This window comes from Oryzias latipes, chromosome 2 (assembly GCF_053564925.1).
Source record: "Oryzias latipes strain Hd-rR chromosome 2, Olatipes_Hd-rR_3.1".
Lineage (NCBI taxonomy): Eukaryota > Metazoa > Chordata > Actinopteri > Beloniformes > Adrianichthyidae > Oryzias > Oryzias latipes.
In genome coordinates this window covers 4,605,533-4,749,711 of record NC_136238.1, presented here as the reverse complement: position 1 = coordinate 4,749,711, position 144,179 = coordinate 4,605,533, and the positions used below count along the sequence as shown (strand labels likewise).

Genomic DNA, 144,179 nt, shown 5'->3' with positions numbered 1-144,179 from the left:
CTGCGAAAACAATATGGTCCTTGCAGTCAGTGACTGCTGCTGCGGGCCATAATAAGGTATGAGGAATAGCAGTGCGCGGCTTTGCGAGCTCGCCACGCGGACGCCGTTCAAAATCTACAACTTCTAATTGCAACATTTTTTTCACAGTAGCTTGACGTTGATGCCCAAAAAGTTTCGAGACGATCGCGGAAAATTCCAACGACAAGTTTACGATTGAATCCAGGGGTAAAGGCGTTTTTTATAGAAAATTCAAGATGGCGGCCTTTTCCCGAGGTCAAAGGTGGACGAAACTCCAGAGGTAGTTGTGGACTTGCTCTAGCAACATGTGAGTCAAATTTCGTGAAAATCGCTCGAGAAAATGTTTATTTTTCCATATTGTGTAAAAACGCGAAAAACGCAAAACGACAGATTTTGGCACAAAATGGCCGCCAAACCGTAGGTCGTGTCACCATCCCGTAATGATTTCAAAATGTCCTTTGGATATCGCGGACAAGGGTATATTGGTTTCGTTAGTCGATTCTCAAAAAAAAAGTTCCGAATGTTTTCGTTTTTGCCGAGTCGGCACATTTTTTTGCGACGGTTTTTTGCTTACCACGCCCACATTCCTTTATCGATCTTGTCGTGCGTAGCATCGTTTTGTTCAGCGCGGGCCAAGGAATCGCATATTTCCTCTTCACGACGTTCCAATGAAAAATGTGCGAGCTAGCCAAGATGGCAACGGTTGCTAGCTCGCCACGCGCACGTCATTCAAAATCTACAACTTCTAATTCCAACATTTTTTCCAGAGTAGCTGGCCGTTGGTGCCCGAAAAGTTACGAGACGATTGATGAAAATTCCAACGACGAGTTTTCGTTTGTACCTGGTGCTAAAGGTGCTTTTTTGAGAAAATTCCAGATGGCGGCCTTTTCCCAAGGTCAAAGGTCAACGACACTTCTGGGGTGTTTGTAGACTGGAGCTGGCAGCAAGTGTGTGCAATTGCGTGAAAATCCTTCAAACAAAAGTGTCTTTTCCCCATATTGTGGGAAAACACGAAAATCGCCAATTCTCAGAGTTCGCCACAAAATGGCCGCCAAGCCGTAGGTCGTGTGGCCGTCCCATAATGATTTCAAAACATCTTTGGGATATCCCCGACACGTGTGTATTGGTTTGGCGACTGTATTTTGAAGTACATTTTGTTCGGCCCCATACGCGATTTTCGGCCCATTCATTTTTTTGACGGGATCGCTGGCCGTGATGTCATCGTCTTCGGGGGGGTGACGTTGACTCTGTGGAAAATTCATTTGCAATTTATCCCAGGTGTGTGCACATTTTGGTGACTTTTCGAGCATGCGGCGGGGGTCAAATTCTCGCTGAAAGGCGGCGAAGTCGTCGTTCCAACTGCGAAAACAATATGGTCCTTGCAGTCAGTGACTGCTGCTGCGGGCCATAATAAGGTATGAGGAATAGCAGTGCGCGGCTTTGCGAGCTCGCCACGCGGACGCCGTTCAAAATCTACAACTTCTAATTGCAACATTTTTTTCACAGTAGCTTGACGTTGATGCCCAAAAAGTTTCGAGACGATCGCGGAAAATTCCAACGACAAGTTTACGATTGAATCCAGGGGTAAAGGCGTTTTTTATAGAAAATTCAAGATGGCGGCCTTTTCCCGAGGTCAAAGGTGGACGAAACTCCAGAGGTAGTTGTGGACTTGCTCTAGCAACATGTGAGTCAAATTTCGTGAAAATCGCTCGAGAAAATGTTTATTTTTCCATATTGTGTAAAAACGCGAAAAACGCAAAACGACAGATTTTGGCACAAAATGGCCGCCAAACCGTAGGTCGTGTCACCATCCCGTAATGATTTCAAAATGTCCTTTGGATATCGCGGACAAGGGTATATTGGTTTCGTTAGTCGATTCTCAAAAAAAAAGTTCCGAATGTTTTCGTTTTTGCCGAGTCGGCACATTTTTTTGCGACGGTTTTTTGCTTACCACGCCCACATTCCTTTATCGATCTTGTCGTGCGTAGCATCGTTTTGTTCAGCGCGGGCCAAGGAATCGCATATTTCCTCTTCACGACGTTCCAATGAAAAATGTGCGAGCTAGCCAAGATGGCAACGGTTGCTAGCTCGCCACGCGCACGTCATTCAAAATCTACAACTTCTAATTCCAACATTTTTTCCAGAGTAGCTGGCCGTTGGTGCCCGAAAAGTTACGAGACGATTGATGAAAATTCCAACGACGAGTTTTCGTTTGTATCTGGTGCTAAAGGTGCTTTTTTGAGAAAATTCCAGATGGCGGCCTTTTCCCAAGGTCAAAGGTCAACGACACTTCTGGGGTGTTTGTAGACTGGAGCTGGCAGCAAGTGTGTGCAATTGCGTGAAAATCCTTCAAACAAAAGTGTCTTTTCCCCATATTGTGGGAAAACACGAAAATCGCCAATTCTCAGAGTTCGCCACAAAATGGCCGCCAAGCCGTAGGTCGTGTGGCCGTCCCATAATGATTTCAAAACATCTTTGGGATATCCCCGACACGTGTGTATTGGTTTGGCGACTGTATTTTGAAGTACATTTTGTTCGGCCCCATACGCGATTTTCGGCCCATTCATTTTTTTGACGGGATCGCTGGCCGTGATGTCATCGTCTTCGGGGGGGTGACGTTGACTCTGTGGAAAATTCATTTGCAATTTATCCCAGGTGTGTGCACATTTTGGTGACTTTTCGAGCATGCGGCGGGGGTCAAATTCTCGCTGAAAGGCGGCGAAGTCGTCGTTCCAACTGCGAAAACAATATGGTCCTTGCAGTCAGTGACTGCTGCTGCGGGCCATAATAATGAAACGAAGCAGAAACAATATAGAAGTTTTTGCAGTCAGGTGGCCTATGTATTTCAATGCGGCCTGTCTTTTACTATAGGCTGGGCATGTCTTTTTGGCTTTAAACCCGTTCTTTGAGGGCCTTTTGGGGCTTTTTTGGTTTTTTGTCGTCATTTTTGCGACTACAATTTTGACGTTTGTGCGTTGGTGTTGTGCGTGTGTGTGTGTATTTTTGTTGTGTTACACAATTGTCGTGTCGTTGTGTGCTTTGGGCGACTTTTGACCCCATTTTTTGGCGTTTTGACGCGTTTTTTTGACGTTTTGGACTTTTTGAGTGTTCGACCCTCGTACCAGTTACAATATGGTCCTTGCAGTCTATGACTGCTGCGGGCCATAATTAAGTTCCTCAGGCTCTTTCTTGTAATGTAGCAAATGATTAATAAGACTAAATATTCTTATTTTTTCATTTTAATTGTAGTGACGTTTTTAAAAATATTGATGGTATTTTTTCTGAAGTATCCAATCCTATTGCTGTAGGTCTGACATACACAAATGCAGTACTTTGGGTTTCAAACATAGTTGCAGTACTATTTCAACTTTGACCTTGTGATTTTCCTTGTGCAATATTGTTATGAAAGTACTTTTTAGAGTTAATTCCAAAATAACTTTTAAACATTTTTGAGCTGCTGTTTGTGAATGACAGTAAATGTCAGATCTATTGGAAATGTTTCTGTATTTATTTGTATCAGAGTTCACATTTTTGTTGGTGACGCCACAGTTGTTCTGGAGAAAATGTCAAACTGACACTTTGTGTCACAAACGTTGCTGACCCCTGGTTTAAACCTTTCTCTGGCCAGGTAGCCCCGCCCCCAGCCTCATCCAGAAACTACCTGCAGAGGTTCTTCACTCTTATCCAGCAAAGATTTAGTGTCTGTTTAAGCACCAGGAACAAGAACCAGAAACCAGTCTAATGAAAGAGCTGTTTCTGATCCAGGCTGGGTTCTGAAGAAGAACCAGAACCAGGTCTGTGGGAAAGACCTGTCAGTCTGCTGCAGGTTGACCTCTTCATATCTCTGCATGAGGAGCTGCTGCTCTGTGGCTCAGAAATCTGCTGCAACTGTTTTTCCATTGAAATCTGCACTTCTGGGATGGATTCCTGATTTCTTTCAAGAACACAGAACATGAACTTCTCCCAGATATCAACCCCTGGATGGATTTAGGTTATCCTGTTTAGTCTGGTGTGAAAAAACATGCCAGAAAAAAAGTCATCAGATGAGACCCAGCTGGGGTTTTGAATTGAACTGATGTTTTTCTTCTATCTACTGCTGTTTCTTCATCAGTGACGTCTATCTGACACTTTCTCCTAAATCACAGAAAACCAGACTCAACTTCTTGTAGATCAGTGGTTTTCCACCTTTTTTCAGTCAAGGTTCACTTTTGACTTGACAAAAATCCTGCGGCACACCAGCAACCAAAACTAAAAAGAGAATCTCTGTGGTCTGTATTGATGTACAGTCCCTCCATGATCTCACCAGCATTTTTTGGAATAATTGAACCACAAAACAATTGATGCTGCATTATTTAATAATAATGTTCAACTAAATGAGTTGAAAATGTGTCCAGATAGCCGTTTCTCCCTCCAGGTTGTTAAATGCACTTTCATGTAAACCTCACCAAACCAAACAAAATGACATTCTTTCTAAACGGTGATTTATGTTTTTGTAAAGCAACTGTACTTTTTGATCACGTTTACGCGCTCTGACACCGGATCCCGCGGGAAGCTACTTGGGGAGCACGGATGATCCGTGATCCATACGGATCATTAGTCCCAGTTCTTCAAAGACGTGTGCCGTGGTCCCCCCCCCCCTCCTTCTCTTTTCTCCCACTTCATTCATGTCCTCCACTTTTTTTTAACCCGCGTCAGATTCATCTCCACCTATCAAAGTGGCTGCTGGACGTTCGTCCAAAAGTGTGTTTCTAAATCTGACGCTACCACCGTGTGTGGGAGGAGCTACCGTCAAAAGTTTTTCTCGCCCTCCTTATAAAAGACATGGAAGATGCTGAGAGATCCGGTGTATTTCTACTACAAAGAGCTCCACAAAAGCGTCAGAGTGAAACATGGACCTATTTGATGAACATGGAGCTGATATTCTGGTGATGGTAAATGTTTTAGATCAGTAAAAATGAGTCATTTCCAGCAGCACATCTGATCATCTCTCACGGCACACTGGTTGAAAAAGACTGTAGAGAATCAACATTTGAATGAAAGCTGACCTGAGAGTCTCCAGTTTACAGTCTGGACTCTCCAGTCCGGCTGACAGTCGCTTCACTCCTGAATCCTGCAGGTTGTTGTTCAGACTCAGGTCCAGAAGTCTGAGTCTGGAGGACTGAGAGCTGAGAACTGAGGACAGAGCTGCACAGCTTCTCTCTGACAGATTACAGCCTATCAGTCTGCAGAAAACAAAGACAGACAGCAGTTATTGAATCTTTCATGTTTCCATCAGATTCATTTGTTCACTGAAGGTGATTTTCATGAGAGTTCTTACAGAGCTTTGTTGGAGACTTTGACCACTGGCAGCAGCCTCAGAAGAGCCTCCTCTGAACCACAGTATTTCTGCAGGTCAAACTCTTCCAGATCTTCTCCTGATGACAGTAGGATGAAGACCAGAGCAGACCACTGAGCAGGAGACAGTTTATACGTGGAGAGATATTCTGACCTACGAAGACGAGACAGCTTTTCTGTGGAGAGCCATCCTGACTTCAGGAACTGTTGGATCTCCTCCACTAGAGATCCATCATTCAGTTCATTCAGACAGTGGAACAGGTTGATGCTTCTCTCTGCAGACAGATCCTTACTGATCTTCTTCTTGATGAACTGGACTGTTTCCTGATTGGTCTGTGAGCTACTTCCTGTCTGAGTCAGCAGACCTCGTAGGAGACTCTGATTGGTCTGCAGTGAAAGACCCAGGAGGAAGCGGAGGAACAAGTCCAGGTGTCCGTTTGGACTCTGTAAGGCCTTCTTCACAGCACACTGGTAGAACTGGACTCGACTGGTTTTAGAAAGACAAGAAAACCAAGACTTTTTCTGTTTTCCCTTCATCAGGTTGAGTCCAGAGGTGATGAAGGTCAGGTGGACATGAAGAGCAGCCAGAAACTCCTGAACACTCAGATGGATGAAGCAGAAGACCTTGTCCTGGTACAGGCCTCTCTCCTCTCTAAAGACCTGTGTGAACACTCCTGAGTACACTGAGGCTGCTCTGATATCGATGCCACACTGTGTCAGGTCGGATTCATAGAAGATCAGGTTTCCTTTCTGCAGCTGCTCAAAAGCCAGTTTTCCCAGAGACTCCATCATCTTCCTGCTCTCTGGACTCCAGTGAGGATCTGTCTCAGCTCCTCCATCATACTTGACCTTCTGGACTTTGGCCTGAACCACCAGGAAGTGGATGTACATCTCAGTCAGGCTCTTGGGCAGCTCTCCTCTTCCTCTGCTCTTCAGCAGATCCTCCAGAACTGTAGCAGTGATCCAGCAGAAGACTGGGATGTGGCACATGATGTGGAGGCTTCTGGATCTCTGGATGTGGGAGATGATCCTGCTGGCCTGCTCTTCATCTCTGAACCTCTTCCTGAAGTACTCCTCCTTCTGTGGATCATTGAACCCTCTGACCTCTGTCACCATGTCAACACACTCAGCAGGGATCTGATTGGCTGCTGCAGGTCGTGTGGTTATCCAGAGGAGAGCAGAGGGAAGCAGGTTCCCCCTGATGAGGTTTGTCAGCAGATCAGCCACTGAGGTGGACTTTCTAGGGTTCTTCAGGATCCGAGTCTTGTGGAAGTCCAGAGGAAGTCGACTCTCATCCAGACCATCAAAGATGAAGAGGACCTGGAAGTCTTCAAAGCTGCAGATTCCTGCTTGTTTGGTTTCAGGGAAGAAGTGATGAACAAGTTCCACCAAGCTGAACTTCTCCTCTTTCAGCACATTCAGCTGTCTGAAAGTGAATAAAAATGTGAAGTGGAGGTTCTGGTGGGCTTTGCCTTCAGCCCAGTCCAGAGTGAACTTCTGTGTTAAGACTGTTTTCCCGATGCCAGCCACTCCCTTAGTCATCAGGGTTCTGATTGGTTCTGGTCTTCCAGCTGGGAGTTGGAAGAGCTCTTCTTGTCTGATGCTTGTTTCTGCTCTGTCTGCTTTCCTGGATGCTGCTTCAATCTGTCTGACCTCATGTTCTTCATTCAGCTCTCCTCTTCCTCCCTCTGTGATGAAGAGCTCTGTGTAGATCTCATTCAGAAGGGTTGGGCTTCCTGCTTTAGCCATCCCCTCAAACACACACTGGAACTTCTTCTTCAGACCAGATTGGACTTCATGTCGACAAACTGCAGCAGATCCTGAATGAAGACAACAAACAGTAAATCAAGTCTCTGCAGCCCTGAATGATGAGAGTTTGAATCCCTGTTGAGACATCAGGAAATCTTCATTTCTCAGCAGCTGAAACCTTCAGAGAAATCCTCTTACTGCTCTGCAGTCCATCAGCCAGCTCCTCCTGCTTCATTTTCCTCAGGAAGTTCACTGTGATCTTCATCACTGACTCTCTGCTGCTCCTCTGCTCTTCATCTTCAGCCTCCAGCTCCTCCTCTTCCTCCCTGTGACTCAGAAGCTTCTGGATCTTCTTCAGCTCCTTCTTGACAAAAGTGACAATGTTGTCCTCCAGCAGCTGCAACAGAATTCCAGATGAATGAGCCAATCAGAGTGAAGTCATGGAGCCAAACATCAGCTCCATGTTGGACACTCTGACAATCCACTGGTCTGCAAAGTGCAGCATGGAGACGACTGTGGACAGAATGATGGAAAGTAGTTGTTGTTCATGTACAGACCAGAAAGATGGAGTCCAGCTGTGTTTGATGCTGCTGGACAGACGGACCACTGGGAGTCTCTGAGCTCTGCTGGTCCAGTCTGTGGAGAATCAGCAGCAATCAGCTCCATTCTGTCTGTACTGGTAGGTTGAAACCAAACTAACTAGAGTCATGTCACAGCTAGAATGTTCTAGTTCACAGTTCAGATGGAGAACAGCAAACCAATGGATCATATCAACACCTCTCTGTCCATGTCTACAGAGTCACTGAAGTGTCTAGACTGTCTTGGAGCCAAAGGCTGGATTCATGTCTCTGCTGCCCCCATGTCCACTGTAATAAATCCAACTTAAGGTTTTTGACTTAACACAATCTTTCAAGTTGTAATAACTCTATAATCTAAGTTCTACTAATCAATTCAAAAATTTAAGTCAGTTCAGTGTAATCCGGATCAGTGCCCCACTTGCATTACCAGATTTGGAACACCTGGGCGCTCTTATTTTGGTGGGGCCAGTTCCCTTTATTAACATCCGGGTCACATAGCCACTTCCTGTCATCCATGCTCTGGCTGTTGCTGATCTGCTGTGGCTGGCTGCATCTCCTATAGCCGTCTGCTATCTAAACTTTAAACAAAACTCTGTAACATCTTACCGGACTAGTGTAACCCGGGTGATTTTCAGCCATTTTCTGTTCTCCTGCCCTCCCTCTCTCCGTTCTGTCCGGCTGCTTACGAGCTATCGCGAGACTTGCGCGGTTCCGGTAATTCCCACGTGACTTTTCGTGCCTCTTTAAAAATGGCGCAGTACAGACTGTCGCTGGAAGCTAGTTGGAGCTACTGTTCGATTTAAGAGGGATCTGGCCAGGTTCCATCTCCGTTTCTATGTTGATTCCTTCCTTTTGATGGTGAGCTGCCTGGAATCGCCTGGAACCTGTGTGGTAAGAGGCGCAGCAGCACTGTCCTCTCCCCATTTAATACCTCACCTTGCCTTTACCAAAGGCACAGTGCACCTGTTCTGTTCTTCCTGGACAATAAAACCCGGATTAAATTCTGGAATTGCACCGATCAGCTGTTTTGGAACTCATGAACTGTTTATCTTTAAAACATTGTGAACAGCTTGTGTATATATTGTAAATGTCTTTTGGGCTTAACTATATTAAATTTCACTTTTTGCACCATAGCCATTAACTTTGTCTTTGTGTTTTGTTTGGGCCCTTCACCTCCCTCCCTGAGAAGAACCAAAGATTTTCAGATACTAGCCTAAACTCAAACTCTCAATGAAATCTTAATTTATAAGTATCTACATACATATAAAAAGTGGCGAGCTAGCTAGGAGGGAGTAGGAAGTGTCTTAACCCACACTGTGCGGTAATTTGAATTTATTTTCCTCTGCAACATTATTGTGTCATCATGGATGTGTTTATGAACTTGGGAATTAAAATACCAAACAGTGTAATAGTTGAAGGCATATCAGTCACTGAAACAATAGGTGCTGAAGAATTTATCGACTTTTTGGAACAATATGGACGTGTTGACAGAACTGAAATGATATCGGAATCGTGTTCAGAATTTGAAGGGTCGCTTATTATTGACTTTAACAGCGGTACAAAATAGTTGATTTACGGCACAGTCTACCGTATACATTTAGTTCTTCTGATAAAACGGAAACATGCCTAATTTCTGAATTGTCCACGGTTTATGCAGAATACATTGCAAAAAGTAAAACGTAGTCTTATCTGACAGAGCTGCAAAATGTTGCAAAACTCTCTGGTATGGACTTTGCTAAAGTGCTAAAAGTTACAATGGCTCAGATTGGACGGTCCGTCGCCGAGATCCACCGTGTTGCTGAGGAGTAGAGCCTGCCTGCAGACCTCAAGGCCATTGTACCGCCCCAAAACCATCAGCAAGACCACCAACCTCCATTATCCCACCACAGGAGACTTCACCTTTCCTAGCAAAAAGTAACCCACACCCCGCATCTTGGCAGCATACTACAGAGCCCGGAGAGAGAGCGTCTACCACCACCCCAGATTTCAACCCACCTGAAGTCCAGCGCTATGTGGTGGAGCACATAGTGAAGAGCGAGGCAAATGTTTTCCCACAGAAACTGAAAGTGTTTTCAGGACGACTGCAGAGACCAGCGCATGAGGCAGATTATGTATGAAGGTAAAAATGTGTCAAAAAGAATGCACTTGTGAATTTGATTTGAGAACTTGTAATATAGAATCTGAATACTTGTGCATCAAAAATCTGCATCTGTGTGTAAAAATCTTCTGCTGTGAACTGACAAATTTCCATTTGCATGTGTTCATTTAGAGTTACAACTTCAAATCTGTGATTACAACTGCTCAAATGTGCTTCTGCGTGTGCTCGAATCTGCTGCCGCAAATCACAGGTGCGCTACAACTGCGCTCTGACTTCTGACACATTCCTTGCGAGAAACTTGTGTCTAAACTGATCTGTGTCCGAAAGTGGACATAGGGGGGGAGGGAGGGTAAGAGGAGGCGGAGTCAACCAATCAGAGTGCTGGATTCGGAGAACTTGGTCAAGTTAGAAAGATCTTCACAGATTCACACTTCCTGCTTCAATAACTCTTCTGATAAACATTCAAATGTGACAGCAAGTCTCTCAATCATTTTGTATGAACACAGAGAGTGAACTAAAAATGCATTTCTACAGAAAAACTTAGTTTTCTCCTGCATTTTAACGAGAAATGATCTCTTCGTGCTTTAAATGCAGACATGCAGCTAGACGGCTGCGAACGGACAGGATCAGGAAGATGATCATCTTTGTTGTAGCAGGACAACAGGGCCAGGGCTATGAGCAGCTTTATTATAAATCATATGGATAAACATTTGAAAAAAAATATTAGATTAGATAAATGCGTTCTCCGCGATTTTCCAGGGGGCGGCGCGCGGCTGTGGCGGACTCAGCCCGCTGAGGAACGGCTGGCCGCTGCCTGAGCGAGGGCGTAGCGTGTCGCTGGTACGCGACACCGCGGCCAGACGCCGAGCTCCGCGGAGGAAAGAAGAAACGAAGATCCCGCTGACCGTCGGCGGAGCACGCCTCTCGCTCGCGGGTGCTCCGCGCTCGTCCAGCGGGACCCTCGGTCTCTCCTTCGGCCTCTCCTTCCTCCGCGGAGCTCGGCGGCTGGCAGCGGTGTGACACCGCGCTATATGCCCTCGCTCAGCGGGCAGCCGCCGAGCTCCGGAGGAAATAAGAAGCAGGGATCCCGCTGACAGACGGCGAGGTCTACGCCCTCTCTCAGCGGAGGAAAGAAGAAGCGAGGATCCCGCTGACCGACGGGGGAGCACACCTGTCGCGCATACCCAGCCGTTCCTCAGCGGGCTGAGTCCGCCACAGCCGCGCGCCGCCGCGCCGTCGCCTGGAATGTCGCGGAGAACGCGTTTATCTAATCTAATATATTTTTTTCAAATGTTTATCCATATGATTTATAATAAAGCTGCTCATAGCCCTGGCCCTGTTGTCCTGCTACAACACAGATGATAATCTTCCTGATCCTGTCCGTTCGCAGCCGTCTAGCTGCATGTCTGCATTTAAAGCACGAAGAAATCATTTCTCATTAAAATGCAGGACAAAACTAAGTTTTTCTGTAGAAATGCATTTTTATTTCACTCTCTGTGTTCATACAAAATGATTGAGAGACTTGCTGTCACATTTGAACGTTTATCAGAAGAGTTATTGAAGCAGGAAGTGTGAATCTGTGAAGATCTTTCTAACTTGACCAAGTTCTCCGAATCATGCACTCTGATTGGTTGACTCCGCCTCCTCTTACCCTCCCTCCCCCCCCTAGTTCCATTTTCGGACACAGATCACTTTTGACAGAAGTTTCTCGCAAGGAATGTGTCAGAAGTCAGAGCGCAGTTGTAGCGCACCTGTGATTTGCAGCAGCAGATTCGAGCACACGCAAAAGCACATTTGAGCAGTTGTAATCACAGATTTGAAGTTGTAACTCTAAATGAACACATGCAAATGGAAATTTGTCAGTTCACAGCAGAAGATTTTTACACACAGATGCAGATTTTTGATGCACAAGTATTCAGATTCTATATTACAAGTTCTCAAATCAAATTCACAAGTGCCTTCTTTTTGACACATTTTTACCTTCATAATTATGATACCCGACGGTCAGGAGTGGACTTAATGCTGCGGGACCCGTCAATCTCAGACCTCCAGCGTTCTCTGAAGATTGTCGACAGCCTCCTGCCACCAGCAGCTGATGTGCACAGACGCCTTACCTTTAGTTTATCTGGACACTCTCGACTCTGCTTGTGGCACTGTACAAGGTGGTGATGAACTTTTTGCCAAATTTATGGACACTTTCCAAAACAATGGAGAAAAGCCATCCTCCAATCTGCATATACTCCAAGTGGCACTGAATGCAACTGCAAAAAGGGGTGGAGTTAAGGACATTGATGCCAACAAACACTTTATAAATCAATTCTGCCGGGGGTGCTGGGACAGCTCCTTAATTTCTGAACTCCAACTGAAGCAAAGGAAGTTGAACCCATCAACATTCAATGAACTGTTGCTGCTTCTTCGGACTGAAGAGGATCGGGAGGCGACAAAGATCCAAAGAATGAAACATCACCTCGGGGCCGTCAGACAGAAAGCAACCACCCATGTGCAGTTGGCTCAGGTTGAGACTGGTTGTGAGGGAGGAGCAGTTGCTGCACTAACCAGCATAACCCAGCAGCTGGCAGAACAACTTGCTGAAGTACAGCGACAACTGGCATTGTTAACGGCTAACAAAGGCCAGCCTCCAACCAACTCCTGTTCCAAAGCAGAATACAGCAAACAGCCTGCATCCCGGAAGTCCACACCTGCCCAACACAAACCTGGGTTCTGTTTTAGGTGTGGTGAAGATGGTCACATTCGTCCCCAGTGCCAAAATGAACCAAATAGTGCTCTGGTTGCCCGCAAAAAGAAACAGTTTGCCAGAAACAACAACCCACGTTCACAAACAGTCAGTTAAACTAGTCGGGGTTCCTATTGAGGGGCAAATGGGAACCAATATGGAACAAACTTGTCCCAAAGAGAAAGAGACTGTGAAGTGTGCGGAGATGAGTGAAGCTGAATCAAAGACCACCACGCCCACCAGACTACCAAAGGGCCTTAATGGTTCAAAATGCTGCTGTGGTGGAGACTGATGAACATTTATGCAACTGCCTCCTTGACACCGGCTCGCAGGTGACGACAATTCCAGTGTCATTCTATAATCAATATCTGAGCCACCAGCCACTACACAGCACTTTCAACCTCCAGGTTGAAGGTGCAGCAGGACAGTCAGTGCCATATTTAGGTTATGTGGAACTGGACATCACTTTTCCTAAGGACTTCCCAGGAGTGGAAATGGATGTGCCAACGCTTGCTCTTGTTGTTCCGGATGCTCGTTCTGAGTCCTCATCTCCTGTGCTTATCGGGATGAACACCCTCGAGCCTCTCTATGAACAGCATCTTGGCAGCTGTTACTCCACCTTCCAGCCCATTGCACAGGGGTATCGCGCAGTCCTAAAGCTCCTGCAATTAAGACATCAGCAGAGTAACATGGGCAGCGCCGGATCTGTGCACCTGTTGAGCCAAACTCCAGTCCTGGTTCCAGCTGGTCAGATAACTGTCCTAGACGGTTCTGCTAGATTCGACGTCCGTCCACCAGACCAGCTGGCCATCGTCGAACATCCAGCCTCAACGTTACCTGGAGGCCTGTGTGTCCAGAGCTGCCTAATCACTCTCCCACACCATCCACTGTACAAAGTGCCTGTCTTCATACAGAACCAGTCAGAGCAAGATGTGTTTATTCCACCATTAACCATCATTGCTGGCACTGGAGTTTCACCAACTATCTTATCACAACAGGTTACCACCTCAGATCCAAATCACAAGAACCCGTTGCAGTTTAATTTTGGAGACTCACCCATTTCACCACAGTGGAAGGAGGGCATAACTACAAACCTCAGCAACATGCCCAATGTATTCTCCCACCATGACATGGACTTTGGCTGCACAGATCGGGTAAAACATCACATCAAGCTCAATGATCAGACTCTTTTCAAACATAGAGCGAGACCGATACACCCCAAAGATCTAGAAGCGGTCCGCAGACATCTCCGGGACTTGCTCGAGGCAGGGGTGATTAGAGAGTCTGAGTCACCATTTTTGTCCCCGATTGTGGTGGCGAGGAAAAAAAATGGTGAGGTGAGGCTATGCGTCGATTACAGAAAGCTCAATCTACAGACTGTGAAAGATGCATATGCTTTGCCAAACATAGAAAAATCATTCTCTGCACTGACGGGATCCAAGTGGTTCTCTGTCCTTGACTTGAAATCCGGTTACTACCAGATCGAGATGGCCGAAGAGGATAAAGCCAAAACCGCTTTCATCACACCTCTTGGTTTTTGGGAGTGGAACCGGATGCTGCAGGGAGTCACGAATGCTCCGAGCACGTTCCAGCGAATTAAGGAGCGTTGCATGGGTGATTTGCACCTTAAGGAGGTTCTCGTCTTCCTGGACGACATCATTGTTTTTATGCAACCTTCGAGGAACATGAAACCCGTCTTCTCCATGTGTTGTCTCGCCTTGAGGATTTCGGATTAAAACTATTGCCAGACAAGTGCAAGTTTTTCCAATCATCTGTCCGTTATTTGGGGCACATTGTGTCCGAAGATGGTGTCCACACAGATCTAGAAAAGATAAAATCTCTAAAATCCTGGCCAGTCTCCCGCAACTTGAAGGAGTTGCGATCTTTTCTGGGTTTCGCTGGATACCATCGACGGTTTGTTAAGGACTATGCAAAAATTGTGAAGCCATTAAATGAACTGACACGTGGCTATGCACCTACTCGCCATTCCCCCAAGATGAAAAAACCAGGAGGGAAATACTTGGACCCTAAGCAATCCTTTGGTGAAAAGTGGACCAATGAACAGCAGAGAGCATTTGAGACAGTAATCATTAAACTAACATCTGCCCCTGTTCTAGGTTTTGCGGACCCAAAGCTGCCGTACATCCTACATACAGATGCGAGCACTACTGGATTGGGAACAGTGCTGTACCAGGAGCAGGAGGGGAAGCTGCGGGTCATCGCTTACGCCAGTCGAGGATTGTCACTGAGTGAGTAGAGATACCCGGCCCCTAAACTGGAGCTTTTGGCCCTGAAGTGGAGTGTCGTCGAAAAGTTCCACGACTATCTATATGGAGCCACTTTCACAGTTGTAACTGACAACAACCCTCTAACCTACGTTCTCACGACAGCCAAGCTGGATGCCACAAGTCAACGGTGGTTGGCGGCGCTATCGACATATTCATTCACGCTGCAATTTCGTGCTGGAAAACAGAATCTAGATGCCGACGCTCTGTCAAGACGTGCTCATGGAGATCCTCCTGAAGACCACTCCTGCCAGGAGTGGGACCTGCTTCGCCAGTTGACTCAGCAGCCATCTGCGCCTGGTGATGCAGAGGAGATCTAGCCAGAGGTTGTGGATGCCATCTCCGAGAGCTGCCTAGTTAGAGCACAAGATCAGAATCCTAGTCAAGGTACTGTGACCCTGGTTGAGTCTCTGTCTGCGACTGTTGACAGCATCTCTGACATCTTCACAGAGGAGTCCCAAGGCCTGCCAGTAATACCATCTCTGTCTCGCACCGATCTCAAAGAACATCAAAGAGCAGACCCTGCCATTCGAGAGATCATAGACCAGCTCGAGACCGGTGAGAAAATTCCACTTACAGCTCGTGATGAACTGCCAGAGATTCCCCTGCTGCTGCGAGAGTGGAACATGCTAGAGCTGGTCGATGGGGTTCTGTATCAGAGGAGACAGGATGATGAGAAGGTTCTTCTGCAGCTAGTTCTGCCACCTGACCAGCGTCCCACTGTATTAAAGAGTTTACACCACGACATGGGGCACATGGGGATTGAGAGGACTCTGGATCTGGTCCGCCAGCGATTCCTCTGGCCGAAGATGGCAGTTGACGTGGAGAATACCATCAAAACATGTGGCTGATGTGTGAGAAGGAAGACACTGGTGGAGAAGGCTGCTCCGCTTGATAACATAAGGACAAGTCGTCCACTTGAAATCTTGTGTATAGATTTTCTCACCCTTGAACCAGACAGTAGCAACACAAAGGACATTTTGGTTCTCACAGACCATTTTACAAAATTTGCAGTTGCCATTCCTACTGCCAACCAGAAAGCCGGGACTGTTGCCAAGTGCCTCTGGAATGAGTTCATGGTGCATTATGGTATTCAAGAGCGCATCTACTCAGACCAGGGCCCAGACTTCGAGTCAAAACTCATCAAAGAGCTGTGTGAGGTTGCCGGCATCAAAAAAAGCAGGACTACTCCGTACCATCCACGGGGAAATCCAGTTGAGCGTTTTAATCGCACACTGCTGGGGATGCTTGGAACCCTAGAGAATAAACAGAAGTCACAGTGGAAACACATGTGAAGCCCTTGGTTCATGAATACAACTGCACGAAAAACGAGGTCACAGGGTTTACGCCATATGAACTGCTTTTTGGTCGTTGCCCTCGTCTCCCTGTTGACTTAGCCTTTGGTCTACCAGTCCGGGAACCAAGATCCATGTCTCATTCTGACTGTGTTAAGAATCTTCGCTCATTTCTAGAAGAGAGCTACAAACTCGCCTCCAAACACGCCTTCAAGTCTGCAGCATAGAACAAAGCCCACTTTGACAAGAAGATAACTCCATCAAGCCTGGACATTGGAGATCGTGTCCTTGTTCGTAATGTCCGCCTGCGGGGAAAGCAGCCGCAGCAGGGCCAAATGTTGATAACTCTTGCAACGGGACGCGCATTATCTAAAGGGGGAGGGTGTAACCCGGGTGATTTTCAGCCGTTTTCTGTTCTCCTGCCCTCCCTCTCTCCGTTCTGTCCGGCTGCTTACGAGCTATCGCGAGACTTGCGCGGTTCCGATAATTTCCACGTGACTTTTCGTGCCTCTTTAAAAATGGCGCAGTACAGACTGTCGCAGGAAGCTAGTTGGAGCTACTGCTACAAATATCGTGTTACCGGGATTTGTTCGATTTAAGAGGGATCTGGCCAGGTTCCATCTCCATTTCTATGTTGATTCCTTCCTTTTGATGGTGAGCTGCCTGGAATCGCCTGGAACCTGCGTGGTAAGAGGCGCAGCAGCACTGTCCTCTCCCCATTTAACACCTCACCTTGCCTTTACCAAAGCCACAGTGCATCTATTCTGTTCTTCCTGGACAATAAAACCCGGATTAAATTCAGCTGTTTTGGAACTCATGCACTGTTTATCTTTAAAACATTGTGAACAGCTTGTGTATATATTGTAAATGTCTTTTGGGGTTAACTATATTAAATTTCACTTTTTGCACCATAGCCATTATCTTTGTCTTTGTGTTTTGTTTGGGCCCTTCACCTCCCTCCCTGAGAAGAACCAAAGATTTTCAGATACTAGCCTAAACTCAAACTCTCAATGAAATCTTAATTTATAAGTATCTCCATTTGGGCTACACTAGTTCTTTGAACAACCACACCTTGAACTAACTACTCTTGGGTGAGTTTATGCGATCGGGTCACACACATAGCAGTACATTAGTATTTCAAAGGCTTTCTACCTCAGAGAAATGCCATGCTAGTCTTTTTTTTTGCTGTTGAAATTGGAAATATTTCAGTTAATTGTTTTCAATTTTTGTAAATTTTAGGACTTTTCAACTTGTTTTTTGTACTTGTGCTTGGTCGGCCATTTTGGTTTTGAATTCATTCATTAATTTCATTCATTGTTTTCCTCCTTTGATTAATACTAAACTGAATTGATTAATGCTGAAGCTAAATATGATTAAAAGTGCACTTTATTTTTGAAACATTGGAACCCATTGAAACCCATTTATTTATATGCCTGAAATTTGAAAGTAGGTTTCTACAAATTTTGTTAGGACCTTATTTGATTATTGTTTTTCTTACAATTATGACATACACTTATATGTTGTAAATAATGTATTGTAAATAGTATGTCTTGTATGTGTCTAATCTATCATTTGTTTGACCTTGTTTAGGTCAGGTTTTTTTTCCCACCCCCACTTCTATCCCTATTGGAACAACTTTTTGATCTGCACCATACAGGAATGGTGCCTGGCGAGCTACCCACGAACTCTCAATGAGACCTTGAATTAAGAACCTATGAAAAAGGAACTTTGCAAAAGACTCCATACCCAAAGGAAAAGAACTTTGAAAACCAAAAACTGAAAAATATCTCTGTGGATCCCTGGACACTCATTTCTTCACTGTCTCAACTTATTGTTTTGTTTTTTGCTTTCTTTAATACAGTCAATTGATTGCTTTATCCCTGTGTTGCGTCTTCTATCCACACACTCTGGGCTCCATGAGTCGAACAAAATCTTCTGTAGGTCAAAGCAAGCTAATAAAGCGCTATATCAGCAAGTTAAGATAGTTGTACACTTCAACATTATCTTTTGGAGTTGGCATTGTCCACTGATGTTTGTCAAGAAGCGTCTTAACATTTATTTAATGACATAAGTATTAGAATCAATTATATATGTTTGTGTGTGTGTTAGTTTACAGAGCCGGAGAGAAGCGTGAGGGTATAGTTTTTAGAAGGATTACAATTGGTGGTCTCGGCTGGCGGTGTGGTGGCAAAGTGCAGAGCATATGATGAAGTGAACTATTACTGGTCTTTAGAAATTCCATTTGGACTTCCACAGCATTCCAGAAAATCTGTTTGATAAAACGTTAGTGAGGGTCACGCAACATGTAAGAAGAGTAAAATATAAAAAAGACCTGGAAGAAACAGACAGAGAGGAAATTCTGCTGGGAAAAGAGGAGCAGCCGATGTCTGAACCAACGGTGACAACTTTTATCCTAAATGGTTTGAAAAAAAAAAAACCCAGGCGTACGCCTGCGTTTTTCCTTCACGCTCTGACCCAGGCGTACGCCTGGGTCAGAGCGTGAAGGACCGCACATTTTCCCGTCAAGTTTGCTTTTTATAAATCTCAACTATTGCGTAAAGAGTGGCGTACGCCTTCTTTTGTGCGTACGCAACGTTTATAAATGAGGCCCCAGGTCTCTGAATATGCAGACAGAACAGCTCAGTGTTAGTGACTTGATCTACAGGCAGAAGGGTGAGGGTTCAAATCCCACTGAGAGTCTTTGTTCAGAAGATCATCATTTTTTCTCAGAGTGGAACATCTTCTCTCATCAGAACCACCAGCCGCTCCTCTAAGACAGACTGATGGCTTCAGGGAAATGATGCCTGACCTCAATTCCCAACTGTGAGGGTTCAAATCCCACTGAGTATCTCTGTCATTTTCTTCAAAGTGGAGAACATCTTCACCTGAAATGAGAGACCAGCTGCTGATTTGACACAAGCAGAACAGCTCAGCGTTGTAGAGTTGATCTAACAAGCAGATGAGTGAGGGTTCAAATCCCACCGCATGGATTTGGAAAGAAACTCTCCAAGTTTTTTCAGAGAGTCTAACATCTTCACCTCATCAGAACGAGGAGCTGCAGTTCTGGTCTAGGAAGTATAGCACAGTGGTAGAGAAGAGGCTATTATGGGTGGGAGTGCAGGGTTCAATTCCCAACTTGGGACAGAGGCAGTAACTTCCCTCTGTCAGACTGAAGGTCAATCAAGGTCAGTGGAGTTTGTCTGGTTGGCAAAGGTCAAGGAAATGGGAGAAAGCAGCAGCAGATGCTGGAAAAGGTTGGAGGATAGAGAAGAGCAGCACAGATGGAGTGAAGGAGGAAGGATGAGGGGCTGGTCACAGAAAAGAAACATGGAAAACAACAGAAACATGTGACCAGCCCCTCTGGGGGGAGGAAGAGAGAGGAAGACACAGGGAAAAAAGGTTAGATAATCAGAGCAGAATTAGCTTTTAGAATGAATCAAATGTATGTGTGGTTGGGGGGGAAGGTTATAAATGTTTACACCACACTTCCCTCTATCTCCACCTTCATCCTTTCCCTCCTCCCATCTTCTCCCCCATGCTCCCTTTGGAAACTGACCACATTTGTCTTCTTCCTCTCATTTCCTCCTTTGTGGCCAGTTTCCACCCCCCCCCCCTACACTAACCCCCCCCTACACTGACTTACCAATGAATCCTATCATTTGTTTCTTCCTGTTGAATTCTCTTCAGTTCTTGTTTCTAGATGACAGAGGTAAGTTACTGCCTCTGTCTCCAGCTGGGAATTGAACCCTTTTCCTAGTTAATAACCTGCTCTCTACCACTGAGCTATTCTACCTAGACTGGAGCTGCAGCTCCTCGTTCTGATGAGGTGAAGACAGTCTACATTGTGGAAAAACTAGGAGTTTCTTTCCAAAGATACTTAGCAGGATTTGAACCCTCAACCTTTTGCATTGGTGGTCTGATGTGTTTCCACTGAGCCCTCATGGCTGGAACAGAGCAGTAGCTGGTCGTTCTGATGAGGTGAAGACGTTCCAGACTCTGAAAAAACTGTTGATGGATTTAGAAAGACATTAGGAGGGAATTGAACCCTCAGTCTTCTGCTCCCAGGATCAAGTGGTTCCCACTGAGCTGATCTGTCTGCAGCAGATCAGCAGCTGGTCTCTGTTTTGAAGTGAAGATGTTCCACACTCTATTCAAAAAACACTTTTTTGGACCATACTTTGTGGGATTTGAACCCTCTCTCTTTGATTTAAAGGTCAGCCGTGCCTCCACTGAGCCGTTGTGTCTGCAGCACAGCAGCAGATGGACTCCTAGTTTCTGTTTGTGAACTTGTCCAACAGCTGAGCAAACAGATGAATCTGGGTCAGGAATCTTTAGACACACTAGGTGGAGATTTGAAGAAACTCCTCTTGGAATTTAGACTCAACTTTATTCATCTGACTTCTATTTGGAACATTTTTCTGTTGGAGCGGATGGAAAAGAAAAGGAGGGAAGAAGACAGAGGAGGGGGGGGGGGTAAAACCATGAAGCAGCAGCATGTCTAGAATCATTACAGTCAGGGTCAAAGTAACCCTGGTCTATCCTAGGCACAAGATCTAGAAGGGGCGGGGCCTGTCCACACATACTCAAACGTTGGAAACATACCTGTTGGCTCCAAAAATGTTCACATCCAGACAAGTCCGCATGTCCACCATCCAACTCATGTTCACACACAAACACACAGTTTCAGGGAATTTAGCAACAGTTTCCAGAGAAATTACCCAGAATCCCGTTTGTTTCAGTCCAGATTCTCACTTTCTGACTTTGGACTGAAAAGTTCACAGTTCTGGAAAATAGGAAGAAAGCCTAAAGTCCAGAATTTCATGAGCCGTCTGGCGCCGTTTGGATGGGCCGGCGCTCACCAGTCTGCGGTGGCTGATGGCGTTGAGGCGGTGAGCGATGGCGAGCACCGTGACTCTCTGAACTTCTCCCGGATGCTTTTCTGGATCAGCTGGTCCGTCCTGCGGGGACACAGAGCGCTTACGGTGAGGAGCAGGTGGGCCGCCTTTGGACAAATGGACCCGGAGTCCCGCTGCACCTCGGGTCCACGTTGGCAGCGGCCTCGCCCATGATGACGATGCGGTTCTTCCTCAAACACAGCAGCTGCCTCTGACCTCTGACCTGGTCTAGAGCGTTCCACAGAGCTTCATCTGAGTGTTGGTGGAAAGGATCCAGGTTCTTCCTCAGGCCGCTTCTGGGTTTCCAGGGGGGGGGCTCGCTCTGGAGATGGGTGTCCTCTTTCCACAGAGGTCATCTGCAAACACAGGCGGAGCCAAACGTCTGCAGCTGCAGATGCTTGTGCAGCCGTCTGCGCTGCTCCTCACCATGTTCTCCATCTGGGCGCTCTGCCTCACGCCCCACTGGAACACGCCCATCAGCGTGACGGCGTAGGTCAGTGGCACGTCCAGTTCTGAGGAGGAAACAGAAAGGAGAAGTTGTGGCGCCCCCTGGTGGAGACCAGCAGTGTTTCTCAGGGTTTGGGAGCAGCAGGACGCCAAAGGTGGTGATGGGGATGAAGATGACGCAGATCCCATGGAGCCGGACGGCAAACCAGCGGGAGGTGGTGAGGAAGAGGAACCACGCTCCTGTGCAGAATCCCAAAAACTCATTTCCAACTATCACCAGTCTGTTTGGTTCTTCTTCCTCACTTTATCAAAATGTTGGGAAAGTCTTCAATATTGACAATTATGAGCAGTTTTATTCTTCATTTTTGTTTGGGAGTCAACCCCCACAACAATATTGAACACAAAGCAGCAAAGTGTGTGGGTGACCTGCTGGATGCTCACGTTCTAAGTGTGGTCAACCAGAGTTTATCAAAGATTTTTCTCTGCAATGTCTTTCTAATTTTGGTTTAAAAAATCTCATTTTCACTATATTCATTTTCTACATTTTGTTCTTTTTTGGTCTAAGTTTTTTCTCATTTTCACTGTATTATTTCTGTTTTCTGTTGTGTTTTTTTCTGAACTTGCTATCAAATTCAAAGTTGGAAGTGTGATCCAATGAGAACTTCATAAAGACACTTTTTTGTTGTATTTGGAACAATCTCACAAATCTGAACAAAAATATCTACAAATGAGGCTTTTCACAGCAAATATGAGGTTAGATTCCAAACAGATGAAATCATTCTAGGTCCTGATTAATAAATGGATGGCATGACAGCACTAGTATCAATATGTGGTTTGAATTAGCAGCAGCGTCTCCAACAGTCTGCATGAAATGAGTTTCTTTTTAGATTGGGAAATTCAGTGGCAGCTTATGGAAAACCATTGCTAAATCAGTGTTCAAACCCTAGTAAAGGCTTTTTGGATGAACATTGGAGACACTGATGGGATTTGAACCAGACAACACTTTGTATTGATGCACAAATACAGCAACGTGTTTCCATGGTGATGAGTCACCACCAATTGAAGAGAAAAAACAACAACATAGAGACGGTAAAAACAGAAGACATTTGAAAAAAAAATGCATCCAGACAATAAAAGGCAGCAATTTCTCTCCTGCCTTTGGTCTGAATGAATTGGTAAATTCCACTGTTGGTTTTTAGAGAACATTTGACATCAGATGGTTCCAAAAACTGAGTGGAACCTGGTGAACGCGTCCTGAGCCGACTCGTCTACATCCTGGATCTCCAGAGGGGAACTGGTTTGGGACTGGATGAGAAGGAGGGTCAAAGGTCACTTTAGTCTGTTCCAGTTAGTTTAGCCATTACCTATTGAATTGGATGACTTCATGTTCTTTAGGATTTTGTGTTTATTCTACAATTACCGGTAGAATTGAGACGACTATTGTTGGAATATTGGACTACATCAATCAAATTGAATAGAATTGAAAGAAGGGGGGGTCATTGACTCTATTGAGCCTTTGATCTGATTGAACAGGAGTTTCTATTTGGTACATTAGAGTTTCTGGGATTTGGTAAACATTTAATAATAGAATGAATTCAGTTTCTGTTTTGGTTTTTGTTCCCAATAGTACCGTCCTTCCACAAAGAACGTCCCTAAGATTCCCAGTTCTTCTTCTTTCTCTTTCGGCTTTTCCCATCAGGGGTCGCCACAGCGAATCATCCTTTTCCACCTCACTCTATCATGAACATCTTCTACCCTAACGTTAGCCAACTTCATGTCCTCTGTTAAGACATCCATATATCTCCTCTTTGGCCGTCCTCTTGCCCTCCGGCCAGGCAGCTCCATCTCCAACATCCTTCTACCAATATATCCACTATCCCTCCTCTGAACATGTCCAAACCATCTCAGTCTGGCTTCTCTGACTTTGTCGCTAACACAGGCAACGTGAGCCGTCCCTCTGATGTACTCGTTCCTTATCCTGTCTAACCTGGTCACTCCTAAGGAGAACCTCAACATCTTCATCTCTGCTACCTCCATCTCAGCCTCTTGTCTCTGTCTCACTGCTACCGTCTCTAACCCATAGAGCAGAGCTGGTCTCACCACTGTCTTGTACACCTTTCCTTTGAGTCTTGCTGGCACTCTTCTGTCACACAACACTCCTGACACTTTCCTCCAACCGCTCCAACCTGCCTGCACTCGCCTCTTCACCTCTTTTCCACAATCCCCATCACACTGAACTGTTGACCCCAAGTACTTAAACTCCTGCACCTTCTTCACCTCAGTCCCCTGTAACCTAACGCTTCTACCTTGATCCCTCTCGTTCAGACACATGTATTCTGTCTTACTACGACTGACCTTCATACCTCTTCTTTCCAGAGCAAACCTCCACCTCTCTAGCTGTTCCTCCACCTGCTCTCTACTCTCACTGCAAATTACAATGTCATCCGCAAACATCATTGTCCAGGGAGATTCCTGTCTTACCTCGTCTGTCAGCCTGTCCATCAGCATAGCAAACAAAAAAGGACTCAAAGCTGATCCTTGGTGTAGTCCCACCTCCACCTTGAACTCCTCTGTCTGACCTACAGCACATCTCACCACCGTCATACTTCTCTCATACATGTCCTGAACTACTCTGACATACTTCTCTGCCACTCCAGACGACCTCATACAGTACCACAGCTCCTCCCTCGGCACCCTGTCATACGCCTTCTCTAAATCTACGAACACACAATGCAGCTCCTTCTGACCTTCTCTGTACTTTTCCATCAACATTCTCAAAGCAAAAATGGCATCAGTGGTGCTCTTACGGGGCATGAAACCATACTGCTGCTCACAAATCTCCACCTTCTTCCTAAGCCTGGCTTCCACTACTCTTTCCCACAGCTTCATTGTGTGGCTCATCAACTTTATTCCTCTATAGTTGCTGCAGTTCTGCATGTCACCCTTGTTCTTAAAGATCGGGACCAGAACGCTTCTCCTCCATTCCTCAGGCATCTTCTCACTCTCTAAAATCCTATTGAACAACCTTGTTAGGAATTCCACTGCTGTCTCTCCTAAGCACTTCCATACCTCCACAGGTACGTCATCAGGACCAACGGCCTTTCCGCTCTTCATCCTTTTCAGAGCCTTCCTAACCTCATCCTTTCCAATCTCTGCTACTTCCTGCTCCACAACAACCACATCTTCCTCCCTTCTTTCCCTGTCATTTTCCTCGTTCATCAGCTCCTCAAAATACTCCTTCCATCTTTTCTGTACACTCTCTTGGGTTGTTAGCACCTTTCCATCTCTGTCCTTAATCGCCCTTATCTGTTGCACGTCCTTCCCATCTCTGTCTCTCTGTCTGGCTAGCCTGTACAAGTCCTTCTCTCCTTCCTTTGTGTCTAACCTGTCATAAAGCTCATCGTAAGCTTTCTGTTTGGCCTTTGCCACCTCTCTCTTCACTCTACGCTGCGCTTCCTTGTACTCCTGTCTACCTTCCTCAGTCCTTTCTACATCCCACTTCCTTTTAGCCAACCTCTTCCTCTGGACGCATTCCTGTACTTCCTCATTCCACCACCAAGTCTCTTTACCGTCTTTCCTCTTTCCAGATGACACACCTAGCACCTTCCTACCTGTTTCCCTGATAATCTCTGCTGTAGTTTCCCAGTCATCTGGAAGTTCATCCTGACCACCCAGGACCTGCCTCAACTTCTGCCTAAATTCCTCACAAGTTTCTTCATTCTGTAGCTTCCACCACTTGGTCTTCTTTTCTGTTTTCCCTATCTTCTTCTTCCTGACCTCCAGAGTCATCTTACACACCACCATGCGGTGCTGTCTGGCTACACTCTCTCCTACCACCACTTTGCAGTCATTAACCTCTCTCAAATGACCTCGTCTACATAGGATGTAGTCCACCTGAGTACTCCTACCTCCACTTCTGTATGTCACTCTATGTTCCTCTCTCTTCTGGAAGTAAGTGTTGACTACAGCCATTTCCATCCTCTTCGCAAAGTCCACCACCATCTGTCCCTCCAGATTCCTTTCCTTCACACCAAACCTGCCCATCACCTCCTCATCACCTCTGTTGCCCTCACCAACATGCCCATTAAAGTCTGCTCCAATAACAACTCTCTCTCCTCTGGGAAAACTCTCTATGACCTCATCCAACTCACTCCAGAATCTCTCCTTCACTTCTAACTCACAGCCAACCTGTGGCGCATACCCACTGACTACATTCACCATCACCCCTTCAATTTCTAACTTTAGGCTCATCATCCTGTCTGAGACTCTTTTCACCTCTAGAACACTGTTTACAAACTCCCCCTTCAGAATCACTCCTACCCCGTTTCTCTTCCTATCAACACCATGATAGAAAAGTTTGTATCCTCCTCCAATACTACGTGCCTTGCTGCCCTTCCACCTTGTCTCCTGCACACACAGTACATCTACCTTCCTTCTCTCCATCATGTCTGCCAGCTCTCTGCCTTTCCCTGTCATTGTGCCAACGTTAAGAGTCCCTATTCTCAAACCTATGTTCCTGCCTTTTCCCTTCTCTCTCTGGCAACGGACCCTTCTGCCTCCCCTCTTTCTTCGACCAACAGTAGTCAAATTTCCACCGACACCCTGTAGGTTAACAGCATCGGTGGCGGTCGTTGTTAACCCGGGCCTCGACCGATCCGGTATGTGTAAAGTGTTGTGGATGATTCGCATGGTTATTTTGGCAATTTTTACGCCGGATGCCCTTCCTGACGCAACCCTCTCTATTTATCCGGGCTTGGGACCGGCACAGAAGTTACTGGCTTGCAACCCCTGTGGCTAGATTGTCCCTAAGATTCCCAGTTAAGAAAGGAATAAAGTAGGTTTGTTTCAAAAATGTCATTTAGAAAATCTAAAAGAATTCAATGAAAGCGACTTGATGATGTCACAGTCTTTAATGAAAACGGTAACCAACTTCCTCAAATGTTTCAAACAACAGTTGTTTTCATTGAAAGCCTTGGGTCTAACATGAAAGCTGTGAAGACAACAGTTCAACATTTGGAGAAACATCAACCAAAGGACATGGATCAGTTCACTGATCTCAGGATCTGGAAAAAGTCTCAAGTCAATGGAAACTTAACCCTAGCTGGTTCAATGTTTCTGACAGAAAAGGATTTCTCCTTTGACCCAAAGGCAAAAGAGACACAGCCAGTAGAAGCATCTACCAAGCAAGAAGAATCATTCAGAAAACATGAGATTTTGGTTTATTCATCTTCATATTCAGCACATTTTTCATCCAGAAAAACAGATTTTTTAGTGTTTTTTTTCCCTTTTATAACAAATGGTATAGATTTTTGTAATGTAGTAAAAAAACACCTTTTTTAAACGGGTTTCCCTTTGTGATGTCACATTTTCAAGACATTTTTGTTTCTTTCTCTATGAACTCTCATCAAGCGGCTGTTGATCAAAGTTCTTTGTGTTTGGAAGCCTGTCAATCAAAAGCATTCAAGAGAAAAAACCCGCTCAGCCATCACTGACGTGCTTGAAAACATCAATATTCAGGATTTACACCATTTCCAACCAGGAATTGAATCAAATCAATCTATTTTCTAAAAATATCCATTTTTAACAGATGTTTATCAGACATGACTAGAGGTTCATTTATAGAAAACATTCTATAAATGAAAACATTTAAAGAGACGGATAAAAACGTGGTAAAAAAAACTAACAATGACAGAAGAAAATACATTTGATTGGTTTTATCACAGAAAAATTTTCAAATAAAAATATAAATTAAATGAATAACACCAATCAATAAAGTTGATCAATTAAATGATTTTCTACGTTAAACAGTTTCAGGGAGAGTTTCCCTTTTGTTCCATTGAAATGTTCAACACATGATGTCAATAAAGCTTTCTATTTTGTATTAATCCAAAGCCTTAACACAATAAACAATGTTTTAAACTGAATCAGCTGTTATTTAAAGGAAAACAGGGAAAAAAGGAGAACCAGAGCAGCTGAGCTGTGACAAATTAAAAGATATAAAAGTTCAAAGTTGAACTGCAAAATGATCTGAATGATGAAAACATAATCATATTTTAGTTTGATGAATTGTATAGTATAGTACATAAATATTAATGGTCCAGTCTTAGAAATGTGTCTTTTCTAAGGTTAAATGAATGAATTAGCATATATCTAAACTAAGGTCAAACTCTACTAATTTGGTTTATTCTGATTCAGAAAAAGATTCATTCATCCATGAATGACTGTTATTATTGTCAGAAAGAACGCAGACATTGTCCAAAAACTAAACAGTGATCCCTTTCAGATCAAATTATTGCTCCTCACCCAACAGGAAGGACTCCCATGATGCTCAGCGGCTGAGAGGAGCTCCTCATCAGGAAAAACTGCTTAGTTGGCCTGGAACTCCTCCGGTCCCGGACCAATCTGAGGAGTGAAAAACATCCATGATGCAATATTAGAGGAGAAGCTGCAGCTGGACAGTAAACATGTTGATCAGTAAACAGGTTCATGGGTGTCCGTCGCTCTCCACAGATCAAGAAAACTTTGACAAATCTGCTCATTTATGAAGAAAATCCACTGGATGTGGAGTCAGATCAGGATCAGAAACAGGATCTGCAGGGTTGATGCTATATTGATGAATAAAATGAAACTTCAAAATTGGCATAGAAAAAAGGGAAAATTAAATAAATAAATGATCAAAGTTGACCACAAATAAAGTTTTTTAAAAAACAGCACAATAACAAAAAAGGACATTTTTGTGAAAAATCTGGAAAATCCTGGAATATCTGGAAAAGTTCAAGGATCTGAAGGAGCAAAAGTCACAGCTGGAAAAAGCTGAAAGAGCTGAAACATTTGAATAGTTGAACGGTTCAAATAGATGAACAATTGTTAAGCACCAAAAATGGAGGAAGATCCTAGAATAAAGAAAGAGAAACAGGAATAGAATGGGTTGAAGGATCCAGTATATATAGTATTCAACCAATAATAGACAAGAAATTACAGACAAATATTTGAACATTTCTGATTGAAACAATTCATTTGAAATGTGAAGGATTTTGGACACATTTCTAGGAGGCTTGTTTTTGCAGTGTTGGGAGTTTAAAGCCGATTTCTGTCCAAAGTATTTGAAATTTGTTCTGTTCAGGCCGTAGAAAATGGATCTGGGCCCCAATCTGTTGAGCTCCAGCCAGAGAAACCCAGGAAAGGAGCCCTAAGGGTCAAAAACAGAAAGATTTGGGTGCATTCTCTGCAACAACAGCAGGACAGCTGTTTGCCATCCCTGACCCCTTGACCTTTAAGGAGCAACATGCTCCTCCTGTGCTTCAAATGCAGCTCTGACCTGAAAGCCAAGTTCAGGGCGGGGAGAGGAAGAGGAGACAGCTAAATGTTGAAGCCATGGGCCTTTTTCTGGAAGCAGAGCTAAAAGTTCTACTCCTCCCTGAAATCCAATAAGTCCCAAGTTTAGGTCCAGAATTACTGGAGGAGGAGGAGGAAGAGGAGGAGGAAGAGGAGGAGGAGGAGGAGGAGGAGAAGGAGGAGGAGGAGGAGGAAGAAGAGGAGGAGGAGCAGGAGGAGGAAGAGGTGGAGGAGGAAGAGGAGGACCGATGTCCGTGCAGACATCGGTCTGTGGAAGTGACTGACTGGATGTGGTATCACCCCCCCACATTCCCCAAAAAACTGCTTCGATTGACAGTGCTTCCTTGCCACGACCTGCAGCCCCCCAGTCTATCCCATTAAGACCATTATTACAGACAGGTCTTCCATGAGGGGAAGTGCTGGGAGAAAAGCAAACACTAACTGGCTTCGTCCACTAAAGGAAGCACCAAAACCTGAGGAAGCAGCTTCCACAACCACTCCACCCCCCTCTTTTAACATGGCACTTTTGAATATTCGGTCGTTGTCCAACAAAACATTTATCATAAATGATTTTATCCATGATTATAAAATTGATGGACTCTTTTTAACTGAAACATGGCTGAGCACGGATGCATCTACTGTTCTCACAGAGGCCTCTCCACCCAGTTTTAGCTTTGTTTTTTCAACCAGGGAGGGCAAAAAGGGTGGGGGTACTGCATCTATAATGTCCAACTCCTTTGCAGTAAAGCAGATTGCGTTAGATGAGTACCCCAGCTTTGAACATCATGCCTTTGTTTTTAACAGCCCTCCAGTTTTATGCATCACAGTGTACAGACCACCCAAAACAAGCTCTGTTTTTATTGAGGAGTTTTCTGAGTTTTTAGCATCTGTCCACACTTCCTTTAACATGATTTTAATAACTGGTGATTTTAACCTGCATATAGACAGGAAGGCGGACTATTGCACCACTCAGTTCTTGGACTTGCTCTCCTCTCTTGATTTTAAACAACACGTCATGCAGTCGACTCACAACAGGGGGCACACTCTTGACCTCGTCGTCAGTCATGGTTTACCTACCAGTGTGTCCACTGTTGTGGACCTGGCTGTATCTGACCATTACTGTGTGCTTTTTAACATCACTGGTTTTAGAAAGAGAGACCTCTGTGAGAACGGTGAAGAAACGCTACTTGACTCCTGGAGTGGTCGAAACGTTTATTACATCTGTTCGCTCCTACTCTCCACTTGTCTTGCCGGCCCCCTGTGATCTACTCGTTGAAAATTTTAACAGTAAATTAAAATCCAGTCTCGACTCAGTAGCTCCACTAACGTCTAAAAAGATAAGAACCAAAGCCAAACCCCCTTGGAGAACTGAGGAAATGAAACAATTGAAGAGACGTAGCCGAAAGACTTTGGAGAAAACACAAACATGAAATAAACTATCAATTATACCAAAACCAACTAAAACTATATAATCAAACCGTAAAACAGACCAGAAATTCATATTTTGCTAACATCATTTCTGTAAATAAAAATAACCCCAGAGTCCTTTTCACCACAATTGAGTCCCTGATCAACTCAAATGCAAACAAAACACAATGCCAGCCTCCGCCTCATTGTGTGAGGACCTTGCAGACCACTTCAGGAGCCACCCAGCCCCCCCGCCGCGCCGGGAGCGCGGCGGGGGGGCTGGGTGGCCTGGGTGGCGGGCTTGGTCGCCCGGGCGGGGGGGCTGGGTGGCCTGGGTGGCGGGCTTGGTCGCCCGGGCGGCGGTTGTTCCCTGCCGGTTCCCATGTGGCGTTGGGGGGATTCCGGCTGCCGCTGCTGCTGCTTCGGGGGTCTTGGGGTGGGGGTGGCTGGGCGCTCCTCCTCCTTCTTGTCACGTTCCACCATCCATTTTAGAAGAACATAAACACTCACCTGAGCACAGGTGTTAGCTCACCTTTGCACTAATAGTTTGCATGATTGAATGAATGAAAGATTTCACACTAGTTGGTTTAAAGGCATAGGTATGCGTTCGTGAACACTATCTGTTTTGTGTGCATGTTGACATGTGGACATTTTTGCAGCTAGCAGGTGTGTTTATAACATTTGAGTGTGTGTGAACAGGCCCCGCCCTTTTTGTACTACATTTGAACCGTACCGTAATGATAAACAACCAGTAAACCTGTCTGCTCTATGCTGCTTCATGGTCTTACCCCCCTTCCCCTCCTATTATCACCCTCCTACCCCCCCCTCTCTCTAGCGTCCCTCTCTCTTCTTCCCCTCTTTCCTTTTCCGTCCGGTCCAACACCAAAGATTTTCAAACATGATTGAAATTAATAAAGTTTGGCCTCAATTACAAAAGGGGCTTATTCAGACATACCTTTGGAGTATGTTAAAGTACTTGTTAAAGTAAAATATGTCCAACACAAGAGGCCCTCAGCTCTCATCTGTCTGCCTAGCTGTTGGACAGAACAAGTTAAAAAAAAAATAAAATAAAAAAAATAAAAGAACAGAAAAGCCTCTCTATTGGTAATAATGGCTTGATTTTACCTGAGGAAGCACTGGACAGTTTTGACCTGGTTGAAGCTGCAACACTTGGTCGAGTTTTCTCCCAAGTTCATCCAACAACTTGTTTTTTAGATCCCATCCCTAAATCACTTTTTAAATCCTTTTACGGGTCTTTTGAGAGTGAGATTTTAAATATCATGAACTCCTCTCTACAGACGGGTATTTTTCCTGCTGCCTTTAAAACGGCAGTGGTGAAACCGTTACTCAAAAAAACTAACTTAGACCCTTCCGTTTTTAATAACTACAGACCTGTGTCCAACTTGCCATTTTTAAGTAAGGTTTTAGAAAAACTTGTTTTTATTCAGCTGAATGAGTTTCTCTCTCAAAACAACATTTTTGAGATAAACCAGTCTGGCTTTAGGACGAACCACAGCACAGAGACGGCCTTGTTAAAAATTGTTAATGATCTCAGATGTGCCTTGGATTCAGGTCAGATCTCAGTACTAGTTCTACTAAATCTAAGTGCAGTTTCTGATACTGTTGATCACCTGATCCTTGTAAACAGACTTAAAAGTCTTGGCCTTTCAGGGACTGTTCTCAAGTGGTTCGAGTCGTACCTCATGGAGAGAAACTTTCTGGTAAGCATGGACACACACTTCTCTGGGGTCCATGAAATTAATTGTGGTGTGCCTCAAGGTTCCACCCTTGGCCCCTTGCTTTTTAACATTTACATGCTTCCTCTGGGGAATGTCATCAGGAGCCACAACATCAGCTTTCATAGCTATGCTGATGATACCCAGCTGTACATAGCTATGTCTCCTGATGACACAAGACACAAGACCAATAGAAGCCCTTTTTAACTGTATTTTAGATGTAAAATTATGGATGGCAAATAATTTTCTGCTGCTTAACCAGGAAAAAACTGAAATTTTAGTTATCGGTCCTGAAGCCAAGAGGGAGAAACAGTTTCTGAAGCTACAAGAACATTCATTAAGTCATTCAGAAACAGTCAGAAACCTGGGTGTTATCTTCGACTCTAAGCTAACTTTTATCCCACATATAAAACAGGTGGTTAAAACTGGTTTTTATCATCTCAAAAATCTGGCTAGAGTCCACCGACTACTCTCTCTTGCTAATATGGAGATGCTAATGCTTTTATCATGAGTAAAGTCGATTACTGTAACGCCCTGCTTGCTGGTCTCCCAAAAACCAACATTAGGAACCTTCAGCTTCTCCAGAATTCTGCTGCACGAGTTCTTACAAAGACCAGGAGGCGGGCTCACATCACCCCAATTTTAAAATCCCTGCATTGGCTCCCCATATGCTTCAGGATTGATTTTAAGATACTTTTAACCGTTTTTAAATGTCTTGACGGTCTTGCGCCTTCTTATCTATCAGATCTTTTAGTAAGATATGAACCCTCGCGGATCCTGAGATCCTCTGGCTCTGGTCTGTTAACCATTCCAACTGTAAAAACTAAAACCTATGGAGAGGCTGCGTTTCAGCACTATGGCCCCCGTTTATGGAACAGTCTGCCGGAGGACCTGAGAGCCGCAGAGAGCATTAATGCTTTTAAGAAAAGGCTCAAGACCCATCTGTTTAACCTGGCTTTTAGCTCATTTTTTACTACTTTTATGTATTTATTCAGTTATTTATTTATATGTACTTTTTATTTTATTTATTTATTCATCCATTTTATCTTGTTTTATGAACTTGAATATGATTTTAACGCGTTATTTTAATTTACCTTATTTCAATGTTTTATTGTTTTTATCAATATGTTTACTGTTTTATTCTCATTTTCATTCATTTTTCTTTCCGGTGCTTCCTCAGCTGGAGCCCCTCCCTCTGGGTCGGCTGCTGTTCAGCCACTGCAGCTCTAGATGGGGACCTGCATCACCGCTTAGCTGTGGTGGAGCGGTCCCCGCCTGTGATGCTGCATCTGGCTGTCTATGCGGCTGTTCACAGAGGGGGAGGTTCCAATTATTAGCGTTTCCAGCATCATGTTTTTGTTTTTGTGCTCAGCCTATTTCTCATTGTCCTTTGCCATGACTTAGGGGGTGGGAGGTGTGAAAGGAGTGGGGGGCTAGGTACGGGGAGGGGGGCCCTATTTATTTATTTATTTTTATTTTATTTATTTTTAAATCGTCAATGCTTGTTTTTATATTTTGTTGTGGTATGTGTAAAGCACTTTGTGTAATATTTATATATGAAAAGTGCTTTATAAATAAAGTTTGATTTGATTTGAAGAGGAGGAGGAGGAGGAGGAGGAGGTGGAGGAGGAAGTGGAGGAGGAGGAGGAGGAAGAGGTGGAGGAGGAGGAAGAGGAGGAAGAAGAGGAGGAGGTCGAGGAGGAGGAGGAGGAAGAAGAGGAGGAGGTGGAGGAGGTGGAGGAGGAGGAAGTGGAGGAGGAGGAGGAGGAAGAGGTGGAGGAGGATGAAGAGGAGGAAGAAGAGGAGGAGTTGGAGGAGGAGGAGGAGGAGGAGGAGGAGGAGGAAGAGGAAGAGGAAGAGGAGGAGGAAGAGGTGGAGGAGGATGAAGAGGAGGAAGAAGAGGAGAAGGTGGAGGAGGAGGAAGAGGAAGAGGAAGAGGAGGAGGAGGAGGAGGAAGAGGAAGAAGAAGAGGAGGAGGAGGAGGATGAAGAGGTGGAGGAGGATGAAGAGGAGGAAGAAGAGGAGAAGGTGGAGGAGGAAGAAGAGGAGGAAGAGGAAGAGGAAGAGGAGGAGGACGAGGAGGAAGAGGTGGAGGAGGAGGAAGAGGAAGAGGAAGAGGAGGAGGAGGAGGAAGAGGTGGAGGAGGATGAAGAGGAGGAAGAAGAGGAGAAGGTGGAGGAGGAGGAAGAGGAAGAGGAGGAGGAGGAAGAGGTGGAGGAGGATGAAGAGGAGGAAGAAGAGGAAAAGGTGGAGGAGGAGGAAGAGGAGGAGGTGGAGGAGGAGGTGGAGGAGGTGGAGGAGGAGGAGGAGGAAGAAGAGGAACAGGAAGAGGAGGAGGAGGAGGAGGAAGAGGTGGAGGAGGATGAAGAGGAGGAAGAAGAGGAGAAGGTGGAGGAGGAAGAGGAGGAGGTGGAGGAGGATGAAGAGGAGGAAGAAGAGGAAAAGGTGGAGGAGGAGGAAGAGGAGGAGGTGGAGGAGGAGGTGGAGGAGGTGGAGGAGGAGGAGGAGGAAGAAGAGGAACAGGAAGAGGAGGAGGAGGAGGAGGAAGAGGTGGAGGAGGATGAAGAGGAGGAAGAAGAGGAGAAGGTGGAGGAGGAAGAGGAGGAGGTGGAGGAGGAGGTGGAGGAGGAGGAAGAGGAGGAAGAAGAGGAGGAGGCTGAGGAGGAGGTGGAGGAGGTGGAAGAGGAGGTGGAAGAGGAGGAGTAGGAGTAAGTTTTTTAAAAGTCTATCAATATATTTTCTCCTGTTTTTGGTTTGGAAGAAACCAGGGGAGACGTGGGGGTCTGATGAAGATGATGGTCAGGAGGGGGAATTGCATCACCCCTGTGGGTGTCACTGAAGGAGGAGAAAACCCCCCCCTGCTGGAACATTTGACCCACTTCCCCCCTGATGGACGACGGCGGGGGGGGGGGGGGGGGGGGGGGGGGGGGGGCTCCTCTCTCTGCTGTCCCAACCTGAACTCCTCCTGCAGGCGGCTGCTGCTGCCTAGCTTTCAGACGGCGGGGGCTCCTCTACGTCCTGCTGGCCTTCGTCTCTCTGCTCACCGTGACCCTCAACCTGCTGGTTATCATCTTCAGGCAGCTGCACACCCCCACCAACGCCCTGCTGCTGTCCCTGGCCGGGTCAGACCTGGTGGGGGGGCTGCTGGTGATGCCCATGGAGGGGGGTGCGCTACCTGGAGACGTGCTGGCTGCTGGGCCGGCTCATGTGCGCCCTGACGCCTTTCCTCTCCTACTGCCTGCTGTCCGGCTCCCTGGGCCACATGGTGCTCATGTCCGTCCACCGGTACCTGGCCATCTGCCAGCCGCTGCTGTACCCCAGCAGGGTCACCCTGACCCGGTGGTGTTCCTGATCTGCCTGTGCTGGGGCTGCTCCGCCCTCTACAACGGCTGCATTCTGATGGGACAGCGGCCGCACAGGGTCCACAGCTGCCACGGCGAGTGCGTGGTGGTCATCAGCCACACATCAGGAAGTGTCCACCTGTTCTTCTGGTTAGTCGGCCCCCGCTCTGTCATGCTGGTGCTGTACGCCCGGGTGTTGGTGGGGGCCGTGTCTCAGGTCTGGCGCCTGCAGACGGTCCCTTCTATTCCCACGGTGAAGAGGTGGGAGTGGAAAGCAGCCCGGACCCTGGGCATGGTGATGGCAGTGTTTCTCATGTGCTTCTGCCCGTACTACTACCCTTCCCTGGCAGGCCAAGACCCCCCCACAAAGCTGTGGTATTATCTTGGGTCATGCTGCTGAACTCCTGCATGAATCCCCTCATCTATGCCTTGTTCTATCCCTGCTTCAGGAAGACCACCAGACTGATCTTCACCCTTAAAATACCAGCCAGACCAAGATCCTGGAGGGGAAATTGACCACAAGCCAAGCTCCTCCCACCTGTTAAAGTCAGCGTTCATTCAGAGAAAAGACAAACAGATGATAAATGTTTACCCACAAGGCCATTTTTCTGGTTAGTGGTAAACTCCACAGAATGTTTGAATCCATGCCTCAAGTCCCAATAACCCTCAGATTTCCTCTTTGCTTGTTTGTGATCAATGTTCTAACAATAAAGGTTGAACAGTGGCAGTAAACTACCGTTATCAGAGAAAACACTGATTTACCCAGAACACTACATTTTTACAATGTCAGCAAAATGTGAAAGAACATTTCCACAGGATGTTCTGTTTGAAAATGGACAAATATCAAAGGATTTACTCCATCATATCAACTCAATGAAACTATTTTAAATGTTTTGTTTCCACAAACTTTAAATCTAAGGAGCTAAAGCATAAATCCTGGGATAGCAAGGGTTAAATGTCAAAAGAAGATGAATGATTGATGGACTTTAACAGTTTAGCTGCATGAAGTTAAGCAGTAAAAAGGTTTTCAAAAAGACAACAAAAAGATGCTATTAGGCTACAAATATTCATCAATCAATGAAAATTGAAAGTATAGAGAACCTAAATTAGATCATCCTTAAACAAAAGGATGGAGTTTGGAGTCATTTCAGGAAGTGAAGATCATCAATCTCCATCACTTGGAGGAGAAATGTTTCATCAGAATTGGTTTGACCTCAAGATCATTTTGGAAACGATGTTCTTGATTCAAATGGAGAAATTCTTCAATGAAGAGACTTCAAAAGTCAATTTGATATTTAATGTTCAACCAAGGAATTTCAGAAAACCTGCAGAGAAATTCCAATTGCTTTAATCCATTTAATAAGAAATAGAAGATTGTCTTCCAATGTTCAAATTAAACTACCAAATTTAGTCATAGATGAAATAAAACTCACTGAAAAAATGTGATGATAAATATGTAAACAAATCCTTTAAAGGTCAACTCTACCATGACTTTAACAGTAAAGTATCATCAATCTAAAATAACAGACACATCAGGTGATCAACTATGGAAATTCATCAAATGGCCCGTAGTCCCCAAAATGAAAGAAATGCATCCAAATGAAAACAGATCATCTGAATTGACTGTGTTTGAAATTGAAGTCAGACTGTATTTCTCCTCATTGAATGGATTCAGAACTCAAATCCTTTATTGATGACATTTGGAAATCTGCTACAGAATAGTTACTGATCTAGAGTCCAGATTGTTAAATGCCTTGAAATGTCATTGATGCTGAAAGATTTCTAGATTTTTAGACATGTAGACGTTGTTTTGTGTGTAGAGCTGTGCCTTGCATCATTGTGTGGTTGTGTCTGAGAGTTTGTAATGATTATATTTCAATAATAATCAAATATAAAAAGAGGGCGTCAGCAGCTTTAGCATCACCCACCAAGCTTTAGTTTGATGTTTTCTACTGGATTTATTTCCTTTTTGTGGAATAAAGTTGTTTTTAAAACATGATGGCGCTGAAACCAGGGAATTCTGGGATATGTTGGCATGGATAAATGCACACAAACATCCTGCAGACACACAGAACTCTGTGTTGATTATTATTTATTTATTTATTCAAACTTTATTTCACATGATGTCATTTTCCAAGGATTCACTTTCAGGTTTGCAATAAGAACATCATTGTAAATAACAAATACACACATGTATAAATGTACTTTAAATGAAACCAAGTCATTGTAATTTTCAAAATAAAAGCCCGTTGTCCAACAGAGTTGTACTTTTCCAGCTGCAGACGTTTTTAGCGTTTGAAAAAGTTCTCATCTGCTCCAAAACAGCCACCAAAGTGTATTTTGGAGATGTAGCTTCCAGCCTTAAAGGAGGCGGCGCTGTCATGGTGTGGGCTTTCCACTCTGGGATCTGTTTGTTCCCAAAAAGCATCTCAAAGCCATGAGGACTTTTCTGAACTTCCAGTCCCACACAGACACATGAGTTGGTTTGGTTCTCCTGTGTTCTGCAGCAGAGACGTTTTCCTAAACTTGTTGATGACTAAAGTTCTGCTGGGATTTTTCCTCTTCCAAACAGAACCAGAACCTTTTGTAGAGCTGCTTGCTTCAGTGTGTAGAGGAGTGTTTGATTCTCACATCTGGATCTATTTTGGCTAAAGGTGCTGTTTGCTGGTAACCCCCCCGCTGAGGATGTCTTTCTGTATTTGTGCTTCTGTTCATCACTGATTCAATCAACTTTTCCTCTTTTCACGTTGGTGACTCCTTCAATTAACGCAGAAAAACATCATTCAGACTAGTTTTTATGTCTATTTCAGATCCATTTGGACATTTTTATTGTTTGATTCTGTTGGTTTTTGTGGATTTCTGGTTTATATCCATCAGATTTAGTAGCTGCAGCGTCATATGACTTTAGAAAACGTAAAGAAGTGAAATAATTCAGATCAAGTTGATCAGAACTTTTGTTTGCTTTTCCACCGGCTGCTTTGTTTGCAAAGGGAATGCATGTGTGCTGGAATTTCCGGGTGACACGCGCTTGTTTCTTCAGGTGAGGACAATAAATGAGGAAACATCAGACATTCTTGTCAAAGAGAACATTGACTCAGTTCAAGTTTTCCTTCAAGACCAGAAGTCAAACGAAAGTCCCGTGACGTCGCAAACCGGATCGGCCACATTCGGAGAAGATCGGGTAGGCCGGCCAAGATGGCGTCTGCGTAGGTACGTACATTCTGAACTCCTGCAAATGTTATCGGACATAACATCCACTTCACCCAAAAGACCAAGAAAACAGCTCAAAATGTTTCTGGAAGAGAAAAGATCTTTTGAGTTTTGACCTTGATGTTCAGTCCAGAGAGAAAGAGAATGCAAAAAGGTGAAAAAGCTGCAGTACTGAGGACCACCACGTGTCATGACTATGTTAAATCGTCACCAACTTTGGACATGGAAGCTTTCCCTCCTCTTCCTAAAACTCCAAGTAAGCCCCCAGCTGCAAAAAAAGCTTTGCTGGGAGCTGGACAAAGCTCTTCTGATTCAAATGAAGTCATTTGCTGTTTTATCTGAGCTGATAAACAAGCGAGCCGACTCATTGGAAATGCGTGCAGATTCATTGGAAAGGCTTATAAATGAAAACTCAAAGAAGACAGATGAAAACACGCTGAAGATTGAAGGGATAAGGAGAACCTTAGAATTTGCATGCAACGAAATAAAAGACACACAAAAGTCTTTGAAAGATGTTGACCAACGTTTGAGGAATGAAGAAAAAAGCGTGGCTGTTAAGTTTGTTTTATTCTGCCTTATTGTCTAGTTTCTTTATTTTGCTCCTGAATATTGATTTGGAGGATTGTTCCAGGTAGGACAACTCCACAGCTGCAGGGGGCGGTATAAGGAGAATCTAATCTACCAGGCAGGTAGATGGGAAGAGGTATTTAACCAGGTGACAGTGTGCAGGTGAGGGTTTTGTCTGGCAGTCATGGTGAGCTGAGCAACAAACATTTCAATGTTGGATGACTTCGGTGACGCCATTGGTATGTTTATTTCAATTTCATTTCTAGTCTGATATTTGTGGGAACATTGTTCAACAAGTGAAAAAGTTAAATGGCACAATATTTGCAAAAGTTTAAAATAACAGTACATTTCTGACAAACATTTCTGATATCTGTTTAATTATTTTCTGTTTAATTTCAAGGTTATCAAGCTCTCATCCATTCTTTGGTGATAATAAAAAGAAGTTAAAATGAGTGGAGTTGTCCAGCGTCCTCCGTTGTCTCCTGAGCCATTCGAGTTGGGCAACATTGAAAATGAAAAGAAATAACTCGACACTCGGCTCTTTAGGTCCAGGTTCTGGAACTGGAGTCATACTGAAGGAGGTGGAACCTGAAACTCTTTGGTGTCACTGATGAAGATGTGAAGGTCACTGAGATATGTCAGAGCATCATTGTAGATAGGCACGCGCGCTGAGCAGCGCTTCCGGCGGAACTCTTTCTGCCAAACACAGCGGGCGTGACTACGCATGAGCTGCAGAACCACTCTCTGTTCGAACGAACATAACTTTCTCGAGAGGTCGTCTAAAGTTGGGCAAATTTTTTAAAAACTTACTTGACATATTTGTCGTTTCAATTCCATTCCATTTTTTTTTTGACCGTGCGGTATTCACCGAAATTTATTCGGCAAAAACTTCGGTCGTCAAAAACCACTTCGCAGATTTTAAGGTGAGTGTGTCGAATCATAATTTTGCCATTAGACTATTTGTATATGTGTTTTCTTCATCTCCTGCAAATGTCATGACAAAATTCAAACGAGCAAATACCTTTTTTAAGACCGCAAGTCCGCGTTGTGAATGTCCGCCGCCTCCGCCATGATGGAAAATCCTTTGTTTAAAGGGCTCACAATACTCTTTCGTAATTCTGTTATTTTCTATAATCGTCGTGTAAAATCAGCTCTAAATGACTTTTAAGACTTTTTTCTACGAATTAACAACAGTTGAATGTGAAATGAAAAAGTTATGACACTTTGAAGCCTCTCATCCATGTTTTGGTCACACGAATTGTACAATTTTGCTGTTTATCTGGGGCAGAATTTTCGGACAAAATTTGCTCACTTAAAGTGGCATAACTTTCTCATTCTTTGAGCTATCTGGATGATCTTTATGTCATTGGAAAGCTCTCTTTAAGGCCTTTCCAATGACATAAGAATTAGGTAGATCCAGTTAACTTTAAAATTTTAGTAACGTCTCTATTGTAGAAGACCTGCAGCAGGTTTTTTCTGCCATTGATGTTACACATCGATTTGGTAAACCCAATCCAAGCAGCACAGCCACAGATCCACCATCATCATCCGGTTCTCCCAAAGATCCTACAGAGATGCCTTCTGGAGAGCCGCTAAAAACAGAGAAAAAGCTCTGCTTTGCTGAGGACCTTTCCACAGCTGAAAGTCTGGCCCCTCATCCAAAAAGCCAGAGAGGATGGAAAACAAGCTCACTTTGTGGCAGCAGAGGCTTCATCAACGGTCAAGAAGTCATCAGGTCACTGATGGTCATGTGATATTCTGAAACTGAAAACAGGATGGATCTGACTGAACTTCTAACTTACCGATGCACACTTGGAAACACAAAACCAGAATCTACTGATGTGGGCTTTGTTCAGTTTTTCCTCTTTTGTTTTGAATACCTTCAGTATTCATAAAATATTGTTGAGCATTTACTGATGTGCAGGTTAAGCTCAGAGAATATGTTTCTTTTCTTAGTGTTTGAGAGTATTTGTTCTTGTTCTAAATATTTCATTGTCTATTGTTTCCCTGAACACCAGGGGGTTAAGAAGTAATGTCAAACGAAAAGCTATATTCTTATTTCTTAAGCAGCTGAATGCAGATCTTTGTTTTGTCAGGAATCTGATTCTGTTTGTTCTGTCAATTTCTAAATAAATATAACAGGAATGTTCTGCATACAGAATCTGATGCTAAAGGGCACTTTGTTGGGCAAGTTATTGATTACAATAATAATATCATAATTATGCCATTTTTGCTTTGAGAATGTTGATGGAAAAGTACAGAGATGGTCAGAAGGAGCTGCATTGTGTGTTCGTAGATTTAGAGAAGGCGTATGACAGGGTGCCGAGGGAGGAGCTGTGGTACTGTATGAGGTCGTCTGGAGTGGCAGAGAAGTATGTCAGAGTAGTTCAGGACATGTATGAGAGAAGTATGACGGTGGTGAGATGTGCTGTAGGTCAGACAGAGGAGTTCAAGGTGGAGGTGGGACTACACCAAGGATCAGCTTTGAGTCCTTTTTTGTTTGCTATGCTGATGGACAGGCTGACAGACGAGGTAAGACAGGAATCTCCCTGGACAATGATGTTTGCGGATGACATCGTAATTTGCAGTGAGAGTAGAGAGCAGGTGGAGGAACAGCTAGAGAGGTGGAGGTTTGCTCTGGAAAGAAGAGGCATGAAGGTCAGTCGTAGTAAGACAGAATACATGTGTCTGAACGAGAGGGATCAAGGTAGAAGCGTTAGGTTACAGGGGGCTGAGGTGAAGAAGGTGCAGGAGTTTAAGTACTTGGGGTCAACAGTTCAGTGTGATGGGGATTGTGGAAAAGAGGTGAAGAGGCGAGTGCAGGCAGGTTGGAGCGGGTGGAGGAAAGTGTCAGGAGTGTTGTGTGACAGAAGAGTGCCAGCAAGACTCAAAGGAAAGGTGTACAAGACAGTGGTGAGACCAGCTCTGCTCTATGGGTTAGAGACGGTAGCAGTGAGACAGAGACAAGAGGCTGAGATGGAGGTAGCGGAGATGAAGATGTTGAGGTTCTCCTTAGGAGTGACCAGGTTAGACAGGATAAGGAACGAGTACATCAGAGGGACGGCTCATGTTGCCTGTGTTAGCGACAAAGTCAGAGAAGCCAGACTGAGATGGTTTGGACATGTTCAGAGGAGGGATAGTGGATATATTGGTAGAAGGATGTTGGAGATGGAGCTGCCTGGCAGGAGGGCGAGAGGACGGCCAAAGAGGAGATACATGGATGTCTTAACAGAGGACATGAAGTTGGCTAATGTTAGGGTAGAAGATGTTCATGATAGAGTGAGGTGGAAAAGGATGATTCGCTGTGGCGACCCCTGATGGGAAAAGCCGAAAGAGAAAGAAGATATACGGCTACAACTTGAACACAGAAAATAAACAACTATTTCTTATAATTGAGAGTACAGTGAAAAAATGGCTTCAGAAATATCCAAACTCTGCAATTATTGTGTGTGTGGGGGGGGGGGGGGATTTTAACATGACTTTAAACCCTCAGATTGATCGGTGCCCCCCCGTGCATCATAATGACAAAAACCTATTTTTGAATCTTTTATGGAAGAGTTTAAACTGGTGGATATCTGGAGACTCAAACATCCTCATATACCATCTTTAACATGGAGTAATAAATCTAGAACAGCCCTCTCTCCATTAGACTTTTGGTTCATTTCTAGTGATTTACAAGATAAGGATATTTCAGTCAATGTCTTACCGTGTCCACTTAGTGACCATCAAGCTGTCCGTATAGATGTTATGTGTCCCTCACAAAATGTCAATAAATCTCATTATTGTAAATTAAACAACTTGCTGCTCAAAATGACAGAAGTGCAAACAATAATTAATAATCTTCTTTCAAAATGTTTTAGTAAAGCCACATTGGAGAACTCTTTCTCTGTTAACTGGGAGTTGTTCAAATAGGAATCAGTCAAGTTTTTAAGAACATTTGGTGGTAACTCACCTGAACTAAGAAAGAAACAAGAGCATGACCAAATCACAGGCATCTCAGTACTATCACAAAAACCTGTCAGATGAGCAGAAACTACAAATGATCAAACTACAGGAAGACTTGGATCAAGTTTATCAAAGAAAAGCAGAAGGAGCTTTTATTAGATCCAGAAAACAATGGCTGGAGCAAGGAGAACAAAACTCCTCTAAGTTTTTAAAATGGAGAAGCATCAAGGACAAATAAACACTATTAACGAGTTAAACATTCATGACATAAGCTGTAGTGATGCTAAAATAATCTCCAACTATTGTTCATCATTTTATAAGAATCTGTATTCATCCCAATATTCTGAAATAGAAGCTGAAATCTTTCTGAACTCTTTAAACAGTACCAGAACAATGAAAGACTCTGAGAACTTTGTGATGATCCAGTGAGTCTTGGAGAAGTCTGTGACTGCATCAAGGTGATAAAACCAAAGAAATCTCCAGGAACTGATGGATTCACTTCTGAAGTTTAGACTTTATTCTACCAGCAGATGGCGCCTTTTTTACTGGAAGTTTACAATGAAAGTATTTCCAATGACAGCCTTTGGCTTCCAATAACTCTCAGAAATATGCGTAGCTGCAGCAGAAGACATGGAAATGTGATTTTTCATTATTAATGAATGAACAGACGTACAGGACACAGATGCTGCTCTGTTTCAGCAAATACTGTGAGATGAGTGAGGAGCTGCAGCCTCAAAGTCTTTATTAGAATTATGACGGGGGATTATTCACTATTTGTTGTTTTTTAAATGTATCAGGATATTTTTCTGAATTTTTGTCTCTGAAAATCAGTGTTATTTGATCAATGTTTTATTTCATAAATAATGTTATTTATTTTAATAAGAGGATCATGAATGAATGAATGAAACTTTATTCAAATAGAACTTTACAACCTTGAAGGAACCAAAGGGCTTCACAATAAAAAAGATCTAAAATGGCAACAAAATTTTGAAACTAAAAACTCTAGAATATTCTGTTTTAGAAGATAAATTTCAATCCAAATGTTTTCATCTACCTTCCATGTTCTATCATTCTCACACATCTGCTCCTGGTCTGGCCCTTCTATCCAATTTTAGAACCCAATGTGGGCCCCCAGTTAAAATTATTGCCCACCCCTGGTTTAGAGAAACCGTCCAGGTTTACTTTGAACCAAGAGGAAACTTTTTACAAACACCTTTCAAATGTAAACTAACTGGAGCCAGGTTAGTTTACCAGCTATTTACTGGTTGTTGTTACAAATTCATACCAGAGTTTATTTGCAGGAAACGACCAAACTTCACAATTTGACCCATAGTGACGTTTCAGAAGTTAGAATTAGAGGAAGTGCAGTTCTCCATCAGTCCACTGGGGGAGCTGCAGCACCATAACGGAGAGACAGTGGAGCTGATCTCAGATCAGTTCCTGCTGCAGCTCTGACACTCATCTCCACTTCCTCTGATTCCTCCATCACTCTGCTCTCCACCTCCCAGGAACACCGTCCAGTCACCACATCTCTGCAGACCAGCTGCTGCTGCTGCTCCTCTCTGCTCCTCCAGGAGGAACATCAGAAAGGCAGGCTCCTTCCCTCCCACCTGCAGAGAGAAAGTAGAGAGGCAGAGATGAAGGAGTGTCTCCTGATCCTGGTCTGTCAGTCAGTGATGCAGCACAGCAGCAGAAAGAGCAGCAGGAGCTTCAGTCCTGTTCAGAGCAGCAGCTTCCTGTCATCTTCACCTGTTGGAGCTTCTGCTGCTCTGATTGGCTGACTGTTGTCCTGAAGTCTGTCATCATTCTCCTCAGAGCTTCACTGAGAAGCTGCAGCTTCACAGGAAACTCTGCATCTTTGCTCTCAGACTAACTTTAGGACCAAACATCTGGAAGCAGCTGGACTGACTCCAACCCTCTACTGACCTCAGAGTCTGCAGTTTGGAGTTTGGACTCTCCACCAGATCCTGGAGCTGCTGAACATCTGAAGACTGGAGGCTGTTGAACATCAGGTCCAGTTCTGTCAGGTGGGACGGGTTGGACTTCAGAGCTGAGACCAGAGCATCACAGCTGGTCTTTGACAAACTGCAGGTCCTCAACCTGAATCCAGAAGAAAGAGTTGAGTTTAAAGACAAAGTTCCTGTTTTTCATCCTTCACTTCTTCTAAAGAGTTCAGAGCTGAAGAAGATCAGAAAGTTTAGAAAAAGTCCAAAGATATGAAGCAACAGCAGCAGATCAGAAGAGTCCAGCAGAAGCAGAGAAGAAGAACATTCAGGAACATTCAGGACAACATGCAGCTGCTTCAGGAAAGAAGTCCAGATGTGTGAAAGTCAAACATCAGCCTGTGGCTGCATCCAAACCAACTGATGTTTCTGCAGCAACAGCAGAAAAAGTCCACTTCCTCTTTCTGCTCAGCTCTTCTCCAAACAGCACTGAATCATGGGAGAATTTCAGCAGCAGGATGCTGGAAAGTCTTCCTCCCAGTTTTCAGGAGATGATCTTCCAGTCCTTCTCTGCTGCAGCCCTTCAAGCAGAGACTTTCAGCTCCAACAGATCAAAGCAGAGAGAAGAAGGAAGTGATGAGGAAGAGTCAGCAGCAAATGTTGGACATTGATCCCTGATCAAGCATGACTTCAGCTCTGAATGAAGAGTCAGAAGCTGCTGGGAGCTTTGATGGATGATGTGATGATGTTTGTGGATGAAAAGGTGAGGATGTTTGTGGAGGATGTGTCTGTCAGAGCAGCATCCAGCTGCAGCAGGACTCTGTCACCCTAACCCTTTGGACTCTCAGCTGCATCTGCTGAAACACAGCAGGACTCAGAGTGCATGTGAGCGTGCACGTGAGGCTGCTGCTTCTGCACGCGCTTTAAAGGAGTCTCTTGGACCAAAGACACAGAGCAGAGCTGATGTGCCTCATGTCTGCAGTTCAGTCCTAACACAACTTTGTCATCATATTGATGTGAACACAACTGAAACATGGAGTCTGACCTCAGAGTCTGCAGTCTGCAGTCTGGACTCTCCAGAAAACCACACAGATGAAGAACTCCTGGATCCTGCAGGTTCTGGTTCCAGCTCAGGTCCAGTTCTGTCAGATTGGACGGGTTTTTCTTCAGAGCTGAGACCAGACCTTTACAGCTGATCTCTGACAAACTGCAGTCCTCCAACCTGCAATGAGACAGAAAAGTGTGTTCAGGAGCAGTGATGCAGCTGGAGGTCCAGGAACTTGGTCCATTCAGTCAGGTGGGACCCGCCCTGATGACACACTGCCCACTTCTCACAACAGCTAGCAGCTAGCAAGCTACACAAGCGCACACCATACAACACAACAAAGAATCACTTGGAGGCAGAATTAGGAACAAAGAGCATTTTCTGTCAATCCCTCTTCTGTCAGAGTAGAAGATCCAGAAAGCAGAAGAGATGAAGAATCAGACACTTCAGACGCTTTTCAGCCGTGCAGATATGGAGGTGAACATACTAATGGATTTATTTCAGTGAAATGCTTTATTTTATTAAAATGCTTAAACTTTGTGTTGTGTATTTTGTGCTTTTGTGTAGAAGTTTTATTGTGTTCAAAGTGATGGACTGTTGTCTTTTGCTTTGTCTGCGTTTTAACAAACCATTTGTGGTTGTGTGTGAATTGTGTGTTTGTGTTTAGTTGGAGTTGTGTTGGTGACATGGCTAAAGGTAGAAAAAGAGAAGTGGGGGCTTTGGGGACGTTGATGACGATGATGTCATTTCTGCAGAGAAATTTGATTTTTGTTAGGAAACTTTTTCTGGAATCACTGCAAAGAAATGCTGTTAGTTCACACCCAGCTTTTCCAGACATACGAATATAAAATAGATTTAGAGGATAGGACAGACGATGTTTCCATTCATTGTGTCCACTGACGATGCATTAGAAACTATAATCAGTCATATTGTTGGACACACATCCTAGAGTTCAGCCTCTCCTCAGCTGCAGGTCTGCAGCCTTGAGTTTCTCATGGAGATGAAGTCAGAGCGCTTTGTTTAGAATGGACTGCAAATGCTGCAGAGGAGTGTGTGTGCAGTGCTGGTGTCTACACAATGTTAGCTACACAACTAATGTTTCTGCAGACTATGATGATAGGATTGAAACTAACAAACTCAGACTAACAACCAAACTTTAACAAATGAACCTGAAAGTGAGAAACAATTGTGGATTAAATGTTTAATGTCAAAAGGAAGAAAATAAATTAGAAGAAGTCAAGAAACGTTTGAGTTACAGCTGGCAGAGGCTGGAAAGAAAGCAATAAATAAATACATAAAAAGTCAAATTAAATTACATTAAGTAGTGGCATGGATAGGCTCCAGCAGCCCCATGACCCATAAAGGGACAAACGGATTAGATGAATGAATGAATAAATATATAAATACTATTTCTACTAAGTGAAGCTTAGTAGATGAATTTGTCCTAATCCTGCCCTTCACTGTGCAGACTGTAGAAAATGTATGTTTTTTGATCTTATTCTTTATTATATTGCAGTTTTGTCTTTAGTGTAAAGTGAACTCATTTTGAACTCATCAGGACTTATTCTCCAGTGACCTTCACTTGTGCTTAGCTGCAGCAGCAACTAGGACTTCTTTGTGCAAATCAAGGGGTTTCCAGAGACGCAATAAATATGTCATGGACTACATTTCTACTATCTGGGTTGAACATCTTATCCTTTTAACTGAACTATTTAACAATAAAATGATGTTCCCTTCTGTATAAACATAAAATAAATTCTCATATTAGCATTCATTTCAAACGGACTCAGCATTAGCTTGACATTACAGCGCCACCTAGTGGGCAAATAAAATGTGCTGACAATGAAAAATGATGTGAAACACAGAACTAAATCACCAAAACATAAAATATTACAAACCTTGTTCCCTCATCAACCAGCTGCTATGGGATGCTGTAAACCTTCGGTTCTTTTAAACTTTGACACTTTTTAACCGTTTTGGCTGACATGAAACACGTGCAGCCTTCACGTTCGCTTGCCTGACAACTTCCGGTTTAGCACGTCTTTCAAAATAAAAGCCAAAACAACGTTATGCAAAAAGAGAGAATTACAAAAATAAAACTGTAATAGGCTGAATCTAGAGGTCATTTACACCTAACAGAAGGACAGTAATAGAAGCTCAGCTCACACCCTCTCACAGGGCGTGGTTTCTGATGAAGGCCTTAATTGACTGACAGCCTCATCATCTGTGGGCTCAGAGCACCACAGATGATGGGTCGGTACATTACCCACAAATGCAGCTGCTGTAAATAACATTTTTAGCACTTCAACCGTTTCTGACCCTAATCCATACGTAGCCCTGGCTGAACTGGACCACTCCCACTCCTGGTTTACACGCATTGACCTCACTAATGTGTTTTCTGTCTGCCTTTACATCCTGAGTGTGGACATCTTCTCATTTGTGTGAGACCCAGATGTGTTACACGCATTTCCAACAGGGGTTCTCACTCTGTCCAGGAATTTTCGTCACTCTCGTCAATTTTCGTCACTCTCATCCAGTATGTGGATGAAATTCTGATAACAGCTGAAACAATTGATGCATGTTTAGATATTATAGTTTGTATATATTATATACAATACATTTCTTTTATTAATAACAAATAATTGTGTTAAATTTATTCAATTTCTTACGTCTATAAAACTCAATAATTGTTTATACAACTCAAATTTACGTATTTATCTAACTAAATGTCATTTTACTCCATTAATATTTTTTCCGTCTTAATTTATTATATTTCTTGAACTCTCAAATGTCTAAGTTTGAGCCGGCAGATATTCTCATTTTTATAACAATAAAAAGGACAGAAAAACATGCATGGAGTGCAAATATTCATTAAAGAATTTTCCATCATTTTAATTACAGAAAATGCTTGTAAAGGTGCTACATAAACTCATCATCCTCTTCCTCCCTCTCACTCATGGTGCAGAGACTTAAGCACAGTAGGACAAAATAACTCAGCAAAACCCAGTAAAACAGCTAAATAACTAAACAGATTTGGTCAAAAACCCACACTTAAACCCAAATCCGTCCAGACAGGCAAAGGGAATGATATCCCAGAATCCCTTGGGGTGCTGATCTAACAGCAGCACCAAAGTTACACCTACTTAATTGAATTAATTTGAATGAAAGTAAAATAACTGTCTGAAAACTACGTGTTATTTTTAAACTGACTTCACACAAAAAATGATTTATTTTAACTGAAGCAAATAATTAAGTTAGATCAAAGTATAAAGTTTCTCTTTCCAACATCCATATGTGGTCTTATAACCCTCTCATGGTGGAAAAAGTATTATCTGAGCTTCTTCATCCACTAAATCATCTTCAAATGGACACGCCATGCTGCTTCACCTCTCTGAAAATAAACTAACCTTCAACTAAACCTGCTCCAGACCAGGTTATGTTCAGAGCATGAGTTGCTATGGCAACTTGACCTACCCTGAAACATACCTCCATTTCTGGAACCGAAAACTGAGGTTATCACTTCCTTAACCTCAAACTCACCGTGGGAGCTAGCAGAACCTGCTTTCTGGAATACAACCCAGGTGTCTGTTGGGATTTTTGTGTTTGTTTCGTTGTTGTGTGTTTGGTTGTAGTTTGTTGGTTCACTCATCGTCCCCCTCCTTTCCTCCACCATTGACGGGAATGATGACCTTGTTGGCAGCAGGGGGGTCCGGGGTTTGGTGGTGGAGGGGGGTGGGGGGATGCGGTGGCACTGTGTTTGTGATGTTTTGTCCCTCTGTTGCTTTGTTTGTGTGTGTTGTTATTGTGCGGTGGGGTTTCTACTTTTAGGTTTTTCATTTTTGTTTTTGGATCTCTTAGGACAGGGGTGTCAAACTCAAATTCACAGAGGGCCAAAATTAAAAAGAAGAACATTGACGAGGGCCAAACCAATTTCTTATTCATTTATTTATGTTTTTATTATCTTTGAGATACAGTAAACTACTGTACTAACCATTTTAATATATTACAATTGAATTTTAGCTTAAATACTGAACCCAGAACAGGTTTAAGAAAATAATAAAAACACAAACTCAAATAAAAATCAGGCCTCTATATCTTTAACTTTATTCACTTTAATTGTAACCTAAATATTTTCACCACAGGCCATCAAGGCCAACACTCTTTCAACTTTGAACAGAGCATGCCTGCAGTAAATAAAATAATATTTATATTTTCACTGTCCCTTTACTCTGATGATGCACATGGGTCCAAGCCAGATACTTGGCATTGCTTTTTACATGCAAGTGCATCAATTTCTGGAGTGAGAAATCCTCAGGACTGAATGAAGGTGTTCATCAGTCAGACGACTCCTATGTGGGGTTTTGTTCATTTTCATTAACGAAAACAGTTGCTCGCACAGATATGTGCTGCCGAACATAGAGAGCATTTGAGCAGCATGTCAGGGAGGTAAGGTGAGAATTGCTCAGCACCAACAGTCAGACTTTGACTTGAACGTGTCATTACACTGTAGCTCAATAAGCTCCATTTGGAGATTGCTTGGTGTATTATTCACATCAAACACAAAGGGCTTTGATAAAAAGTTCAAATCTACATTTTTGGGCTTCAAAGTCGGCAAATCGTCGGGTAAACTCAGGTAGAATGAGTTTTTCAGCGAACTGTGCAAAAGGCGTCACGGCGGTAGCGGTCTGCTCTTTCATGACTTGGCAGCACATAGTGAGCCAGGTTTCCCTGCTGCATCTGACTCTCCCACAAGCCCAACTTGGTTCTAAAAGCCCTCACGGCGTCGTACATGTCTGTGATGACGTGCACGCCCCTGAAGCTGCAGATTGATCGCGTCCAGATGATTCATGATGTCACATAGAAATGCAAGCTCACATTGAAACTTTTCATCCCTGAGCTCTGTTGTGTCTTTCCCTTTGCTTTCCATGAAAAGACAAATTTCCTCCCGCAGCTCAAAGCATCTCTTCACAACTTTTCCTCGGCTCAGCCACCTCACCTCTGTGTGATGGGGCATGTCACTGGTCTGCACCCAACTCCCCTAGGAAAGACTTGAACTGACGGTGATGCAGGGCTCATAATGTGATCCATTTTCAAGGCTTTGCCACACAAGGCCTCTTGGTGTGTGATGCAGTGGTAAACTGTAAGCTCGCCTGCCTGCTTTTCCCGCATCTTCTCTCACATCCTGACAACCAATCCACTCTTTTGACCACACATCGCGGCTGCTCCATCAGTGGTCAGTCCCACAAGCTTATCCCAAGGCAGCTTCATTCCATCGACCTCCTCAAAGATGTCTTTTCCTGTCGTTGTGCCATGCATGGATTTTAGTCCTAAAAGTTCCTCTGTAACGCAAAGATTGGAGTCCACTCCACGAATAAACTTGACAGCTGGGCTGTATCGGAGGTGTCGCTGCTCTCGTCCACAGCAAGTGAGTATGCAACAAAATCTTCTCCCTTTCTCATCAGCTGTTCTTGTAGATCGGTGGCAAGTTCACATTCACGCTCGGCTACAGTATTTGTGCTCAGGCTTACATTTATAAATGCCTGTTTTTATTCCGGCAAACGACCTCACAAATTTTGACCATGCACATTTTTACAAACTCTCCCTCATTAAAGGGCCGGGCTGATTTGGCGATCTCCTGCGCCACAATAAAACTAGCCTGTACTGCAGCCTCACTTTGGGATTTTGCTTTGGTGAACAGAGTTTGCCGTGACATCAGACCTTTTTTCATCTCTTCTTTAGTCTCTCATTTGCATTCAGATCCTTATACTTGTCATGGGGTCTGGTTTCATAGTGTCGTCGTATGTTATATTCTTTTGATACAGACATGTTGGTGCCACATACAAGACAGACAGGTTTGTCCTTTACCACGATGAACATGTAGTCGGTCTCCCATCTGTCTTGAAAGCTTCTGTTTTCTATTTCTCGTTTGGCCATCAGCCCTTAGGACCCACTGACCCACGTTCAACTGCTGTTCACATGGAACCCTTCTCCACTTCGGCCTTCAAAGTTCTCCTTTGAATATTTGCTACTACCACCAAGATCTGAATTTGAGCCTGTGCCTCGTTGCAGGTTTGCTAATGAGCGTCAACACAAGAAGTGGGGGAAGAAGGACAGAATTGTGGGAATTGTAGTATTAGCGGTACGTGCGCTGTATAACGGACCGGGGGGCCAGATGTAATACATATTTGAAATCATCTCGCGGGCCAAATATAATTGTAGTAGCCAAAATTAGCCCGCGGGCCTGAGTTTGACATGTCTGTCTTAGGAGATCCAGACAGGGGTGTTATGGAGGGGAACAGGGGTTCTATTATATTTTCTATGATCTTTGCATTATGCATTTAATGGATTCTATATATGCATGTCTACAGTGGCGGTTTTACACTAACCTGCGCCCTGGGCGAGTAACTCCACCAGCCCCCCCCCCCCCCCCCCCCCAGCCCCCCCCTTCCCCCCGAAAATATACAAAATTTGACATCATCCTTTTGTGTTCCCTATCTTTTATCTTTTTCTGAACATAAATATGAATAAAACTAAAGAGGAACCTCAATCCAGAATAACTCAAGTTAAGCCTTAAATAACGTGTCATATTTTGCTCTCCATAAAATTATATTCTGTCAAAATGATACAAATATGAAGATGCTGCAGAACAAAACAAACAAACCTGGAAATATTCATAATAAGAAATTACAAATCAAATCATTCTGTTTTCTTTGCTCTTTTATCATTCTTTAGAGCTGGAGTCCTCCATCATTTCAGCAATAATTTCTTGGTGTGGGACGTCCTGTGTGAGTCTTTGTGAAACATATCAGAGGGATTGGATCTAAAATAAACTTATTGTGAATATTATTTTTAGGTTTTATCAAACATTATAAACTAAATCATAGCACTCATCAGTGGGATTACTCCAAAAGTATTTGGCATTTTCCTAACTTTGTGCAACACCAACAGTAGAAATCCTCCATAAACCTCAATACATTCATAAAAATGATTTATGGTTTATTTATGATGTCATAAAGTGCAGCTGTTTTCCTGCTGTCTTTAGGTGTAAGCACAGGTAAACGCTACCTGCATGGCGTTTCCGCCTGACGCACCTCCGACGGTGCCAGTAGGGCAGCTGCAGGGTCATCAGCCAGGAGCCACCCTTCATTGATGTTTCGCTCCATTAATCCCGGAACATCTCGTGGTGGTGGAGCAACGGCAGAGACGTCTCCCTGCCGCCCCCGCAGCTGCCCCTAGGACCCATCTTTTCCCCACGAACTGTCCTTCCTCCTCAACCATAGCCAGAAACTGGCTTTTTCAGCCTCCTCCGCCAAGTCCTTGGATGCCTTCTTCAATTTCGACCCAGTCACTCCCATCTTCCTAAGGAGGAGCTGGGTGGATGTTCCAACAAAGCCCCTGCAGCCGACCTCCACCGGGCAGATGATGGTTGACCACCCAGCATCTCGGCACTCAGCTACCAGCTCCGTGTATTTGTCCTTCTTCCTTTCATATGCAGCATCCATTCCTCCCTCCCAAGGGATTGTGAGCTCTGCCAGGATTACTGCTTTGGCTGCAGAGGACCACAGGATGATGTCTGGTCGCAGAGCGGTGGTGGTTATTTCTGGTGGGAACTTGAGCTGACGGTCGAGGTCCACCCTTAAGTTCCAGTCGCATCCTGGTGTTAGCAGTGATGTTGTCCCTCTCTGGTTGGTGTTCTGTGCTCCAGCCCCTTCTCCAACGAAGTGGGAGGATCTTTAGCTGCCTCCATCCTCCGTACTTCCAGGACCTCTGCCAGGTTCCTCAAGACCTGGTCATGCCGCCATCTGTACCTACCCTGGGCCAAAGCTGTTTTGCAACCGGACAGGATGTGTTGTAACGTCGCGCTTGGAGTCTTACAGAGCTGGCAGTTTTCCTCTGAGCCAAACCATAGGCTCAGATTGCTGGGGCTGGGTAGGGTGTCATAGGTGGCCCGGATAAGGAAGCTCAGCCTTGCTTGAGGCATCTTCCATATGTCAGACCACCCTACGGTCCTATTGACCACGCCTTCCCATGTTGTCCAACGCCCTTGTTGTGGCTGGCTGAGTGCTTTAATCTTGTACTGGTTTTCCTCGCTCCTCCTCGCTTTATATCAAATACTGACACCAACTAAACCACAGAAAAGACACGTAATAAAAATATCTACAATGGTTAGTAAATAATGACATCATTGACATGAGCTGCTGAGTGATCCAACAGCAGTGATATCCAGGTGTTGCTTAATGGAGGCTGAGCTCCTCTGTCTGTGCCTATGGCAGGCCATTTTAACATTAAAAGGCTAGACTGGATGTGTGTTGCAGATATCTTTATTTGAGTTTTGCCTAGTCAAAAAGAACATTTCAGATATCTGCAACTACATTCTTCCTATCCGTAATCGTAATTTCAGATATCCTCAAAGATATTATTCCCATGACGTTGTAGATATCTGTAACTGGAATTATGACTAGTCAAAATGACGCAGATATCTCAAACTGGAGTTAGGAATAGTCATAATTTAATTGTAGATATCTATAATCAAGTTACAGATATCTTGAAATGAAATTTGAATAGAGATATCTGAAACTTGAGATATCTGTAATGTTCATTCAGGATAGTCAAAATGTAATTACAGATATCTTGAATTAGAGTTTTGAATAGGCGAAATGACGTTGCAGATATCTGTATGCAAATTAGGTCAGCATCGCACTTTAGCGGAGGAGCAGAGCGTGTTGTAATCATTCAAATCGCACCCGCTAACGTGTAATTAGCACTGATTAGCACCATGTTGCAGCAGCACGACGGGGTTTTAGGAGCAGTTTACAAAAAAAAAAGTTTTGTTTTCTTTAATTACAACTTTTATCTCGTAAATTTAGGAGATAAGTTCATCTGGATAAGAGTTCATCTGTCACCTTATGTCATGAACCTGTCATCCCAACACCAATGCAGAAGTAAACAGTGTTACCTCTCCTCCAGATGAAACGTCCCGATCCAAAATAAAACAATAAAGAGGAATGAAAATAGTCTGTTATATTAGCATTACAACGTTGAAAATGCCAAAAAAGTGCTCCTCCACAGACGGAAGCGTCACAGAAACGTGGAGATCTGGTCTTTAATGGAGGAAGAAAGGATTCAGATGGACATCTGCAGGGACACTGACGGCTTCATTGGTCTGCAGAGGTCCTGCAAACCACCCACCAATGAATAAAACATGAATAAATCATAAATCAAACTAACGAATTTCCAAACATTTAGAACGTTATCAATAAACATTCAGCTCACCTCTTCAACAAAGTTTAGTCGGTCTGCTGCTGCTGTGTGGTGTTACGGCTGTGGCCGTATTTGATTTTGTTCTGTGTTTTGTGTATTATTTCTGTATCAGAGTGGGACTTGTGTTTTTTGTGGATCTTTGTGTCTGTTTTTGTCTGATTATTTTCAGGTGTGGTGGAAAGGGTGTGGCCTCCCATTGGACCAGCTGGTGGAGGCAGCCTTTAAAGCCACCATTTGGACATCCAGTCGGGGGGGGGGAATGGAGCCTTGCTGCAACAGTCTCCACTGCAGCTGGGTCCTCTTCTCCATTTTGTTTTGTACTTCACCTCTTGTTTAGTTTGTGTTGCACTTTGTTCTGTATTTTGTAGTTCTTTGTAGTTTATGGTTCTGTGCCCACTCTGATTAGTCTTTTGGTTTATAGTTATTTGTTTAAGTGAAGCTGTAGGGGTGAACCGCCATTTTCTTTAGTACTTGTTTTCTCCTGTTTTTGTTAGGTTAGGGAGGTTAGTGTTTGTCTTTGTTTTCCCTTTTCCTTTGTACAGGTAAGAAAACAATGTTTCAGTTAGTTGGGGTTTTGTTTGTTATTTTGGCCTTGGTTCACCCTGAAGCCTTTTAGCTTCACTTTTAGTTATTGTTGGTTGTTTGTTAATTTGTAAATAAATTTGTCATATTTTATGGAGACATTAGTTTGGTGTTTTGTCAGCCATAAACATTACTTTTTTATGTTATGCCTTCCTAGGTATCCCTAGACACAAAAGGGGCGTAACAGTGGCGTTCACCTGCTGCTCTGCATGCTCACTTCCACTTGATATCGTAAATTTACGACTTAAAATCTTGTACTTTTACTTTTTTGGTGGCCCTTAATCTCCGTCGTAGAGCAGACAGCGGGTGAAGCTATATATAATAGCATAATAATAAATAGGTCCAGTTCTAAACAAACAGCTGTCACGAACATTTATGCAGCAGCTCTGTAATATATGAGACGATCTTCTAAACGTGCTTTTATTAATGTTATGAATGTTATGAAGTGCCTGTTCGCTCATCGTTATATTTAATCCGTGTGGTCAGTGCTTGAAGAAGGGTTAGGACAGGCTATAAAAATGGCCTAAAATGTTTTGGCTTGATGGACACAAAAACCAGGACCATGCGAGAAACGCTGCAATCTGCATTTTGGCTGCACATAAACGTGTGGGAATAACATCAGCCTTTATTTAGCCGGGACACAACTGGAAACACAAATCCATGTGATTGTTTGAACAGTTTCTAAGGACTGAGAGACATTTCTGCTCTGAAAAGTTCACACAGACCGCCCCAAAGCCGCAGTGTGCTGGTGGTTCCTCCTGAGTCCTGCAGCCGCTAACCGAGAGCGGCGGGACGGCTGGCAGTCTGAATTCTCCCACACATAACAAAACAACAAAACGCACACGTGACAAGCATCCTCCTCCCCTCAGACACAATGTTATTAATCCAGCTGCTCTGTTCACTCGGGTGCCAGTGGACTGAGTGAGCTGAGGGGGGCACGAAGCGCTCCTTCCCTGCATCTCCCTCATGAGGGGTGAAAGAGAGGGGAGAGCCAGCGGGGCGAGAGTGGAGCGGCGTCCGAAGAGCAGCTGGTCGGTCCCGTATGCGCTCCAAAGCTTTCTCTCAGTGAAACACCATCTATGCGTGACGTAACCCAGAGCAGCAGTGACACACGATCAGAATGAACCGTTTACATGCTCCACGATCGGATAAACGATAGGTATAACCCACCTATCTCCATCGGAAAGAAATTCTGATCCGAACGAGTCTGACCGGGGCAGAGTATTCCGAACGGCGCGTTTACATGACGCATTTTCTTTCCGATCAGGCGTTCATTCCGATTACTTTTGTAAACGCGGCTAATTACCTGTTGGTGAGATTCTTCCAGCCACTGGTGAGTTGCCCCCACTCTTGAATTTTTTTACTTTTTATGTTCCACAGACCACCTCAAAGAGGTGGGGGCACAAGTGTCTTGCAGCAGAGGGCGGTGGTCACGTGCACGTCAGGTCTGCTGTGTTGGAGCATGGAATTGTGGGAAATAATCCCCGCCGCCTGCTTTGGTCTAAATTGGGTTGAGCTTGGGTTTTTCTTCCGCCTGATTCCTTTTCATGGGGCTGTTTTACGTTGTTTCACTCTGAGTTATTTCATCCTTTTTTTGCACCATAAGTGTGGAGGGGGGAGAGGATGATGAGATGAGTGGATGTTCAGTGTCAGATGTGGAAAAGTAGAAGCGCGGCGTGCAGGCTGCTGTAGTCATGTCAAATTAAAAGCAGACGCCCCGCATTGAATAAGTTCTACCTAATGAGAGACACCTCAGGCTCGGAAAATGACGCCCCCTACTGGGTGTCGCCCACTTCGCCCATATCAAAAACCGCCACTGCATGTCTAATGTATTACAGAAATATGCTGGATACCTTCCTTCAGTGACATAATATGTACAGAGGTCACCAGTAGGCCTGTTTTTAACCTTTGGTCTCTGTTTTCTCTCTGTACTGGAGTGTTTATGGAACCACGACACCTGCTATGCAGACTAGACACAAACACACCATTCTGATGACATATTTAGGATGTTTTCATCTTCCCTTACTGAATAATAAAAAAAAGCTTTGCTTTTTGCCTTGAGGACAGAGAGAGCGGACAGCCACAGAGCCTAACAGGTCGTGTTTCTCCACCTCTACCCTTTAGCTAAAGGTTTGAACATTCATGCAGACTCTAGTGTGTCTTTTCATTTCCCAACTGCACATTTCATTTTTGGAAATCCTGAATCTGTGAAGGCCGGATGGGACGGAAACAAGGATCACAAAGTGAAGCAAGTTTGATGATGGCAGAGGAGATCAGTGCTTCAGCCAGACCATTTACCCAGAGAGAAGTTCTGAAGAGCTTTGATTGGACCAGGATTTAGCATTTAAGGCTCACAGATCTCAGACGTGGAAAACTGCAGTTTTTCACCTGTTCAATATTGCTAAGATCAGAAATCTACTTTCTAAGAGTGATGCTGAAAAACTCATCCATGCATTTGTTATGTGGAGGCTGGATTACTGTAACTCCTTGTTAGCAGCGTGTCCTAAGAGTTCCTTAAGAAGTCTCCAGCTTGTTCAGAACGCAGCAGCTAGATTGTTAGCAGGAACTAGCAGAAGAGATCACATCACTCCTGTGTTAGTTTCACTTCACTGGATCCCAGTTGATTCCAGAATCCAGTTCAAGATCCTCCTGTTAACCTATAAGGCCTTACATGGAATGACCCCATCCTATATCAAAGACCTCATAGTGCCTTACCATCCAATCAGAACACTTCACTCACTAAATGCAGGACTGCTTGTGGTTCCTAGAATTAGTCAAAGTACAGTTGGAGGTAGAGCGTTTAGCCACCAAGCCCCTGTCTTATGGAATAAACTCCCAGCTCATGGAAGAGAGGCCGACTCAGTTTCTACATTCAAAGTTAGACTGAAAACATTCCTCTGTGGACAGGATTATTGTCAGACTAGATCTACATGAGAACCTCTGAAAAAAGAGAAAAAGGAGCCTCAGAGTCTCAGCAGCAGCATACGGTAAGGTGGGAATGGGGGGGTCAGTCATCACTCTGTAGTCATGTCATCAGTCAGTCATCTGGACTCATCATATTGATGTGAACACAACTGAAACATGGAGTCTGACCTCAGAGTCTGCAGTCTGCAGTCTGGACTCTCCAGAAAACCACACAGATGAAGAACTCCTGGATCCTGCAGGTTCTGGTTGTAGCTCAGGTCCAGTTCTGTCAGATTGGACGGGTTTTTCTTCAGAGCTGAGACCAGAACTTCACAGCTGATCTCTGACAAACTGCAGCTCTCCAACCTGCAATGAGACAGAAAAGTGTGTTCAGGAGCAGTGATGCAGCTGGAGGTCCAGGAACTTGGTAAACCATGAAGGTGAATTAAAAAACATGAAGGTGAATTAAAAAACATGAAGGTGAATTAAAAAATGTAGCTGATTTGAAATAACTTTAAAATGAAATGAAACTTACTATTGTAAGTTGAATTTTAAGCTGAATTTTATTTTTAATTATGAAAAAAACAATAAGAGTTTAAAATCCAATATATTTTACTTTGATTTAAAGCTTTGATTTAAAAAATGTCAAATTGAATAGTATTTCTTCATCTTGAATCCTAAATTGTACAATACATTTTCAAATGACATCATCACATTCTGAAGTGAATTGATCATTGAGAATTGAAGATCGCTTTGAATTATGGGTAAAAAAACATCTTCAATAGGAAAATCAGGATCACATTTTAATGGATCTGACATGAATCAAGAGAAAATAGAAAGTTTAAACCCCCTGCAGATATTTTACAGAGAATGAAAATTCATGAAAACAAAGTTGATGATTCATTAAAACCAAGTTGATGATTCATGAAAACAAAGTTGCTTATTCATGAAAACAAAGTTGCTGGTTCATGTAAACTTGTCAAAGAGACATTGTAGAATTTTCCAACAGAAAAGCTAAATGAACAGAACCCTGTTCAGAACCTTTAGAACAGGAAATCCTCCTCTGTGTTCCAGAGAAATCCACAATGAGTCCAGATTTCCAAAAGAACTGGGATTAGCGGTTTGGCCCTGAAGAACTCATGACCAGGACTGCTGCTGAACTAGTTCAGATAGTTAACGGCACATTTGATGGAGAGAAATGACAGAGCAATGCAATATTGGAGTGTGTCTGAAGGTCACACACACAACAAGCTCTAAAGAATTCAACTTCTGTTGTTCTGAGTAAAGTCAGCCTGCCCACTTCTCACAACAGATGAAAATAGCAGCTAGCAAGCTACACAAACGCACACCATACAACACCACAAAGAATCACTTGGAGGCAGAATTAGGAACAAAGAACATTTTCTGTTAATCCCTCTTCTGTCAGAGTAGAAGATCCAGAAAGCAGAAGAGATGAAGAATCAGACACTTCATCAGACGCTTTTCAGCCGTGCAGAATCCCAAAGTGAAGCAAGTTTGATGATGGCAGAGGAGATCAGCGCTTCAGCCAGACCATTTACCCAGAGAGAAGTTCTGAAGAGCTTTGATTGGACCAGGATTTAGCATTTAAGGCTCACAGATCTCAGACGTGGAAAACTGCATTTTTCACCTGTTCAATATAGATAAGATCAGAAATCTACTTTCTAAGAGTGATGCTGAAAAACTCATCCATGCGTTTGTTACGTCTAGACTGGATTACTGTAACTCCTTGTTAGCAGCGTGTCCTAAGAGTTCCTTAAGAAGTCTCCAGCTTGTTCAGAACGCAGCAGCTAGATTGTTAGCAGGAACTAGCAGAAGAGATCACATCACTCCTGTGTTAGTTTCACTTCACTGGATCCCAGTTGATTTTAGAATCAAGTTCAAGATCCTCCTGTTAACCTATAAGGCCTTACATGGTGTGACCCCATCCTATATCAAAGACCTCATAGTGCCTTACCATTCAATTAGAAACCTTCACTCACTAAATGCAGGACTGCTTGTGGTTCCTAGAATTAGTCAAAGTACGGTTGGAGGTAGAGCGTTTAGCCACCAAGCCCCTGTCTTATGGAATAAACTCCCAGCTCATGGAAGAGAAGCCGACTCAGTTTCTACATTCAAAGTTAGACTGAAAACATTCCTCTGTGGACAGGATTATTGTCAGACTAGATCTACACGAGAACCTCTGAAAAAAAGAGAAAAAGGAGCCTCAGAGTCTCAGCAGCAGCATACGGTAAGGTGGGAATGGGGGGGTCAGCCATCACTCTGTAGTCATGTCATCAGTCAGTCATCTGGACTCATCATATTGATGTGAACACAACTGAAACATGGAGTCTGACCTCAGAGTCTGCAGTCTGCAGTCTGGACTCTCCAGAAAACCACACAGATGAACAACTCCTGAATCCATCAGGTGGTTCTTGCTCAGGTCCAGTTCTGTCAGATTGGACGGGTTTTTCTTCAGAGCTGAGACCAGAACTTTACAGCTGATCTCTGACAAACTGCAGCTCTCCAACCTGCAATGAGACAGAAAAGTGTGTTCAGGAGCAGTGATGCAGCTGGAGGTCCAAGAACTTGGTAAACCATGAAGGTGAATTAAAACACATGAAGGTGAATTAAAAAATGTAGCTGATTTGAAATAACTTTAAAATGAAATGAAACTTACTATTGTAAGTTGAATTTTAAGCTGAATTTTATTTTTAATTATGAAAAAAAAACAATAAGAGCTTAAAATCCAATATATTTTACTTTGATTTAAAGCTTTGATTTAAAAAATGTCAAATTGAATAGTATTTCTTCATCTTGAATCCTATATTGTACAATATATTTTCAAATGACATCATCACATTCTGAAGTGAATTGATCATTGAGAATTGAAGATCGCTTTGAATTATGGGTAAAAAAACATCTTCAATAGGAAAATCTGGATCACATTTTAATGGATCTGACAGGAATCAAGAGAAAATAGAAAGTTTAAACCCCCTGCAGATATTTTACAGAGAATGGAAATTCATGAAAACAAAGTTGCTGATTCATGAAAACAAAGTTGTTGAATCATGAAAACATAGTTGCTGATTCATGAAAACAAAGTTGATGATTCATGTAAACAAAGTTGCTGATTCATGAAAACAAAGTTGCGGATTCATGAAAACAAAGTTGCTGATTCATGAAAACAAAGTTGCTGAATCATGACAGCAAAGTTGCTGAATCATGAAAACAAAGTTGCTGAATCATGAAAGCAAAGTTGCTGAATCATGAAAACAAAGTTGCTGATTCATGAAAACACAGTTGCTGGTTCATGAAAACAAAGTTGCTGATTCATGAAAACAAAGTTGCTGATTCATGAAAACAAAGTTGCTGGTTCATGTAAACTTGTCAAAGAGACATTGTAGAATTTTCCAACAGCAAAGTTAAATGAACAGAACCCTGTTCAGAACCTTTAGAACAGGAAATCCTCCTCTGTGTTCCAGAAAAATCCACAATGAGTCCAGATTTCCAAAAGAACTGGGATTAGCGGTTTGGCCCTGAGGAACTCATGACCAGGACTGCTGCTGAACTAGTTCAGATAGTTAACGGCACATTTGATGGAGAGAAATGACAGAGCAATGCAATATTGGAGTGTGTGTAAAGGTCATACTGTCATGTTCAACATCGAAGCTATTGGGAATGTCTCCACCCGGGCCAACCTACAGTGTCCACCCGGGCCAGATATGCCCATGTCAACATAAAACAAGCACCCAACTCAACTCATTCATTACTGAAAAAACTTAAACCTGCATCTTTGTTTGGTCTAATCCCACTCCAGCTCCAGAAACCAAGCCAAACACACAACTGGTTGGACTGATTTTGAATTAAGAATCGATTTTATGTTGAATGCTGGTTATTGGTTATAATTTGAATTTCATGACCATTTTGATGTGTTTGACATGTTAAGTTTTGCAAAGTCAAATTGAAATTCTGATTTATGTCTTTTAAGGTTTTCAACCAATCACCTTCATTTAAAACCAGAGAGCTACCTGCCAAGATAAATACAAAGGCAAAGCAAAGTAGATGTGTGATTGAGTTGTTTCCCTGTCCTTTGGAAAACATGGTCTATCGAGTCAGACAGGAGCTGGGGGAGACCAAAAGACTCAACAGTTGAAAACCGACGTGTGACGGTGAAACTGAAGCTGGTAAAGTCAGAGAAATCATCTGTCGACGAGGGAAATATGCAAGTTCACAAGAACAAATCATAATCTACAAAGATGGCTGAAGAAGCTCTTGGAAAAACGTTAAAACAACTGAAGCGAGAAAGAACCATGGCAAATGCTTTCACTAAACAAGCCAACTACCAGAGCAGAAGGGCGCGAAGTATGTGAGAAAATGAACTAAAAGAGGAGTTCCAAAGACTCACAATGGAGGCTAGAAATGATGATTACAGAGCTGGTCTACTTGCAAAGTTGGAAATTAGTGGCAAAGACACAGAAGAAGTGGAATCTTATAAGCAACAAAAAGATTTAGAAAAAACAATAAATGAATGTGATTCAAGGTTTGACAGTGTGAAAAGTGTAGTTCAACTGAACCTCTGGTCAAGATACGGTTTTGAGGAAATGAGTGTTGCTGTTCAAGAAGCTGAAAAAGCATGTGATGATGTTGCTACCATCCCTGTTACTTCTGTGAACAAAGCTGGATATGAAGCACGGTTGACAATTGTGCAGAAACTTGTTCAAGATTCAGTTCAGAGTCTAACATCTTGGGAGCTTTGGATACCAATAGCAGAAAAAAGGGGGTTTTGAAGCCAGAGTAAAAAGGTTAAAAACTATGATCAATGGTCTTGAAGCAAGAAAGTCTGAGTTCATCACAGCACAAATCGTTGCAGAAGAGAACCGTGCGTCTCAAGCAGTAGCTGCTGTAGCAAGTTTGGTGAATGTGCAAACGACGCCAACCATTAAATTAAGACCGACTAATTGCCTAAATTTTCTGGTTGTAAAAGAAGTTTTGGAAGAAAGACTGGGATGGTCTACAGAAACAGAAGTAAAAAGGCTCCAGTTATTGGACAGCATAGATGAGAAAATCTGCCTTCAACATCGCCTGTCAATCTATAACACAGCAGAGGACATCTTCAGAGTGCTTGAGAACAGATTCTGCAACAAAACAACCATTGCTCTGGAAATAATTGAAGATCTAGAGAAGATGCCAATCATGAAAGCTAATCAACCCAGAAAAGTCATTGATTTGATCCAGACTGTGGAAAAAGCTCTTGCTGACCTCACTGAACTTGGAAATTCAGGAGCCCTGAAGAATCCACCTGTGATTAAAACCATTGAAAGTAAACTACCTGATGCTGTGAAAAAAGACTGGCTCATCTTTATGGTTAACCCTGCAGACAGAGTCACCCCAGACAGACATTTTGACAGTCTTCACGGGTTCCTGAAAACTCAAGAAGACATCTTTGAGAGGTTGGAGCAGCTTGGGGTGTCAGAGAAGTCAGACCAGAGACTGGATAAAAAGCATGCTTCCACCCGCTCTACCAGAAAGGATGGTGGATGGGGATGGAAAACACAGAGAGAAGATATTCTTCTGCAAACAGTTTAAAGCACTAAACCCTTCAGAAAAAGCAAATGCAGTGAAGAAACTGGGTGCATGCCGAAAATGTTTAGGGTGTCACTTTGAAGAATAACAATGTCTGACAACCAATAACCTATGCAGAAAAAGGGACTGTAGGAAATATGGTTCTACAAACCATCATTTCTTTCTTTGCCCAATTGGAGAAAAACCCAGCGAAACTGCAAAAGATAGAAAAGAAATCAAGAAAAGACCAGCTTTCACACAAGAGCAAGAAAAGTTAATTGCCGGACTTTCACCTGAACTGGCAGGACAATTTAAAAGAGCTTTTTCAAACATTGCTGCAGTCACAAAAGACAAAAGTAACTTTCATGAAGAAAGTGAGGTCAAAGTTGAAGAGTTACCTGTCATCCTGATGTTGTTGGAAGTCACTGCCAAGGTCAGAAAATTGGGACTCTAATAGACTTGGCTTTTGACACAAACTACATCACTCACAGAGCAGCCAACAACTGAACCAAGACTGAACTTAAAAAGTGAGAAAATCCCACTAATTGTTCATGGTGTTGGAGGGATGTCAACAAAAGTGAAGTCAAGAAGATACTTCCTAAAAATCAGAGTTAAAACCCCTCAAGGAACTGAAAAGGCACATCCGTTGATATGCTACGGCCTTGATGAGATTGCAAAAGTGCATCAAGTTGTAACACCAGAGCAACTAAGAAGATTCTTTCCAGAGATTGAACCAGAAGACCTACAGACACCAGACACAATTGACCTACTAATTAGTCACAGAGAGGGGCGTCTGTCTCCACAAAGGCTCAAAATGGTGGGTGATCTAGTCCTGTGGGACAGTCCTCTGGTGAAAATTGTAGGTGGAGCTCACCCTGATCTATTTAAAAATGTTGATGTCTCAGCTCACCGGTCTGAAACACATTTTGCTCGTTCTATGAGAACAGTTGCTGATAAATATAATGAAGTCTGCAGTTCAAATGTATCTTCCCAGCATAGGTGGGCGGTTGCTGCGAGTAACTTCCTGGACTGGTGGACTTGGGAGAGTATCGGAGCTGCTTGTGATCCGAAGTGTGGAGGTTGTCGGTGCAGCAAGTGTCAGCCAGGAGGTAAAGAAATGTCATTGGTGGAGGAAAAAGAACTGGAAATTATAAAGCAAGGCCTCACCTATGTCTCATCAGACTCGCAGTGACTCAGTGACTCACCACACTGGGATGCAACTTATCCCTGGATTGTACATCCATCATCTCTTCCAAACAACAGGAAAGGAGTGGAGCAAACATTTCTGAAAACAGAAAAGCAACTAAACAGGCAACCTGAGTGGAAGATGACTTATGCTGCCCAAGTCCATGACATGGTGAAGAGGGGAGCGGCAAAACAACTCACACAGGAAGACTTGAACAGCTGGAAAGGACCAATATGGTATGTGAGCCATCTAATTGCACCAAAGCCAAATTCCATGTCTACTCCTGTGCGTCTTGTCTGGAATAGTAGCCAAAAGTTCAACGGGCTGAGCATGAACGACCTCTTGTTGAAAGGACCTGATGTTCTAAATCCCATATGAGCAGTTTTACTACGGTTCAGAAGAGGAGTGCACGCAGCTCTGGGCGACATCAAGAAGATGTCTAACTCTGTATGGTTGGAAGAAAAAGAGATGCATCTTCACCGTTTCCTCTGGAGGGATGACGAAGAACAGGAAATCAGTGAATACGCCATCACCAGAGTGAACATGGGTGATCGACCAGCTGGATGTATTGCTCAACTGGCTATGCGGGAAACAGCAAATCTTCAAATGTTCATCAACCTAGGAGAGGAACGACGGATTGTTGAAGACGACAGCTATGTTGATGACATTTCGACGTCCAGCAACAACTTGGAGAGCTTGAATGAAAACATAAAGGGAGTTGAACGGATTCTGAAAGCAAGAGGGTTTTTCCTCAAACCATGGATCCGATCTGGCCAAAGTGGGAGGCACACTGAAACTTCAGATCCTCTCACTCCAGCAAATGAAAACAAAGTCCTCATACTACCCAATCAGATGAAAATGGAGGACAATAAAGCTCTTGGAGTTGGCTACCTGGTGAAAGAAGATAAACTTTATGTAATGACTGCAATCGATTTCTCAAAAAGAAGATATAAAATAAGAGTTGAACAAGATTTTCTGGAAGAGGAAGTAAGAAGAAAAACTCCAAACCCCTTAACAAGAAGGGAGTTACTGAGCCAAGTCGCAAGTCTGTATGACCCAATTGGTTTAGCCACACCTACAAAACAAAAAGGGGTGATTCTTGTTAGGAAAGCCTTCCAAGAAGTAGGAGATGGAGCTAAGACCAAAGACACCTGGGACAACCCCCTTTCTGACCACCTGAGAGAGGAAGCAATGCAGCTTTTTGAAGATTATATACGTCTCAGTCACATCACTTTCCCCAGGAGCCTCACACCAGTAGACTGGGTTGGAAATCCCTGCGGAATAACGTTTTCTGACGGAAGTGACAAAAGCTATGGTGCTGTTGTGTACTTCAGGTGGGAAACAATCAAAGGCGTTCAAGTTAGACTGGTTGAGTCAAAGGCAAAGCTTACTCCACTTAACCAAAAAGGAGATGCAGTAAAAGCTGAAATGTGTGGAGCTGTCTTTGCATCTCGACTAAGACTGTACGTCGAAAAGCACAGCCGCATGAAAATAGACTGCTGGTATCACCTAGTGGACAGTCAAACTGTTCTTGGAGCCATTCAGAGAGACAGTTATGGGTACCAAACCTTTTTTGCTAACAGGATTGGTGAAATCCAAAAGATCGGACCCATAGAAGATTGGTGGTGGATACCAGGAGACTTCAATGTTGCAGACTGCATAACGAGAGGTACTGGACCTGAAAACCTCCTTGAAGACTCTGACTGGCAAAGGGAACCACCATTTTTGAGGAAAACTACGGCAGAATGGCCAATAAAGTCCAGCAAAGAAATTGCTGCCAGTTCCAAAGAAGGAGTTAACAAACTCCTATGAAAAGCTTACTCTTCTGCCATCACAAGAGCTCAGGCAAAAATCAAGACAAATGCACTCGACAATATGGTTCAAAGTAGTCCAAAAAAGGCATCTTGTGAGTCCAAAGTGGAGATTGCACAGTCCAAAAAACTCATAGATGTGACCAAAATCGGCAGTTCAGTGCGATTAGTCAGGATTATTGCTTGGCTTTGGAAAGCTGTTGAAATATGGAAACAAAAACTGAAGAACACAAAAAGGAGACAAATCAAAATTGTCCTTTCAAAGAAAGAATTAGCAAATGTAATTTAAAAGCTCACACTCACTGTGGAAGAAAACCTATGCTCTCAGAAGACTCTGAACAGACTCATTGTGTACAAGGATGAGGAAACAGGACTTCAAGAATCCAAAGCTTTGATGAGGACAAAACAGCAGTGCTCCTTTTGCCATATAACTCCTGGGTGTCAACACTCCTCGCCCGAGAAGCACACAAAGCAAACCATGAAGACATTGCTGGAACACTCATGAGGATGAGGAAAAAAGTCTGGGTGGTTAAAGGCAGAAGACTAAAGCTAAAAAGGTGGTTGATAGCTGTGTGGAGTGCAGAAAGAATAAAGCCAAATTAAAGCTACAAGTAGCATTTAGCGGGCCCGAGCACGTGCCACCGCCTGGCACGAGCGACCGCCCCGTGAGCAACGCCCTGCTCGAGCCATTCTCGTCGTTTTTTCTTGTCCATTCTGGAGCTCCAAGCTAATGTTAATATGACAGCAGCCTGTGGGGGGGGGGGGGGGGGGGGTATAATCTGTTGCCTTAAAGGACAAAGACTTTTGCATATAGCATGAAAAAAATTCTTAAATCTAAGCCTCGTTTAGACCTGCTCATTTTCTCATCAAGTAGAAGAAGGTTTTTATCAGATTAAGAAACAAGCAATGATGATAATTGCTATCACTGTCCCTAAGGATGAGAACAATAGAACTCATTCAATTTCCACTACAATGTCTAGATGAGTGTCAGCTATGTCTGATAACTTGGCCAATTAGCTGGACCGGGATCTTACAAAGTGCAGGTGGTTTAACGTCCAGTGTGATGAGTCTGTGGACGGCAACAGTTCAGCATAGCTTTTGGTTTCCACAAGAGAAGAATTCCTGACACATCTGCCCTAACAGACAACTACAAGAGGAGTTGAAATGTATAACACGGTGAAGGAGTTTTTGTGCAGAAAAAGGTACAATTAGAAAAGCTGGTAGCCATACCTGCAGACGGGGCTCCTGCTATGATTGACCGACAAACAGGTTTCATCACTCACTGTAAAGCTGACCAAGACTTTCCAAAATGTCTGCATTACTGCTGCTTCTTTCACCAGTAGGCCTTATGTGCAGAAGTGATTGGCTCTGGACGTATAATGACTCCTATTGTGAAAATCATAAAAAAACCTCAGCTGCAAAGCAAAACAGAACAGGATTTTTAAGGTACTATTGGTGGAGATATCTGCTGAATATGGTGAATCTGAACTTGTATTCTTGACTGACATTACTGGAAAACTAAACCACTTGATCTGCGAGCTGCAAGACATTGGTAAAACTAAATTTTTTTATTGACCAGCCTGCCTGAGCCAGTGTTTTTCTTCTGGGGATCTTTTCTGCCAGGGCTTGCCAGCTTGGTCAGTGGATGTTGCTGCAGTTGTCTCCCTTGCTGGGACAGCTGGAGTTAAACACAGCAGCCTCACGGCTGTGAAGTGGACCCCATTGCTGTCCCAGTCTGGATGGGCACTGTGGTGATGTTCCAATGTTCAGGCTGGCTCCTGGTATGAAGAGATTCCCAATTACCATTTCCTAACCGCAGAGCCAAGGATGTGTTTACATGTTTAGGTCAAAAATGTGATGAACAGCTTCATGTTGTCTATTGATGTAAGTTTAAACCTAAACATGTTTCCCTGTTACTAATCCAGTTGATATGGTTCTCCATCTGTGTCTAGGTGATAGAAAAGCATTTTTTTATATTTAGAGCTCCAAGCAAACAAACAGTTGTCTATATAAAAGAGCTTTTACAATTGTGGACTTTTAGCAGGTCTCTGAATACATGTGACCAATGTATGGTGGATTTTCACAGACTTTGTGTAAAACTGAAGGTGACAGAGACTTTGGAGAAGTGGCTACATTGCTCTGGACTTCTTTGTTTCATCCACAGAAGAGTAAAATATGTGATTGATTTTGAAAAGCTGCTGAAAAATGTATCTTTTTAAAATTGCAATTTCTAATTTGGGTTTTACATTTTGTGTTCCATTTTTTGTGATTGTATTAGAAAGATTTGTTATTTATTTGGTGTTTAAAGGTGGTACATAATGTATATACACAATCTTCTTAGAGACATTTGCTATATGTTGTGTTTGTTGTCGTTGTAGTTTAATTTCTTTGGATGTATTGAAAGGAAATGAAAAGAAGTTGCAGCATTGATTAAAAAAGCATAAAAGAGACATTTACTGTCTGATGTTACATCTGTAGGAGTGTACTGAGACTGGGTTTTGTTTTGGAGCACATTCATATGTTTTGTTTGTAAAAAAAAAAAAAAGATAAAATATAAAGTTAATTGTATTTTGGATGAATAAAAAAGCAATGATTAGTGCTAAGGATGTATAAAAGACAAACAAAACAAAGGAAATTGCTGTATTTTAGTGTTGAACTAGGCTTTCTAACTGTTCTACTTTCTGTCTGCCACTCCTGGCTAATTTACATGTGAGCACACAGCCGGGGGGTAACTCCACTCCTGCAGCAGGGGAGACTGATGAAAAGCTTGAGGATGTAAGATTGAATAAATAAAATCCTAAAGTTGACCAGTTCATTTTATAAATGTAAATATTTTTTATTTTGGTGCTGATAAACTAAACAGATGTTATGATAAAAATATTTGCTTGAGTCAAAATGTCCAAAAATTTGCTTTCAGCACAATAGGGTGATTAAGGTGGTTAAATGTTTCTCGTACGTATAGTGCTGCTTTTCAAACGTGGAGCTTTGTAAGACGCATCTAATTCTGAAATCTCAGCTTCCTGAGACAAACGGCTGATTTCCTATGAAGCTTGATTATATGATCATGCTTCATGATCATTTATGAACATATATAGCTCGTCCAAAGTTGTCATATCCATGGGTTCAGAATGGAAGTTTCATCAAATCTATTTAATTTCAGTGAGATCAGACGAGGAATGTGAACGTGAGAGCAACATTTGTGCATGGCGAGATACCCAACTTCGCCGCTCTGTCACGACCACACCCCCGCGTTGAAAGATTTGTTTTTCATCAGAGTAAACTTCAATGGTTTTTCAACAGGTGGACGTCATTTTGAGGTGTGTTTGCTCATCCTACTTGGAGCAGTGATGCTCCAAGTAAAACATGTCATTTCCTGTTGCCAACAGGTGGCGCTACACCTGTTTCGGATTTTTCCACTGCAGATGTGTTCAAAGTCAGACTACAATCATGCACAACAAATTTGGATCAGATTAGATTATTTATGGCTGAGTAATGGCCATTTTTCTTTTCATGGCGTGATTTCGAAACGACCTCAAATTTTGACGCGCCGCCACGGTCACAAACAACCGTAAAAACTTAAAAGCTTCGCAATTTAAGATCGGACATGTGTTTAGTTTACAAAACCAAAGTTTGGAGTCATTGTTCAAAAATCTCTAGGAGGAGTTCGTTCTAGAACGAGGCCTGCAAAGGACCAAAATAGAGCAAAACTGACATATTGACATCAATATAGCAGACTTCCTGTGCGACTGACAGCTTGGTCCCAAGAGACTTTTTTGTAGGTTTCCATCTGATGAACATGTCCTGTAAATATCAAGCTTGTATGTTAAAGAACATGGCGGGGCTCTCAAAAACAAACATGGTAGGTGGCGCTATTGAGCCGTTTTTTTGTTCACCCATGCAAGTGCTGTGTATCTAAGTTGGAGATATGTAAGAGGCCTCTCATTCTGAAATCTCAGCCTCGTGATACAAACGGCTGATTTTTTATGAATTTTTAATTATCTGACTGCAACGCAATCAACCACTTCCTGTTTGGTGGTGGCTTGCGCAGGCACCGTCAGGTGTACACCCATGAAACTTTAGACGATGAGAGAAGACCCTTATGAGTATCTCCTGTTGTAATTTTATGAATGTCGGACAAAGCACAGAGAAAAGATAGGTCAGAATGTGACATAAAATGTATTTGTCAATATCTAGGTGGCGCTATGGAGCTCGTCCAAGATTGTCATATCCATTGGTTCAGAATGGAAGCCTCATCACCTCTATTGAATTTCAGTGATATTGGACAAGGAATGTGCACGTGAGAGCAACTTTTGTGTGCATGGCGAGACGCCCAACTTCGCCGCTCTGTCACGACCACACCCCCGCATTGAAAGTTATGGCTTTTTATCAGAGTAAACATCAATGGCTTTTCAACAGGTGGACATCATTTTGAGGTGTGTCGGCTCATCCTACTTGGAGCAGTGATGCTCCAAGTAAAACATGTCATTTCCTTTTACCAGCAGGTGGCGCTACACCTATTCCAGATTCTTCCACTGCAGATGTGTTCAAAGTCAGACTACAATCATGCATATCAACTTTGGATCATATTCGATTTTGCATGGCTGAGTAATGGCCATTTTTCTTTTCATGGCGTGTTTTCAAAATGACCTCCATTTTCGACGAGCCGCCACGGTCACAAACAACCGTAAAAACGTAAAAGCTTCGCAATTTAACATCGGACATGTGTTTAGTTTACAAAACCAAAGTTTGGAGTAATTATTCACAAATCTCTAGGAGGAGTTCGCTCTAGAGTGAGGCCTGCAAATGTCCAAAATGAAGCAAAAATGACATATTGACCTCAATATATCAGACTTCCTGTGCGAGTGACAGGTGGGTCCTTTCAGACTTTTTTGTAGGTCCCCATCTGAAGAACATGCCCTGTAAAAATCAAGCTTGTACGTTAAAGCGTATGCGGGGCGTCGGGACAAAAGTCACTGTAGGTGGCGCTATCAAGCCGTTTTTCTGCGCCCATGCCAATCTCCTATAAAATACGAAATTTTTCGCGACTCCTGATGTGTGTGCCAAATTTGGTGAGTTTTGGGGTATGTTAAAGGCCTCAAAAAGGCGACTCTTCCGGTAGAATAATAATAATAATTAAAGCTACAAGTAGCATTTAGCGGGCCCGAGCACGTGCGACCGCATGGCACGAGCGACCGCCCCGTGAGCAACGCCCTGCTCGAGCCATTCTCGTCGTTTTTTCTTGTCCATTCTGGAGCTCCAAGCTATTGTTAATACGACAGCAGCCTGGGGGGGGGGGGGGGGGGGGGGGGGCTGTAATCTGTTGCCTTAAGGGACAAAGACTTTTGCATATAGCATGAAAAAAATTCAAGCAATGATGATAATTGCTATCACTGTCCCTAAGGATGAGAACAATAGAACTCATTCAATTTCCACTACAATGTCTAGATGAGTGTCAGCTATGTCTGATAACTTGGCCAATTAGCTGGACCGGGATCTTGCAAAGTGCAGGTGGTTAACGTCCAGTGTAATGAGTCTGTGGACGGCAACAGTACAGCATAGCTTTTGGTTTCCACAAGAGAAGAACTCCTGACACATCTGCCCTAACAGACAACTACAAGAGGAGTTGAAATGTATAACACGGTGAAGGAGTTTTTGTGCAGAAAAAGGTACAATTAGAAAAGCTGGTAGCAGTGACTGCAGATGGGACTCCTGCTATGATCAATAGACAAACAGGTTTCATCACTCACTGTAAAGCTGACCCAGACTTTCCAAAATGTCTGCATTACTGCTGCGTCATTCACCAGCAGGCCTTATGTGCAGAAGTGATTGGCTCTGGACATATAATGACTCTTATTCTGAAAATCGTAAACAACCTCAGCTGCAAAGCAAAACAGAACAGGATTTTTAAGGTGCTATTGGAGGAGATGTCTGTTGAATATGGTGAATATGAACATTGTGAATCTGAACTTGCATTCTTGACTGACATTACTGGAAAACTAAACCACTTGATCTGCGAGCTGCAAGACAATGGCAAAACTATTTTTTTTTGACCAGCCTGCCTGAGCCAGTGTTTTTCTTCTGGGGATCTTTTCTGCCAGGGCTTGCCAGCTTGGTCAGTGGATGTTGCTGCAGTTGTCTCCCTTGCTGGGACAGCTGGAGTTAAACACAGCAGCCTCACGGCTGTGAAGTGGACCCCATTGCTGTCCCAGTCTGGATGGGCACTGTGGTGATGTTCCAATGTTCAGGCTGGCTCCTGGTATGAAGAGATTCCCAATTACCATTTCCTAACCGCAGAGCCAAGGATGTGTTTACATGTTTAGGTCAAAAATGTGATGAACAGCTTCATGTTGTCTATTGATGTAAGTTTAAACCTAAACATGTTTCCCTGTTACTAATCCAGTTGATATGGTTCTCCATCTGTGTCTAGGTGATAGAAAAGCATTTTTTTATATTTAGAGCTCCAAGCAAACAGTTGTCTATATAAAAGAGCTTTTACAATTGTGGACTTTTAGCAGGTCTCTGAATACATGTGACCAATGTATGGTGGATTTTCACAGACTTTGTGTAAAACTGAAGGTGACAGAGACTTTGGAGAAGTGGCTACATTGCTCTGGACTTCTTTGTTTCATCCACAGAAGAGTAAAATATGTGATTGATTTTGAAAAGCTGCTGAAAAATGTATCTTTTTAAAATTGCAATTTCTAATTTGGGTTTTACATTTTGTGTTCCATTTTTTGTGATTGTATTAGAAAGATTTGTTATTTATTTGGTGTTTAAAGGTGGTACATAATGTATATACACAATCTTCTTAGAGACATTTGCTATATGTTGTGTTTGTTGTCGTTGTAGTTTAATTTCTTTGGATGTATTGAAAGGAAATGAAAAGAAGTTGCAGCATTGATTAAAAAAGCATAAAAGAGACATTTACTGTCTGATGTTACATCTGTAGGAGTGTACTGAGACTGGGTTTTGTTTTGGAGCACATTCATATGTTTTGTTTGTAAAAAAAAAAAAAAGATAAAATATAAAGTTAATTGTATTTTGGATGAATAAAAAAGCAATGATTAGTGCTAAGGATGTATAAAAGACAAACAAAACAAAGGAAATTGCTGTATTTTAGTGTTGAACTAGGCTTTCTAACTGTTCTACTTTCTGTCTGCCACTCCTGGCTAATTTACATGTGAGCACACAGCCGGGGGGGGGGGGGGGGGGGGGGGGGGGGGGGCTAACTCCACTCCTGCAGCAGGGGAGACTGATGAAAAGCTTGAGGATGTAAGATTGAATAAATAAAATCCTAAAGTTGACCAGTTCATTTTATAAATGTAAATATTTTTTATTTTGGTGCTGATAAACTAAACAGATGTTATGATAAAAATATTTGCTTGAGTCAAAATGTCCAAAAATTTGCTTTCAGCACAATAGGGTGATTAAGGTGGTTAAATGTTTCTCGTACGTATAGTGCTGCTTTTCAAACGTGGAGCTTTGTAAGACGCATCTAATTCTGAAATCTCAGCTTCCTGAGACAAACGGCTGATTTCCTATGAAGCTTGATTATATGATCATGCTTCATGATCATTTATGAACATATATAGCTCGTCCAAAGTTGTCATATCCATGGGTTCAGAATGGAAGTTTCATCAAATCTATTTAATTTCAGTGAGATCAGACGAGGAATGTGAACGTGAGAGCAACATTTGTGCATGGCGAGATACCCAACTTCGCCGCTCTGTCACGACCACACCCCCGCGTTGAAAGATTTGTTTTTCATCAGAGTAAACTTCAATGGTTTTTCAACAGGTGGACGTCATTTTGAGGTGTGTTTGCTCATCCTACTTGGAGCAGTGATGCTCCAAGTAAAACATGTCATTTCCTGTTGCCAACAGGTGGCGCTACACCTGTTTCGGATTTTTCCACTGCAGATGTGTTCAAAGTCAGACTACAATCATGCACAACAAATTTGGATCAGATTAGATTATTTATGGCTGAGTAATGGCCATTTTTCTTTTCATGGCGTGATTTCGAAACGACCTCAAATTTTGACGCGCCGCCACGGTCACAAACAACCGTAAAAACTTAAAAGCTTCGCAATTTAAGATCGGACATGTGTTTAGTTTACAAAACCAAAGTTTGGAGTCATTGTTCAAAAATCTCTAGGAGGAGTTCGTTCTAGAACGAGGCCTGCAAAGGACCAAAATAGAGCAAAACTGACATATTGACATCAATATAGCAGACTTCCTGTGCGACTGACAGCTTGGTCCCAAGAGACTTTTTTGTAGGTTTCCATCTGATGAACATGTCCTGTAAATATCAAGCTTGTATGTTAAAGAACATGGCGGGGCTCTCAAAAACAAACATGGTAGGTGGCGCTATTGAGCCGTTTTTTTGTTCACCCATGCAAGTGCTGTGTATCTAAGTTGGAGATATGTAAGAGGCCTCTCATTCTGAAATCTCAGCCTCGTGATACAAACGGCTGATTTTTTATGAATTTTTAATTATCTGACTGCAACGCAATCAACCACTTCCTGTTTGGTGGTGGCTTGCGCAGGCACCGTCAGGTGTACACCCATGAAACTTTAGACGATGAGAGAAGACCCTTATGAGTATCTCCTGTTGTAATTTTATGAATGTCGGACAAAGCACAGAGAAAAGATAGGTCAGAATGTGACATAAAATGTATTTGTCAATATCTAGGTGGCGCTATGGAGCTCGTCCAAGATTGTCATATCCATTGGTTCAGAATGGAAGCCTCATCACCTCTATTGAATTTCAGTGATATTGGACAAGGAATGTGCACGTGAGAGCAACTTTTGTGTGCATGGCGAGACGCCCAACTTCGCCGCTCTGTCACGACCACACCCCCGCATTGAAAGTTATGGCTTTTTATCAGAGTAAACATCAATGGCTTTTCAACAGGTGGACATCATTTTGAGGTGTGTCGGCTCATCCTACTTGGAGCAGTGATGCTCCAAGTAAAACATGTCATTTCCTTTTACCAGCAGGTGGCGCTACACCTATTCCAGATTCTTCCACTGCAGATGTGTTCAAAGTCAGACTACAATCATGCATATCAACTTTGGATCATATTCGATTTTGCATGGCTGAGTAATGGCCATTTTTCTTTTCATGGCGTGTTTTCAAAATGACCTCCATTTTCGACGAGCCGCCACGGTCACAAACAACCGTAAAAACGTAAAAGCTTCACAATTTAACATCGGACATGTGTTTAGTTTACAAAACCAAAGTTTGGAGTAATTATTCACAAATCTCTAGGAGGAGTTCGCTCTAGAGTGAGGCCTGCAAATGTCCAAAATGAAGCAAAAATGACATATTGACCTCAATATATCAGACTTCCTGTGCGAGTGACAGGTGGGTCCTTTCAGACTTTTTTGTAGGTCCCCATCTGAAGAACATGCCCTGTAAAAATCAAGCTTGTACGTTAAAGCGTATGCGGGGCGTCGGGACAAAAGTCACTGTAGGTGGCGCTATCAAGCCGTTTTTCTGCGCCCATGCCAATCTCCTATAAAATACGAAATTTTTCGCGACTCCTGATGTGTGTGCCAAATTTGGTGAGTTTTGGGGTATGTTAAAGGCCTCAAAAAGGCGACTCTTCCGGTAGAATAATAATAATAATTAAAGCTACAAGTAGCATTTAGCGGGCCCGAGCACGTGCGACCGCATGGCACGAGCGACCGCCCCGTGAGCAACGCCCTGCTCGAGCCATTCTCGTCGTTTTTTCTTGTCCATTCTGGAGCTCCAAGCTATTGTTAATACGACAGCAGCCTGGGGGGGGGGGGGGGGGGGGGGCTGTAATCTGTTGCCTTAAGGGACAAAGACTTTTGCATATAGCATGAAAAAAATTCAAGCAATGATGATAATTGCTATCACTGTCCCTAAGGATGAGAACAATAGAACTCATTCAATTTCCACTACAATGTCTAGATGAGTGTCAGCTATGTCTGATAACTTGGCCAATTAGCTGGACCGGGATCTTGCAAAGTGCAGGTGGTTAACGTCCAGTGTAATGAGTCTGTGGACGGCAACAGTACAGCATAGCTTTTGGTTTCCACAAGAGAAGAACTCCTGACACATCTGCCCTAACAGACAACTACAAGAGGAGTTGAAATGTATAACACGGTGAAGGAGTTTTTGTGCAGAAAAAGGTACAATTAGAAAAGCTGGTAGCAGTGACTGCAGATGGGACTCCTGCTATGATCAATAGACAAACAGGTTTCATCACTCACTGTAAAGCTGACCCAGACTTTCCAAAATGTCTGCATTACTGCTGCGTCATTCACCAGCAGGCCTTATGTGCAGAAGTGATTGGCTCTGGACATATAATGACTCTTATTCTGAAAATCGTAAACAACCTCAGCTGCAAAGCAAAACAGAACAGGATTTTTAAGGTGCTATTGGAGGAGATGTCTGTTGAATATGGTGAATATGAACATTGTGAATCTGAACTTGCATTCTTGACTGACATTACTGGAAAACTAAACCACTTGATCTGCGAGCTGCAAGACAATGGCAAAACTATTTTTTTTTGACCAGCCTGCCTGAGCCAGTGTTTTTCTTCTGGGGATCTTTTCTGCCAGGGCTTGTCAGCTTGGTCAGTGGATGTTGCTGCAGTTGTCTCCCTTGCTGGGACAGCTGGAGTTAAACACAGCAGCCTCACGGCTGTGAAGTGGACCCCATTGCTGTCCCAGTCTGGATGGGCACTGTGGTGATGTTCCAATGTTCAGGCTGGCTCCTGGTATGAAGAGATTCCCAATTACCATTTCCTAACCGCAGAGCCAAGGATGTGTTTACATGTTTAGGTCAAAAATGTGATGAACAGCTTCATGTTGTCTATTGATGTAAGTTTAAACCTAAACATGTTTCCCTGTTACTAATCCAGTTGATATGGTTCTCCATCTGTGTCTAGGTGATAGAAAAGCATTTTTTTATATTTAGAGCTCCAAGCAAACAAACAGTTGTCTATATAAAAGAGCTTTTACAATTGTGGACTTTTAGCAGGTCTCTGAATACATGTGACCAATGTATGGTGGATTTTCACAGACTTTGTGTAAAACTGAAGGTGACAGAGACTTTGGAGAAGTGGCTACATTGCTCTGGACTTCTTTGTTTCATCCACAGAAGAGTAAAATATGTGATTGATTTTGAAAAGCTGCTGAAAAATGTATCTTTTTAAAATTGCAATTTCTAATTTGGGTTTTACATTTTGTGTTCCATTTTTTGTGATTGTATTAGAAAGATTTGTTATTTATTTGGTGTTTAAAGGTGGTACATAATGTATATACACAATCTTCTTAGAGACATTTGCTATATGTTGTGTTTGTTGTCGTTGTAGTTTAATTTCTTTGGATGTATTGAAAGGAAATGAAAAGAAGTTGCAGCATTGATTAAAAAAGCATAAAAGAGACATTTACTGTCTGATGTTACATCTGTAGGAGTGTACTGAGACTGGGTTTTGTTTTGGAGCACATTCATATGTTTTGTTTGTAAAAAAAAAAAAAAGATAAAATATAAAGTTAATTGTATTTTGGATGAATAAAAAAGCAATGATTAGTGCTAAGGATGTATAAAAGACAAACAAAACAAAGGAAATTGCTGTATTTTAGTGTTGAACTAGGCTTTCTAACTGTTCTACTTTCTGTCTGCCACTCCTGGCTAATTTACATGTGAGCACACAGCCAGGGGGGGGGGCTAACTCCACTCCTGCAGCAGGGGAGACTGATGAAAAGCTTGAGGATGTAAGATTGAATAAATAAAATCCTAAAGTTGACCAGTTCATTTTATAAATGTAAATATTTTTTATTTTGGTGCTGATAAACTAAACAGATGTTATGATAAAAATATTTGCTTGAGTCAAAATGTCCAAAAATTTGCTTTCAGCACAATAGGGTGATTAAGGTGGTTAAATGTTTCTCGTACGTATAGTGCTGCTTTTCAAACGTGGAGCTTTGTAAGACGCATCTAATTCTGAAATCTCAGCTTCCTGAGACAAACGGCTGATTTCCTATGAAGCTTGATTATATGATCATGCTTCATGATCATTTATGAACATATATAGCTCGTCCAAAGTTGTCATATCCATGGGTTCAGAATGGAAGTTTCATCAAATCTATTTAATTTCAGTGAGATCAGACGAGGAATGTGAACGTGAGAGCAACATTTGTGCATGGCGAGATACCCAACTTCGCCGCTCTGTCACGACCACACCCCCGCGTTGAAAGATTTGTTTTTCATCAGAGTAAACTTCAATGGTTTTTCAACAGGTGGACGTCATTTTGAGGTGTGTTTGCTCATCCTACTTGGAGCAGTGATGCTCCAAGTAAAACATGTCATTTCCTGTTGCCAACAGGTGGCGCTACACCTGTTTCGGATTTTTCCACTGCAGATGTGTTCAAAGTCAGACTACAATCATGCACAACAAATTTGGATCAGATTAGATTATTTATGGCTGAGTAATGGCCATTTTTCTTTTCATGGCGTGATTTCGAAACGACCTCAAATTTTGACGCGCCGCCACGGTCACAAACAACCGTAAAAACTTAAAAGCTTCGCAATTTAAGATCGGACATGTGTTTAGTTTACAAAACCAAAGTTTGGAGTCATTGTTCAAAAATCTCTAGGAGGAGTTCGTTCTAGAACGAGGCCTGCAAAGGACCAAAATAGAGCAAAACTGACATATTGACATCAATATAGCAGACTTCCTGTGCGACTGACAGCTTGGTCCCAAGAGACTTTTTTGTAGGTTTCCATCTGATGAACATGTCCTGTAAATATCAAGCTTGTATGTTAAAGAACATGGCGGGGCTCTCAAAAACAAACATGGTAGGTGGCGCTATTGAGCCGTTTTTTTGTTCACCCATGCAAGTGCTGTGTATCTAAGTTGGAGATATGTAAGAGGCCTCTCATTCTGAAATCTCAGCCTCGTGATACAAACGGCTGATTTTTTATGAATTTTTAATTATCTGACTGCAACGCAATCAACCACTTCCTGTTTGGTGGTGGCTTGCGCAGGCACCGTCAGGTGTACACCCATGAAACTTTAGACGATGAGAGAAGACCCTTATGAGTATCTCCTGTTGTAATTTTATGAATGTCGGACAAAGCACAGAGAAAAGATAGGTCAGAATGTGACATAAAATGTATTTGTCAATATCTAGGTGGCGCTATGGAGCTCGTCCAAGATTGTCATATCCATTGGTTCAGAATGGAAGCCTCATCACCTCTATTGAATTTCAGTGATATTGGACAAGGAATGTGCACGTGAGAGCAACTTTTGTGTGCATGGCGAGACGCCCAACTTCGCCGCTCTGTCACGACCACACCCCCGAATTGAAAGTTATGGCTTTTTATCAGAGTAAACATCAATGGCTTTTCAACAGGTGGACATCATTTTGAGGTGTGTCGGCTCATCCTACTTGGAGCAGTGATGCTCCAAGTAAAACATGTCATTTCCTTTTACCAGCAGGTGGCGCTACACCTATTCCAGATTCTTCCACTGCAGATGTGTTCAAAGTCAGACTACAATCATGCATATCAACTTTGGATCATATTCGATTTTGCATGGCTGAGTAATGGCCATTTTTCTTTTCATGGCGTGTTTTCAAAATGACCTCCATTTTCGACGAGCCGCCACGGTCACAAACAACCGTAAAAACGTAAAAGCTTCGCAATTTAACATCGGACATGTGTTTAGTTTACAAAACCAAAGTTTGGAGTAATTATTCACAAATCTCTAGGAGGAGTTCGCTCTAGAGTGAGGCCTGCAAATGTCCAAAATGAAGCAAAAATGACATATTGACCTCAATATATCAGACTTCCTGTGCGAGTGACAGGTGGGTCCTTTCAGACTTTTTTGTAGGTCCCCATCTGAAGAACATGCCCTGTAAAAATCAAGCTTGTACGTTAAAGCGTATGCGGGGCGTCGGGACAAAAGTCACTGTAGGTGGCGCTATCAAGCCGTTTTTCTGCGCCCATGCCAATCTCCTATAAAATACGAAATTTTTCGCGACTCCTGATGTGTGTGCCAAATTTGGTGAGTTTTGGGGTATGTTAAAGGCCTCAAAAAGGCGACTCTTCCGGTAGAATAATAATAATAATTAAAGCTACAAGTAGCATTTAGCGGGCCCGAGCACGTGCGACCGCATGGCACGAGCGACCGCCCCGTGAGCAACGCCCTGCTCGAGCCATTCTCGTCGTTTTTTCTTGTCCATTCTGGAGCTCCAAGCTATTGTTAATACGACAGCAGCCTGGGGGGGGGGGGGGCTGTAATCTGTTGCCTTAAGGGACAAAGACTTTTGCATATAGCATGAACGAGTGAGTGAATGAGCAACGCCCTGCTCGAGCCGTTTTGTGTCGTTCTTCCTTCTGCATTCTGGAGCTGCAAGCCACATTTAACATGACAGCAGCCTGTCGGCGAAAGGTGGGGGTGGGGGTGGGGGGGGGGCTGTAATCTGTTTCCTTTAAGGACTGATATTTTTGCATATATTGTGAAAAAAAAAATTCAAACAAAGCTTTGTTTAGTCCTGCTCATTTTCTCATCCAGAAGGCCTTTTCAGATTAAAAAGTTGTCAATCAAGCAATGATGATAAACATTAACACTGTACCTAAAGATGTGAAAAATAGAAGTGATCTAATTTCCACTACAATGTCTAGACATGTGTCAGCTATGTTTGATAACTTGGCCGATCAGGTGGACCGGGATCTTGCAAAGCGCATGTTGTTTTGCATCCAGTTTGAAGAATCTCTAGACAGCAGCAGTGCAGCGCAGCTGTGTGTTTTTTTTTTTTTTTGTTTTTCTTTACATCAAGAGAAGAACTCTTGACAGAACTGCCCTTACAAACAAATATAGGAGGAGTTGAAATGTATTACACGGTAAAGAAGTTTTTGTGCAGAAAAAGGTACCATTAGAAAAGCTGGTAGCAGTGACTGCAGACGGGGCTCCTGCTATGATCAATAGACAAACAGGTTTCATCACTCACTGTAAAGCTGACCCAGACTTTCCAAAATGTCTGCATTACTGCTGCTTCATTCACCAGTAGGCCTTAAGTGTAAAAGTGATTGGCTCTGGACACTAAGTTGGAGATATGTAGGAGGCATCTCATTCTGAAATCTCAGCCTCGTGATACAAACGGCTGATTTTTTATGAATTTTTAATTATCTGACTACAACGCAATCAACCACTTCCTGTTTGGCGGTGGCTTGCACAGGCACCGTCAGGTGTATACCCATGAAACTCTAAACGATGAGAGAAGACCCTTCTGAGTATCTCCTGTTGTAATTTTATGAACATCGGACGAAGCACAGAGAAAAAACAGGGCATAATGTGCCCCATGCAATAACTAGGTGGCGCTATAGAGCTCGTCCAAAGTTGTCATATCCATGGGTTCAGAATGGAAGCTTCATCATGTCCATTGAATTTCAGTGAGATTGGACAAGGAATGTGCACGTGAGAGCAACATTTATGCATGGCGAGACGCCCAACTCTTTGACTTGGTGTATAGTGCAATTAAGAATAAGTTAAAAATTAAGTTAACAACAACAACACACTATATACAGTAGAGTAAGGTGAAGTAAAGTGGGAGCACAGGTGGGCTGGGATGGTGGGGCCTGTAAGTGTCACAGACAGTCCTTTGGTGGGCGGGGGAGGGTCAGCTGGGGGAGTTGGGGTACTGTTCAGCAGGCTGACTGCAGTGGGGAAGAAGCTGTTCTTGTGGCGCGAGGTCCTGGTCCTGATGGACCGGAGCCTCTTGCCAGAAGGGAGGGGCCGAAAGAGATTATGTCCTGGATGAGATGGGTCCGCTACAATCCTGGCTGCCCGCCTCCAGCTCCTGGAGAGACGGGAGGTGGCAGCCGATCACCTTCTCTCCTGAGTGGATGACGCGTTGCAGCTTGGCCTTGTCTCTGGCCGTGGCCGCAGCGAACCAGACTGTGATGGAGGACGTGAGGGTGGATTCAATGATGGCAGTGTAGAAGTCTACCAGCATCTTTTCAGGGAGGTGAAACTTCTTCAGCTGCCTCAGGAAGTACATCCTCTGCTGGACCTTCTTAGTGATGGAGCTGATGTTCTGCTCCCACTTGAGGTCCTGGCTGATGATGGTTCCCAGGAAGCAGAAGGACTCCACAGAGGTCACCGGGGAGTCACAGAGGATGACAGGGGGGAGGGGGGCTGGGGCCTTCCTGAAGTCCACTATCATCTCCACTGTCTTCAGAGCATTAAGCTCCAGGTTGTTAGCGCTGCACTATGACACCAGCCTGGCTATTTCACTCCTGTAGGCCGACTCATCTCCGTCAGAGATGAGGCCGATGAGTGTGGTGTCGTCAGCAAACTTCAGGAGTTTGACAGACAGGTGACCAGCTGTGCAGCTGTTTGTGTACAGGGAGAGTAACAGGGGTGAAAGGACACAGCCCTGGGGGGATCCGGTGCTTGTGGTCCGAGTATCTGAGACAAGCTTCCCCAGCCTCACATACTGCTGTCTGTCCGTCAGGAAGTCTGTGATCCACCTGCAGGTGGAGTCAGGCACATTCATCTTGGAGAGTTTTTAATACTAAAGATGTATGAAAGACATACCGAAAAAATATGTCTTTCAGTGTTTAACTGGCTGTCTTTGGATTATGCATGCCTGAGTAATGGCCATTCTTACTCCTCATCTCTCTGTTCACTGCTTGCTAATTTACATAGAAGCAGGGGTCCCAGCAGGAGGGGGCGGGGTTGTAACACGACTCCTTCAGCAGAGCCAGGCTGAGAGAGGCTTTGACATGTAAGATGTTAGATGTTAGAATGCCAGATGTTAGAATGACCAGTTCATTTTATATCTATGAAAATATTCAGGGAGCTATGGGACATGTTCAGCTATAGGTCTGTGAAAATTGGTGTCGATTGTTGAAACATATGTTACCATAAAAAAATGTTTGTTTGGAGTCTAGACAGATTTAACACAGGTTTTTGGATGAAAAAGGATTTTTTATAAATCATCTGTTACACTTTTAAGTCTGAAAAAAATATGGAAGGCAGCAAACACAGATCCCTACCGTTTTTAATTTTTTTGTGCTGATATTTGAAAGATAAGTTATGCAAAAAAATAGGTGTTTGCAGTTTTGCCTAAAAAGACGTTTTCGGACCTATTTGGATGAAATGTTGTCTAAAAGTTCACCTGTAACTTCAATCATTCTGAATTTTTTTAGGAAGCAGTGGCACATAAATGCCTATGAAAGTTGAATTCTTGGTGCTGATAACCTAAACAGAAGTTATTATAATAATAGTTGTTTAGTCCAAAATTTCATTAAAAAAATCAAGTGATGAAGTTTCTCGTAGACCCTATAGTGTTACATATCAAAGCTAGAAATTAATAAAGGCATCTTATTCTGAAATCTCAGCTTCCTGAGACAAACGGATGATTTTTAATAAATTTCTATTATTTGGGTGCACATAATCGACCATTTCCTGTTACGCAGGCACCGTCAGATGTACACCCATGAAACTTTACATGATGAGAGAGGACCCTTCTGAGTATCTCCAGTTTTAATTTCATGCACATCGGACAAAGCAAAGAGAAAATACAGGGCAGAATGTGCCCTATGCAATAACTAGGTGGCGCTATAGAGTTCGTCCAAAGTTGTCATATCCATGGGTACAAAATGGAAGCTTCATCATATCCATTTAATTTCAGTGAGATTGGACAAGGAATGTGCACGTGAGAGCAACATTTGTGCATGGCGAGACGCCCAACTTTGCCGCTCTGTCACGACCACACCCCCGCTTTGAAAGTTATGGTTTTTTATCAGAGTAAACTTCAATGGTTTTTCAACAGGTGGATGTCATTTTGAGGTGCGTTTGCTCATCCTACTTGGAGCAGTGATGCTCCAAGTAAAACATGTCATCTCCTTTTGCCAACAGGTGGCGCTACATTTATTCCATATTTTTCCACTGCAGATTTGTTCAGAGTCAGACTACAATCATGCACATAAATTTTGGATCAGATTAGATTTTGCATGGCTGAGTAATGGCCATTTTTCTTTTCATGGCGTGTTTTCGAAACGACCTCCAATTTTGACGCGCAGCCACGGTCACAAACAACCGTAAAAACTTAAAAGCTTCGCAATTTAACATCGGACATGTGTTTAGTTTACAAAACCAAAGTTTGGAGTCATTATTCACAAATCTCTAGGAGGAGTTCGTTCTAGAAGGAGGCCTGCAAATGACCAAAATACAGCAAAAATGACATATTGACATCAATATAGCAGACTTCCTGTGCAACTGACAGCTTGGTACCAAGAGACTTTTTTGTAGGTTTTCATCTGATGAACATGTCCTGTAAATATCAAGCTTGTATGTTAAAGAACATGGCGGGGCTCGCGAAAACAAACATTGTAGGTGGCGCTATTGAGCCGTGTTTGTGCACCCGTGCGAGTGCTGTATATCTAAGTTGGAGATATTTATGAGGCATCTCATTCTGAAATATCAGCCTCGTGATACAAACGGCTGATTTTTTATGAATTTTTAATTATCTGACTGCAACGCAATCAACCACTTCCTGTTTGGCGGTGGCTTGCGCAGGCATCGTCAGGTGTACACCCATGAAACTTTACATAATGAGAGAAAACCCTTGTGAGTATCTCCTGTTGTAATTTTATGAACATCGGACATAGCACAGAGAAAAGACAGGTCAGAATGTGACATAAAATGTATTTGTCAATATCTAGGTGGCGCTATAGAGCTCGTCCAAGATTGTCATATCCATTGGTTCAGAATGGAAGCTTCATCACCTCCATCGAATTTCAGTGAGATTGGACAAGGAATGTGCACGTGAGACCAACTTTTGTGTGCACGGCGAGACGCCCAACTTCGCCGCTCTGTCACGACCACACCCCCGCGTTGAAAGTTATGGCTTTTTATCAGAGTAAACTTCAATGGCTTTTCAACAGATGGACATCATTTTGAGGTGTGTCGGCTCATCCTACTTGGAGCAGTGATGCTCCAAGTAAAACATGTCATTTCCTTTTGCCAGCAGGTGGCGCTACACCTGTTCTGGATTTTTCCACTGCTGATGTGTTCAGAGTCGAACTACAATCATGCATATCAATTTTGGATCAGATTGGATTTTGCATGGCTGAGTAATGGCCATTTTTCTTTTCATGGCGTGTTTTCAAAATAACCTCCATTTTCGACGCGCCGCCACGGTCACAAACATCCGTAAAAACTTAAAAGCTTCGCAATTTAACATCAGACATGTGTCTAGTTTACAAAACCAAAGTTTGGAGTCATTATTCACAAATCTCTAGGAGGAGTTCGCTCTAGAGCGAGGCCTGCAAATGTCCAAAATGAAGCAAAAATGACATATTGACCTCAATATATCAGACTTCCTGTGCGAGTGACAGGTGGGTCCTTTCAGACTTTTTTGTAGATCTCCATCTGAAGAACATGCCCTGTAAAAATCAAGCTTGTACGTTAAAGCGTATGCGGGGCGTCGGGACAAAAGTCACTGTAGGTGGCGCTATCGAGCCGTTTTTGTGCGCCCATGCCAATCTCCTATAAAATACGAAATTTTTCGCGACTCCTGATGTGTGTGCCAAATTTGGTGAGTTTTGGGGTATGTTAAAGGCCTCAAAAAGGCGACTCTTCCGGTAGAATAATAATAATAATAATAATAATAATAAACATTCGAATTACAATAGGGTCCTTGCACTCCGTGCTCGGGCCCTAATAATAATAATAATAATAAACATTCGAATTACAATAGGGTCCTTGCACTCCGTGCTCGGGCCCTAATAAACCTAACAGATACAATAGGGTCCTTGCACTCCGTGCTCGGGCCCTAATAATAATAATAATAATAATAAACATTCGAATTACAATAGGGTCCTTGCACTCCGTGCTCGGGCCCTAAAAAATGTCAGCAAGTCATGGCTGATCTACCTCCAGAGAGAACACGTCCAGCCCAACCCTTTGAGTCTACCACAGTTGATCTGTTTGGGCCCTGTGAAGTGAAAGATGAAGTAAGAAAAAGGGTACGACTTAAGGTGTGGGGGATTGTCTTTTCGTGAATGGCTTCCAGAGCTGTTCATGCTGATGTCGTAAGCGATCAGTCAACTGGAGGTTTTCTGTTAGCATACAAGAGATTCACTGCCATCCGAGGTCACCCAAGAAAACTCTGGTCAGATCCTGGAAGCAACTCTGTGGGGGGAAAACCGGCTCTTGAAAGCCTGGATCTGTTCTTGGATCGATTGGGAAAAAAAGTCAGATATCCAAAATGAAGCTGCCCTACATGGGACCGAATGGAGTTGGAAGATACACCCTGCCGACTATGGAAGCGAATCTGTAGCATAAATAAAAAGCAAAGTCAAAACCAGAAATGCTTTTTCATTTTCAAAATGAAGCTGCATTTTTTGACTCAAAATGAAAAAGAAAAAGCAAACCACCAAAATGCTTTTTCATTTCCTTCCTCAACACAGCTTTTTCTGTCACTTAATTAAAAGAAAATGGTATTTGACATTTCATTTTCAAGACGTTCTCTGGTAAATGTGTAGCATAATTCATTTAGAAATGTCTAATTTGACAATTAAAATGGATTAACAGACTAATTTTTAATTAAATTTTCTAAATGTAACTGCATCAAATGCCTCAAAATTCAAATGAAAAAGCAATATTTCAAAATGCTTTTTTATTTTATACTTAAAACCGCTTATTGTGTGTCATAATTAAAACGAAAATGCAAAGAGGGGATTGCATTTGCATTTTTGTATCCACCCTGTGAACATTGTCTCAATAATCATTTCTGAAAAGCATTTCCAGAGGGGAGGCGGGGCGATGACGTCACTGCTTTCTCCGTGTGTCCAGCCGCTGACACACACACGCACCAGGAGCAGACTGTGTTAGCGGCAGAGAAGAGGGTTTTGTGATGGTTGTGAACTTCTGATGAGTTTCCACAGCTTCTCAGGACTACATAGCTGCATGTCCGCCTTCTGCGGTCCTCCTGACGCACCGCGGACACGCTTTTGTTCTTGAGACCGCCAGCTGCCTTCGCACAGCGGAGCGCGAAGCTCCTGATGATCGAAGGCGGAAATTCTGCTGCGATCTGAGAAACCATCATATGAATTTGTGTTTCCAGTGGTGTCCAGAACAAAATAAAGACTGATGTAATTCCCACATATTTACACATTTATTTGCAGCTTCGCGCTGAATTTGCTGTTTGATGACAGCTGGAGCTCCATCAACAGACAGCAGATTTCTCCATGCTAAACATTTGCTGGGTGGACCAAAAACACTCACTCAGCGCAAAGCTGCAGGAGACTATCTTCATAATGTGCTTTTATTACTGTCATGATTATATAAGGGCCTGCTCTGCTCGATCATATGTTTTTAAATCCGTGCGGTGAGACGACGCTGAAGAAGTGTGAAGGAATTTGTTTTATTATTATCATTGCTTAAATGTATTTGGTTAAATGTATGTTTAAATGTTAACTCAGATTGACTTTTTTACCTCTTCTGAAAACAGTTGTGTGTTTGTTCATCTGCTTCTCATCTCCCACCCAGGATGAGGGGTTTACGACACACTGTCCTGAGCTGATAAGGAATACTGTTTGAAGTTAGAATCCAACCAAATGGGTCATTATACGACACCCCCTAATGAACTTTTCCTCTTTGTCTTGAAAATGTTACCTCCTTCTTGTGTTCTTAATAAAAGGTGCACAGGGAGAGGCAGACCTTTGAGAAGAGAAACGTGGTGGACCTTTTCCAACACATTTGCTCCTCTCCCTCGTGCATGAGAAACTTGATTCTTGTTGTGGTTTGTTGTTTATAATTGTGTTTTTCTTTAATGTCTAGATGCATTTATCTGACATTCTTTGGTCCATTCGAGCCGGAAGACAACATATCTGCGTCCTTGGGGGAGGACCATGCCGATTGAAGTCTGTGCACAGCCCGTGAGACTAGGTCTCCGGAGGAAAGTCCGTCGTAGTGAATTCTACGCCGGCCAATCGACTGGTCTGATCCCTGGGTCCGGATTGACGTTATTCGTTAACCAGTCAGACCACAACGACAAGGCAAGTACAGCGCTTTTTCAGGGGTTCGAGTCCCCGAAGTGGCCCAGAATTCTGAGGGACAGGTTCAAGTCCTGTTGCCTAAAACACGTGTGGGTTTGGAGTCCCGGAAAAGTCCAGAATTCTGTATAAAGGTGTAGGTTCGAGTCCTGCAGCCTAAAACGCGTAAGAGGGTTCAAGTCCCTAAAAGGCCTAGAAAAACAACAAAAATAAAAAATAACGTTTTTTTTGGTGTGAATGTGTGTGCATGTGTGAAAGGAGTGAACTTGTTCGAAGCAGTGAGCAGCTGGAAACCTTGCGGTGTTAACACAAGGCTGCTTGTTGACGTAGAACAAGATTTCATCTCATTAGGCTTTAGGTGAAAAGAACCCAGAGTCTAAAACGTGTTTTGCTCCTGGGAGGACCCTAAACGTGTGACCGGATCAGACAACAGGTCTGACCTAGAAGCTTGTTGCACGGGGAGTGAAATTCGGTCCTGAGAGAAATTCTCTGTTGGTTCTGATCACACTCTGTGACTAACGTAAATAAATAAAAAAATTGGAAAAATTAAAAAATGGGGGAATTCAAATAAAAAAGTTGAATTGACATGAGATTAAAAATATATGGAAAGAGGTTCATCCAGGTTCAAATACATTCTTGATAAAATGGGATAAAAACTAGGATTTTAAGGGGAATGTACTGAATTAGTTCAAAGGTTACAAATTAAAAACAAAATAAAAAATACAAAAGAAACAAAAAAATAGTGAAGAATTAATTTGTGCAAAACTGTGCTTAAATGAAGCAACGAAAAATAAAGAATGGCATTCAGAAAAGTAAAACTAGAGATAAATCAGATGTGAGACTCAGACCCCTGCAACTGCAGGCTGCAGCAGGCTGCAGACCGAGCAGGAGCAGGAAGAAAGGGGGGGAGAGCAGAAACCAGCTGATTTCTCACCTCCTCCCTACCAGGGGACAAATGCTCCTCTGTTGACGGGTTTTTACCCACCACTGACTGATTTAAATAAACCAGAAAAAGAAAAAAATGATTTTAAGAGGAAAAGGGAAAAAAACTTGAATGGAGTAAAACTATGGGGGTTGGTTTGGAAGAAGCTGGAGAGACATCTAAAGTTGCAGAGACATTTCCAATGATTGAAGTGTCCAATCCCAGAGCTGGAGAAGATGGCCAGAGAACTACACTTCTTTTGTTTAGGACCTGGACATTAGAGGATGTTAGGAAGGCAGTGAGGGGAGTTATCTCTCACGGGCAAATGATGAAAGTTCAGAGAGCTTATCATCTGAATGGCATTAAATGTCAGGAAGTATGTATGACTGCTATGAAAGCAGACTGGGCAAAAGTAAAGGGAAAAAGGAATCCTATGAATGATGACGATCCACCCAGACCTCTTCCGCATAACAGTCTAAGAGTTAATTCAAAGTCTTACACTTTTTGGACAAAGAATTAGAGAAGCCTTTCCAATGAGACCTGACTATGGAAAGATTGGTCAAACTAAACAAAAAGATGGAGAATTAGTGTTTGATTTTAGAGTCAGATTTGAAGAAGTTTTAAAGCTAATTGTGGACTCAGAGATAATGATGATGGTGCCTATAGGCAGCAGCTGAAACAAGCTTTACTGTAAGCTATGAGACCAGAGATTGCAGACTAGATAAGGACACTTTACATAGATCTGCCTACAGGAGCACTACAACAGTTTGTGAATTTTGCTGTTCATGCAGAAAAAAGTGATGGTGAATAGAAAGAAATTTAGGAATCAAAGTGTAGATACATTTTGGCAGGAGGAAAGTAGTGATGTGTTTTTTGGAAGGAATGTGAACAGAGGAAGAAATTGTGGTCGTGGAAAAGGAAATTTTAAAGAAAATTTTAGAGGAAGGTCTAGAGGAAGTAGCAACAGAGGGTCAGAGCAAGTTGATGATGGATGTTGGATTTGTGGACAGAGAGATCATTGGCTGAGAGATTGTCCTGAAAGGAAGAAATCAGATTGACTAGATGGTAGAAGTAATGTCAAGATTAACAATGAATCTGAACCAGAAATTCAACGAATTTGTGATAAATTTTTAGATCTCACTGAAGTTTGTCTTATGGAAAAGCCAGAAATAACTCTTTATGTTCAGGGACAATCGTTTGTTTTTCTTTGTGATTCAGGGGCTTGTAGAACTGTGATAAGAAGTTATTACAATGATTTTCCTAAGTCAAATAAAACAATACAAATGAGATCTGCAGATGGTCAAATTGAAACTAAACATTTGAGTAAACCAGTTTGTTTTGAAAATCCTGACACTAATGAAACAACAAGCATTCCTGTGGTTTTAGCACCAAACTGTCCTTTTAATCTTTTAGGGAGAGATGTCATGATAAGATTAAAGTTAGGAATTTACCCCACCAGAGAAGGGGGGATGCAAGCACGACGTTGCCCCGATACAGACATCTGTGTGCTAGAAGGCAGAGGTGAACCACACTATTATTGGACTTTAGATCTACCGAAAACTGATCTCGGACAGACTGCAAAAAACTTAATGGAAAAAGCAAAAGCCAGAGTGTCACCCCATGCAGATTTTATGTCTTCAGACATTCTGTATGTCATGTTAAGATGCAAAAAGTATCCTAGCCCTGACAGGAGATATGATGAAGCAGTGAGTAAACTAGGATTTCAAAAAATGTACAATAAATGATTGTTATTGGAAAGATGAAACTAGTTTCTGTACTGTGACAATTACACCAGAAGCAAAAAACTTAATGTATACAGAAAGACTGACAAGTTGGAAACAAATGGCAGATGCAGTTCCATTTATTTCTTGTTCTAAAGGTTCACGAGAAAAATGGGAAGAAATGAAAGAACATGTGCAGGAAGTGACTTATACTTTGAACTGGCAGACTGATCCGGAAACTGGAATCTCTACCAATCCTGAAACTAAGTTTAAAAGGATTGCACTAAACTGGGTAGTGATTACACAACATATTGTGCATCAGACTGACAGAAGAAGCTGAGTGAAAATTATGTTGACAGAGAAAGAGGAAGATTCTCTTAAACTCTTAGACTAAAGGGCCAGCAGATGTAGGGTTAATTAAAGGATGACAGAATATACTCCACGGAAAAAAACAACATCCTTCAAAGGATGATGCAGAAGAGGGAATAAGGCCTGTTATAGATGAATTGTACAAAGCAGGAGTGTTAGTACAGTGCCCAGAGTCACCTTGTAACACCAATTTTCCCAGTTAAAAAGGCTCCTCCTTCTACATCTTGGAGGATGGTTCAAGATCTGAGACCAGTAATTGATGCAGTTCTACAAAGAGCACCTAATGTACCAGATCCACACACTTTGTTGAATACCTTAGATCCAAGAGCAGAATGGTTATCAGTAATAGATCTAACTAATGCATTTTTCTCAGTCCCCTTACACCCAGATAGTCAATATTGGTTTGCATTTACTTTTGAAGGAAAGAAGTACACTTAGACAAGACTTCCTCAGTGCTATGCAGAAAGTCCTACCATTTTTTCTGATGCTATTTCAAACTGTTTAGCAGGATTTGAGCCCCCTATGAAAAGTCAAATCATAACTTATGTAGATGACATTCTCATAGCATCAACCTCACAGGAGTTTTGTAAAATAGACACCATAGCTTTATTGACTTATTTGGCAGAGACTGGAAACAAAGTAAACAAAGACAAATTACAGCTATGGACCCCACAAGTTAAATATTTGGGCCAGGCAAAAACAAAGTGGGCTTTGCTGTTGTAACTCAAGATAAGGTTCTGAAGGCAGGACCCCGCCTGGAAAATTACTCAGCACAATCAGCAGAGTTGACAGCTTTAACTGAAGCATGCAAACTGTTTAAAGATACGCCAGTTACAATCTACAATGATAGCCAATATGCGTTTGCATTTATTTTGTCAACAGTGGAAGAACAGAGGGTTTAAAACATCAACAGGAAAACCAGTAACGCATCTAGACTTACTGAAAGAATTATTGACTGCTGTAATGTTACCATCTAAAGTAATATGTAAATGCGAGGGGGACACACAAAAAACAGATCCTATTTCTAAAGGAAATGCCTTTGCAGATGCAACAGCAAAGCAAGCTGCAACAAAAGATGTAGAAATATGCACAAATGAGGATGTGACTGCAGATGCAACCGCTGATGTTTTAAAAGAAATGCAACACAGCGCACCAACACAATAAAAAGATCTATGGTTGAAAAAGGAGCAAAGTTGAACAAGGTCTTTATGTCAGCACAGAAGGAAAACCTATTTTACCAAAATCCATGAACAAATGGGCAGCAATTTTGAGTCATGGTTCATGTCATGAGTCATGTCTCAACAGGGAGTACGATGAACTTATTAGAGAAATATTATACAACTTATGAATTTATTCTCTATTCAAAATTTTTTCTGTAAACAATGTGTTACATGTATGCGTCATAATCCCCAAGGCAATGTTAGACCTAAGAGAGGAAAATTTCCTGAACCACCTTTTCCTTTCCATACAATCCATATGGATTGTATTGAATTGAATAAAAGAAAAGGATTGAAATATTGTTTAGTGATTATTGATGCATTTTCCAAATGGGTTGAAATTTTTCCATGTGCAACACAAGATGCTATTACAGTAGCTAAAGCTATTTGTAAAAGAATAATCCCATCTTTTGGCATACCACAAGTGATAAGAAGTGATAATGATACACATTTTGTAAATCAAGTGATAGACAAAATGGCTCAACATCTTTGTATTGATCTAAAGAGACATTGTAGTTATCACCCACAGAGTGCAGGATTAGTTGAGAGAACTAATGGCACTATCAAATCAAAGTTAAAGAAATGCATGGAAGAGACAAACAGACAGTGGCCTGACTGCATAGACTTAGTTCAACTAAGCATGCATATCACACCCACAGCACGTCAACCTTTAACGCCTTTTGAAATGCTGTATGGACGTTCATAGGTTACCAGACCTTGATCCTACACAGCAACATTCTCCAGATGACGATGCAAATTTAGTGGATTATTTGAGAAAAATGTTTACCACTAAAGATGTGCAAAGGACAAATCAAGTGCCAGATTCCTTTTTATCTCCACAGGACACTTCACCAGTGCAGGTTGGTAACTGGGTGTTTGTGAAGGCCATAAAAAGGAAGTGTTGGTCCAGCCCACGGCGGGAAGGCCCATTCCAAGTCCTGCTGACTACACCAACAGCTGTCAAGATTGCTGAAAGAATGTCTTGGATCTATCTATCACACTGCAAGAAAAAGCATCTGGGTGAGGCTAATTCCAACTGCTAGGTGGGGAAGTCTGACTACAAAGGGAGGCAGCTGTATAGAAGCTGCTTGTCTCAACGTCAGCGAAGCAGGGGAATCCACCTAGTCTTAGGGAAGAAAGCACACCAGATCTCTTTTGCACTACACGGATCCTGCACTGTTAGAGGACTTGAGGAGGTGATGTGCTAGTAACCTCTCCCTCCTGAAGATAGCCACATATCCACCATGGTGTGTCCAACTGGGCTAAGTTTATTTTGTTTAATGTTCCTGCTATTCCTGACAGGAGCCACCACATGGATTTGGTTCTTTAAGAATCATTATCCACCTGCAGGAAGAACCACCAACGTGGAAAGACTAAACATTTCTCGACGATGGCTGAGTATTGATGAACATGATGTTTTGAATAGTCCAAAAATGAACATAACTCACCTGTATATGAAAAATTCTTGGTATAGGTATGTTATGTTACTGGCTAAGGAAATGCATAGATCTGATTGCTATGTTGTTCTGTAATTCCAACTTCATCCCTACATCCTAATTTACAGGCAAAGCAATTTTCTGAGTGGAAAAGCGACTGTGTTATTGAATATATTTTCAGAGGGTATATTAAAACTGGAGCCGTCACCACTTCAAATGGTACTCTTGTAAGACCGAGTTGCAAGAGTTTGTATCAGTTTAAAAAACTGAAATTGAGGGGGGTAGGAGGGTGATAATAGGAGGGGGGGGGGGGATAAGACCATGAAGCAGCATAAAGCAACAAGTTTACTGGTTGTTTATCATTACGGTAAGGTTCAAATGAAGTACAAAAAGGGCGGGGCCTGTCCACACACACACTCAAATGTTATCAACACACCTGCTAGCTGCAAAAATGTCCACATGTCAACATGTACACAAAACAGATAGTGTTCACACGCATACTTATGCCTTAAAACCAACTAGTGTGAAATATTTCATTCATTCTATCACGCAAACTATTAGTGAAAAGGTGAGCTAACACCTGTGCTCAGGTGAGTGTTTATGGTCTTCTAAAATGGATGGTGGAATGTGAAAAGAAGGAGGGAGAGTGCCCAGCCATCCCCACACCAAGACCCCCGCTGCAGCAGCAGCGGCAGCCGGAACCCCCCCCAACGTCACACAGGAGCAGGCAGGGAAACACCGCCCCCCGGGAGACCAAATCCGCCACCCAGGCCAGGGCCAGCAGGACCGCCGCGAGGCCCCCAGAGCCAGAGAGCAAGGAGGCATGGGGGGAAAGAGAGCGCCGCCCCAGCCCAACCAGGAGAGCCCCCCCCCCCCCCCCCCCCCCCCCCCACCGCGCCGGGAGAGCCCAACGCAGGGCCCCAACGGAGAAGGACGCCCACAGCCCCAGACGAGCACCCCATTACCACCCAGGAGTTCCGGGCATCCTCCCGCCACAACCCCAGGTACGAGCCAGGACCCCCCAAGGGAGACCCTCTCCGCACTCCAGGCAGCCACCCACCCGGCTCACGGTTGGTCCAGGGAGGAGCAAGGCAGGGGCCCGCCGCCCCCGCCCAGGAGGGGGGCATCCAGGGGAAAAAGGGGGCCCACAAGGGGTGTTGTAAACATCGCCCGACCAGGCTCGGCCACAGTTGGAAGTTTGGTGGGGCCCAGCGCTCAGGGGCAAGGACCAGAACCCACCCCCCAGGGAAACGAACACCCCAGGCTCAGGTGTAATGTGAACCCCCTCCCCGGACGGAGAGAGCACCGCCGGGCACAGGAAGCTGGCACGCAGGGGACACGGCCGCCGTTGCCAAGGGCCCCGTACCCCCCACCAGGGAAGGGGTAGGGGACAGATGGTCGTAGGTCCCACCTTCCTTGCAAAATGTGTGTGCGTGTATGTTTGTTTGAGAGGGCGTGTGTGTTCATGTGTGTGCGTTTATGTTGGAATATATATATTGAGGGGGGAGGGGTGTGTGTACTGAGGGGGGTGCAGTTAAAATTGGCGGGTAGGGCACTAAGGGGAAATCTCCTGAATTCTCACAGTGACGTCCCCTCACCCTCCCCACCAAGGGGCCCTAAATGTATAAGGCGCGGTTATAATTGGCGGGTAGGGTGCTAGGAGGACATCTGCTGCTTGCTGGCAGTGATGTCCAAGCACCCCCCCTACCAAGGACCCTACATGTCTAAGGTGCAAATAAAACCGAAGGGGGGACACCCTCTCCATACGGCAACCATAGGAGGGGGGCCACTGCCAAGTAGCCCCCCCCTCCCAATGCGCATCGCAGGCTAAACCCCCCACCCCCTCACCCTAATATGAGGTTATATGAGGAAGAGGGTAAGTTGGGGACAGCTGGTAGACTGTCCCCAACTTACGTAACCTTATTGATGTCAAGCCACATAATTCCATTTGGGGATCAGATGTTCCTGAAGACCATAAACTCTGGAATACGGGGCAAAAGCTAACTATGGTATTGTTTCGCTGGGTAGGAACTGCTAAAAACGCTCTCAGAATTGAGACCATTGATTATCGATTAGGTTTATTTTTGAATGCTACAATTAAAGCATTTAAAGGCTATAATGAACAAATGTCAAGCATGAGACTTATGGTTCTACAGAACAGGTTGGTTTTGGACTCATTGGTTGCTCAGGAGGGAGGTGTTTGTAAAATGTTAAATGATACCTATTTCAGTCAGACAACTCTTGCAGTAAGAAATATTTATTTGACACATTTATTTATTTACTTAATTTTCCACATTCTTTAAGTTGGCATTCACATCCTTTCGTTTGGCATAAGGCTTCGTTCAATTCCATGAGAAATTTCCATAAAACTTTCGGGTAACAAAAACCCCCTTTACGGAGCCCACAGGTGAAAGCCGAGGAGGAGGGTGGGGCGAAGAATGAGCGCTGAAGGTAAGAAAGAGAATGAACAACTGCGCACCTGGGCTTAAATAGGACGCTGAGCAGGTGAGTTAATTGACTGAACCGCCCTAGGGTATTTACCTGTAAAACACTGCAGCGAGTATCTGCCTGAAATACGATAAATTGTCATTGTATATTTATTCCTGACAACACAGATGAAGGTCACAGCATCACTCAAGCATTACATCAACTTGAAAAGGTTCAGCAGGCAATGCAGGATGACAGGAAACCCCAATCTTGGGATTTCTTCTCCTGGCTTGCTTTTGGTTCCTGATGGCAACTTTTGTTAAAAATAGTGACACCTATTCTTATGGTACTGATCATATGTTGTGTTTTCACTATGTGCATTTTTCCTTGTATTCGATCTATGATTTTCAGAGCAGTGAATGGTGGAGTACAAAGTGTTCTTCTGAGTCAAGAATACAACCTGTTATTAAAGGGAAAACAAGATGACTGTAATGATTTTGAAATTGAAATCATGCCCGCGGGCACAGGGTTCGTGACCCCAGCATTAGCCTAATGCTAATTCTTTTTTTGGGTCCTTGCAGCCAAGAAAAAATGCACCGACTGCACGGATGTAAAAAAAATGAGCGAGCAGGCCCTTAATAATAATTATAACAGTAATAAAAGCACATTTGGTAGTATCCTTTGATAGTATCCTGCAGTTTCACACTGATTTTGCTGTTCGATGACAGCTGGAGCCCCTTCAAAAGCTAGCACATTTCACCATGCTAAACGTTTGCTGGTTGGACCAACACGCACTCAGCAGGAAGCTGCAGGAGACAATGTTCTAAATGTGCTTTTATTACGGGCGGCCGTGGTGCAGTGGTAGGGCGGTCGACCCATGATCGTAAGATTGCAGGTTCGATTCCCGCCTTGCACGCCCATGAGTCGAAGTGTCCTTGGGCAAGACACTGAACCCCACCTTGCCTCTGGTGGTAGGCGGGCGCCTGTGTTTGGCAGCGGAGCAGCCACCAGTGTGAGTGAATGTCTGTGTGACTGGGTGAATGGGTCTGTGACTGTAAAAGCGCTTTGTCCTTGTAGGAAGAAAGGCGCTATATAAGTATACGCCATTTACCATTTAAATATGTGGGAATTACATCATCCTTTATTTTGTTCTGGACACCACTGGAAACACAACTTCATATGATGGTTTCTCAGATCGTAACACCATTTCCGCCTTTGGCGAACGGGAGCTTTGGGTCGCGGGGCTTAGCGCTCCGCTTTGTGAAGGCGGCTGCTGGTCCAAAGAAAAAAAGCTTGTGTGCTAACACAAGCTAACGCAAAGCTCCACACATGATGAACTGATACAAAGATTTGATGAACACAGAGCTGATATTCTGGTGATGGTAAATGTCTGTAGATCAGTAAAAATTAGTCATTTCCAGCAGCACATCTGATCATGTCTCACTGCACACTGGTTGAAAAACACTGTAGAGAATCAACATTTGAATGAAAGCTGACCTGAGAGTCTCCAGTTTACAGTCTGGACTCTCCAGTCCGGATGACAGTAGCTTCACTCCTGAATCCTGCAGCTTGTTGTTACTCAGGTCCAGAAGTCTGAGTCTGGAGGACTGAGAGCTGAGAACTGAAGACAGAGCTGTACAGCTTCTCTTTGACAGATTACAGCGTCTCAGTCTGCAGAAAACAAAGACAGACAGCAGTTATTGAATCTTTCATGTTTCCATCAGATTCATTTGTTCACTGAAGGTGATTTTCATGAGAGTTCTTACAGAGCTTTGTTGGAGACTTTGACCACTGGCAGCAGCCTCAGAAGAGCCTCCTCTGAACCAGAGTATTTCTGCAGGTCAAACATTTCCAGATCTTCTTCTGATGACAGTAAGATGAAGACCAGAGCAGACCACTGAGCAGGAGACAGTTTATACATGGAGAGACGTCCTGACCTCAGGACCTGTTGGATCTCCTCCACTAGAGATCCATCATTCAGTTCATTCAGACAGTGGAACAGGTTGATGCTTCTCTCTGCAGACAGATCCTCACTGATCTTCTCCTTGATGAACTGGACTGTTTCCTGATTGGTCTGTGAGCTACTTCCTGTCTGAGTCAGCAGACCTCGTAGGAGACTCTGATTGGTCTGCAGTGAAAGACCCAGGAGGAAGCGGAGGAACAAGTCCAGGTGTCCGTTTGGACTCTGTAAGGCCTTCTCCACAGCACTCTGGTACAACTGGACTGGATTTCTCTGTTTCAGTTTGAGAATCGTTAAGGATCTTTTCTTTTGTTTATCCATGAGGTTGAGTTCAGAGGTGATGAAGGTCAGGTGGACATGAAGAGCAGCCAGAAACTCCTGAACACTCAGATGGATGAAGCAGAAGACCTTGTCCTGGTACAGGCCTCCCTCCTCTCTAAAGACCTGTGTGAACACTCCTGAGTACACTGAGGCTGCTCTGATATCGATGCCACACTCTGTCAGGTCGGATTCATAGAAGATCAGGTTTCCTTTCTGCAGCTGCTCAAAAGCCAGTTTTCCCAGAGACTCCATCATCTTCCTGCTCTCTGGACTCCAGTGAGGATCTGTCTCAGCTCCTCCATCATACTTGACCTTCTGGACTTTGGCCTGAACCACCAGGAAGTGGATGTACATCTCAGTCAGGCTCTTGGGCAGCTCTCCTCTTCCTCTGCTCTTCAGCAGATCTTCCAGAACTGTAGCAGTGATCCAGCAGAAGACTGGGATGTGGCACATGATGTGGAGGCTTCTGGATCTCTGGATGTGGGAGATGATCCTGCTGGCCCGCTCTTCATTCCTGAACCTTTTCCTGAAGTACTCCTCCTTCTGGGGATCATTGAACCCTCTGACCTCTGTCACCATGTCAACACACTCAGCAGGGATCTGATTGGCTGCTGCAGGTCGTGTGGTTATCCAGAGGAGAGCAGAGGGAAGCAGGTTCCCCCTGATGAGGTTTGTCAGCAGATCAGCCACTGAGGTGGACTTTCTAGGGTCCTTCAGGATCCGAGTCTTGTGGAAGTCCAGAGGAAGTCGACTCTCATCCAGACCATCAAAGATGAAGAGGACCTGGAAGTCTTCAAAGCTGCAGATTCCTGCTTGTTTGGTTTCAGGGAAGAAGTGATGAACAAGTTCCACCAAGCTGAACTCCTCCTCTTTCAGCACATTCAGCTCTCTGAAAGTGAATGGAAATGTGAAGTGGAGGTTCTGGTGGGCTTTGCCTTCAGCCCAGTCCAGAGTGAACTTCTGTGTTAAGACTGTTTTCCCGATGCCAGCCACTCCCTTAGTCATCACGGTTCTGATTGGTTCTGGTCTTCCAGCTGGGAGTTGGAAGAGCTCTTCTTGTCTGATGCTTGTTTCTGCTCTGTCTGCTTTCCTGGATGCTGCTTCAATCTGTCTGACCTCATGTTCTTCATTCAGCTCTCCTCTTCCTCCCTCTGTGACGAAGAGCTCTGTGTAGATCTCATTCAGAAGGGTTGGGCTTCCTGCTTTAGCCATTCCCTCAAACACACACTGGAACTTCTTCTTCAGACCAGATTGGACTTCATGTCGACAAACTGCAGCAGCAGATCCTGAATGAAGACAACAAACAGTAAATCAAGTCTCTGCAGCCCTGAATGATGAGGGTTTGAATCCCTGTTGAGACATCAGGAAATCTTCATTTCTCAGCAGCTGAAACCTTCAGAGAAATCCTCTTACTGCTCTGCAGTCCATCAGCCAGCTCCTCCTGCTTCATTTTCCTCAGAAAGTTCACTGTGATCTTCAGCAGTGACTCTCTGCTGCTCCTCTGCTCTTCATCTTCAGCCTCCAGCTCCTCCTCTTCCTCCCTGTGACTCAGAAGCTTCTGGATCTTCTTCAGCTCCTTCTTGACAAAAGTGACAATGTTGTCCTCCAGCAGCTGCAACAGAATTCCAGATGAATGAGCCAATCAGAGTGAAGTCATGGAGCCAAACATCAGCTCCATGTTGGACACTCTGACAATCCACTGGTCTGCAAAGAGCAGCATGGAGACGACTGTGGACAGAATGATGGAAAGTAGTTGTTGTTCATGTACAGACCAGAAAGATGGAGTCCAGCTGTGTTTGATGCTGCTGGACAGACGGACCACTGGGAGTCTCTGAGCTCTGCTGGTCCAGTCTGTGGAGAATCAGCAGCAATCAGCTCCATTCTGTCTGTACTGGTAGGTTGAAACCAAACTAACTAGAGTCATGTCACAGCTAGAATGTTCTAGTTCACAGTTCAGATGGAGAACAGCAAACCAATGGATCATATCAACACCTCTCTGTCCATGTCTACAGAGTCACTGAAGTGTCTAGACTGTCTTGGAGCCAAAGGCTGGATTCATGTCTCTGCTGCCCCCATGTCTGGATTCTGAGCAGTTTTCCTAAAGAGGCAGTCCATCCACAGAGGACTCTGTGACCACAGCCCTCCATGATGCTCTGTCCCACCTAGAGCTAGAGGAGAGCTAACAGGGATGCTCTTTGTGGACTGTAGCTCAGCGTTTAACACCATCCTCCCTAACAAACCAATGGAGACACCTGTGGACTTCTGGTTACTCCAGTCATAGCGAGCTGCCTGAGTCCAGAGAACTCTCTCCCAGGAGAACAGAGGAGCAGAAAAGTGGCTTCAGTACGGTGTTTGAGCTCCGGGGACGGCTTTGAATGCAGAAATGATGTTTCAAGCATTCCTGTGAAACCGTGGAAACAATCATGTCCAGAAAAAAAGGCTGATGTTATTCACACATATGTAGGTGCAGTCAGAATGTACATTACTGCTTTGTCCACACATACATATTGAGAATATTGGATATTTTTAATTCAAATTGGCTCACAAAAACCCACGAGCTACAAACATGTGCATGTGTGCTGAGGGTCCAGCCTCAGCCAGATTCTGCCTTCAGGGGCCCCAAGGTAAACTAGGTCTGAGACTCCTTATCTACACCCTCTACAGCAGGGCTGCTCATTCCTGGTCCTTCAGGACCAGGAATGATCTTCAGGACCTGGGGGGTATTCCAGAAAGCAGGTTATGCTAGCTCATGCTAGCTAAGTTTGAGGCTGAGGAAGTTGATAACCTCAGTTTTCGGTTCCAGAAATGGAGGTATGTTTCAGGGTAGGTCAAGTTGCCATGGCAACTCATGCTCTGAACCTAACCTGGGGGGTATTCCAGGAAGCATGTTTAAACTAGCTTGACTTTAACCCTGAACTCTGTATGAAATCCGCCTGAACTTGCTAACTCGGGATATGTCGGTTCCAAAAGACCGGATATGAGTTAGCGTAATTACGCTCAACTTGGTAACCCTGGGTTACTGCAGGTGCACAGGAGGTACATAAAGACATTCTCAATGGATCGCCGATTTCTGGAGTCACCATGGAAACGCGTGGTGAAAAAAAAAGAGAGCGCTATACTTCAGTGAGACGGAGTCTGAGATTTTAATGACGACGTATGAAGATTACACGTCCAGCAAAAAAGTAATACGGCTGCATCTTTAAAAGAAAGAGTTTCTGCGTGTAGAAAAAGAGCAGACAAAGTAACCGCACGAGTTTCTGATCTTATTTCTATTTTCATTGTGACATATACACATATATATATATATATATATATATATATATATATATATATATATATATATATATATATAAAACGTATCCAATTTTGCTAACTTAAATGAATTACTTCTGTTGGTAACAAAAAATTGAGTTAAATTTATTCAACCTAATTTCTTACGTCTATAAAACTCAATAATTGTTCATACAACTCAAATTTACTTATTTATCACACTAAATGTCATATTACTCCAATTCAATTAATATTTCTTCCACCTTAATTAATTATATTTCTTGAACTCTCAAATGTCTAAGTTTGAGCCGGCAGATATTCTCATATTTATAACAATAAAAAGACGAGGGGGGGGGAATGCACAGAGTGCAAAAATTCGTTAAAGAGTTCACCTTCATTATCATTACAGTGTTATAATTAGTAGGGGTGCTATATAAACTAATTATCCTCTCCTTCACTCTCACTCATGGTGCAGAGACGTAAGCTCAGTAGGGCAAAATAACTCGGCGAAACATGGCAAAACACAGTAAAACAGCTAAACAACTAACCATATTTGGTCAAAAACTCACACTTAAACCCAAATCCGTCCAGACAGGCAAAGGGAATGATATCCCAGAATCCTTTGCGGTGCCGATCTAACCGCAGCACCAAAGTTACGCCTGCTTAATTGAATTAATTTGAATAAAAGTAAAATAACTGGGGGAGGGTCACGTGATGCGTGAGTAGGAGTGAGTAGGAGTGCGTGAGCGGAGCTCCCCGAATTAAAGAACATTTTTTGGACTTAAAGATAACGAATTGTGGCAGAAAAGGTCTTTACAGGAGTGTGATGTCTCTTCGGGAAATTTGGGCCAAGACGCCAGAAAATAAAAGAGTCTTACGCCAGAAACCTCGAAAAAAGCAGACGGAGGCAGAGGAACAGGGCCTGAACAACATGGCGGAGAGCGACATTGAAAGCCTTGTGATGAAGATAAGTGATGGGCTGTATGCTAAACTCAGCGCAAGCATGGATACTAAACTAGACCAGATTGTTAAATCGGTCAGTGCTGTGTGTGAGAACGTGAAAGTCTTGGAGAGAAGAATGGAAAATGCGGAACAAAGAATCTCCGACACAGAGGACTCCGCCACCCAGCTGTTGGCGAGACTCGAGGGCGCCGAAACCCGCCTGAACGAAGCCCTCGCCCGGCTGGAGGATCAGGAAAACAGGTCCCGGCGCAACAACATAAAGATAATTAATCTGCCGGAGCGCACCGAGGGGGATAACCCAAAAGAGTTTTTCGAAACATGGATACCCAAAGTTTTGAATATGAAGGTGAAAAAAGACCGGATTAAAGTGGACAGATGTCACCGAAGCCCGGGCCAACTCCGACCCGACGCGACCAGACCGAGAGCGGTGTACGTCCGCCTCCATCACTATGAGGATAAACAGCTGATCATGCAGAGCGCCCGGAATCGGGGGGAGATCTCGCTCGGTGGGAGCCGAATCCACTTCTTTGAGGATTTTTCACCGGCGCTGGAGAAGAAAAGGCGTGAATTCACGGAGGTGAAAAAAACCCTGCGTTCACTGGGAATTCCCTACAGGATGCTTTTCCCAGCGGTGCTGCGGGTTAACCATAAGGAGAAGGTCCATGTCTTCAAGTCCCCAGCAGAGGCACAGCAGTTCACCATGGCAGTGCAGAAAGACAGCACATAGTGGACTGCAGCATAAACAGCCACGGTATTTTACACCTGACTGTTCTTTTCTTTCTTCTTAATTCTTTTTTTTCATAAATGGGGCAAATACTTATGTTATTATATTATTTTAAGTTAATGGACACGACCCCTTTATATATATACACATTTTATTTTATTTTCATAGACCATATTAAAGTTCATTTTATGATCAAGCAAGCTGATCCATATTGATTTTGTTTTTATATCTGGAAGTGCAGCCAGAGTACGGTATTTCTGTTGGACATAGGTCAAAGTAGTAAGGTTTGGGGAGCTCCGCTTCTTCCTACTAATGTTAACGTGGGTGTTATTGAGGAAGTGGCAGAGAGTTATGTATCACATGAGCCCTACAAAGGAGCTGGAGTTGCAGCAGTTGCAAGATTTTTGTTTCTCTTTCACGTTTTGAGATTTCTTTCTTTTCTTTTTCTTTTCACCTCGTCACCAGCAAACCTAATGTGTATATTTGGTTTTATAATTTGAATGAACAGGGTCATACCTAAGATGAACACACACACAAAAAATGTCAGGAGTAAATTCCATTAAATTCTGCTCGTTCAATGTAAAAGGCATTCATCATCCTATTAAACGCAAAAAGATCTTGAGCTCCCTAAAAAAAGACAAAGTTCAGATAGCTTTCCTGCAGGAAACACTTTTAGTGGACAAGGAACACATGAAGCTGAAGAGGGATGGGGTAGGCCAAGCACATTACTCCTCCTTCTCCTCCAACAGCAGGGGAGTCGCTGTTCTGATACATAAATCTGTTCCCTTTGTACTGGAGACCTGTAAGAAAGATCCAGAGGGCAGATATATATTGCTACATGGAACCATTCAGGATATACATTTAACCATGATGAACATATATGCACCAAGTCCACCACTGTCTTCTTTTTGGACAAAAATTGCATCAGAACTTGCAGAATATAAATGCGGTCTGACACTGTTGGGGGGAGATTTTAACTGCGTTTTAGACAATAATCTAGACAGATCACCAATACCCACTGATGGGCGATGCAACTTGGGGGCCACACTGGCCAAAATGTTGGAAGAGCTTAATTTGGTGGATGCATGGAGGTCCATTAATCCTTCTTCCAAAGATTTCACATTCTATTCCAATCCACACAATTCATATTCTGGGATTGATCTTTTCTTCTTACCACCTGAGTCTTTGGGACACGTAAATACATGTGAAATAGGTTCTATTTACTTAAGCGACCACGCCCCAGTCTATTTAGACTTGAATATAAAAGAAACCACACCCACAACAACGAGGTGGCGTTTTCCATCACATATTATTATTGACAAAGACTACAAGTAAAGGATGGAAGAAGAGTTAAAATTATATTTTGATGAAAACGATAATAGTGACACAAATCCTGAATTTTTATGGGAGGCAGCAAAGGCTTATATCCGTGGATCCACCATTTCATATATAGCAAATAGAAAGAAAAAATTGCTGCTGGAACAAAATCAACTGGAAAAAGACTTAAAGGCAGCAGAGATGGCACACAAATCTAACCCTACAAAAAATAATTTGATTAAAGCACAAGCAGTTAGAGCAGCTCTGAACTCTGTCCTCAATGAGAAAGCCTCTAGATCATTGTTTTCTCAAAAACAGCGTTTATATGAATATGGCAACAAACCTAGTATATATTTAGCACGCATACTTAATCAGAAAGACACTCAAAACACCATAGGGGCAATCAGAGACTCTAAAGGAACAAGACACTATGACAGACACAGTATTAGCTCTGTTTTTGTCTCCTTTTACAAGTCCCTGTACAAATCAGAGAACGTAAGCACTAAGGAAGACATGGATAGATACTTTTCACAAATTAAACTGCCAACATTATCAGAAGAGCAACAGTAGATCCTAGGAAGACCTATTGAAGAAAAAGAAACTTTTAAGGCCATCTCACTGATGCACATTGGAAAATCTCCTGGTCCAGATGGATTCCCTGTGGAATGGTTCAAAGCTTTTAAGGACAGGATTGTTCCCTATCTGCTCAGAACATATAATTACAGCTTCAACACAGCCCATCGCTTGCCAGAAACAATGACACAGGCAAATATCTGTCTGATCTTAAAGAAGGGAAAAGATGCTGAAAACCCAGCCTCTTATAGACCAATCTCCCTTATCAATGTAGATGTCAAAATTTTAGCAAAAATATTAAGCTTAAGACTTGAATCCTTTATAACTCTCTTAATCAAACCTGATCAAACAGGGTTTATAAAAGGAAGAAATTCATTTCATAATATCCGCAGACTTCTGAACATTATACAGCAAGCTCAAGATAAAAAAATGAAGGGCTTACTTGTGTCTTTGGACTCTCTGAAAGCATTCGACAGAGTTGAATGGTCATATCTCTTTCAGAGCATCCTTCTTTCTCTTTCGGCTTTTCCCATCAGGGGTCGCCACAGCGAATCATCCTTTTCCACCTCACTCTATCATGAACATCTTCTACCCTAACATTAGCCAACTTCATGTCCTCTGTTAAGACATCCATATATCTCCTCTTTGGCCGTCCTCTTGCCCTCCTGCCAGGCAGCTCCATCTCCAACATCCTTCTACCAATATATCCACTATCCCTCCTCTGAACATGTCCAAACCATCTCAGTCTGGCTTCTCTGACTTTGTCGCTAACACAGGCAACATGAGCCGTCCCTCTGATGTACTCGTTCCTTATCCTGTCTAACCTGGTCACTCCTAAGGAGAACCTCAACATCTTCATCTCCGCTACCTCCATCTCAGCCTCTTGTCTCTGTCTCACTGCTACCGTCTCTAACCCATAGAGCAGAGCTGGTCTCACCACTGTCTTGTACACCTTTCCTTTGAGTCTTGCTGACACTCTTCTGTCACACAACACTCCTGACACTTTCCTCCACCCGCTCCAACCTGCCTGCACTCGCCTCTTCACCTCTTTTCCACACTCCCCATCACACTGAACTGTTGACCCCAAGTACTTAAACTCCTGCACCTTCTTCACCTCAGCCCCCTGTAACCTAACGCTTCTACTTTGATCCCTCTCGTTCAGACACATGTATTCTGTCTTACTACGACTGACCTTCATGCCTCTTCTTTCCAGAGCAAACCTCCACCTCTCTAGCTGTTCCTCCACCTGCTCTCTACTCTCACTGCAAATTACAATGTCATCCGCAAACATCATTGTCCAGGGAGATTCCTGTCTTACCTCGTCTGTCAGCCTGTCCATCAGCATAGCAAACAAAAAAGGACTCAAAGCTGATCCTTGGTGTAGTCCCACCTCCACCTTGAACTCCTCTGTCTGACCTACAGCACATCTCACCACCGTCATACTTCTCTCATACATGTCCTGAACTACTCTGACATACTTCTCTGCCACTCCAGACGACCTCATACAGTACCACAGCTCCTCCCTCGGCACCCTGTCATACGCCTTCTCTAAATCTACGAACACACAATGCAGCTCCTTCTGACCTTCTCTGTACTTTTCCATCAACATTCTCAAAGCAAAAATGGCATCAGTGGTGCTCTTACGGGGCATGAAACCATACTGCTGCTCACAGATCTCCACCTTCTTCCTAAGCCTGGCTTCCACTACTCTTTCCCACAGCTTCATTGTGTGGCTCATCAACTTTATTCCTCTATAGTTGCTGCAGTTCTGCGTGTCACCCTTGTTCTTAAAGATCGGAACCAGAACGCTTCTCCTCCATTCCTCAGGCATCTTCTCACTCTCTAAAATCCTATTGAACAACCTTGTTAGAAATTCCACTGCTGTCTCTCCTAGGCACTTCCATACCTCCACAGGTACGTCATCAGGACCAACGGCCTTTCCGCTCTTCATCCTTTTCAGAGCCTTCCTAACCTCCTCCTTTCCAATCTCTGCTACTTCCTGCTCCACAACAACCACATCTTCCTCCCTTCTTTCCCTGTCATTTTCCACGTTCATCAGCTCCTCAAAATACTCCTTCCATCTTTTCTGTACACTCTCCTGGGTTGTTAGCACCTTTCCATCTCTGTCCTTAATCACCCTTATCTGTTGCACGTCCTTCCCATCTCTGTCTCTCTGTCTGGCTAGCCTGTACAAGTCCTTCTCTCCTTCCTTTGTGTCTAACCTGTCATATAGCTCATCGTAAGCCTTCTGTTTGGCCTTTGCCACCTCTCTCTTCACTCTACGCTGCGCTTCCTTGTACTCCTGTCTACCTTCCTCAGTCCTTTCTACATCCCACTTCCTTTTAGCCAACCTCTTCCTCTGGACGCATTCCTGTACTTCCTCATTCCACCACCAAGTCTCTTTACCGTCTTTCCTCTTTCCAGATGACACACCTAGCACCTTCCTACCTGTTTCCCTGATAATCTCTGCTGTAGTTTCCCAGTCATCTGGAAGCTCATCCTGACCACCCAGGACCTGTCTCAACTTCTGCCTAAATTCCTCACAAGTTTCTTCATTCTGTAGCTTCCACCACTTGGTCTTCTTTTCTGTTTTCCCTCTCTTCTTCTTCCTGACCTCCAGAGTCATCTTACACACCACCATGCGGTGCTGTCTGGCTACACTCTCTCCTACCACCACTTTGCAGTCAATAACCTCTCTCAAATGACCTCGTCTACATAGGATGTAGTCCACCTGGGTACTCCTACCTCCACTTCTGTATGTCACTCTATGTTCCTCTCTCTTCTGGAAGTAAGTGTTGACTACAGCCATTTCCATCCTCTTCGCAAAGTCCACCACCATCTGTCCCTCCAGATTCCTTTCCTTCACACCAAACCTGCCCATCACCTCCTCATCACCTCTATTGCCCTCACCAACATGCCCATTAAAGTCTGCTCCAATAACAACTCTCTCTCCTCTGGGGAAACTCTCTATGACCTCATCCAACTCACTCCAGAATCTCTCCTTCACTTCTAACTCACAGCCAACCTGTGGCGCATACCCACTGACTACATTCACCATCACCCCTTCGATTTCTAACTTTAAGCTCATCATCCTGTCTGAGACTCTTTTCACCTCTAGAACACTGTTTACAAACTCCCCCTTCAGAATCACACCTACCCCATTTCTCTTCCTATCAACACCATGATAGAACAGTTTGTATCCTCCTCCAATACTACGTGCCTTGCTGCCCTTCCACCTTGTCTCCTGCACACACAGTACATCTACCTTCCTTCTCTCCATCATGTCTGCCAGCTCTCTGCCTTTCCCTGTCATTGTGCCAACGTTAAGAGTCCCTATTCTCAAACCTATGTTCCTGCCTTTTCCCTTCTCTCTCTGGCCACGTGCCCTTCTGCCTCCCCTCTTTCTTCGACCAACAGTAGTCAAATTTCCACCGACACCCTGTAGGTTAACAGCATCGGTGGCGGTCGTTGTTAACCCGGGCCTCGACCGATCCGGTATGTCTAAAGTGTTGTGGATGATTCGCATGGTTATTTTGGCAATTTTTACGCCGGATGCCCTTCCTGACGCAACCCTCTCTATTTATCCGGGCTTGGGACCGGCACAGAGGCAACTGGCTTGCAACCCCTGTGGCTAGATTCTCTTTCAGAGCATATCCATGCTCTTTCAGAGCATGGATATGTTTAAATTGGGCGCCAACTTTGTCGACTGGGTGAAGCTGTTGTATTCTTCACCTAAAGCAGCTGTTATTACCAATTCTCATTGTTCTAACTACTTCTCCTTAGAACGTGGAACACGGCCGGGATGTCCCCTGAGCCCCCTCTTGTTTGCGCTGGCTATCGAACCCTTTGCAGAGCTCATCAGAACTTCTTTGAGTATAAAGGAATTCCTCATCGATGGTACAGAACATAAAATCTCATTATATGCCGATGATGTCTTACTGTATCTAGTCGAAACAGACAGCACCATCCCACACTTACTCAACCTCTTGAAACAATTTGGCCATATCTCAGGTTTTAAAGTAAACTTATCGAAGTCAGAAGCTATGCCTATTGGCACAATGACTGGATCTGCTCCCCCAAAGGGGTTTCCCTTCCAATGGTCCCCGAAAATAATAACATATCTCGGAATACAAGTGAGCCCCTCTCTTAATAAATTGCTCAAATTGAATCTAAAACCAACAATTAAACGTATTAGGGAGGACTTAGAACGGTGGAAAAGCCTACCCGTTTCCTGGCTTGGAAGAATAAGTGTGCTGAAAATGAATATTCTCCCTAGACTCATGTATCCATTACAGATGCTGCCAAACTCAATTCCAAATAGCTGGTTCTCGGTTTTGGATAAAATATTTATGCATTATCTTTGGCAGGGGAAGAAAGTAAGAATGAAACTAACCAAATTACAGAGAAGTAAAGATCAAGCGGGTCTAGCTGTCCCAAATATCCGTTTCTACTACTGGGCTGCGCAAATGCGATATATACATGAATGGGTGAACCCAACTGTCTCAAATTCATGGATTGATATGGAATCTAGCAATTGTGGAATTGTAACATTAAAGTATTGTCCCTTTATATGTTACAATAAGGTTAAATTAGAAGTACAAAACAACTTTATTGTCTCCAACACTTTGAATACATGGTACAAAATGTTACTTTTCTTTAAACTAAAAAAACACTTTTCTGTATTAGCCCCCACATTTAGGAACCCAGATTTCATCCCATCATGTCAAGACATTGGCTTCAAACTCTGGCATGAAAAGGGCTTAGACCAGCTTGCCAAACTCTATGGTGGGATTGCATTGGAATCCTTCGAAGCCTTAAAGAATAAATAGTCTCTGCCCCAGTCCCACTTCTTTCGGTACTTGCAGATCAGTCATTACATACCCAAACCAAAACATCCCCCCCAACTAACATTTTTAGAACGCATTCTTACACAACCCCAACCTATACAAGATTTATCTCCCACATTTACAGAAACTTTTCTTCGAACATTACACATTCTACAGATTACCTCAAAAGACAGTGGCAGACTGACTTAGGAGAAGAAATAAGTGACAATGAGTGGACCCATCTGATAGAGAACACGCTAAAACTCCTAACTTGAACTCACATAGAGAAACACAATTTAAAATATTACACAGACTCCATTTTACACCATTGTTTAGGAGCAAGCTGGGCTTAGACTCTCCCTACTGCTGCAAGTGTAACAGTGAGTTCTTGGCACTAAAGTGAATGGCACTAGGTACAAACACAATGCCAAGCTGGTTGAAATTCTACTGTTTGTTGCAAGAAAAAACAATCTGAAATTCTGTATTTCCAAGGACGTTCTGACCATGGAGGACTGGTACACAGAGGTACTGAGGATTCTTCCTCTGGAAAGATTAACGCATACCCTTCATGACAACATTGAGGAGTTCAACAAAGTCTGGCAACCAGTTCTGGATAAGACTAATCTCTCTTTGGATTGAACTCTGTTCTGGAGAAATGTGAAAAAAATAAAAAAAAATAAAACCTGTAATAGTCTTTTGCTGCTGGTGATGAATGTTGGTTGGTGATTTGTTCTTTTTATTTATTTACTTGTTTTTATTATTTTATTTTTTTAAACTGCTGCCTATTTATGTTAGGTTGTGATGTTAAAAAAAGGGTTTGTAAACATCTTGATGTTCCATTTTTCATGTTTGACTGTTTTTCACTACCCAAATAAAAAGAAAAAAAAAAGAAAAAAAGTAAAATAACTGTCTGAAAACTACGTGTAATTTTTAAACCGGCTTACAAAAAAATGATTTATTTTAGCTGAAACAAAAAATTAAGTGAGATCAAAGTAGAAAAATTACTTTTCCAACATCCATATGTGATCTTATCACCCTCTCACTGTGGAAAAAGTATTATCTGAGCTTCTTCATCCACTAAATCATCTTCAAATGGACACGCCATGCTGCTTCACCTCTCTGAAAACAAACTAACCTTCAACTAAACCTGCTCCCGACCAGGTTATGTTCAGAGCATGAGTTGCTATGGCAACTTGACATACCCTGAAACATACATCCATTTCTGGAACTGAAAGCTGAGGTTATCAACTTCCTTAGCCTCAAACTTACCGTGAGAGCTAGCATAACCTGCTTTCTGGAATACCCCCCTGGTCTGGAGCAGGTTTAGTTGAAGGTTAGTTTGTTTTCAGAGAGGTGAAGCAGCATGGCGTGTCCATTTGAAGATGATTTAGTGGATGAAGAAGCTCAGATAATACTTTTTCCACTGTGAGAGGGTGATAAGACCACATATGGATGTTGGAAAGAGAAACTTTATAATTTGATCTAATTAAATATTTGCTTCATTTTAGATAAATCAATTCTTTTTAGTAAAGTCACCTTAAAAATAACACGTAGTTTTCAGACAGTTATTTTACTTTCATTTAATTAATTCAATTAAGTATGTATAACTTTGGTGCTGCTGTTAGATTGGCACCGCAAAGGATTGTGGGATACCATTTCATTTGCCTGTCTGGACGGATTTTGGTTTAAGTGTGGCTTTTTGACCAAATGTGTTTAGTTGTTTAGCTGTTTTACTGTGTTTTTGTCCAGTTATTTTGTCCTACTATGCTTACGTCTCTGCACCATGAGTGAGAGTGAAGGAGGTGATGATGAGTTTATATAGCACCCCTACCACCAATTTCTGTAATGGTAATGAATGAATTTTAATGAATTTAATGAATTTCTGTGCAATGTGCATTTTTTTCCTGTCCTTCTTATTGTTATAAAAATGAGCATATCTGCTGGCTCAAACTTAGACATATGAGAGATCAAGAAATATAATTAATTAAGATGGAAAAAATATTAATTGAATTGGAGTAATATGACATTTAGTTAGATAAATACATAAATTTGAGTTGTATAAACATTATTATGATTAAATTTAACACAATTATTTGTTACCAATAGAAGTAATTCATTTAATTTGGCAAAATTAGATAAGTTTTATACAAAAATATACAATATATATATATATATATATAAACTGAAGGAATTTATTTTTTGTGGTTCTCATTTCTCCTAGGCTTTTATCTTATCTTTATTTCATTGAAGGTTTCCTTCAGGTTTACTGTGTGTGGTTCCTTTGAAATTTCAAAGGGGCTTCCTGAACATTGCATATGTAAAGAGGTTGTGATGCTGGAGCTGCAAACTCAACCCCCTGCAGGAGAAAACAGTCTTTGATCTTCTGAGGCCATTTGGTTGTAGGTCTGACTTGGATCATAAATCAATCATCTCTGAGACTGATTTCCATCCCTGGGAATCGCCACAGGCATCTGCTCACGTGTGAAGAACAAAGCTCTAGGATCGACTTCCTGCGGTGACAGTTCCTGCCACCCATGGGGATTCTGTACCGTGTCTATCTGTGAGGTTCCCCCCAGAGACCAGATGCTGTGATTCTAAGGATGGGCTGAAGGAAGTAGGCGGGCTCCTCTGTCAGCCAATCTCTAGCGACCAGAGGCGGAGATTCGGCGGCCATCTTGCTCCCGGGGGAGGATGTTCTGACCACATGCTTAAAAGTCTGAACTCAAGGAACTTTTCTGTGTCTCCAGACAAGCTGCATGTGAATTCGGAATGTAACCTCTTGCGTATTGCAGGCCTTGATTTTGGACACCCAGATCGATCTGTTTTATTTTGTTTTACTCTGTTTTTAGAAATATTAGAGATTAGAAATCTCATTAGAAATATTAGGGAATAAATTTGTTAAACTTAATGCGGTCGAATCCCGTGGTTTTCTCTTTCTCGGCTTTATTGAACATGCAACAAGGAAAGTAATCTCAAAGCGACAGATTATATTTTCCAACAATATATATATATATATATGCATCACAAGGAAAATGGAAATAAGATCAGAAACTCGTGAGTTTACTTTGTCTGTTCTTCTACTACAAGCAGAAACTCTTTCTCAACTGTAAACCTACACAGAATGAGCAATACTATTATATATATATATATATATATATACTATACAGATCAACCCCATCCTGAAATCGCTGTACTAGCTTCCTGTTTTATCCCAGATTGAATGCAAACTTCTAAACATCACCTAGAAATGCATGGCCAGTTGGGCACCACCATACTGTGGCCAATGGGGCGTGGTGCAGTATATAAGGAGAACAGGTGTGTGTGTGGGATGTAACACTTGGCCGTTTCCGGTTTTGTTGTGTGTCGTGGGGTTGCTGTTTATGGTATGTGTTTGTTTTCACATTCGTATATAGTGTGCTTAATGTTTCACGTATATACGTATGTGTGTACGTCACATTATTGTATCATTTTCTTCTGGTTGCATTGCCGCTGCTTTGGTCTGGCATTATAAAAATAAAAGGCCTTAAACCTTTCTTCATTGTCTTCACTCTCGTTTCTGCCGTCGTGGCGAGGTACGGGTCCAATCCCTCCAACTCCTCAATCTCCAAAAAGAAACCCGTACCCTGCTACCCACTAAAGCTTTGGAACTCCCTTCCTGTTCATATCAGAAAATCACAGACCCTGGACTCTTTTATAGCTCTTTTACAGACATCTCTATTTAAAAAGCCCATGATTGCTGATGGGTTTTGTTTTGTGCTTTTTAAGTGTTCCTTTTATAGTTTTTGTAGTTTTAAGTTAACTTTTGTATTATAACGTACATATTTTAATTGAGTTTTTTTCACATCTAGTTGTAGCACTTTGAGGTTACATTTAATGAAAGGTGCATTATAAATAAAATGTATTATTATTATTAGCATTATTAGTATTATTATTATTATTGTTAAGTTTACAGTGGAGACTGCAGTGGGGGGGGGGGGGGGGGGGGGCTGATTCCCTCTGGGATGAGGTGGTTTATAGCAGGGGTCTTCAACTCAAAGAGATCAAACTTAAAGAGGTCCAGTTAGAAAAAGGTCTTGAAGTTAAGAAAAAACTGATGTCTAAATATTCAGTGTAAATATTTTTAGTAGCTGAGGATTGGTGGCACATCTGCATGTCATTAATATGTAACTCTGACTTCAAATGAATTTTTGGACAATTGAAAACTTTTGGACAGTTTTTAATAGTGATGGGACGATGATACCTCAAGGAGTGTATTGACATACTAAACAAACTGTGTCGGCACTGTATTGATACTGTGTTGGTCACCCAATAGTGACCCCTGCAGTAGTTGTAAAATCATCGCAAGTTAAGAAATTCCTTGTTCGTGTAAATGCTAAAACTGAGTTGGTATGTAAAATATAGCAAATTAGAGTAAAAATTCAGAGTTACAATTTTTTAAATTATGTCCACATTTTTCAACTTAACTGTTAAATCATATGAAATAAAAGACAGAAAAGTGATTGGTTGATGTATTTTTATTGAGAAACAAAAGTTTTTGGAGTGTCTTTGCTCCAAGGCGATTTCTTCTCTTACACACCCGCTCCCCAGCCTTGGAAAGTACTCTTTCGCACGGTACAGACGATTATGGTGAGCAGAGAGTTTTAAGTGCGAGTTGATGAAGTTGTGGGTATATTTCCTGGTTCCGTTTCCAATATTGCAAAGGATCTTGGTTTCTGGGTGTGTTTGTTTCTGCCAGGTAGCGTTGGACTTCAATAATGGAGTCAGCTGTTGCGTTCCTCGTCTTCTGGGTCTCTGCAACCTCCATATCTAAAGTTTCCAGAGATTGTACCCTAAAAAGATAGTTAATCATTACTTTATTATCACATGATCATATCAAAAAGTGCCCCAGAAATATATTTTCATACCTGAACTGGGTTCTGACCCATGTGAAGAGCTAGGCTTTTCTTCTCTTGGCTCCTCATTTCTTCTGCACATTCTGACTGCAGTATCTTCACTGCTTCACTTGCCTTTTGCTGGCTAACAAATCCATTCTTTTTAACTCTGCGATCTAACAGAGTTGCCAGAGTCATCACACAGAGATTCCATGGTGCAAATAGCGTCAGTTAGCCGCTTCCTCAGGTTTTCAGCCAGTTGCTGAGCAGCTGTTTTTGTCACTGTTGTGGCCTGATGTTGAAGCTCAATGTGGAGCATTCTCATCATGGGAATGACCTTCGACCCAGAGACCTTTTTTCCTCAGACAGTTCTCTTGTAGCTTGGTCAAAAGGAGCAAGGACCCTGAGCATCTCTTCAATGATCTGACATTCTTCTGGAGTCAGTGGAGTGACATCAGGTTTTAATGAGGCCAGTGACACCCAGACTGCCTTCTTCTGCTCAGTCATTCTTTCAAACATTTGGTAGGTACTGTTCCATCGTGTTGGCACCTCGTTTATTAATTTATGGCCCGGTGCTCCCAGCTGTTGCTGTATTTGAGTGAGCTTCTCTTTAGCAGTCACGCTCAATTGAAAGTAAGTCACGATGTGCCGTGTTTTGTTGCGTATTTCAGTTATTGTTGGGATTTGATCACATGATTTTCTCACAATTAAATTCAGGGAATGGGCTATACAAATGGTGTGCCGTATTTGCAGCATTCGAGCACGTGCAGCCATGTTTGCTGCTGCATCAGTGACAAGACACCTGACCTTTCCTGCTATGTCCCACTCCTCCATGAGGCTCCTTTTAACCGTGGCGAGGTTTTCTGCTGTGTGTTTTTGAGGAAAATGCTGCACTGCCAAGACTGATGAATGGAGTTCATGGCTTTCTTTGTCCACATAGTGGCCAGTAACGGCTAGATATGCCTCCATATTCATAGACGTCCACATATCAGCTGTTAAAGTAACAGCAACGGCACTCTGGAGGTCCTTTGGTTTTCTCCTTTTCCTCCTCATATCTCTGGCTCACCAAGTCCTTGATGGTCTGAAAATAACCATACAAATACTGTTACACCAATAAAATATAGTTATGTAGTTAGTACAAACATATAATAAAAATTTCTTAAACAAACCTTTCTGCTTGGTAGAGCATACGAGGGTAAAATAAGCTTCAGGAGCTCCCTGAATCCGTCATTTACAACAAAACTGAGTGGCTGACAGTCTTTGATGATCATATTGACCACTGCCTCATCCACTGCTTGCTTGTTAGGAACTGCAAGCCAAAAAGAAACTATTTCGTCAAAAGCTTAATAAAAGGACTGTAATTTTTACAAACAATATCAAATAGACATAAGATGACGTGGTGGAGTAGTGGTTAGCACTGTCGCCTCACAGTAAGAGGGTTGGAGGTTCAATACCAGGCCTTGAGCCTGTCTGTTTGCATGCATGTTTTTTTAGCACAATTTTTAGAGAGAATTTCAACATACCTGGGGTACTCTCACGAGTATCTGCCAATTCTTCATTGCCATGCCGAGCTCTATAATGCCTCAGCATTAATGAAGTGCTCTTATTGATATAAGATAGCTCTGTGGAGCACAGCCGACAATCCACCTACAAAAACATAAAAAGTTAATTTATCTGAAAACAATTCAAACCTCTTACCAGAACATTGCATTCACTTGTTAAAAAAATAGACACCCTATCTCAGGATTACGAGATGAGATCAGGATCTCATAATTACATGATAACATGAATAAAGCAACTGTGAGGCTCTTTAACTGACTATCATATGTATCACAGGTCATTCACTTGATAAACTGATAAAGTGAGTGCAATGCGCCACCGTAAAAAATAGTATATAAAGGAGAAAAAGATTTACCTTGTTTGGCGTCACGAGATCAAAATTATTCCACCGGGGAACACTTCCTAGGACGATCCATGATGAAGCAAAACTCCATCCGACAAACCCACGACATGTTGATACAGTTTGTTTCCTGATAAACACACTTTGGCGCAGCACATCCAAACGAAACAGTTCCTGTATCGGTCACGTGATTCTCTCTTAAAGCAATACACGCACCGATACGAGGTTTCCCTCTTGAGCTCTCGGCACAGTGCTGATGCACCAGTGTCGCTCGTCCCATCACTAGTTTTTAATGACACTTTACATAGAACACATGAAACTGTGCCCCCCCCCCATATTCATTCTATTTTTATTCTTATACTGAAAAATATTTTGTTGTGGAAATCAGACAATGTTGACTGTTCCCTTTCTATATTTGCACAAATTGCACAATGAATTTGGGTTAAAGCAACTCATATATGAGATACACTTGCGGTGCCTAACATTGTGATCATTCAGTAAAATTAATTTTACAATTTTATTACAATAAAAGACTTATCAAAATTAAGGTGCATTTTGTTCTGTGTTACAGTACAATATTGGGATAATTATCATATCACCAGACTAATACAGTCAGCAGTCAACATGTTTTCTTCTCCAACATCTCTGATGTCTCTCAGAGACTCTCAGAAGACTCAACTGAAAAGATCTCATCACACACATGATGCTCCAAGTGAGTCTGATCAGAGAGATCCAGAACTGAACCAGACCTCAAGTCCTTCATCTGAAAACTACAGATCATCTGAACTAGAATCCAGAATCCTTTAACTCTGACAAACACTTACTGTTCCAGTCCTGGATGGATGTATTTGAAGTTAGGATTATGATACTTTGACGCGTCACTCCTGAAGGAAACACTGCTGGATCCAGATCCAGTACCAGGTCCAGGTCTCTGTTGAATCCTGATGGAAAAACAATTGTTTTATTAGAAACTCATCTCTTCTGGTCATCAGAGTCTCTTCATGTTGAACTATTGATCTCAGATCATGAACAGACTGATCTGTAGTGCGATCTGTAGTACGCCCCCTTCTGACAACTGTGTGACACTGCATGTGTGGAGTAATATTCCTGCCACTACCTTGCACACAAAACTTTTTAAGTTTCAAATGAAATTATTAGATATTTGCTTTTCAATTATTTTTCATTATGCTCTCAATTTTTTTCTTTGCTTTAAATTTTTTTTTTTGCTTTCATAAACTTTTTTTTGCGTTTGCAAAACACGTTTTTGCATGCGTTGCATGTCATCTCACTATTTTCCTATCTTTGATTTTGCTGACAGTTTCAGTTCATTATGCAGGTATTGTAACTGGAATCATTTGTGGTGTTGGAAAAAAATCTATTCAGTGATGTATCACGATAGTTCATTTGGCAAATACAGCCTCTGAAAAAACACTTACTGTTCCAATCCTGAACGGATGGCTTTGAAGTCTGGATTCAAAGCCATTGATCTGTCACTGATAAAGGACACATAGCTGGATCCAGATCCAGATCCAAGTCCAGGTCCAGGTTGGTTTCTGTGAAGAATGCAGGTTGCTGGTGTGAGTCCTGAGCTCTGACATGGAGAAGATCATGGACAGTTGGAGATATTCATCTCACCTCTGAGCTGTGCTCTGGTTGTCATGGTTACCAGCTCTGCTTTTAGAGGGAGGGGCTCCCTCATGTGGCTCCTCCCACTGATCCATGCTGCTGGATTCACTGGATCCACATCAGCTCACACACACCTTCACCTGCAGAGGAAACCCTCATCATCATCATCATCAGCAGCAGCAGCAGCAGCAGCACATCAGGATCAAGTTTCTGCTTTGGAGCTTCATCTTCAATCCTCAACATCTTCATCAAACCTTTGTTTGCTGCAGCAGAAAAGTCTTTCTCCTTTCTGTCAGATGAAGATTCAAATGTTCTGAGAAGTTTTGTCTGCAGCAGGATCAGGACTCTGATCCCTGCAGGACTCTGTGGATCGGAATTAACCTCTCTTTTCTGCTGTTTTTCTGGACTAAAACTAAACATCTGGATGAACTCAGTTTCTTCACTGACATTTGTCCTGTTTTCCTTCATGTCCAGAATCCAGTAGATCTGCTCTGAGGAAAATCCATGAAAGGAGTTAAAATCCAAACGTATTGAAGCAGAATTGAAGCAACGTCAGAGCAAAAGCAGCAGAAAAGGATCAAAGCTGTTCAGATGTTCTTCCTCACATGAGAGCCTCTCATTTCATCTGATTAAGATCAAACATGTCCTCCATTCAGACATCAAGCTGCACTTCCTATTCAGCCCTGCAGAGGTCAGTGTTTGAAAATCCCCAAAGCCTCCGTCTGTTTGCAGATGATATATACAGATTTTTTTTCCGGTTCCGGGTTTCAGCACAGAGGCGTGGGGGCTGACGGCGGCTATCCAACTATCTTCAAATGACTTAAAAAGTAGATTTTCTCCAAAAAGAGAGCTGACCATGGCCCCTAAGAAAAGCCAGGAATACGAAGACCTTAAAAAGATTCTTGATGATATCAAAGCTATGCTGTATCCGTTTATGGGAGAAGTGAATGCTTAGCTAGCTCCACTGATTGAACTGATGGAAGAGTTCAGAAGATTTCAGGCTCAAAACGAGCAACGAGAAAACCGGGTCGACATTCTGGAGAAACAAGTAAGGATGAATAATGTCATTCTCACAGGAGTACCGATCAAACCTCGGGCAAAGCTAAATCCAGCGGGAGTTAGCATTGCTAATGCTAATAGCGCTAGCGGCTCTGAAACGGACTGCGGTGCAGAGACTCTGGAACGCCAAGTGGGATCATTTCTCACGTCTAAAGGGATTTCCCTGGATCTCAACACCATGGAGACCTGCCACCTGCTCCCCAGGAGAAAGGAGACGGATAAACCAGCGATCCTCGTCAGGTTTGTGAATCACAAACACAAGCTAGCTTTGATGAATCAAAGGAGGAATCCGAAAGGATCTGCTGTTTATCTGAACGACCATCTGACCAGAAGGAATGCGGAAATCTCCAAACATGCACGGCTTCTCAGGAAGCGTAAGCAGATTGAGAACACTTGGGTTAAAGGCTGCAGGATTTACGTCAAACCACTCGGTCCAGAGGACCGATCCAAGGTTCTGGTCGTGAACACCATGAAGGACTTTGAGAAGTGTTTGATTACGGTCGTCTGAACCAACATGCAGTAAATCAAAGAGCCAAATAATTTTAAGAAATATGACACCTGGATTTCTCACTTTCTCCATACGTCTGACGTAACCTGAATAACAGCAGAGCTCTGACCTGCAGACAACTTGACCTCAACTTTCACCGCCGCTGATATCAGCTGAAGAAGGATATGGACCTTAATCTAATGTCTGCAGACATAACATCGAAGAGAACTGTAAACTCTGTTTGTACCCAGAAGAACGGCTGTTATCAGTAAAAGAAGAAATACCAACCTTGGTCATTCGAAAGATTATGGACCCTTTTTTATTTTCCCTTACAGCATTACTTTATTTTAAAAAAAGAAAATACATAAAACAATACAAAAAAATAATAAAACAAATGGTTAATCAATTATTGAAAATGGTTACATTGATTGACTTTTAATTCTATTACTTCACTTGCTCCAAAAATTGATAAATTGATTCATGATTTTTCCTAGTGTAACATAATTTTGCACATATTTTTAACTTTTGATACTTGATCAAATTTTGCTATGAAAATCTCTGAAACAGTGTTGTGTCTACTTTACTGATATAGTATTATTTTTAATCATATCAATGCATTTCTAAATAACATAATCTGCATATATTTTGGATAACTGATCTGCATTTGCCATGTTGATTTCTAAAAGTTGTTTTTTACATAAGAATTTAAGTAATTCATCTTTGTCTTGTGATTTATTGATACTTTACGATTCTTAATTCTGTCTGATAAAAGTTATAAACCGAATAATGATAAATCATCATTATCGTAATAAAATGGTTACAGTAGAACAGGGGTGGGATTATATAAGTTCGCTTCCTTCCACTCCCATTCAAGAAATATTTATTAATATGTTTAATTATTCTAAGTTTGATTAGTTATTGTATGAATGCATAACTGATGATTTTATTGTTTTTTTGTGTATTATTCTTATTTGATTGCTTGAAATAAACCATTTCAAATCAATTCAAAAATTTAAAATATCATGGTCTGCACCTGCAGAGGTGAAGATCTTCACTTTGTTTCTTTGTTTGGTTAAAGGATGAAGAAAAAAGTAAAGATAATAAATTACAACCAGATGAAATGGGACTGAAAAAGCTGAAGCTCAGATGATTGATCCTCCTTTCTACTCCTCCAAATCCTTTCATCACTTCCTAAACCAGAACTCCAAACTAATGCTGGATCAGTCTGATCTGATCTCAGACAGGATCCTTTAGATTCCAACAAAGAGGCTCCCAGCTGAGTCCTAACATTCAAGAACCTCTTCTGAAAGCCTTTGAAATGCAAACATCCACATTCTTTCCATCCCAGCTGTTCCATCAACTCACCCCTCTGACACTAATGCATCTGTTCTTTCTTTGACTTCTTCCTCTGGATCTTTGGAACCGCTTTGTGTCCCTGAAGTCCAACCAGCTTCAGTTTCAAACCGGTTCTGAATGCATCCAGGAAGCAGATTCCTGTGGACTTTGGACCTGAAGGACATTTTCTGATCCTGGAGCAGATCATAAAGTTGATAAATCTGTTCTGCAGTGAACAGATGATTGGTTGATGTGTAATCATTGACTGGATTTATGATTTTATTTTTTTTCTTCTGTCAAACATCAACAGGTTTGGAGTTTTTCTCTTTCTGTTCCTCCAAACATGATGGAAGTCTGAGGAAACTGGATCAAATCTGTCTCCATTTACCATCACTTCTCCTTTCTTCTCATTTTTCTTTTGACCCTAAACTCCTCAAACAGGATTCTTGAAGCCTCTCTGAAAATCAGATGGTTGGGAGTCTCTGTCAGTGTTTGTGAAAAAGACCTTCAGGATTTCAGATCTTGTTCTGGACTCTTCTGCCTGAAGAAAGTCTGACAGACAAACCCTGCCGGAAGAAACCAGCTGCATTTGCAGCTTAGTGCTCCAAAGTCTGTTTCCACGGCAACAGCAGGTTGTCAGCTGGTCCTGCCCGCAGCAGACTGAGGAACAGTTATTTTCCCCAGAGCTGTCACCTTTGCACATGTATCAAACAGGCTACACTGTACACTCCAACTTGCCATTTTTAAGCAAAGTTTTAGAAAACCTTTTTATTCAGCTGAATGAGGTTCTCTGACAAAATAACTTTTTTGAGAAAAACCAATCTGGTTTCAGAACGTACCACAGTACAGAGACAGCCTTGTTAAAAATCGTTAATGATGTCAGGTGTGCCTTGGATTCAGGTCAGATCTCAGTACTAGTTCTACTAGATCTAAGTGCAGCTTCTGATACTGTTGATCACCTGATCTTTGTAAACAGACTTAAAAGTCTCGGCCTTTCAGGAACTGTTATCAAGTGGTTTGAATTATATCTCATGGAGAGAAACTTTATGGTAAGCATGGACTTTTCAGGGGTCCATGAATTTAATAGCGGTGTGCCTCAAGGTTCCATCCTTGGCCCCTTGCTTTTTAATATTTACATGCTTCCTCTTGGGAATGTCATCAGAAGCCACAACATCAGCTTTCATAGCTATGCTGATGATACCCAGCTGTACATAGCTATGTCTCCTGATGACACAAGACCAATAGAAGCATTTTTTAACTGTATTTTAGATGTGAAATTACGGATGGCAAATAATTTTCTGCAGCTCAACCAGGAGAAAACTGAAATTTTAGTAATCAGTCATATAGCTAACAGAGAAATTTCTGAAGCTAGAGGAACGTTCATTAAGCCATTCAGAAACAGTCAGAAACCTGGGCGTTATCTTTGACTCTAAGATAACTTTTATCCCTCACATAAAACAGGTGGTTAAAACTGTTTTTATCATCTTAGAAGTCTAGCTAGGGTCCACCCACTGCTCTCTCTTGCTAATATGGAGATGCAAATGCATGTTTTTAAAATTGATTACTGCAACGCCCTGCTTGCTGGTCTTCCAAAAAGTAACATTAAGAACCTTCAGCTCCTCCAGAACTCTGCTGCACGAGTTCTCACCAAAATCTGACAACTGAAACTGCAGATCATCTTAAATAAAATACAGCCTCCTTTCACTCTGACAAACACTTCCTGTTCCAGTCCTGAATGAATGTCTTTAAAGTCTGGATTTTGATCCTTTGATCTGTCACTCCTGGAGCAAACACTGTTGGATCCAAGTCCAGGTCCAGGTTGGTTCCTGTGGAGAATGCAGGTTGCTGGTGTGAGTCCTGAGCTCTGACATGGAGAAGATCATGGACAGTTGGAGATGTTCATCTCACCTCTGAGCTTTGCTCTGGTTGTCATGGTTACCATCTCTGCTTTTAGAGGGAGGGGCTCCCTCCTGTGGCTCCTCCCACTGATCCATGCTGCTGGATTCACTGGATCCACATCAGCTCACACACACCTTCACCTGCAGAGGAAACCCTCCTCATCAGAGGAAGCTGCCATCAGCTGCTGCACTTCTGCTCTCCCTCCAGCAGGTGGAGACATGGAGCTGCAGCAGCAACATTTCCATTCAGTCACTTTGACACAGAAACAACAAACTTCCTGTTTCTACACTTCAGGAAACATGAAGCATCAAGAAAAACAGACAGAAATCAAAGAATGAGGAGAAAAGAAAGAAAGACTTGAATTCTTCCTCTCAAAGCTCCAACAGAGACTTTGATTACACTGTTCATTGTTCTCATTTCTATGAAGGATGATTTGATTTCATGTAGATTTCTAATCATAAAGTTTATTTCTGGTAAAGTGAAAACAATGGAAACACAATCGGAGGATCAGAATTCAGCTGAAGTGAGTTTAGTCCATGAAAAGAAAACTGAGGCTGTGTTCAGACTGGACACATTTGGTTTGGAATGTTTTGTGTCATCAAAGCTGTTTGGGTTGATTCCAGTGGAGCTCATCATACGTGACGTCAGCCATTGGATTGGAGCAAATGCTTCCAGGTAGATGTTCTTCCAGGTGGATGTTCTTGCAGGTGGATGTTCTTCCAGGTGGATGTTCTTCCAGGTGGATGTTCTTCCAGGTGGATCTTCTTCCAGGTGGATGTTCTTCCAGGTTGATGTTCTTACAGGTGGATGTCCTTCCAGGGGGATCTTCTTCCAGATGTATGTTCTTCCGTTCTTCCAGGTGGATGTTCTTCCAGGTGGATGTTCTTCCAGGGGGATCTTCTTCCAGATGTATGTTCTTCCGTTCTTCCAGGTGGATGTTCTTACAGGTGGATGTCCTTCCAGGTGGATGTTCTTCCAGGTGGATGTTCTTGCAGGTGGTTGTTCCTCCAGGTGGATGTTCTTCCAGGTGGATCTTCTTCCAGGTGGATGTTCTTCCAGGTTGATGTTCTTCCAGGTGGATCTTCTTCCAGGTGGATGTTCTTCCAGGTAGATGTTCTTCCAGTTGGATGTTCTTCAAGGTGGATGTTCTTCCAGGTGGTTGTTCTTCCAGCTGGATGTTCTTCCAGGTGGATCTTCTTCCTGCTGTATGTTCTTCCGTTCTTCCAGGTGGATGTTCTTACAGGTGGATGTCCTTCCAGGTGGATGTTCTTCCAGGTGGATGTTCTTGCAGGTGGTTGTTCCTCCAGGTGGATGTTCTTCCAGGTGGATCTTCTTCCAGGTGGATGTTCTTCCAGGTTGATGTTCTTCCAGGTGGATCTTCTTCCAGGTGGATGTTCTTCCAGGTAGATGTTGTTCCAGTTGGATGTTCTTCCAGTTGGATGTTCTTCCAGGTGGATGTTCTTCCAGGATTGATGTTCTTCCAGGTGGATGTTCTTCCAGGTGCATGTTCTTCCAGGTGGTTCTTCAAGGTGGATGTTCTTCGAGGTGGTTGTTCTTCCAGGTGGATGTTCTTCCAGGTGGATCTTCTTCCTGCTGTATGTTCTTCCGTTCTTCCAGGTGGATGTTCTTCCAGGGGGATCTTCTTCCGGGTGTTTGTTCTTCCGTTCTTCCAGGTGGATGTTCTTACAGGTGGATGTCCTTCCAGGTGGATGTTCTTCCAGGTGGATGTTCTTGCAGGTGGATGTTCCTCCAGGTGGATGTTCTTCCAGGTGGATCTTCTTCCAGGTGGATGTTCTTCCGGGTTGATGTTCTTCCGGGTGGATCTTCTTCCAGGTTGATGTTCTTCCAGGTGGATCTTCATCCAGGTTGATGTTCTTCCAGGTGGATCTTCTTCCAGGTGGATGTTCTTCCAGGTAGATGTTCTTCCAGTTGGATGTTCTTCAGGGTGGATGTTCTTCCAGGATTGATGTTCTTCCAGGTGGATGTTCTTCCAGGTGGATGTTCTTGCAGGTGGATGTTCTTCCAGGTGGATGTTCTTCCAGGTGGATGTTCTTCCAGGTGGATCTTCTTCCAGGTGGATGTTCTTCCAGGTTGATGTTCTTACAGGTGGATGTCCTTCCAGGGGGATCTTCTTCCAGATGTATGTTCTTCCGTTCTTCCAGGTGGATGTTCTTCCAGGTGGATGTTCTTCCAGGGGGATCTTCTTCCAGATGTATGTTCTTCCGTTCTTCCAGGTGGATGTTCTTACAGGTGGATGTCCTTCCAGGTGGATGTTCTTCCAGGTGGATGTTCTTGCAGGTGGTTGTTCCTCCAGGTGGATGTTCTTCCAGGTGGATCTTCTTCCAGGTGGATGTTCTTCCAGGTTGATGTTCTTCCAGGTGGATCTTCTTCCAGGTGGATGTTCTTCCAGGTAGATGTTCTTCCAGTTGGATGTTCTTCAAGGTGGATGTTCTTCCAGGTGGTTGTTCTTCCAGCTGGATGTTCTTCCAGGTGGATCTTCTTCCTGCTGTATGTTCTTCCGTTCTTCCAGGTGGATGTTCTTACAGGTGGATGTCCTTCCAGGTGGATGTTCTTCCAGGTGGATGTTCTTGCAGGTGGTTGTTCCTCCAGGTAGATGTTGTTCCAGTTGGATGTTCTTCCAGTTGGATGTTCTTCCAGGTGGATGTTCTTCCAGGATTGATGTTCTTCCAGGTGGATGTTCTTCCAGGTGCATGTTCTTCCAGGTGGTTCTTCAAGGTGGATGTTCTTCGAGGTGGTTGTTCTTCCAGGTGGATGTTCTTCCAGGTGGATCTTCTTCCTGCTGTATGTTCTTCCGTTCTTCCAGGTGGATGTTCTTCCAGGGGGATCTTCTTCCGGGTGTTTGTTCTTCCGTTCTTCCAGGTGGATGTTCTTACAGGTGGATGTCCTTCCAGGTGGATGTTCTTCCAGGTGGATGTTCTTGCAGGTGGATGTTCCTCCAGGTGGATGTTCTTCCAGGTGGATCTTCTTCCAGGTGGATGTTCTTCCGGGTTGATGTTCTTCCGGGTGGATCTTCTTCCAGGTTGATGTTCTTCCAGGTGGATCTTCATCCAGGTTGATGTTCTTCCAGGTGGATCTTCTTCCAGGTGGATGTTCTTCCAGGTAGATGTTCTTCCAGTTGGATGTTCTTCAGGGTGGATGTTCTTCCAGGATTGATGTTCTTCCAGGTGGATGTTCTTCCAGGTGGATGTTCTTCCAGGTGGTTCTTCAAGGTGGATGTTCTTCCAGGTGGTTGTTCTTCCAGGTGGATGTTTTCCAGGTGGATCTTCTTCCTGCTGTATGTTCTTCCGTTCTTCCAGGTGGATGTTCTTCCAGGTGGATGTTCTTCCAGGTGGATCTTCTTCCTGCGTTATGTTCTTCCGTTCTTCCAGGTGGATGTTCTTCCAGGGGGATCTTCTTCCAGGTTGATGTTCTTCCAGGTGGATCTTCATCCAGGTTGATGTTCTTCCAGGTGGATGTTCTTCCAGGTGGATGTTCTTCCAGGTGGATCTTCATCCAGGTTGATGTTCTTCCAGGTGGATCTTCTTCCAGGTAGATGTTCTTCCAGTTGGATGTTCTTCAGGGTGGATGTTCTTCCAGGATTGATGTTCTTCCAGGTGGATGTTCTTCCAGGTGGATGTTCTTCCAGGTGGTTCTTCAAGGTGGATGTTCTTCCAGGTGGTAGTTCTTCCAGGTGGATGTTTTCCAGGTGGATGTTCTTCCTGCTGTATGTTCTTCCGTTCTTCCAGGTGGATGTTCTTCCAGGTGGATGTTCTTCCAGGTGGATCTTCTTCCTGCGTTATGTTCTTCCGTTCTTCCAGGTTGATGTTCTTCCAGGGGGATCTTCTTCCAGGTGTATGTTCTTCCGTACTTCAAGGTGGATGTTCTTCCAGCTGGATGTTCTTCCAGCTGGATGTTCTTCTTCTTCTTCTTCTGAGAGGAGGGTGATTGAAGGAGCTGAGGAGTGATTGATTTCTTTGCCTTTTCTGTTCTTCTTTTCTTTACTTTTTCACTTTGGTGTTAGTTGTTGATGGTTTAGGTGTATTATTAGTTCATTTATTTTGGTTTTTATTTTTGGTGTTTTGTGGGTTTTTTCCGGTGGTGGGTGTGGAGCTGGTGGCGTTCTTCTGGACGCCATGGCCCTCACTTCACTTACCAGGAAACACGGCGTTAAAACAGGTGCCGGCTCCCTGCACAGCGTGGAGGATGTGGCTCTGGCCGTGGGGGAAGTTATCGGGCATGCTGCAATTAAATCTGCTGCTCGCATGAATGGAGCCGTTGTTTTGTTTGTAGAGAGGGTGGAGCAGGTGAACACGCTGGTTGAGAAGGGCATTTCCATCAATGGCGTGTTTGAAACCGTCATGCCCCTCTCTCAGCCTGCGACCAAGATCACGCTGTCTAACGTCCCTCCATTCATTAGTGACGAGTTTCTGGTGCGAGAACTGTCCAAACACGGGAAGGTGGTGTCACCTGTGCGTAAAGTTATGTCAGGATGTAAGTCCCCCCTGCTGAAACACGTCGTGTCTCACCGCAGACATGTGTTCATGATCCTCCACAAGAAGGAGGAGGACTTGAATTCTGTGTTTAAGGTGCGTGTGGATGATTATGAATATGTACTTTTTGCTACTTCTGCCTCTTTTAAATGCTTTGGTTGCGGCGATGAGGGGCATTTGGTGAAAGCCTGTCCACACCGCGCCGTTTCTGCCTCGGGGGGCGTGGCCGCGGCGGCGGCGGGTAGAGCGAGTGATGGTCAGCGTGGGTTGCGCGCTGATCGCCCCGCGCCCGCGCCGCGAAGCGCCGCTTTGGTTGAGCGTCCTCCGGAGGAATTGGCAGCCTGTCCTGAACCCGTGGAGGACGGGCCTGAGCCGGTGGGCGAGTCTGATGGGAACGTGGTGAGTGGAGACGGTCAGGTGGAGGAAGCGGTGAGTCAGGTTGCAGAGGGAGGGGTTTCGGTGGAGGGTGTCGTGAATGTCACTGAGGTGGTGGATGTGTTGGAAGTTTCTGGTGGGGCATCTAGGGTGGATGCTTCCGCAGCTGTGTGTGTGGATGAGGGGGCGGTGGAGCCCTCTGAGTGTTGTGGTTCGGGTGCGTCTGTGGAGTGTGTGGTGGGTGACGGCGGGGCGTGTCTAGGAGGTGGGATCGATGACGTCGGTGCTGAAGCGCGTGGATCGGGGAAGGTGGGGGTTTCTCTGAAACGAAGAAAGCGGGCCTCCACGTCTGCAGATGTGGGCGTTAAAGCCAGCAGACTGGTGGTCTCAGCGGCGGGGGCGGCTGTGACTGACGGCAGCGACAGTGAGGGATGCTGGTCTGATTGCAGTGAACTGTCTCAGGGCAGCTCTTTGCTGTCCAATAGTCAGGACATGAAACTGTATCCAGCTCAGATGTTCAAACGTTTTCTGCAACAGACTAAAGGTTTTAAGAAGCTGCACATTCCTTCGTATTTCCCCGATTTGAAAGCTTTTTATGTGTCTGCTAAGCACCTCATAAAACACAGAGCTGAGTCTGACCTGACTGATCAGGAGGTTTACAGACTGAGGAAACAGATGCAGAAAGTCCGACAACAACTTGGTTTTTAAATTCATGATGGGTTTTCTTATTTATTTTATTTCCTGTTTTTTTCCCCCTTTTATTTGATGGATTCCTTTAAAGTGGGCAGCTTAAATGTTAATGGTGCCAGAGAACCCTTGAAAAGAGCCCTGCTCTTTGAGACGATGAAGGCCAAACACCTGGATGTTTTATTTCTTCAGGAGACCCACAGTGATCCCAGTCTGGAGGTGGACTGGAACAGAGAGTGGGATGGTGAGGTCCTTCTGAGCCATCTCACCTCAGCTAGTGGTGGGGTGGGTTTTTTGTTCTCCAGGAGGTTTACTCCAATTTCTACGGAGGTGGAACATTTGGTTGCAGGAAGGGTTTTACTGGTCAGAGCGGTGTTTGAGCGTTATGCTGTGCTTTTGGTGAATGTTTATGCTCCGACTGTTGGTGCTGAGAGGAAGAGTTTTTTTGCACGACTCAGTGTAAAACTGGACAGCTGTAGTTCGGAGGATTTTTTATTCTTGGGGGGGGATTTTAATTGTACTGAAAATGAGCTTTTGGACCGCAACCACATAGAGCCTCATCCGGCCTCACAGCGCGCTTTGGGGCAGCTGGTCTGCTCTCATGGCCTGGTGGACGTATGGAGAAGGATGCATGCAGACTGCCGGCAATACACTTGGTCCCGCATGTATGAGAGCAGGTTGACCCTCGCACGTCTTGATCGTTTTTATTGTTTTAAGCACCATTTTAATGTTTTTAAGTCCTGTAATATCTTTCCTGTTGCTTTTACTGACCATTCTCTTGTGGTTTGTGTCTTTTATGTGAAGGATTTTACGCCTAAAAGTGCATATTGGCATTTTAATTCAGTTTTAACGTTTGATGCTGGTTTTAAGGATGTTTTAAGTTTCTTTTGGACTCAGTTCCGACAAAAGAAACATGATTTTAGTTCTCTTGGGCAATGGTGGGACCGTGGTAAGAGTGAAATTAAGCTTTTGTGCCAGCAGTACACTCTCAACGTTACGCGTGATTACTGTCGATTTATTGAAGACTTGGAGACTGATATTGTGGGCTTGGAGTCTTTGAGTGAGTCCACTCAAAATCAGGGGCATATTGAGCTCCTAAAAGCAAAACGGTTGACTTTGGAGCGCCTGCTGGACTCTAAAGTTCAGGGGGCCTTGGTTCGGTCTCGGTTTCAGGATGTTTCTGAAATGGATGCTCCCTCTAGCTTCTTTTTTGGTCTGGAGAAGAAGCATGGACAGATGAAGGTGATGCACTCCTTGTTGTCTGACACCGGAGAGGAGTTGCTTGGACCTGACCAAATCAGACAGAGAGCTGTGGACTTTTATTCCTCACTCTACGCCAGTGAGTGTGATGGTGATGACGGCCTGTTGGACGAGTTCTGCAGTGGACTGCCTCATGTCGCCGAGGAGATGAACTCTCAGTTGGACCGGCCTCTCCAGCTTCCTGAACTGTCTGCTGCCCTTCAGAGCATGAAGGGCCGGAAGGCTCCTGGGATTGATGGCCTCACTGTGGAGTTTTACAAAGCTTTCTGGGACATCCTTGCTCCTGACATCTTGGAGGTTTTCAATGACTGTTTGTTCTCTGGTGCTCTACCGACGTCCTGTCGCAGAGCTGTTGTAGCTCTCCTGCCAAAGAAAGGGAACCTTCAAGAAATTAAGAACTGGCGACCCGTTTCTCTGCTGTGCGTGGACTACAAAATTTTATCCAGGACCTTCTCCAATAGGCTGAGGGATGCTATGGAGCAGATCATCCACCGGGACCAGACCTACTGTGTCCGAGGTAGACTCATGGTCGATAATGTCTTTTTAATTCGAGATGTTTTGGAGGTCTCTGAGCTTTTGGGCATACGAACAGGTCTGATTTCTCTGGACCAGGAAAAAGCTTTTGACCGCGTTGAACACAGCTTCCTTTGGAAAGTTATGGAGAAGTTTGGGTTCTGCGCTGGTTTCATTGCCAAAATCAGAGTATTTTACGCCGAGGCTGAGAGTGTGCTGAAGGTGAACGGCAGTCTGTGTGCTCCTTTTAAGGTGGGTCGGGGCATACGGCAGGGCTGTGCTCTGTCTGGCATGCTCTACGCTCTCTCCCTGGAGCCCCTCCTCCATAAGATCCGTGCAAGTATTGAGGGTCTGTGTTTGCCTGGTTTCCGGAGGAACATTGTTTTATCAGCTTATGCTGATGATGTGATTGTTTTTGTTCAAAATCAGGCAGATGTGGATGTGTTGGTAGATGCAATACATGCTTTTTCTAAGTTGTCATCTGCTAGGGTTAACTGGCATAAGACTGCGGCCCTTGCTGTGGGAAAGTGGCCGGACGCTCTCCCAACTCTCCCATCTAATGTGACATGGAGGAAGGATGGTTTGAAGTACCTGGGGGTTTTTCTTGGTGGTCCTGTCACGGAAAAAAAGAACTGGGAGGATGTTGTCCATAAACTGGAGGGGCAGATGAACAAATGGCGATGGCTGCTTCCCCAGATGTCTTTTAGGGGGAGAGTATTGGTTATTAATAACCTTGTTGCTTCCCTGCTTTGGCACAGGCTGATGTGTTTGGACCCCCCTTCCGGGTTACTGTCTCAGATTCAGTCCAAACTTGTCAATTTCTTCTGGGACAGTCTACACTGGGTGCCACAGGGAGTGTTATTTCTTCCCCGGGAGGAGGGGGGACAGGGCCTAGTACATCTGGCCAGCAGAACGGCCACCTTCAGGATCCAGTTCCTGCAACGTTTTTTGGCTGGGCCGACGGATTTAATGTGGAGGGAGCAGGCTGGCTGCATCTTGAGGCGTGTGAATGGTTTGGGGCTGGATGATGCTCTGTTTTTAATGGATACCAAATTTTTAGATGTACGCGGGGTGCCTCCTTTTTATCAGGGTGTTTTTAAGTCCTGGCATCTTTTTAATGTTGTCAAACGAACAAACTCTCCCTCTCTTTGTTGGCTCTTAAAAGAGCCCTTGATCTTTGGGGCATGGTTGGACATATGCGATGACACCACCCCTGGACTTCAGTTGACTCTTCGAAGGTCTGGAGTTCTGACTCTGGAGCAGCTGGTGACTGCAGCGGGACCCGATCTGTCGGACGTCTCCTCTTTGTGTTCCTCGCTGGGTCTCCGGTCCGCCAGAATGGCACGTCGTCTCCTGGACCGCTGGAGGGACAGGCTGGGTGCTGGGGTGAGGGGACTCCTGGCTGATTACTGCAACGGGACCACTGCTCTCATCCACGATGAACTTTTTCCAGAGGTGTGGCTGAGCCCTGATCTGGGTGGACTTACAGGACAGCTGCTTCGTCCCTGCAATCCCAACAACCTGACTCTTCACTGCGCGGACAGAAGGACATTGTATGTTAACTGTGTGAAGGTCTTGAACAAAACTAAGTTGCAGAACCGCCTTCCTAGTGCGTGGACTGGCAAACTGAGTGGAGGTGAGGACGAACCACATTGGAGAGTTCTTTACAAGGCTCCCATACGGAAGAGAACTGGAGACCTCCAATGGAGGATCTTACATGGTGCTATTGCTTCGAACTCTTTTATCTCTGTTCTCAACCCCACTGTTTCTGACTGCTGCCCATTTTGTGGTGTAAGGGAAACCATTTTTCATGTTTTTAGTGAGTGTAAGAGGCTTTCAGGACTCTTCACTCTTTTAACGTCTGTATTTGCTCTTTTTAATGTGAAGTTTTCCGTTCGTTGTTTTATCTATGGGTCCGGGTACAAGAAAAAAGACAAGGAAAAGTGGCAACTGCTTAATTTTATTGTTGGTGAAGCAAAACTTGCGATTCACGTCAGCAGGAAGCGCAAAATAGCGGGCGAACCTCTGGCTGATGCAGTTCGTGTCTGGCGCTGCAATGTCCGTTCCAGGCTAAAATTAGATTTTTCTTTTTTTAGACTGTCGAACCGTTTGTCTTGTTTTAAAAAGATCTGGTGCTTTGACAATGTTCTATGTCGTGTGTCAAATGGTGAAATATTCTTTGCTTCTTTTTTATGTGAGTGATTGGTGTTTTTTCTTGTCTGTGATCCTTGAATAAACTGACGTTTTAAAACTCAAACTCTTCTTCTTGTGGGAGGAGGGTGATTGAAAGAGCTGAGGAGTGATTGATTTCTTTGCCTTTTCTGTTCTTCTTTTCTTTACTTTTTCACTTTGGTGTTAGTTGTTGATGGTTTAGGTGTATTGTTAGTTTATTTATTTTGTTTTTTTTTGGTGTTTTGTGGGTTTTTTCCGGTGGTGGGTGTGGAGCTGGTGGCGTTCTGGACGCCATGGCCCTCACTTCACTTACCAGGAAACACGGCGTTAAAACAGGTGCCGGCTCCCTGCACAGCGTGGAGGATGTGGCTCTGGCCGTGGGGGAAGTTATCGGGCACGCTTCGATTAAATCTGCTGCTCGCATGAATGGAGCCGTTGTTTTGTTTGTGGAGAGGGTGGAGCAGGTGAACACGCTGGTTGAGAAGGGCATTTCCATCAATGGCGTGTTTGAAACCGTCACGCCCCTCTCTCAGCCGGCGACCAAGATCACGCTGTCTAACGTCCCTCCATTCATTAGTGACGAGTTTCTGGTGCGAGAACTGTCCAAACACGGGAAGGTGGTGTCACCTGTGCGTAAAGTTATGTCAGGATGTAAGTCCCCCCTGCTGAAACACGTCGTGTCTCATCGCAGACATGTGTTCATGATCCTCCACAAGAAGGAGGAGGACTTGAATTCTGTGTTTAAGGTGCGTGTGGATGATTATGAATATGTGCTTTTTGCTACTTCTGCCTCTTTTAAATGCTTTGGTTGCGGCGATGAGGGGCATTTGGTGAAGGCTGACTGATCAGGAGGTTTACAGACTGAGGAAACAGATGCAGAAGGTCCCACAACAACTTGGTTTTTAAATTCATGATGGGTTTGCTTATTTATTTTATTTCTTGTTTTTTTCCCCCTTTTATTTGATGGATTCCTTTAAAGTGGGCAGCTTAAATGTTAATGGTGCCAGAGAACCCTTGAAAAGAGCCCTGCTCTTTGAGACGATGAAGGCCAAACACCTGGATGTTTTATTCCTTCAGGAGACCCACAGTGATCCCAGTCTGGAGGTGGACTGGAACAGAGAGTGGGATGGTGAGGTCCTTCTGAGCCATCTCACCTCAGCTAGTGGTGGGGTGGGTTTTTTGTTCTCCAGGAGGTTTACTCCAATTTCTACAGAGGTGGAACATTTGGTTGCAGGAAGGGTTTTGCTGGTCAGAGCGGTGTTTGAGCGTTATGCTGTGCTTTTAGTGAATGTTTATGCTCCGACTGTTGGTGCTGAGAGGAAGAGTTTTTTTGCACGACTCAGTGTAAAACTGGATAGCTGTTGTTCGGAGGATTTTTTATTCTTGGAGGGGGATTTTAATTGTACTGAAAATGAACTTGTGGACAGAAACCACATAGAGCCTCATCCGGCCTCACAGCGCGCTTTGGGGCAGCTGGTCTGCTCTCATGGCCTGGTGGACGTATGGAGAAGGATGCATGCAGACTGCCGGCAATACACTTGATCCCGCATGTATGAGAGCCGGTTGACTCTCGCCCGTCTTGATCGTTTTTATTGTTTTAAGCACCATTTTAATGTTTTTAAGTCCTGTAATATCTTTCCCGTTGCTTTTACTGACCATTCTCTTGTGGTTTGTGTCTTTTATGTGAAGGATTTTACGCCTAAAAGTGCATATTGGCATTTTAATTCAGTTTGAACATTTGATGCTGGTTTTAAGGATGTTTTAAGTTTCTTTTGGACTCAGTTCCGACAAAAGAAACATGATTTTAGTTCTCTTGGGCAATGGTGGGACCGTGGTAAGAGTGAAATTAAGCTTTTGTGCCAGCAGTATACTCTCAACGTTACGCGTGATTACTGTCGATTTATTGAAGACTTGGAGACTGATATTGTGGGCTTGGAGTCTTTGAGTGAATCCACTCAAAATCAGGGGCATATTGAGCTCCTAAAAGCAAAACGGTTGACTTTGGAGCGCCTGCTGGACTCTAAAGTTCAGGGGGCCTTGGTTCGGTCTCGGTTTCAGGATGTTTCTGAAATGGATGCTCCCTCTAGCTTCTTTTTTGGTCTGGAGAAGAAGCATGGACAGATGAAGGTGATGCACTCCTTGTTGTCTGACACCGGAGAGGAGTTGCTTGGACCTGACCAGATCAGACAGAGGGCTGTGGACTTTTATTCCTCACTCTACGCCAGTGAGTGTGATGGTGATGACGGCCTGTTGGACGAGTTCTGCAGTGGACTGCCTCACGTCGCCGAGGAGATGAACTCTCAGTTGGACCGGCCTCTCCAGCTTCCTGAACTGTCCGCTGCCCTTCAGAGCACGAAGGGCCGGAAGGCTCCTGGGATCGATGGCCTCACTGTGGAGTTTTACAAAGCTTTCTGGGACATCCTTGCTCCTGACATCTTGGAGGTTTTCAATGACTGTTTGTTCTCTGGTGCTCTACCGACGTCCTGTCGCAGAGCTGTTGTAGCTCTTCTGCCAAAAAAAGGGAACCTTCAAGAAATTAAGAACTGGCGACCCGTTTCTCTGCTGTGCGTGGACTACAAAATTTTATCCAGGACCTTCTCCAATAGGCTGAGGGATGCTATGGAGCAGATCATCAACCGGGACCAGACCTACTGTGTCCGAGGTAGACTCATGGTCGATAATGTCTTTTTAACTCCAGATGTTTTGGAGGTCTCTGAGCTTTTGGGCAAACGAACAGGTCTGATTTCTCTGGACCAGGAAAAAGCTTTTGACCGCGTTGAACACAGCTTCCTTTGGAAAGTTATGGAGAAGTTTGGGTTCTGCGCTGGTTTCATTGCCAAAATCAGAGTATTTTACGCCGAGGCTGAGAGTGTGCTGAAGGTGAACGGCGGTCTGTGTGCTCCTTTTAAGGTGGGTCGGGGCATACGGCAGGGCTGTGCTCTGTCTGGCATGCTCTACGCTCTCTCCCTGGAGCCCCTCCTCCATAAGATCCGTGAGAGTATTGAGGGTCTGTGTTTGCCTGGTTTCCGGAGGAACATTGTTTTATCAGCTTATGCTGATGATGTGATTGTTTTTGTTCAAAATCAGGCAGATGTGGATGTGTTGGTAGATGCAATACATGCTTTTTCTAAGTTGTCATCTGCTAGGGTTAACTGGCATAAGACTGCGGCCTTTGCTGTGGGAAAGTGGCTGGACGCTCTCCCAACTCTCCCATCCAATGTGACATGGAGGAAGGATGGTTTGAAGTACCTGGGAGTTGTTCTTGGTGGTCCTGTCACGGAAAAAAAGAACTGGGAGGATGTTGTCCATAAACTGGAGGGGCAGATGAACAAATGGCGATGGCTGCTCCCCCAGATGTCTTTTAGGGGGAGAGTTTTGATTATTAATAACCTTGTTGCTTCCCTGCTTTGGCACAGGCTGATGTGTTTGGACCCCCCTTCCGGGTTACTGTCTCAGATTCAGTCCAAACTGGTTAATTTCTTCTGGGAGAGTCTACACTGGGTTCCACAGGGAGTGTTATTTCTTCCCCGGGAGGAGGGGGGACAGGGCCTGGTACACCTGGCCAGCAGAACTGCCACCTTCAGGATCCAGTTCCTGCAACGTTTTTTGGCTGGGCCGACGGATTTAATGTGGAGGGAGCTGGCTGGCTGCATCTTGAGGCGTGTGAATGGTTTGGGGCTGGATGAGGCTTTGTTTTTAATGGACACCAAAGTTTTAGATGTACGTGGGGTGCCTCCTTTTTATCAGGGTGTTTTTAAGTCCTGGCATCTTTTTAATGTTGTCAAACGAAAAAACTCTCCCTCTCTTTGTTGGCTCTTAAAAGAGCCCTTGATCTATGGGGCTTGGTTGGACATATGCGATGACACCACCCCTGGACTTCAGTTGACCCTTCGAAGGTCTGGAGTTCTGACTCTGGAGCGGCTGGTGACTGCAGCGGGACCTGATCTGGTCTCCTCTTTGTGTTCCTCGCTGGGTCTCCGGTCCGCCAGAATGGCACGTCGTCTCCTGGACCGCTGGAGGGACAGGCTGGGTGCTGGGGTGAGGGAACTCCTGGCTGATTACTGCAACGGGACCACTGCTCTCATCCACGATGAACTTTTTCCAGAGGTGTGGCTGAGCCCTGATCTGGGTGGACTTTCAGGACAGCTGCTTCGTCCCTGCAATCCCAACAACCTGACTCTTCACTGCGCGGACAGAAGGACATTGTATGTTAACTGTGTGAAGGTCTTGAACAAAACTAAGTTGCAGAACCGCCTTCCTAGTGCGTGGACTGGCAAACTGAGTGGAGGTGAGGACGGACCACATTGGAGAGTCCTTTACAAGGCTCCCATACGGAAGAGAACTGGAGACCTCCAATGGAGGATCTTACATGGTGCTATTGCTTCGAACTCTTTTATCTCTGTTCTCAACCCCACTGTTTCTGACTGCTGCCCATTTTGTGGTGTACGGGAAACCATTTTTCATGTTTTTAGCGAGTGTAAGAGGCTTTCAGGTCTCTTCACTCTTTTAACGTCTGTATTTGCTCTCTGTATTTGACGTTTTAAAACTCAAAACTCTTCCAGGTGGATGTTCTTGCAGGTGGATCTTCTTCCAGGTGGATGTTCTTGCAGGTGGATCTTATTCCAGGTGGATGTTCTTCCAGGTTGATGTTCTTCCAGGTGGATCTTCTTCCAGGTGGATGTTCTTCCAGGTTGATGTTCTTCCAGGTGGATCTTCTTCCAGGTTGATGTTCTTCCAGGTGGATCTTAATCCAGGTTGATGTTCTTCCAGGTGGATCTTCTTCCAGGTGGATGTTCTTCCAGGTAGATGTTCTTCCAGTTGGATGTTCTTCAGGGTGAATGTTCTTCCAGGATTGATGTTCTTCCAGGTGGATGTTCTTCCAGGTGGATGTTCTTCCAGGTGGTTCTTCAAGGTGGATGTTCTTCCAGGTGGTTGTTCTTCCAGGTGGATGTTCTTCCAGGTGGATCTTCTTCCTGCTGTATGTTCTTCCGTTCTTCCAGGTGGATGTTCTTCCAGGTGGTTCTTCAAGGTGGATGTTCTTCCAGGTGGATGTTCTTCCAGGTGGATCTTCTTCCTGCTGTATGTTCTTCCGTTCTTCCAGGTGGATGTTCTTCCAGGTGGATGTTCTTCCAGGTGGATCTTCTTCCTGCTGTATGTTCTTCCGTTCTTCCAGGTGGATGTTCTTCCAGGTGCATGTCCTTCCAGGTGGATGTTCTTGCAGGTGGATGTTCTTCCAGGGGGATCTTCTTCCAGGTGTATGTTCTTCCATTCTTCCAGGTGGATGTTCTTCCAGGTGGATTTTCTTCCAGGTGGATCTTCTTCCAGGTGGATCTTCTTCCAGGTGGATGTTCTTCCAGGTGGATTTTCTTCCAGCTGGATGTTCTTCCGTTCTTCCAGGTGGATGTTCTTCCAGGTGGATGTTCTTCCAGGTGGATGTTCTTCGAGCTGGATGTTCTTCCAGGTGGATGTTCTTCCAGGTGGATCTTCCTCCAGGTGGATGTTCTTCCAGGTGGATCTTCCTCCAGGTGGATGTTCTCCCAGGTGGATGTTCTTCCAGGTGGATGTTCTTCCTGTTGGATGTTCTTCCAGCTGTATGTTCTTCCAGGTGTATGTTCTTCCAGGTGGATGTTCTTCCAGGTGGATGTTCTTCCAGGTGGATCTTCTTCCAGGTGGATGTTCTTCCAGGTGGATGTTCTTCCTGTTGGATGTTCTTCCAGCTGTATGTTCTTCCAGGTGGATCTTCTTCCAGGTGGATTTTCTTCCAGCTGGATGTTCTTCCGTTCTTCCAGGTGGATGTTCTTCCAGGTGGATGTTCTTCCAGGTGGATGTTCTTCCAGCTGGATGTTCTTCCAGGTGGATGTTCTTCCAGGTGGATCTTCCTCCAGGTGGATGTTCTTCCAGGTGGATCTTCCTCCAGGTGGATGTTCTCCCAGGTGGATGTTCTTCCAGGTGGATCTTCTTCCTGCTGTATGTTCTTCCGTTCTTCCAGGTGGATGTTCTTCCAGGTGCATGTCCTTCCAGGTGGATGTTCTTGCAGGTGGATGTTCTTCCAGGGGGATCTTCTTCCAGGTGTATGTTCTTCCATTCTTCCAGGTGGATGTTCTTCCAGGTGGATCTTCTTCCAGGTGGATGTTCTTCCAGGTGGATGTTCTTCCAGGTGGATTTTCTTCCAGCTGGATGTTCTTCCGTTCTTCCAGGTGGATGTTCTTCCAGGTGGATGTTCTTCCAGGTGGATGTTCTTCCAGGTGTATGTTCTTCCAGGTGGATCTTCTTCCAGGTGGATGTTCTTCCAGGTGGATCTTCTTCCAGGTGGATGTTCTTCCAGGTGGATGTTCTTCCAGGTGGATGTTCTTCCAGGTGGATGTTCTTCCAGCTGGATGTTCTTCCAGGTGGATGTTCTTCCAGGTGGATCTTCCTCCAGGTGGATGTTCTTCCAGGTGGATCTTCCTCCAGGTGGATGTTCTCCCAGGTGGATGTTCTTCCAGGTGGATGTTCTTCCTGTTGGATGTTCTTCCAGCTGTATGTTCTTCCAGGTGGATGTTCTTCCAGGTGGATGTTCTTTCAGGTGGTTCATTTTCTCTTGTTTGTTTGCATCTTCTAACTTTGATCTTCAATTCTGCTCCTTACACCCTTTAATCACACATATGGCCGGCCCTCCCTATACGCGAATCATGCAGCCGCGTAGGGCCCCCCTCACCACCAGGGCCCCGAAGTGGAGAAAAGAAAAAAAAAAGTCCAAATCTGGCAACCCATTTGTAAAGCACTTCCGTACCAATGTGCGCTCTGAATGTTGTGCAAAAGAAAGTTGCCTGCATTTTAATGATCCCCCCCTTCAATACACATGAACCAATCTGGCAACCCAAATGATGACGTTACGCCACTCCTAGCAACGATTGGTCAACATTGCGTCTGAGCCTGGCATGGTGTGAATTTACGAGCGCGTTTTATTTCAATGAAGTTGGGGGAACAAAAAAAAGGGGGGGGTGTCACAGTGATCAAAGCGACAACAAGAGAGCATCATGGCACAGAGACTTTATCCATCAGGAGCTGAAAAAAGATGAAGAACTTAAACATCAATCACAAGGTAAGTTTGGAGGATGTTGGGGCCGTATTTTTTTCATTATCCAGTATTTCTGTGCACCGCAATTTACGTAAAATACTAATCAATTCGAGGTGAAGTTTGCGCATAAACGACCCCGTTTTCGAAAATAATTCTGATATCCAAATTTCCAAGATGAGGTCGGACATGACCTCCCAAAACGGCGGAGAGCAGAGAAAAGTAAATAATGATAATGTTATGGTGGCTGAAAAATGTTTTAACTCACGTTATCGTATTGGTTAATTGTTTTGCTAACAGATATTTAGTGCGTTTCCAATTTATGTCAGTATAAAAACTGTTTATCTGTTATAGCAGGTCAGGTAGTCTGACTTTTTCAACAATACGTGTGTCTTAAAATCTTGCATTGGCATGAAATATGGAGAATCCAAACTGACAAATACAAATAGGAAAAAAAAAGGTTCTCATTTATAAATGACAAACAAAATAAATGTACTCAATTTAAAATTATGAACATACAAAATAATAGATAAAGAAGTGTATAAAGGCTTATATTTCACTTATTCTCAAATTATTGTTCACAATTATTATTTATAAATGGGTACATTTATTTCTCATTTGTATTTTGCAGTTTTGGTTCTACATAATGATGATGTTTTGCACAGTTCCATCTCAGCCGACAGTTTCTTCTGCTCTCAAAAAGTATTGGAGGTGGTGCAGCATCCACATCCCAAGATGTTCCTGACATCACTGAAAATGTCATCTCAGGTCATTTTAATTGCATGTAAAGTCATTTATAAAACAGTGTCTGCATATTTTCCTTATGTTCATAAACAGCAGCTGAAGAGAATGGAGCCCCAAATTGTTCATGATTAAATAAATAAATATGACCTTATGCAAATATACAACCAAACACTAAATATCTCGTAAATATATAAAAAGATCATGAAATTGTGAAAAACCTGCACACAGACTTTAAATGAGCCACTAAACTATTAGTAGTATTCTGCTATAGTTATTTATTAGCTTTATCATTAATTATTGTATAATCAAAATTCTTGTTTTTTTAGCTGCAGAAGAAACTGCTGTCACCACATCTACTGTTGAAAGGGAAAAAGTTGATGCTGCTGCGGGTAAGATCAAATGTAGCCAATATGGAACCTATATCAAACATATTGTTTCATTATTACTTGAAAAATAGTCATACATGTGCACACACACAAGTGACTTCTTTCCAACATTCTGCTTCCAGCGTCACAGCAACTGTTATATAGTTTTGATTGGACTGTTTGACTTTTCACTGTTGGCTTTTGTTAAAGTTATATATGTTATGCTCCAAGAGAGGCGTGTATGGAAGAGGAGCTACTGGATCCAAAATTCCACCAACCTCAAGTCCAATTGGTCCAGCTGAATGACCAACCATCCTTTCTCTTCCAGTAAGAATGGATTTGGTGCAAAGAGGTCCTTTTCAGCCTGAGAGACTCTGACTTTCCAAAATCCCCCTAATTGAGCTGTTGTGTTCTTTATTTTGGATTGTTTTATTGAAATTTGATTTGCTGTTAAGTTGCTGTTTTTAATAAGTTTTAGCTTTGTGAATGTCATTTGTTGAGTGCCCAATGTTACATTAAAAATATATATATATCTATATATATACACATTTGTCATTCTAATTTTTTCTTTGCATTTAGAATTGGTTTGGCACCAGTAAATCTGCATCCAACATGCAGGCAATATACTGTATTAAATTCTTCAGCAGCAACAATAATAGATTCACAAAATGTAGTAATAGAGAGATCTCATTTATATTACAACAACAGTTGCGTTTTGTTGGTGCTGCTAATTAGCTAGAGGGCCCACAAATTAAATTTCGCTTAGGGCCCCCTGATCACTCACACGTCTGTCCTGCTTGACACATGTAGCGTGTCTCTCATGGGGACTCAGTCAGTGAACTTGCTACATTGCACGTCTGTCTTTTCTCCACACGTTCTCTATTTGAAATGCTCTTCTTGTCGGTCGTTGAATGGAAAGTGTTGACGTTTGTTCCAGGCTGCAGATTGGAATATACAGCTGTTTGGCGCCCTCCCGTGGCAGTCACCGGTAATGGCAGCTGCTGTGCCTCCTGCAGGTTTGATTCCCGTCCGCCGATGGATAATGATTTTTTTCAGACTTTATTGACAAACAACATAATACAACAACAATGTTAATGTCTCAGGGGGAATTGAAATGTGTACATATTGCAGAAAAATCTTAAAAATAAAACAAAAATTCTATATATACACATCCATATACAACATAAGAAAAAAGGAAACACACATTCAAAAACCTTTGGGATTTAATTAATTAAACAAGCATCTAAACAACATTTAACATGGGCCATGTTGCCTTATATATGTGAATTATATGATCAGAAAACTGAACATTTGGTGTTGTCAGTCTTTTATTTGTGCTTAATGGATAAAACATTTATGGCTATTCTAATTAGAAATAATGATTTCTATTTATTAATAAGGTCAATCATTAAATGTGTTGGTCTTCCTCCACTGTTATGTCCACTGGTCACAGCAATAAATATTTACAATTCCACAAGTCTCTCCATTTCCAGTGTATCTATTCTATTCATGAACAATATTTTATTTTAGTGCATGTATGAGAATTAGTATGATGATAAATAAAAATAGAAACAGTCCAATGCTGCTTGAAGGCTTCAACTTAGTTGACTTTTTCTTTTTGTAGGGAGAAGAGGCCGACCAGCCATTGATGTTACCAGAGAACACATTGAATTTCTGCTGAAGCAAGGCCATCCAATCTCCCAAAGTGCTGAAATCCTGGGATGCTCCTCATCATTTTGGTACCAGAAGTCAAAGTTGTTGGCTTTACCTGTTAGAAGTCTGCTGTCTGCAATAGATGATGGGGAACTAGAACAACATGTGAGGCAACTTCAGAGCCAATCTCCTCATTCTGGAAATGAGCTCATTGGAGGTCTTCATCTTTAGGCTGGATTTCATTCACATTTGTCTGCAATTGTTTTGGGAATATCATGCCAATGGAGATATTTGGACCAATCTGTTGCAGATGATCAGAGCCCTG

The 144,179-nt window shown here is 43.4% G+C and overlaps 3 protein-coding genes, 1 long non-coding RNA gene and 1 pseudogene across 5 annotated transcripts; 1 reads left to right on the top strand and 4 right to left on the bottom strand.

Annotated features, from left to right (window-relative positions):
* Positions 1–4,955: 4,955 nt before the first annotated feature.
* Positions 4,956–9,514, bottom strand: LOC144982334 (protein NLRC3-like). Its single transcript, XM_078930236.1, has 5 exons — positions 9,504–9,514; positions 7,659–7,737; positions 7,300–7,498; positions 5,336–7,172; positions 4,956–5,240 (listed from the first exon to the last, which is right to left on the bottom strand). Exons 1-5 carry the CDS (start codon positions 9,512–9,514, stop codon positions 5,000–5,002), a joined length of 2,367 nt encoding a protein of 788 aa, XP_078786362.1. The 3' UTR covers positions 4,956–4,999.
* Positions 9,515–34,703: 25,189 nt separating this feature from the next.
* On the top strand, positions 34,704–36,223 carry LOC144982318 (trace amine-associated receptor 1-like; annotated as a pseudogene).
* An 8,171-nt stretch (positions 36,224–44,394) lies between these two features.
* On the bottom strand, positions 44,395–53,125 carry LOC144982302 (ribonuclease inhibitor-like). Its single transcript, XM_078930235.1, has 4 exons — positions 53,028–53,125; positions 45,963–46,139; positions 44,901–45,074; positions 44,395–44,584 (listed from the first exon to the last, which is right to left on the bottom strand). Exons 1-4 carry the CDS (start codon positions 53,123–53,125, stop codon positions 44,557–44,559), a joined length of 477 nt encoding a protein of 158 aa, XP_078786361.1. The 3' UTR covers positions 44,395–44,556.
* A 5,463-nt stretch (positions 53,126–58,588) lies between these two features.
* On the bottom strand, positions 58,589–122,812 carry LOC144983684 (NLR family CARD domain-containing protein 3-like). Its single transcript, XM_078930745.1, has 10 exons — positions 122,670–122,812; positions 119,768–119,898; positions 119,569–119,685; positions 118,957–119,073; positions 101,461–101,539; positions 101,102–101,300; positions 99,174–100,974; positions 98,905–99,078; positions 61,064–61,237; positions 58,589–59,075 (listed from the first exon to the last, which is right to left on the bottom strand). The coding sequence occupies exons 2-10, from the start codon at positions 119,851–119,853 to the stop codon at positions 58,847–58,849; spliced, it is 2,976 nt and encodes a 991-aa protein (XP_078786871.1). The 5' UTR covers positions 119,854–119,898; positions 122,670–122,812; the 3' UTR covers positions 58,589–58,846.
* LOC144983696 (uncharacterized) lies at positions 115,878–118,945 on the bottom strand. 2 transcript variants are annotated; one of them, XR_013647456.1, is made up of 5 exons: positions 118,148–118,945; positions 117,756–117,879; positions 117,402–117,541; positions 116,266–117,313; positions 115,878–116,190 (listed from the first exon to the last, which is right to left on the bottom strand). It is a non-coding gene; the product is annotated as an uncharacterized LOC144983696 (long non-coding RNA). The 2 variants fall into 2 exon arrangements; XR_013647454.1 differs by having other exon boundaries at positions 115,880–116,190; positions 117,756–118,944.
* Positions 122,813–144,179: the final 21,367 nt, after the last annotated feature.

What these genes read in the sequence shown, in the direction of transcription:
- LOC144982334 (XM_078930236.1), bottom strand. An exon ending in AGCTGGACTCCATCTTTCTG is followed by an intron (nt 7,499 to 7,658) that starts GTCTGTACATGA and finishes ATTCTGTTGCAG; the next exon opens with CTGCTGGAGGACAACATTGT. An exon ending in AAAGTCTCCAACAAAGCTCT is followed by an intron (nt 5,241 to 5,335) that starts GTAAGAACTCTC and finishes TGTTTTCTGCAG; the next exon opens with ACTGATAGGCTGTAATCTGT.
- LOC144982302 (XM_078930235.1), bottom strand. Translation starts at nt 53,125, where the DNA reads ATGGAGCGAAACATCAATGAAGGGTGGCTCCTGGCTGATGACCCTGCA. An exon ending in CAGGCGGAAACGCCATGCAG is followed by an intron (nt 46,140 to 53,027) that starts GTAGCGTTTACC and finishes GTCTCATTGCAG; the next exon opens with GTTGGAGGACTGCAGTTTGT. An exon ending in TCCAAACTGCAGACTCTGAG is followed by an intron (nt 44,585 to 44,900) that starts GTCAGTAGAGGG and finishes TTCTCTCTGCAG; the next exon opens with GTGGGAGGGAAGGAGCCTGC.
- LOC144983684 (XM_078930745.1), bottom strand. Translation starts at nt 119,853, where the DNA reads ATGGATCAGTGGGAGGAGCCACATGAGGGAGCCCCTCCCTCTAAAAGC. An exon ending in AACCAGAGCACAGCTCAGAG is followed by an intron (nt 119,686 to 119,767) that starts GTGAGATGAATA and finishes CATTCTTCACAG; the next exon opens with AAACCAACCTGGACCTGGAC. An exon ending in AGCTGGACTCCATCTTTCTG is followed by an intron (nt 101,301 to 101,460) that starts GTCTGTACATGA and finishes ATTCTGTTGCAG; the next exon opens with CTGCTGGAGGACAACATTGT.